This window comes from Thunnus thynnus, chromosome 2, assembly GCF_963924715.1.
Source record: "Thunnus thynnus chromosome 2, fThuThy2.1, whole genome shotgun sequence".
In the NCBI taxonomy this organism is placed as follows: Eukaryota; Metazoa; Chordata; class Actinopteri; order Scombriformes; family Scombridae; genus Thunnus; species Thunnus thynnus.
This window is the reverse complement of record NC_089518.1, coordinates 14,360,204-14,503,972: the sequence shown is the minus strand read 5'-3', so window position 1 is coordinate 14,503,972 and position 143,769 is coordinate 14,360,204. Positions and strand designations below refer to the sequence as shown.

Here is a 143,769-nt window from a genome sequence, read left to right as displayed (position 1 = left end):
CTCGCAGGAAAAGGCCTGGGTCGGGGGCGACAGCATCAAGAGGAAGGCCAGTCGGACCGTGGCAGTAGTGATAGCGTGTCAGAGCATGATGCTCCCATGGAGGGAGAAACGGAGCAAGTGGAACTTATTGGCAAAGATGGGCAAGTAACAGATGTGCATGTGAAGATAGAGAAGATCGACAGGCCCACTTACTCAGATAGTTCCTCAGCTGGTGATGATGGCTACCACACAGAGTTGGTAGATGGAGAACAGATATTGGCTGTTAGTGTGGGTTCTTATGGTCCTGTCATCCAGCCTGCTGCCTATTCTTACTCAGGGCTGTCTTCCCCATGCTTTGTCAACCTTAGCAGCTCCAGTCCATCCCGCTCCATGCTCAGTGGGTTCAGAGGTGGGCGAACCAGGGCAAAGCGCCCCCTGGGCATCCCGGCAGGAGTGCTGAGTCATATCAAACAAGGCTCAGATGACGGCGAATCAGCTGTGGGACCCACAGGGTTGGAAAACGATGTGCGAGAGCGTAGTCTTCGGAGTCAGTGGTACCCCTACAATGAAAGACTCATTTGCATCTACTGTGGAAAGACCTTCAATCAGAAAGGGAGCCTGGACCGCCACATGCGCCTGCACATGGGAATTACCCCATTTGTTTGTAAATTCTGTGGCAAGAAGTACACAAGGAAAGACCAGCTGGAGTACCATATCCGTGGCCACACAGACAACAAGCCCTTCCACTGTCAGATCTGTGGCAAATGCTTCCCATTTCAGGGCACCCTTAACCAGCACCTGAGGAAGAAGCACATAGGAGCATCAGAGGGCAGCAATCACATGGACTCTCCAGAGACGACGGAGGGAAGCTCGGGTCAGAAGGACCAAGAGGATACATCTGAGGGGATGGCCTTTGAGGCACAATATGCAGAAGAGGCGCCAGCCAGTGAAATGGAGGAGAGTTCAAAATGCAGTCCAGAGGAGGCTCAAGCATCGAGATGTGATTTTTAGGTCCTGCTTCAGGTTAAGGAAGCTTTAAGAAATGTTTATTTCAACTCAACTTAAAGGACTTTTTTTCTTTTTAATCGGCTCCCTCTACTAAGGACATTTCTTCCTTCAAGGGTTTCTGTCCATTTTGTGAAAGTTAGGTGTTGAATGCAGAGAGCAAATGGGTGCTTTGTAGAAATTTGATTCTTTCAAGCAAAGGGAGTTACTTAGGGAGCTACAACTTACTATTTTTGAGGAGGTCCCAATAATCAAGACCCCCTAAATGATTTCTCTTTTTATCTTTCCATGTTTTTTTTTAAACATATTTACAGAGTTATATAGGCATGTTGCAATAATTGATAATGTGAAAGCTCTGGTAAGATGCTTGTCATATCACCTTTTTACCTGACCTGTTTTTGCACATGTGGCCACAGGAGGTCACTTACTCACAAGGAATGATTTTTCTGCCAGTGCAAAGCTTCGTGTGACATATCCGTTCAATACCTCATGATGCAACTACATACTCATAACAGACAGTATTTTAACTTAAATGAAACTCACCAGGTTCTACCTCATAGCCAAGAACCTACCAGGCACAGACGCGTTCACCGTTTGAAATCCATTTTCAGTTGTATGTACAGTATCTTATTGCCAAACCCTGTAAAGAATATTCTCTCAACACAAAGCCTTGATACTTAGGGGAAATATTCCTTGCTGATTGTATGGATTAGGGACAAAGTCCATGTCAAATGTTTCATGATCAGCCAGGTTAAAATGATGATTAAGAAGGTGCTATGTTAGGAGTGCATTAAATTTGCTAGCTTACTTATGTGTTTGTTTTTGGCAAATGCAGAGATTAGAGAAAAAGAATGGCCCTGTATACTTTAATGATTTTGCTGTCTTATAATGTTTGTTCCACAAAACACTTAAGGATTTTATATTTAATCACTACTCTCACTCTGTTGGCCAAGGTGCGGTTTTAGATGCTGTCATCCATGAAATGGGTGAATTACGTCCATACAGTGAAGTCATTTGTATTCCTCTATACTCTGATGGCAGATTTATATTGAACTATTATATGTGTAACATGTTTTGTCCTGAGGTAGGCTTCTATGTTCAAACTCAGTGTCTAACAGAAACAAGAGTACTCATTGTCAACTCAGCACATTAGGAACAGCTCTAGATCTGTTCACATAAATCAATATAGTATGCTAGTCTCAATAATATGCAAACAGAAAGAACAAAGGAATCTCAGCCATTCTGAAATGGTTTTTCTTCCATTATTTGAAAGAGCTATTGTTTTTTTTTTTTCCTTTTTTTTCATTCTGTCCTGCATTTTATGATGGGACGAATGATCTGTGATCTTTGTTCTCTGCATTGGTTGGGGTCAAATGCAGAATTGGAACATGTTTTCCTCATTTGTCAATCCTACTTTATGGTGTTGGCATAGATGTGGCTAGATTAAGGCTAAGAGGTAAATGTTGTTAGAGATAGCTGGTGATCCAAAGTATTGATGCACTTTGCAGAGTTAGTGGGCGGGATGGGAGTTGTCCCAGTGATAAAATTTGCTAATCTCTGTCTTAAATCTGATGCGGCAGTGTCAGAGTAGTACTTGCCTCACAGAAGTGATTTTTCCTCTGGGTAAAAAGTCAGTACTACATGATGTGAACTCAAATGAGACTCTGCAACCACATTAATACTATTGGCTACAAGTCATGCGTATGACAACATTGTATTTTATCAATACTATTTGAACCATAGGGGATGGGGAAGCTGTTAGTATATAAAGACTTGGTTTTATTTCCATTGTGATTTAAAAGAATCTGCATTCACAGTAAATGCATAAAAAGGCACTTATAAGGCCTGATTGATTATCCTATCATAGCATTTTGCAAATTTAAAGCTCAGCTGGGTGGTCCCTTTCGTGCTATCCTGCTTTCTTATTTGCCATCCAGCTGTTTATTGACTTTTTTGAAGAGCACCTCCTATATGCTTCTATTTTGCTCCATCTGGTCCATGCTGAATTTGTGTCAATGAATTGAGTTTGATTATTTTCCAGTCTTCATATAATTTTCTACTTTGTGTGCATTTTGTGGGAGAATATTGTCTTTTGTCAATTATGTCTTACGTCAAGATTGCAGTCCTTTTTATTCCACTGAATGTGCCGTCATTGTCGTCTTCACTCATTGACAGTTAAGATAGCAAACCAAATTTTAGGGAATTTTGCAAGAATCGGTATAGCTAGCTTTTCATTATCTTTTTTTGTACGGATTTATCACTAACACTTTTGGTCATCGTCACCCACAGTCTGTCAAGCTATACAGTACTTTTTAGATGAATGTTTACTTACGTCAAGTTTATTTCTGCCAGCTGCTGATGTGATGCGCAGATTTGACAGCTGATCTGACCTCACCAAAATCAGCCGCTGACTAATTATAATCTGCCTATGATGACTCTTGCCCTTCATATACAGTAGAGGAAAGGAGGAAATGCGTACCCTCTGGTGATATTGTCAGTACTGTTTTGTGAGTAAAAGGTACAAACTGCTAAAACAATTTTGTGCCAAGAGTTCACACCAAAGACTAATAGGTGATTTTTAGCAGTACATTTTTGAGTGTATTTCATAATTTAATGCTTATTAAGGAAAATGGGTTCTTAATTTTAATGTAGGCCTAGTTCATTGCTATTTGCAAGGAATGTACGTTCCCAGCTTAAAACAATCACTTGTGTAAAATTTGAACAATTTGCTAAGAAGGCATTAAGCAGCTAAGTCATAATTAGCATAATCTATTAAGCCATAAACAGTGGACAATATAAAAGTTGTGCAATAGGTATTGTAATTGTCTAAAGCCAATGTAAACAAAAGAGAGAATACTTCACAAAAAGTGGCATCTTAAACTTAGTGCCTTGCCACAAGCTTTACATTTTAGATCCTGGCACTTCGATTTCTGTGCCTCTTTACTTTTTAAATTGATTGAATAGAGAGATTATAATCAAATATGGCCACATCAGTTATTGTTAAGTGGTACTAGGAATGAATAGAAATTATACAAAGTCATTCTCGTCCATTTTGTACTTTCTCAGCTTCAGTCCTGCTCCCCGCTTTTATCGCTTTTTATCATTTGATTAGTTTTTGTTTTTGTCAAGGGGCGGACAACTGATTATAAAGTAGCAATTGATTACAGTCAAATGAGGCAGACTTGTTCCCTGCAAGCTGTTGCCACATGTTCAGAGACTATACTGTATCCCTCCTCTCTAACCACTGAGGACAATTTTTGCAATGTACTGTAGTTTTAGACATTTCAATGAAGGAAGGAGATGCATGAGAAACATAAATCTACTTCCTCTCTGTTCTCTCAGAGCATCTGGCAAGGTAACAGCTGCTTTGGTTTTTAGCAGATAATAAACAGAATATTTGTGGAGAAAAAAAAAAAAACAAGCTTACCCTCATATACTGTAGCTGAATTGCACGTTGCTCAACCACAAAATTGTATAAAATTGCCAATGGATAAATTTAAAACTTGAGTTCTTGTCATCAGTTGTGCACTTAGTTTTTCGTTGATTATACATAAGAATTCCATCCGGGCAGTCTAGTTAATCTCTGTAGTTACCCTTAAGGAACTCAGCTATAATTGCCTCAATCACTCGGTTAGGGACCTTTTCCCCTTAAATGGTGCTTTTAGACTAGTCAGGTTATTTTTTTCTTATCAAATGAGTATACAAGTCCGTGTATTCATCATAGATGAATGGAGGGGAAATTGTTGAAATGCTTTTCATGAACTATAGTTAGTTATGTCATAGTACACACACATACAGATCCAACTGAACTTGACACACACACTCGAAATGACTCTTTGTCAACTCTTTGTTCCACACTTCTGAGAGGAACAGGAGATGCATTATGGGCCACAAGTAATCAAAAGGAAGTGTTTACAGGGAAGGCTGTCAGACTACTTTTTGAAATTGCAGCTCGTCCTTATTCCTTTTATAATAAACTCACTTCAGGTAGTTTACGAACACTGATACAGGCTTAGAAAAAAATCTTAAGTCTTCCATAGCTTTTCTGTCAGTTTCTGTCCACTGTGTATTATTTTAAAAAAAGCAATAACCTTTTTAAAAGTGGTGTATTGGGATCATCAAGTATATTAAATATTGGCCTGTCATATATCAAACAAACTGAATGTCAGGGAGCTGTTGAATTGAAGTTGGACCAGGACAATTTGATATTGATTTATTTTTTATATATTTTCTGAAACTTTGGACAGGTTGACTTCCTCTTCCGAAAAAAAAATCTATATATAAATGAACAACGGGTGTTGCTTGCTGGTGATCTAAAAAGCTCATCAAAATCCAGTGGTAGTCAGTGAACTGCAACACAAGAACTGAGCGTGTGGTTCAGTCATCAACTCAGTGGCACTGTTCAGAGTTGCACCTCCAGCTGTGTCAAATAATGAAAGGGATTTTGGGCTGTATAGCCACTGTTTTGGGAGTGGGTTATCTGTTGTCATGTTGAGGTTCAGTGGTCTTCTTTGGCTCCTCAGGCACTGAGACTGTAGTTGTAGTTGTTCAGGATCAGATGGGAAGTTTTCAGTCTAGCTATTGTTCCTTTTTTCCTTTTACAACTCCCTAAACTCTGCACTATAATGTCTCTGGCTCATATGTATTGGTGACAAGGCAAAAAAAAAAAACTTAGTACTCAGGGTATATAGTGTTAAAAGTGGTCTCATTGGACATGCATTTTATGTCCATAGTATAATTGTGCACTTCTTTTCAGGTGGGGAAACAAGTCCTCAGTCAGTGGTTCCCATTCCCAAACATTCTGCCTCAAGGTCTCAATGAGCCCATATTTTCCACAGAGCTGAAGCTCGAGGACCAGTGGAGACCATGAACTGAACCATGACAACAGATCTGCTCTAACTCCTGTTTTGTCCACTCTACATACAACCTCACAACCCAACTGTGAACCTCAGAACTCTACTGTTTTGTACAACTATGAAGTAAATGAAGCTAGCTAGAGCTGATGTTGTATCTATTGCCATTTATGAATTTATTTTATAGCATGAAATAAAATATATTTATTCAAATTATATATTTTACTCATAATCATTCTGTGCTGCTTCATTTTGGTTCTTAAGCTTGTAAATTGCTTTTTTATTATATAAAAAATGTCAATAGAATAATGCGTTTGTTTGTAAAATAAAGACGCTGATTTGGCTCTGATTTGTCTTTTGTGTGTCTCACAAGTGGATTGATTTTATTCATGTTAATGTGCATGAAAACTCAGATTATCCAGATTGGGGGGGGGGGGGGGTGTAATGCACTATTCAGCCACCCTTTAAACAGGAAGATTACCGTATGTTATGTGAATAAGATTTAGTGAAATATATATTTATGCGTTATTAACATTCAATTATGTTCAAACTGTGCTGCCGGCATGCATGAAATTCATGTCAACTGGAGTGATGTATGAATTCCATCTGGAAAAGTGTGATGTATGTGCGACTTTACCCTCCAGAGGGAGCTAGAGAATAACAAATACATCTTCAAAGGTCACCCATCTCCAGTCCCATAACCTCTGCTATTTTATGTCTAAATGAGAAGCATATTTATTTCAGAGTTAAAAGGCCATTTTGGCCTAAAACTCAGGGCTGTCTAACTTCACTCGAAAAACATTTCCGAAATAAACAGCCTAGGCAACTGGTGTGAAAATTAAAACACATTTTGATAGATGACTATGAGATAACCAGATGTCGGAAGACATCTCTTCCTCTTTTATGTTCTTTTGACATGAATGATCTTTGTCTTGTTTGGAGCTGTTACACTGCTTGCAGTGCTTGTGGAAAATAGGCCATTCATAAAGTCACAGAGGCCAAGTAGTAGAATATAAAATAATAAAGTGCTTTAGTCTCAAATGGCTGGTAATAAAATTAATTTATCACATAACAGGCCCCTTTTCCTGCTGGATCTCCACTCAAATTCTCTGCCTAATCCTCAGCAGTGTTATTGCTCCTGTCCCCACTGTGTTAAAAAATGCATCCAAAGGGAGAAATCTATTCATTGAGTGGCACAGCTGCGCAACAGCCTCCTAAATTACCACTGCATGTGGGTTTTACAAAAGTAAGACCACAAGGGAGCCAAATGACTAATAAACCACTGAATTGGCTCTGCAGACATTTTCTTGAATTAGTTTACAACTTAACTTTCAGGCTGCTCATTGCAGATTGCCACCAACTTTCAATGAAGAGAATTCAACAGTGTTTCCTACCTAATTCCACCTCTCTGAAATATATTCTTAGTTACTGATAACCTACATGATATTTGGCAATATGTGATTTGGAAGAAGTATCACTCGTCACTGAATATTCTAATAAACTGGGTGGATTGTTTAAGTGACAGCATTATAAGACTGCACAGACATCTGATCCTAAAATAATATGCTAAATTGCTTTGTACAGTGGAATATGAGAATAAAAAGAACCACAGAATACAAGGCCAGGAAACCCGAGGTAGTTGTGTTTCCACAAGGGGTCTTTAACTGCATTCTAAAGGGATGATGTATTGTGGCTTTGTAACACAGATTCTACCAGTTGGATCGGTGTAAATGACTGATAGGTATAGCTGTTTCACACATTTGTTAATATGTACTTTCAGAATGTTCATTAGTTTTGTTGTAAACTTGTTGTAACAGTTCTGCAACTACAACATGACCAGTGGTGCTTAAACTCCCTTCAAACTTGTGCTGGTCTTTGGCTGAGTCTGTCTCATGCAGTAATGCACCCGCAGTCCTGAAACTACAAACCTTTTATCACCTAACAGTTTAATTCATGCCCTAGTAAGCAGAAACTCTTGTCACATTAGTGCTGCTGGAGCACAGAGAAGTTACCGTACCTTCAGGCTTGTAGTTTGATACTGTAACCCATTAAGTAATTAAAAGGGAAGTAGATGTTAGAAAATATGTGTTCTGAAATTTAAATTTAACTATCCCTCATTTTAAATAGTTCTAATGAGAAACATGTAATTGTAACGAGCTTTTTTTTTTTTTTTTTAGAAAGTTTAAATGCCACCTTCTTATGTGGCATCGTTGTAAAAGTCGACATGTTGGGCTGATGTGGAAGTGATTAAAGCCATTTCCTCATTTTGACTCTAACTACAGATGATCTCAATGTTAGGCCTGCTACGATATAAGTATCCATTATACATGACTGCTTTTTTAAAAAACTCAATGCTGCCTGCTAGCCTGGACAGTAATCTACAGAGAAGACTGTAATTGAATCAGAATGGACCGGCCCTCACATACTATATTGTTGTATAATGTTGTTATCGTTCTGCTTTGTTAATGGAATAATTCAAGCACTTCCCAGGAATTTGAGAGAAAGTAGTATTGCTTAGGGAAGAAGAGGAAAACCGGTGAGAGTTTCCCACCTACACAAGATGAAAATACAGTCATGTGGTTAAAATGCTCATTCTTTGTTCCAGGAGGAATTTCTACTCAAGGAAAAAAGGAACTGGAAACTTACTTTAACAGAGTAGGGAAGGCCTGTCCTCACCATAAGAGTGCTAAATCAATACAGGAAATATTTAAAGTGACAATTTGGGAAAGTTAGCCTATGACCTTTAGCTTGTCACACAATCCTCCACATGCGGAGCACAGGTGTGCTCCACATGTGCTCCACGTGTGAAGGCTCTCAACGTCCTGACAGAATGGAAAAAAAAAAGAGAAGGAAAATGAAGCAAGCGAAGCATAGCAGGCAAGGAAATGTAATCTTTCTCTCACGATAGCTAAATGTTGTCATTCTGTTCCTATGACTGACCAACTGTTATAAAGAAAGGTAAGTTCAAGAATGATTTCACTGTTGAACTTTACTAATGTTAAAATAAGTAGTTTCCTCCACTAACTGACATAAGGAACATTTTCACTGTTGTGTTGCAGCTCATTTTTGTTTTTACCGTAAGCAGACATCGTCCCTTCACTGCTTGCGGTTTAAATAGTCTGTGAACACTTATTGGTTGATATGTGATAAATTGTGTGACTAAAACATCCTAAACATGTAAGTATGTTTACAACAGGCCTTTGACATGACACTATTGTGCCTGTTGACTCAATGGGACACTTGAATAGAGCATTGTTAATGTTATCAGTAACACTTGTGCTTTTCCTACCTGACAAGTCAAAATGTCTGCTGTGAAAAAGACAAGATGGCTGGACACTGCATGTTTGCCTGATAGCCATTGTTATCTCCAGCAGTGAAAAATCAGGTAAGCTTACACTTGTGAAAAAATAAATAATTAACATATGACTTTATGCTGGTGTCTTAGGGCATTTAGGGCTTTAGTAGAAAGGGATAGAAGATCAGGGAGCACATAAAATGCCTCAAAGCTTTAATATCATGGCAGTATTTTCAGAGATGGTGGTGTTAGTACTGTAATTTTTCACCTTTTTACTATTCTTTTTTACAGTATGACAAATTAAACAAGAAGTAACTAAAACACATACAGAGTACATCTGTTAAACATGGAATAATTTGTGTGTATCTAAGTGCAGTACATGTTTCTATTCCACCTAGTAGTACAGCAAATGAATACACTTACTGTAGCCGAAGTGACTTTCTATGTGTAGCCACTAAAGCTAAATCTGAAATGTGTCACATATGTTGCTTAGAGGATCTGTACAATTTACTCACACATCTATAAGTCTGAATATTATATTTGTTGGTTCCAGAAACGAACCTCTCTATCATTAGGCAAACATCTACAGCTAGTTACAGCCAAAACCTTTCTAATGCTAGTGACCCACAAACTCAACCCAGTGTATGGTAAAGTAAAATCTGTATTCTTGAGTGAATTGTGCATCTCTCCATAACGTAACACCTACAGTTAAGTGAACTTAGGTCTGGCAAAGGCTCAGTTGGGTTCGGGTAAGTATTTTGGCATGACAAACTAACCGATGCTCCTGAGAAACTGGAACATCTGTCAGATTCTGAGAAAACACTTCTTTTTCCCAACATAAACCCTTTCATGTAGTTCATATTTTCCTTTATAGAAACTGGGTCAGTCTGTTGTACTGGAGTTGATCCATGCTCCAGTAATTTTGACTCACAGATGAGTAACAGTTTAGAGGCCCTCAGTGTACTGCTGTTTCTGTGTTGAGCTGTTAGACGACAGTTTGTTTCCTGTATGGCACGCATTAACAGTAACTGATAAAAATTCATTAGCAGCAAGAGGTGAATGATTTTTGTTTCTTGCCATGCTGCTTTCCGTTGTACTCAGAACTGGGAAAAAAAACAACCTCTGACACACAAAAGTGCAACGAGACAGTCATTCAAGTCAGGATTCCAAGTCGGAAACTCGGGCAAGATCCATCTAACTGAATTCGCTGACAGAAACAAACCTGACATCACAGCAATATGGCAGCACACACAGTGAACAATAAGCAGAATTAGCTTTTCATCAATTTTTACTTTATGTAGTGTTTGTGTTGTGAAACGTGCTGTAACAACTTTGTAGTCGCCATTTCCATCCAGTTGATTTGTGCTTGATAGAAGTCTCTGTGTGTCTTGATGCTTGTGAAGTTCAGAGACTTGCCATACAAACATCAATTGCTGGAGGAGTCCATGTTTTCCCAATGGGACACATTTAAATTGGAAGTTGGAAATACTGGGAATACAGACTCGGACTTCCAACTTCCAATGGATTACAGCACCAGTCCTGAGTCATAGGGTATACCCGCCCAAGACAGCTGCCTAGGAGAGGACAGGCCTCACGTTTCTCATCTAGATGATGAGGAATCCATTATTATCTATTATTATCTATTATCTCAATAGATGCTATGTCAGAGGAACTGGGATTAGGTTATATATTGAGTTTATTTCATCATCAAGAAAAGAATTATACTTTCTTCTTTCACCCACATTCTACTTACTCCAGAATAGATCATTTTCTCGTTCTCTGGTGAACCAGATTCTTTGTGCTACAATTGGTAACATAATTTTAACTGACCACAACTTAGCGGACATAACTATATTAGCTAAAGAAAGCACAAAATGTTCACTGAGGTGGTGCTTAAATAATTCATTACTAAATAATGAATGCTGCTGTGAATATATCAGAGCAGTAATAAAGGAATTTTGGGAATTAATGAGGGTTCTATTGATGACGTTGAAATAACTTGGGATGTCTTTAAAGCTTTTGTACGGGGGCGTCTTATCCAATATAGCTCTCTGATTAAAAAAGCTGAGAGGGATAAATTATTGACGTTTGAGCAAGACATCAAAGAACTTGAGAAACCGCACGTACGTCACCCTGAGCAAGAAATATGGAATAAGCTAAATAAATTAAAACATGAGATAAACAGCATTTTACAAAAAAGTTGAACTTGCATTATTCTGTACTAATAAAAAATGTTATGATTATGGTAAAGTTTTAGTACATAGGGTGAAACAGATGCAAACTTTAAATATCATTCTCTCTATATTTGATAGAAATAAACTAATTACAAAGAAAAGTGATATTAATGAAGTATTTAAGACATTTTATCAGGAACTATACACATCTCAAGGAAATGTGGTGGAATAAAAACTGACAAACTTTTTTTCTTCTTTTAAAATTCCTCCTCTAACTGAGGAACAAAGAAACTCATTAGGAGAGATTACATTAGCAGAAGTTAAACAGGCAATTCATAGTCTTAGGTTAGGTCAGTCTCCAGGAAATGATGGATTTCCATTAGATTTCTATAAAAAATGTGTGGAAGATGTTGCTCCAAGGCTATTAGGACGCCTACTACCAGGACGCCTGACAGGAAGGTAGATTGCCAGCAAGTATGAGATCAGCTGTTATTACCTAACTGAATAAAAAGGGAAGAGACATATTGTGGAAACTACTGGCCAATTTCATTAATTAATGTAGATGGAAAAGATCATTTCCAAGGTACTTGCAGCTGGATTAGAGAGGGTACTTCCTACTCTGGTACACGCAGACCAAATTGGATTTGTCAGGAATAGGTATTCAGCTGACAATCTATGCAGGTTATTACATATTATGTGGAAGAGTAGGAATAATGTTGATTTCTCTCTAAGATATGTCCCCCATTAGAGAGTCATGGCAATTCAAGGGGATGCTGTCAGGTTTGACATATTTAGGGATTAAATTAACATTGGGTTTCAAAATGATAATGCAAACTGATATCTCTCCAGTTATTCAAGCTATTCAGCCTGTCCTACATACCTGGGCTAAAATGAATATATCTTTATTAGATAGGATTCATTTGGTTGAAATGATCATCTCTCCCAAGATTAATTATATTTTATATATGCTACCTTAAACTTTTCCACCTAACCTTTTGAAATTGTATAACACTATTATAGATAGTTATATGTGGGAAAGCAAAAAACCAAGCTTTAGATGTACTAAATTATATGTGGCTAAAGAAAGTGGAGGTCTACCGCTGTCTAAAATAGACTTGTATCACTACACATTTTCACTTTCCCAGTTATGTAAGATGAATAATCCCCTCAATCGGGTGCTGACCTGAGTAAGGTAAAGATTGAGGAATTAGTAGCCTCAGCTTCTTTGGAGGCTTTCCTGACTCAAATGGGAAGGCTAGTACCTTTTAAGAATCCAGTATGTTTGTCAAAGAAACTTGGACTCACCAGATGAGAGAAGCTAGTCCATATCTTACCCCTAAAGCCTCTGTCTGGTATAACAATAAAACATTGATAGGCAAGAAAACTATCATGTGGGATAAATGGGCCAGATCTGGAATCAATCTTCTTGGTGACTTGGTGAGGGAAGCTGGAATGAGGTCATTTGATGAAACCGAGAGTGAATATAATCTTAGTCAAGAGGATTTTTTGGAAATTTGCACAGATCAGGCACTGTGTTCTGACCAATAGAAAAAATAATTGTGACCCTCCAACTAGGATTCAGGAGTTGTTCCACATAACTTGGCATAAATAAGGTGGAGCTTCCAAGTTTTATGTGCTTACTGGAGATGTACATTCATCCTGACTGGAAGGGTTGAGAACGAGTTGGGAAAAATATGTGGGTGAAAAAACTGCAGAGGACAGATGGAAAAAGTTTGTTGCCTCTTGGCATACTTGTTCATGTGAAGCACAATCTTAATTTATTCAGTATAAACTGCTTAATAGAAGCTACTGGACCCCAAATAAATTAGCCAAACTAAAACTAAGGAACAGTGACACCTGCTGGAGATGTGAGAAAGAAGCTGATACTCTTGTACAGATGTTGTATTTCAGTAAAAAAAAAAAGAAAAAGAAGGAAAAAAAAAGAGCACCTATGGGAGGATAGGATGTTATTACTCTCCTGAATAAATTGTTTCAATTACTGTTGATTAAATCTCCAGCTTTATGTATTCTGGATCTGTTACCAGACAACATCATTGTGAATGAACGAAAGAGGTTATGAGTTCGTCTGGCACAACAACAGGATGTAGAATAATATTGAGACACTGGAAATCATTTAGCCTATGTTGTTTTAAGGAATGGATTGAGCTGATGACAAATGTGGCTACATTTGAACGAGTAACATACAGAGTAATGGAGAAAGAAGATATTTTTGACCAAGTGTGGGGCTCCTTTCTGGCCTTGATTGAGGGAATATCTGACTAAATTTGTACTGGCACCTGGTTTAATGAATCAGTAGATTCAGATGTAACTGGCATACTCAAGGCTTTTTTTTTTTGTCTTTACTGGAGTGTTCGTTTTGTGTTGTCCACAGTTGTGTCTCATGTTGAACCTGTATTGAATGGCTGTGTTCAGTTGCCAGTCCTGCATGACAGTACATGTCTTTTTAATGCTTTTAGTGCTGAACATAGCGTTTCCATGATTTCTTTGGGGATGACCTCTGCTTTCTTTCCTCAAAAGACAGTTTTACACATTGATGTTGTTGTAATGCTCATCTGCTGTGTGATAAGAGAATTTGCCAAACTTGTGTATATATTTTTGGCTGAAATAGGCTGTTATTATTTATCTAATAGATCCATTAAACAAATGGTTTGTACATGTGTCTTTCTGTCACGTTTGTTGGAAAGCAACTGTGTCTGTGTGCAATTATTGATACAGAGAGCTGTGGGATGAAAACACAGAATGAACCAAGTTTGGCTCTTTAAGATCACAAGGTCCACATGGAGGAAAAAGTAAATGTACCAGTAATAGTAAAGATATCTTCCTAATAAAGTTTTTGTTGAAGCGGTGGGATGCTGCAACAGTAGAATAGACACACTAATACCATACAAAATACAATTTCCATTGTGCTAAGGAAAATTCCATTTGTCCATCCCAAAGAGATTTCCTGTAAGTTCCCTGCAGAAGACTCACAAACGTATTTGGAAGAACATGAAACAGTGTTCATGGCAAGTAGCTGTAAATCTATAAGCGAAGCTGCACATCTTCACAGTTGGAAATTGGGTCAAATGCAGATTAGAAAATGGAAAAAAACCTGAATTCAATAGTTCCACTTTGTAAGTAATAAACATGAAGTGACTATTCTCCCATAGACAAGCTTCACCACATTATTATGTGTTCCTATTTTTAAGCATCTCTAATAACTCCCATATGCATCACAATAATTTTACAGCAGCAATGGGGAGTGGTTTGAATAAATGACTTGGAAAAAAGGTGATTGTTACTTTTTTATTGCGTAGCTTTTTCATTTGTTATAGTGTTCAGAGTTGTATTTTTGCTGACTTGCAGCATGACAATGGCAATGATAGGTTGTGTCACCTCAGTGGAATGCTCCATTACATAAATGTGACCGAGACAAAGAAGTGATCCAGACACTGAAATTATAGCATGTTACCTCAGTATGTCTTTACAGGCCGACAGATGACAGAGCGATCACACTGAAGAAGAGAATGGAGCGAGTACAAGGACATGACATATCTTGAAAGATGAAAGATTGATGGGATTTCTTTGCAGATCTGATGACTGCCTCTTTACAGGAGGGAGAATTCTGTTTAAATGTAGAAGTTAGTCTCAGTGGATCCTAATAATTGCACTTCACTGATCATTATCTTATTTAATTTTATTTCCCAGTTTTACTGACTTCTTGCAGGAAAATATTTTAAAATGAGCCTGGTTCATTAACCACTGGAAAATGGGAAAAAGATATAGTGAAAAAGTCCCCTCCTCCCCAACCCTACACAGTCCTTTCTTAGTGCTAGATGTCAAAATACTAACCATATCCTGAACACAAGTGCTGACATCTCAAATTCAAGGATGTTGTAAGCTCTGAATGCTTTTTAAATAGGAGTTGTAGTAGTTATCCAAGAGTCACATTTTTTTTTTTAATCCTTAATGTCTACCCTAATTAATTCATCATATTATAATGGGTAACAGTAATTTATACATTATGTGGTATGTCATTTTGTTGTTTTTAAGCATGAAATGTGGGTGGTTAAAGCTCCCAGTGAAAAATTTGTACGGTGGTTTCTGCTGGTACGACTAAATTTACCAAAAAATTGGAGTGAAAGGGGATTTGATAGAGTACAGGAAAGGTAAAATGGTTCTATTAAAAGTACAAAGACATGGACTTTTACAGATGTGAAACAACAATACGGGGCAGTTTGAAGGTTCAGGTTTGAAGGCTCAGGAAATGCGGTTCTCTTTGTGCTGAGTTAGCACTATGTCAGATCATGGTTTTCCACGTTGGTTGAAGAGTGGGGGCTGCACAGGCCACCCTTACTGAAGGTTTTCCATCGTGGTGAGTCCTCAGACATACACGGCATCCAAAGAGTCTGTCGTCTTTGTTTATGGAGACGATGAAACATCGTCCTCTGTTTTACCACGATTAGGTGAATTGACAAAGCAGACATAAACTGCTTTTAAGAAGAAATTGCTATAAAAAATAGATTTTGGAGCAAAGTGCATTTTACTGTCCCATCACTCTTTAGTAAAAAACAAAGCTGACAAGAGTAACAGTTTAAGTGATGAATGTCTTCCTTTGTCCTGTCCAGAGCCTCTTTGTCATAGAGAAGAATGCTTTTTAGCTTTTGAATTATGAGCCGGTTTGAGAAGCCAATGTTTGTCAGTATAATGTAGGACAAGTGTTTTGGCTACTGTCACATAAGCATCCATCTTTACTTTGGCAGTGCAAAATGCTAACATGGTAAGTTGACTTTTATATGGAGCAAGGGATTTTAAATAGCACACGTCATGTTTTGCTCTGTTGATAATTGGTCTCTTTAGACAATCCCAGATTGTCTTTAAAGTTGTCAGTCACAGGAATTCAAACATACATTCATTTCAAATGCAAAACTGTCTAAACCTTCTCCAACTCAAGCCAGGTCAGAAAATAGGACATTAATAGAGCTTTGTTCATTGCACTGTGAAGTCATTCTTGCTTCATTTTCCAGCTGTCTTTGGAAATCTCATTGACACAAAGTGAAGTAAAGGTGGTTTCTGCTGTCACTGGATGGGACTGCTGGATGCATTAGTTTAACAAGCCTGTCACATTTCATTCATCATTCCCTGGTGTGCTAAATCTATACATGGAGCTTGATAGTTTTCTGCAATGAGTTGTCATAACTTGCGGTCATTATGATAAGGGGTAACACTTACCGTAATATAACTTTTCATGAGGCATGTCATTATTTTCTGCACTTAAAACTTTTCATTGTGTCACTTTTGTTTTCCATTCAAATTCTTACATTTTTAGCTACTTTAGTTAAAGGGCCAGTGTGTAAGATTTAGTAGCATCTAGCAGTGAGGTTGCAGTTTGCAACCAAATGAAGCATTTAGGAAAACCTACGATGGCCACGAAATGCGAAAGGCCCTCTCTAGAGCCAGTGTTTGGTTTGTCTTTCTCGGCTACTGTAGAAACATGGCGGTGCAACATGGTAGCGTCCGTGGAAGAGGACCCACTCCCTATGTAGATATAAATAGCTCATTCTAAGGTAACAGAAACACAACACACACACAACAATTCTTATTTTCAGGTGAATGTACACTAATTAAAACATACATGAATATTATATTCCATTTCTGCCAAGTTTGTTCCGCTAGATGCCACTAAATTCTACACACTGGTCCTTTAAAGCGAAAAACCAAGGTATTGCACTACATGACATCATTGACCCCTCCCCCACACTCCCCCCACCCTCAACCATGATGTAAAGCAATGACTCTGAAGTGTGTTTAATTCGGTGACACCCCAACTGTACTAACAGCCATGCCAATTATCTACACCACCTTGCCAATGGAGACACAGAAGGCCCAACAGTAGCTACATACAGCTGATTAGCTCTGACAACTGGCACCGTGGCCACACACGTTATGTCCATGCTACACTCTGCTCTGTACTCTACAAGTGTCATTTGGTTAATATTGTCACTTTCAATATAATGTTGACACTGTTTTAGAGTCATGACAATATAACATTAGCCAAAAGTCATCATCATTTCATGGCAGTTGTTATTAAAGTGTAATTGTACTGTCAAATGAGTTTACTACCGTGAGTAATGTCCTCACAGTAAAGTGGTAGAGTTGGCGCAATATTTACACAGTTTATACCGTCATATGTAAAAGAACTGAAATACTGAAATACTTATAATATTTCCATCAGCCTCAGCTATACTTTGTGTTTAGTGCAAATTAATTGTGAGCACATTGCCATGCTGACGGCAGCATTTAGTGTACCTAAGTACAGTGTCACAGAGCTGCTAGTGGAGCTGTAGACTTGTTTTAATAAAACACTGCTATAAACCTGATATGTTTATTACAGGCTATGTCCACATGGCCAATGTCAAGATGTCTTGACAGAGATCTGTGTAAACTTTTTATTGAAATCCAAACATGACATGCAGTCATAAACACTCTTAAGGTTGATTCATTTCAGTTTCCTTGATATATTTATATCAATGTTGTGTCAGTGTAGAAAATAGTTCAGTTACCTTAGAGTCGGTTGTTGTGACTGCTTGTTAACTAGAGGCACATAAGAAAAAGACATTAGCTGTACATGTTTTATTGCAACTTAATAATGACATAATAGGTTTTAATACATTATATTACAAATATCTTATGTACAAACGCAATGTGTTGGATCTATTGACATCAACAAACCACTAAATTTATACAGTAAATACAGTGCTTGATTCATACAAGCAAATTGGTTGATACCTGTTCAAGCAATGGATGATTTCAAAACAAGTACTTAAAAAAAACAACAAAAACAGGACTTTGAAGAGAGAGTATCTCTTCAAACTTTTGGTAGATCTTAAATGTTGCATAAACAAACAGTTCATAAAGTCAAGTATTGGTATTGACAGTTACGATTTGTTTTTGCAAAACTGTGGGTTTTATGTTAGAAAAGAAAATGTCAATATTTTGTATAGTATATTTTATTATAATTGACCAGAATATCAGCCCTGTAGCAAGCCTGCAAATGTTCCTATAAATTACACATTTTGAAAAAAAATGTATTTAGAATGAAATTAAAAGACAGTCACTTTGGATACGTTTCCTGTGTCATCGTCATTTGCTTGTAACTGCAAAGTACTATACATACAGTATATACTAAATACATATTGTAGGGTTCCTACCTCAAAGCTACATAACTGAATGATTGTAATCTGTCATTTTCATGTCAAATTAAAATGTCATTTTCTATCTCACACAGATCAAAATAAGGCACTATCAGTATCCAGAGACAGTGTACACAACTCCTGAGCAATGAGCACATCTTTACTGAGTCATATGTAAAAGGGAAAATGGTACAGACAGCTAGATAACAGTGCACAAATTCTTTGTCAGGAGGTACCAAAATATTGGCCTGATGTTTTGATATTGCACTTTCAACATCGTCTTCCTTTTAGTCACCTGGCTTGGTATGGTGGTGATGACATGGATTTTAGAACCTGTAAAGTTTTTTGTTTTGTGAGAGATATGGCATTTGTTTTTGTGATGCCTAGTGGAAGGTGTTTGGGTTTGGACGGATCATCATGACCACTTTCTTTAAAGAATAGGCTCCTCCTCTGAACTCAGCCCAGTAGACTCCATCTTGGTAGCGGCTACGATAGTGTCCTCCTCTGTACCAAACTCCATTCAAGTTAGAATGGGCACAAGAGTTGTACCACCAGCCTCCCTTCTGGTAGTGGGCACAATTACCTAGAAAGATTTAAAAAAACAAACAAAAAGACAGTCACAGTGTGTACACAACCATAAATTGCTTTTAGATTGCAGACATTTCATTTGAGCACTTTGTAACGTTATGATTTCTACCTGTATAGGCATCATGGTCTCTGTCCAGTGTTGTGAACTGTTTGCCGTTATGCCAGGTGAGGGAGTCACCAGCGTTGCCATGGTAACGACCCACCCGTAGCTTGTAGAAGTCAGCTTCAGGCTCCACTCTGAAGCTGGCATACTCAGCAAACACCTTCCTGCCGGACCAGTCTTCTAGCGTGACCAGCAGTTTGTAGTTTGCCTGGTTAGTCAGCCAGTAGATGTTCTCCAGACCTAGCCAGTACTCGCCGTCAATATTGCCAAAACCTTGCTGTGAAGTGCAACGATAAAAAAGAAAACATTATTGGTATAATTAGAAAATCCTCTCTGAATACTCTTTGAACATTTAGTTTGGATGTCTGGTGGATGATTCAGGGTCACTGGTTATGCTCTGGAGGTAATTATGACTTTAGCTCTTCTGTGGGGTTGTTTATCGCCAAGGAACATTATAATAAATGGACCCTCTGAGTCAAGTTTATGGCTAGCATCGGGTGTCCAGATTTCCACTATTATTTTCTTATTGAAACACAGCAGGATACCATGCATATAGAAATCCGACATACTGGATGCTGTCTTACTGCTTTGTTATGGCTCCGGTCATACTTTGAGTTGGTTTGTGGTATTCCCTAACATACACATGCTTTGAATCATGGAAACACCCCTTCTGATGAGCATACAAATGTAATTTCAGATCTCGTGTGGTTTAAAGGCTTTCGCAAAAGTCTTGGAAAGATCTCTATTGTTGCACTTAGCTAAGATTTAATCAGGGCCTCTGTGAATTGTTGGCAAACAGTCAACTTTTGACGTAGTATTTAGAAAATAAGGTTTTTCCTGAGCATCAGAAATGTTTACACAAACAACTCTTGTGACATTTAAGTCCAGTATTACAACATTCTTTTTTTCATGTGAAATCACCTCACAAAGACCAACAGATGTAGCTGGAATTAATGAGTCATAAGGCTGTGGCAGTGATTCAAACAGGTACTACTTTAAACACTCTGAAAGCTTAACAATTACCTATTCATTACTTGTTCACATCTGGTCAGTGTCATAACAACCTACATAAGCCACCAGTTTCCCTCTAAACTATGAGGTCCTTGATTTGGTGTGAGGTTGTTGCACCTTGTATGTCTCCCAGTTCCTGAAAAAGTTGACAGAGCCGTCCACCCTCCTCTGGATCACGGTCCAGCCACCTGGGTCGTGTCTCTGGTCACACCACACCTGCATAAGTCGGTTGGCATTCTCTGGCTTCACCAGGTACATGCCACTGTTAGTGTGGCCATCTTCCAGAGCCTGCAGACAATCCTTAAATGGACCTGAGTAGAAAATAAGGCAACTTGTAAAGCATGTAAAATTCTGTCCATTAAACCCCTGCTATACCCTTTAGTACAACAGTGTCTCAAAAATTAACAAAAGGAAATGGTACCACAGAGAGTTTTTATACTCTTGACATAGGGAATCCCATTTTTCAACAGGAGCGCTTCTCATTTTAACAGTAAAATTGACTTTGGCTGCTCCTCTCAGAAGGGAAATGGCTACAGGCTGTGCAGCCAAAAGAAACACTGGCATGAGGGCAAAGGGAATCCTGACTATTGAATGATGAAACAGTAGCAAAAACTTTCGATCATCTGTAATGCTTTACAGTGCAGGGCTATTATTTTACTTACTTTCACTTAGGTTTCTGTGTTTTATATTAGACAGACACATCATTTTCAGTGGAGGCATACCCATCTAGGCCTTAGATCATGTGGATTGTCGGAACTAAATTAGTTTAAGAACAGCTTGTAAAACCTTGTCATAAGCTGCACTCCATTGCCAAGAAGTCTGCTAGATTTTTTTTCCAGTATTATAATAAGTTATGTGAAGTAACATGATAGCCTCTACTGTATGCTTATAAACATGTGTTATCTGTTTGCAGCTGAAAAAAAGGCCTAATTTGACAGTTTGTCTAAGAAGAGCGACCATAAAGTAATGCAGTATCAACCCTACTGTATTCAGCAGTAGTAGAATTCATGCTTCAAAGGCTTTGTAGGTTCTGTGCACGCTCAGGTTATTTTATTAGATTTTATGGTGCAAATCGGCGCCCTAAATTTCTGACCCCAGTAGATATGGAAAAACACTAATGGGTCAACTGTCTCCCCTGTTTCAATTGGCTGTGAAAGTGTTTAAATTCTCAAGATTTCACACTTGTATGGTTTTCCAACTGGCCCAGTCTACAAAGTGCTCGGACACAACGAAGACAAATGCAAAAAGAATACATTAGGGGGTCACATAGAGGCGCAGAGGTGGGGAGTGTCAACAGTTTGCAAGATAAATTCTGAAAATTACAGAAGAAGTATATGGAAGACAAAACAAAGCACCTTAGTTATTGTACATATGTTAAAAGGTCTTGCTCAGCTGACAATCCAAGCATATAACAGTAAAATGTTTTAATTATGTGATCAGCAAGAAGTTCTTCCGTTGGTAAAAAGGTTGTTTTTGGTTTTGTTTAATTATTCTGTGGTGATATCTCTCTCTACCCACTCTGTGCCATCCATTTACTCTCAGGAATGTCTCTGTTGAGCAGATACAAGCCAGAGAGCTGCCCTGCCCTGCCCTGTTCTGCCTGATAAAGTCTGCTGCTTTGGTGGAACATATGACTGATTCTTGCCTGGTGCAGATGGAACAAATGACATCATTGACTCTCAGTATCTCTTTCTGTTCGTATTTCAACCCCTCCGCCCCCCTTTTTTAAAACTCCATCCCTTTGTCTCTCTCCGTTGCTCATTCCTGTCAAGATTCTCTCTTCTTCCCTCTATTCCTGCATTGTGTGGAGTTCTCTCTTCGTGTTAAGGGTTTATGTAACTTTTAGGGTGTTAGTTGCGTGGCTGTGGGCAGGAAATTACTTGCCTCCTTTCAAACATTCCATACAAAGGCTACTGTTCACATGTAGCTTAGTGAAAATGGCAAGCAATCACACAAAATATCAATGGAAAAACCTCCAAGTAGTCATGTTGGGAATGATTTGTTCTTTTTTCCACCATTTTAAAACAGACGTCTTCTAATGAAAGGGAATGGCAATAGATTATTCACTGGAACTGATACCACAAAAACAGCCTTCACATCAATTTTAAAGCTTTATCCTCAACTAACATGTGTTCAAGAGAACATTGGGCTCGGATCCAACTATCCATTTAGGCACATGTATTTACCTCGCTAATATACTTTGTGTTGTTGTGTGGGTTGAATCATGGCAATTACATGATATGCATCTCCAAAAGGCTGTAGACAACAGCGTTTCTGTGCTCACCGAGAGCCATTTGGGAATGTGTGGGACTTGAGTAGAACTTATTTAAATTTGCTATGACTGGAAGAATGCATGCTTGGTGTTGTTATATGATTAATGATTCAGAAGTTAAAATATACAGTAGCTACGTCAAACACACAATACTTTGTTTGTGACCAGGATTAGTGATGGCAACTGGTGTGTTTGGAAAGAATGCGTCAAAAATAGAAAAATAGAAATGGACTTTGTTAGACTCACCAGAGGGCTTATCAGTGGTGGACGGGCTGTGTGTGCCAGCAGGCATCGTTGGAAGGACAGGTGGTAGAGACTTCTGGTCGCTCTGGATCTCGTTGCTGATTGGGTTGTTAGCACGTGGAAGGACTGGTGGCTGGTAAGGCTTGTTGAGAGGTGGTGATGGTGGAGGTGGCTGAGGCCGCGGCTGGGGGACAGGGACATGATGACGGGGGGGAGGACGACTCTGGCACTGCTCTTCCAACAGGACAATAAGAGCTGATTGGTTAGTGGCCAGAGAGGCCAGGTGCTGGTACTTGTGCTCTAGGTCTTTGTATCGACTGGTTAGCTGTTGCATCTCAGAGGTTTGGTTCAGGATCTTGTTCTCCATCTGAGCCAACTCTAGGGCATTGTCTCTCTTCCTGATGATCTCATGGAGCAGCTGCATGTACAACTGGGTGACTCTGGAGTTCATGTTTCGGCTCTCCTTCCTCAGAAGCTTGACCTCATTGACGATGCCTCCATCCACCTCTACCAATTGCTGAAGGGTCTCAATCTGCCTCTTCTGTTTCTGTAGCTCCACATTTAGCAGCTCTAGCTCCTGCTTGTTGACCCGATTCTCCAGCATGGCCTCTGGCTCCTTGGAGTTGACACATATAGCTCCTGTCACTTTTTGTTGGGGCACAATGAAAGTGTAAGAGCACTTGTCCTGTGGTTGGTCAGCTGGAGCACGTTTGCTCCTTCTTGTATAGAGAAACTCTTTCTCTAGTCCATCATCACTACTCTGAAATTCTTGGGCCCTTTCCCTGCCACGGCTGTTGTCGGACGGACTCCCCTGAGTCTGGTGGACACCACAGACTAGTCCATAAACTAGAAGGAGCCCCAGCAGGACCATTGAACGGGGCTCCATGACTTTTTTCAACTCACCAAAGCCTGAGGAGAAGAAAATAGAGAACATGATTGTATTGTAGAGAAATGTTATCACTGACTCACTTTTGACTCGCTTCTGTCTGTAGCCAGTGAGCGTGCTTTAACTTATTTTTTCCCTTACTATTGTAGTTACAAGCCCTCAGGATCGGGCTCCTTTGCTCATTTTGACAGGACATCAATGGAGTCCTTCACATCTATACTGATTGAGACCAGAAGCAAGCTGCCCATCAGGGTACACTAGTCCTATCCTCCATTACCTGTCACGATCAGGCAGGCAGCCTCGAGCACACACATCTCAACCTAGGCACGTCTGCAGGCCATTAAAGCTCCGAAAATATGGGCTACTGTATAAGATTAGATCTGCAGGGAAATTGCCCACTTGCCCCGCTGAGCACCCCAATGGCTGCTGTGACTTTCCATGATAGGAAACGCATATATTCATGTATATAAATCAAGAATCTCACGGTTTGTACATTGTTCATACTGCATCAATACTGGCATGAACACACTGCTGTTTTTCCCAGTGGCTTTTATGTGTAACTCACTAAATACATCTGGCTATCCCAGTTTGTTTAAATCCATTTTCTGCTATCAAATGTACACAGTACATGCTGTTTGGATGTTACTAATCCCCTCTCTGCCCCGAAGAAAAATATTTCTTTTGTCTAATGATGTGCTGATCTCTGTAGTCAGATAGATTGGTGTTAGGGGAGTGTGTTTAGCTTAGTTTGCAGTCCTGGCTCCGGTTCTCTTTGGGTGACTGCCACTGTTAGTCCTTGACAGACAGAAACACTCCTATCTGCTCCTCTCTGCAGGCCTGGACATCTTTGCTTATGGAAAATTTGATACACTACCGGATGATGCTATTCATGAAACTGTTTTAAATATTGATTTTGTTGCATCAGTCCTTTCCAATAACCCTTACCAAAAGAGGGAAATAAGTTACATTCAGACATAGTCATAGTCATAATTTATTATTATATCCTTTTTTTTCATGTCTGTTTCTGTTTTGACTGTTTGACTAAATGCTCTCTTTAGCCATCTAGCATGCTAAATATGATAACATCTGAGGTATTACCTCTTTAGTTCAGTCTCAAGTTCAAATTCTGCTTTCTCCATAAATGGCCCATCATGCACAGCTTATTACTTTCCTTAGAAGAAAATGAAAATTAGATGCTTAGCTGTTTGCCCTACAATCCAAAGTGTAGACATTTATTAGAAAAATAAGTGCAGGCAGTTTTTGGAGATGATGTGCTGTTATTAAAAGCGGAGCAGATGCCACTGAGGAGAGTGTGAGGAGAATGTAACTCCTGTGTAAGGATAACAAGGCCTTGAACTCCCGGGGCACCTTAATTGAAAGCTGCTGCATATTGGATTACAGAGGGGTCCTGTGTAACACCTCCCAAGAGTCAGAAGGGGCCTGTCTAATCAGAAAGCATTATGGAGAGGCCTATATTGGCTTGAGTTTGAAGAGCCCTGTAAGGGTCGCCCGTGTACTCCCCTCCCACAATTGTTTTAGCTCATCACTGTGTGAAAGATAACCTACCAAATAATGTTCAGCAAAGATTGGGAAGAGAGCAGAACTGTTTTTGTCTTGTTAATCTGGGCGTGCTGCCAGCACATTAGGTTGGAGACATGGAGAAGAGAAATGCAGCGCTCTCCAAGAACATGACCCTTGGCACATTCGACCCTTCTGGTTTTATCTGTCTAGAATAGAATGTGTAAACACCTTCGTACTGAAAAAAAAAAAAAATGTACATAGAAAAGACACTTGTGTAACAAGTCAGTCTTATTGATATTATAGTTTACCTTTACAAGAAAAAAAATCACCTACAGTAAAGAAGAACGTAAGATCTGTTATGAATAAAAAAAAAAAACCCTCAAAGAGGAGTGTTGTTTCTGTTTCATTTACCATGAAACTGTCTTCTGACAGCACAGTATGAGGTCTTTCATAGTACTAATCCTGCTAACAAAGCCTGGCTGTATGACGTCACTTTGGCAAATGCTGATTGATGTGAATGTAGGGTCATAAATATTCTTTACACTATGCAAAGAAAAAATTATTTTCAATTATCACTGAAAATAATCTTATAGTCAAATAGATCGAGTCCTGAATGAATCAGGAATAGCTTACAAGTAAGCTCATACCAAGATAGTAAAGCAGCCCAGAGCCTGTCCCTTGTAATGTGCTGATGACTGTATTTGGCTAGTGGCTCCTGCGGTTTCTCCCCCTGGAACATGAGCTCTGTCTCTGAGAAATGCTGTGTGATTTGCCCCTGCTGCGGAGGAGTCCCATGTTGGACATCGTTAGCCCGGAATCTCCTGCTCTAGGCTTCACTACACTTCAAAGCTGAGGGGAAAAATGTCTGCAGCTTGTGATGAAATGTGTGTTTGTGTGAGTGTATGCGGTATGTGCGTGTCTGTGAGTATTTTTTCCGTTAATGCGTGTTTTCAAATAACAACACTTGCTGGGCTCGGCTCAGTCCCAGGGACCGGAGAGAGTCCCATCTGCCCCGCCAGAGACAGCCTGTTATTAACCCATCCGCAGTCTGCCAGAGGGAACAACAGAGAACCTCCTCCTCCTTCTTCACTGTTAACAGCCGCCACAGCTCATTATTGTACTAACATCAGTTCACTTTAACAGGCTGCTATTGACTGGCCAATAGCTGCAATGATTAACTGGTGTTGAGAAGTGTCATATATGTCTACACTGCTCAGGGCCTAAAGACGAATGACAGAGGTGCAGTGAATAACCACTCTATCCTAATTTGATTGGCAGCTCCCCTTGAGTAATTCCTTCAAGTCTGCTTCACACTAAAATGTTTTGGTTTTACTGTCTTCAGGTGGTAAGTCTGTGTTTACACGACTCCTTTACTCAATGTTAAATCAAGTGTGATAGGTGGGTGCAGCGGTTAGGTCAGTGTGCCTCTGACCAGTGCTGCGCTCCAGCCTTTTGGTAATGCTCAGCACATATTAATTAGAAGGTGGGCAGCCTCTCTCAGACTGGTTGATGTCTCTCACCCCAGCCCCTCTCATTTCAGCATGAGCATGGCATTCCTCACATTCTTCGTCACCTCATTAGAGTGAGCTGCCATACACACATGGAGAGTCAATGGCAGTGGCAGAAGGGAGAAAGCTAGACCTTCTAGATGCAGGACCACTACATCCCTTATGCCCGCCGCACCTACAAACCATACTGCATCTACTGAGTACTGACCCATTTCATTTGCGGTGTCCTACTTTCTATGTGAATGCTTCATAATCACATCATCATCATCATCTGCAACAGGAGATCACAACACAACTACACAACACCTCATTTGTCAGTAGCTGAAAAGAAGTGGGCACTTTGCAGGACGGCTTTGTACTGCATGTTCAAATTAGCGTCAACTCTACTGAGAACTGGCAGAGTCTCCTGCATGATACCCAATATGTGTTGGATCAGAGTCAAATTCAATTTGCTCATGGTAATCTTCACTATTACATTACCTTGAGAGTGACCTAATTTTTTCCTCAAGCATGTTATCCTTGTAAGCGCGTAACATGACATTTAGAACATGATTAGCCTCAACTACCGGCTCAGTTTGATGTTAAAGGACAGTATTTGTTTTGACTCTCCATGGAGCAGGAGAGTACAGGTTTTAGTTCAATTCTAGGTTTCGTTCTGTGTCTCTTGCCTCTTGGTGCGTTCTTCCGTACCTCACTTGTGATCTGAATCTGACAGGGAGGCAGGGGGTCTCACGAATTGTTTCGATAAGTTCCAGCATTCTACCTCAAAGCCCCCTTATCCAAACACTACCCTGGCAACAGAAACAAAGACAGGATTCAAGTGCCTGCTTCACTGTCCTCTTGAGCCCAGGGGAACATCCTGAAGCTGCAGACTGCTTGACATAGTCAGGTTGTCTTATTTCCTTTTTAGAAGTGAATAGTGCTTTTTAGATGCTAGAAAAGAAATATCTTATGACAGCATGTATACAAGGCTCTTGTTGTTATCATCTTCTACGCACCATCTTCACCGCCCACGTGCCTTCTTTTTACATCTTTAGGGTCTTGTGTTTTGACAAGCTGAGTGTTTTTTAATCAGTAGTGAAGAAGCACTTAGTGTAGAGAGCCCGCTCTCCAGCATCACCCTGCGCTGAATTAACCCCCCTCGACCGAGTCTATCAGAGTCATCTGTCTGGTTAGTCATCAGCGAGTAGAGTAACCCTTCGGTAACAAACAGAGAGTCGGACAATAGATGCTGCTTGACGCCTGCTGAATTTAAGATAAGACATTATGTGAAGTGCAGGAGATTGAAAGAAGAAATATCACTGGGCTGACTCGTTCTGAGCTCACTTTGTATGTGTTACAAATGATTTAATAACGCAAAAGTGCATTAACGTGCACTGTCCTTGTTAATGAACCAATAAATAAAACAGATAAGTCAAAAGTTGCACAATTCTTACGAGATAATTGTAGAGTATTGATGAGGCTCCCTCAGTTGCCTTGCCCTCCTACAGCAGAGTTGATTGAAGTTTCTCCAGGTAGAAAGTCATCCCAAGTGTGACGGCTGCACCCCTGCGTCCTCCTCTCCCCCTTAAGCGCTCTGCCCGTCTAGTTACTCACTCTTTGTCACCTTAGTCCATTCCAGCAGTGGAGAGGTAGACGTGTTTTAAAGCCTATGATTTAAAAGACTGTCATTAGCCCAACAGAAGTTCAACTTGTCAGAAACTCTTCAGTAAACATTTAGGAGATTGTTCCAAAAATCCAATTAGAAAAAGTTTAAACACTGTCAAGAGACAATAATTGTAACTCTAGTTAGATGTTGGAGGTAGTTTCCTGATAAATGGTGAGAGTCCAGGGCAGGTTGTGTACTGCCTGTGGCCCGTTAGGAAAAGACTGTCACTTTTTTGTGGGCTGAATCCATCACTTCTGCCTCACAGCTCTAAGAGGCTGTCTCTCTCAACTGCACCTCTCTCTCTCTCTCTCTCCCTCTCTCTCTCTCTCTCTCCCCCTCCTTGGTGCTTTTAAATGATGAAAAATCCTCTAGCAGTGTTTCAGTAGGCCGACAAATTGAGCTCAGGGCCTCCCCCTCTCCCTTAAAATGAACACATTCTTGTTTAAAGCAACAGCCTTCTTTCTCAACCCCTCCTCCCTATGGCACAAAAGAGATCCACAAGCATACACAACACAAGCCCAACACACACACACACACAGACATACACACACACACACACACACACACACACACACACACACACACACACACACACACAAACTACTCAAATTTCCAACCCCCTGCCCCCTGCCCCGTGGCCACTGGTTCACCACCACTACCACTATTTCTGGCTGGGACTGGATGGTTTTACTGATGTTACACTGATCAGATCCTAATTAGGCATGTATGAACACTTGGCCCGAGAGAGACGGAAAGAGGCTGACAGATAGGAAGCAGATTCAGGTGTTTGACTTAGACCAGGTCTCGGTGAGCAACTGCTGACCCTGGTTTATATCCTGAAGGTGAGATGTCTAAATCTTGCTGGATCTCTCTGTGTAGAGCAGCACACTTGAACTACATCTTGCTAGGCGATAATTACGTAATAACTTCAAAGGCAGATGTGTACTCACTTGAGTCCATGTGCTTATTAGACAAGTGGATATGAAACACATTGTCATGTCAGAGTGTGGACAGTCCTGCTAATGCTCTATAAATTTCTCAAGCTAAGACTTGGCTTTGGATACTGTTGCCTTGGCTGTTGGCTGTTGTTTTTGTGTTGTCTTTCTGTTTTCAATGAGCGTAATATAGTTTTTGCCCAGCCAATAATGTTGTCATTTGGTTTCATTTTTCCACTGAGGTTACTTAATATTTAATAGTTTACTCGAAAGTACCCGCACTGACTGCTGATATGCTAGAAAAGCATACTGGACACTTGTTTCGTGTGTTGTATGTTTATAATGTATTCCCCTTCCTTGGTCCTATTCTCATTAAGCTGTCACACACAATTTTCTTCTTACAACTTTTTTTTGTTGTTCAGCCAGATACACCAAACTCTTCCTCTTGCTGTTATGAGGTCACCACCTTGTTTTCTAGTGCACATGTGTGGAATGTGTCTGCAGTTGCAGACCCACGATTATAGTATGTATAGAAGCGTGTGCATGTCTGCTGTCTGTGTGCAAGTCTCCAGCTGTCCGCGTACACAGATGTGTCAACCTTGAATTGGGCTTGAGTGCCTGCAGCCATGCTAGCAGCTCTGTGACATTGTAATTAGGTACAGTGGTGCTTTGAGCTAAATGCTAACGTCAGGATGCTCACATGACAATGACAATGCTAAGCTGATGTGTTTACCATCTTCACCATCTTAGTTTAGCATGTTAACATGCTAACATTTACTACACAAAACACAAAGTACAGCGGGGGCTGATGGTAAAGTTATTAGTTTTGTAGTGGTAGTAGTAGTAGTAGTTTTGCAGGTATTTGGTCACAATCTCTTGTAATCAAGATTATACATGTCGAGGGCATTATCGTGATATAATCAATTAGCATCATAAACCAAAGTATTGGTCAAAGTGAAATTTTGATCTGATGGTGGCACTAGATCAAAAGTCAGTGGATCACTACAGTGATTACAATTTATACTGATGGGGTAAAGAATGTCTGTACCAATTCATCCAACAGTTGTTGAGACATTTCACTTGAAACCACATGCCAACCTCATGTAGAGGAAAAGTCAGGTGATCACCAAAGTCACTAGGATTCATCCTCTGGGCATCATGAATGTCTTTGCAACATTTTATGGCAATCCATCCAGTAGTTGATGAGAAATTGCAGTCTGGAAGTGGTGGACCTGACCAAGTGACAGACCAACTGACTTCCATCACTAGAGCCAAGATACTAGCCAGACTAAAAATTAGGCATCTTGTCGAGCTACAGTTTCTCATAGGCTACAGTATATCCCAAAAGACTGTGCAAACAATCACCTCAATGTTTTATTGTGGCTTTGTGTGTAATAAATGTCTATGTTTGGCTATAGAGTTTGTTTTACAGTGAACAGGATTTGTGATTCTCCCCTGTGCTGTATAAACAATAAATATGTTACAGATGGTGACTAACTTTTATGTGTGTTAACAATAAACTCTAAAAATGTTGGGATGTATATAAAATAGTAAAAGGAAAGAATGAGTGAATGAGAATGAGTTGCATGTCTCTATTTACTGCACCACTTATTTACTTTGTACCAATATTTCAGCTTTATCACTTTAATGAAAGGTGTGAAATACTATGCAATTACACGATTAGCCATTTATTCAGCTGTTAAAAGGCAACTTAAAATTTCCAAATGTTCACGAGTCAATAGTTGAAGTCATACAGTGTGCAACTATTTATATATACAAACAGTATTTTCCATGGTATTGTTTTAAAGTGTTCTCTAAAATCCAGACTGCTATACAGTTTGCATTCATGTGTTTTTTATCAAGGAATCCTCCAATCATGAAACAATCATACTTCCACTTAGTTCCCATGCACTATTAACCAAAGATTTGAAAAGGTATTTGCAATGGGTAGAATTTAACCTTTCTAATGGCAGTTGCTGGAACATCCTCAGGGCATAACATAATAACGTAACTGAAAGAAAATATTGTAAATTACAAAGTGCTGAAGATTCAACCAGCTGCAGTGAAAACAACAGCTGGCTGCAGTTTCCAAGAATTAAACATGTATAATGAAGAGCCTCATCACTACAGTAAACATAGTCCTTGTGGATATTACATGAAGGAATATATTTGTTTCATGTATCAATGTATGATTTCTTTGTTCAGACCATGTGTGGTTTGATATTTGAAGGCAGCCAGCCACCGATTTCTTCCACGTTGATTCCATTTCTTCCTAAAATGAATAGAACTGTCTAAATGTTTCCCCTGATCACACAGCGAAAATGTGCAACCAGGTTTATGAGACAAAGTTCCTGGCAGAAGGTCCTTGAGCAGAAAGAACTGGACAAATTTATTTCATAACATCTAAGATTAAGCCAGACTGAAGGACCGGTCACATATTTGACAAGTTAATCCCTTAAAGAGACTTTTGATCAAAGCAACACTAACTCCCATGCATCACATGTTATACAGAACTGGCACAGTATTTTTCAATTGTTCTTGCTATTCTTATGCTCTTTCCTCTATTAAATGACAACTGCAGCTGACTTTGTGGCTAACTGATGAATGGCGCTCTTACTCAGCGGCCGGGAAGTCGAGCTGCTTTTGAATCTTGTTGAGTGTTTGAGTGACTCATTGGGTCTCATCCAAAACCACGGTGTTGGTGCAATGATTAGTTCTCTTTCCATCTCTAATCCTCAGCAGGTGGAGGAACATAGGATCATAAAAATGTCAGGGGGAAAATGTTCCTCCCATATTGAAATAGTAACCAATCAATGCATTTTAAAGCTGCTTGCACCACGGGGGAGCTCATGGAAAGTGGATTCATGTTGGAAATGTTTCACAGATGGGTTTCTATGTCGGTGAATGAATGCGCATGTTGAGAAAGGTGTCTGGTCGTTTACCAGTTCATCTGGTATTAAAAGGAGTAAAGCTTCTGTTTTGAGTACAATTCGTTACCAGTTGAATAAGAACATAACGTACTGTTGGACAAATTTCAACTTCACTATGATGAACAGGGTTCACCTGAGTGGTAAGAAAATATCATAAAATCATAAAAGCCTGATCAGAATTGGGTAGATAGTACAAAATGATAAAATGAATAAAGATATTCAGTAAATCATAGTTTGCCATCCCTGACCTTAATAATATCTAGGCTAGCTACTATTACTCACCAAAACGCATTGTGAGTATCCTTGAGGTCTAACAAACATGTTGAATGCATTTCTATCCTCCCTTCCTCCCTCTGCATTTCCAAAGCAAATTTGTTGAAAAGTTTGAAATGTTTGCTGGCAGTGTTGTTCTACTCTGCCTTTTACTGGCTATGAAGACTGTTCATACTACTAAAGCTATAATTCACTTTTGAGATATATGTCCCACAATATTCAACTCACTCCGTGTGACCATTACAACAAGATTGTGTTTTGGTTGTCAGTGGGTACTTAATATGAGTGCCTAACTGTGTGAGACCACCATAGTGACCTTTGTTTAAACACGGGTATGTACAAGGCCAGCATGTCTCCCTGTCTGCCAGCCATGATGGATGGTTCTCTGGTGACCTATATTGACCTTGCCACCCCTGGCCTACTGTTGCTTGCTGTTTGTTTTGCATGTTTGATTGACAAGCCTCTTCAAAATGTGAAATCACTTTTGTAAATCATTGCTGTAATTGGCCTTTTTTTCCCACATTTATTCTGTGTGGCTATACTGTAACAAATAATCAATATATTATTATATTCTTCTGTGATGTGGCATGGAAAGAGTTAGCTTAATTATTCCATGGCCTTGCTGTGTAGGACGCACTGTGCCTGGTGGCTAGACCTACAAGGACTGTTCTGTTGGGAGGAAAATTTTGAGTTTTATGATCTGAGTGGAAAGAATGGGACTGGCTCAGGATTTTGTCAAGCTCACCCCAACTGTTGCAGAAACCACCAAATGAGACCAGTAAATATGGAACGTGTGAGAATTCAGAGGAAAAGGATTTCATTCAGACTCCATTAGTCTGATGCTGAAAGCATGAGCAGCCTGTGTGGCCTCCTCTGAAATTCACACAACGTAAATCACACAGTGATTTTAACAATTTATTGCTAATAGTGCTGGATCTGCAAACAGCATTAAGCAGATTTGGCCATATGCAGTATGTGACTAACCGGTATTTGTGGAGATACTACAGATTCGGAGTATTTTCCTGTTCATCCTTTTGCAGCTTGTTTGTTAACAAGCATTAAATCAGCTCAGTGTCCTACATATATTACATTTGACATCATGCCTTGTACCATGGAATTTAAAGATCAAGGTTACAGTACCTATTTGTCAGGAATGCCAAAGATTTACCGTATGGTTTCCAGACATGTTTTACAAGACAGCCTTCTTTACATCATTTGGAAAGAATCCAAAGGAACATACTTGCTAGGTAAAGGCTTCTTAACAGGTGCTGTGATTTGGGATCCATGGAAGCAGGATAGAAAAACAAATAAAGGCCTGTTTTATATAGGAAACACTTGAAAATATTATCGTTCTATATGGGTATTATACATGACTGAATTTCAAGGTTGGCAGCCTTATGGCCTGTCATAGACTCGGGAGGAAAGAGTAGTAATACAGGAGAGTCCCGGAGTTTTCATGGAAAACATGTATGGCTCAATCATCGGCGGGGCTGTCAGTAGTAGAGTTCAGGTTTCAAAAAACTCAGCTTTCAGCAAAGTTTGTGACTCTCTGTGTGGATTATGTCAGCAGCATATTTGACCTACTTTTTCTGCTCAATGACCATCGCTTGTGCAAATACAAAGAAGTCCCTACAAAACTGTTGAACTGTAGAGACTACTGCGTATGACACATTCAATGCAATATGTACTGCCCACTAGGTGCCTAATGTTCTTGGTACACTATGTTCTGAAATTGTGATACAAATACATTAAATTACGATGCCAACAGGGCATCCTTAGTAGAGAAAGTTTGAATCTGCGTGTCACACTTGGAGCTAATGGCTCCGTTATGTGAATATGGTCATCCCACATCTTTATGTGACAGGTTTGTTTTTATAGCAGAAGGAGTCATTCTTATAATGTCATCTTTTTGGCTCCATCAAATCTTCATGGACATTTATTAGGCAAAAATATAATTTTTGAACAAGTCATCCTCCAAGTAAGGTATGAAATGGAGTAAAATCAGGTCAGTGCAGGAACTGGAGCCTCTTTCTCTCTGTTGTCAGCCACTGGCCTGTGGAGAACAAGGTGCATTCTGTAGCTGTATATTTAGGTTTAGGTCTGCTAGCTTTAATGACTGATGTCCTGGGGAAAGGACAACCTAGGGAATGATTGTCACGGCACCCCGGCTCAGGGTAGACCATAGCTCATTTCCCTGCTGTTTTATGGAATTACTGATGGCAGCAGGGACACCCCCAAGCCCACAGCTCAGCCCAACTTTTAACACTCTTACTATAGTGTTATACTAGACTGCCTGAAACTGACCCAAGTAGCATTAGAGAGGCATTGTTTGGAAGACACCATAAATTTCTGGACATCATAAATAGTCTGCAAAATTTGAATAGTGTAAGTGTTGAAAACCTAAACTGAGAAATTTTGGTGCAAATAATCTCATCAGAGAATACAGTATGTCTTTGTTCTTAATGGGACTCTATAGACTCTCAGGCCTGTGTGAGCAGTTCTGTTTGATAATTTCCTGTGTGAGGAAACCAATAGGAAGTACAGCAGTGCAAAAATAATACTTCCATTATGTATGAGGACTGGTCTTGGACTAGTATAGGTATCACTTAACATTTTCCGAAATGATTTTTGTGCAGTGATTACATTTTGCTTTATCACCTTATTGTAAATAGTATACATGACAGATGTAAACGCAAGAATGTACATCCAAACTTCACTTTCAGTAAGGATCTACAACACTAAGTATAAAACTTTAGTTTCAAGCACACCTGTATTCAATATTCCATAGATAAAAGGCATATAAAAAGCATCCACTGCGCATAATAGAATCATTCTCTTTGCCAATTAGCATCAAATAGAATAGGTCACTCTTGACTTGAAATTTTAGCACCCCAATCAGTATGATTCTAAAAGAACAGCATGGTGGGATGAATCTTTTGTCTTGCTTTCATCAAAAATCTGATTCCTGGCATCTTTGAGTACTTTATGTAATGAACAAGGGAAATACACTAATCAAAACTGATCCGTGAATTGTGTCTTTTGTTCTCAATTTTATCCATCTTTGCTTTTTATTTTTAAAAAATCTCACTTAATGAGCAGGTTTCCAAGTGAAAGCCATTGACCTGAAACTCCCAGGGAGTACTCGCTCCAGTTTATGTGACCAAATTCAGTCAAGTGTGGCCTTTTCCATCTCCGTGTTACAACAAACCATGTGTTTGTGTGACCGTGCCATAAATATTGAATCTGCTGCATGTGAACAATAAATCTTAACTGTTTTGCAAAGACTTTAAATATATTAGGCTAATCAGTTACTCTGTTAATTGGCTCAGGATTACAACACACCTTTTAATATATTCCTTTTAGCCCCTGGCTTTTTAGTGTACTGGTATTGGGTGGAAAAAAAACATCACTAAGGGTGTTGAGCCAACATAAGCCTCCAGAATAGCTTCAGTGTTCCTCTGCATAGATTATGCAGGTGTTTTGATGAAGGTGTGGAGTGCTGTCTAACGCGGTGGTCCAAAATCAACCATAGGCGTTCAGTAGGGTTGAGACTGTGATTTTACACACATTATTCAGGTTTTCCCTTCAATTTGTTACCCACGGAGACAAATAAATAAAATAAAACCAACAAAGGCCATTGCTGTGTGGCATTTAACAAACTATTTTTGTGAAGCTTTTGGGGACTGAATGCTGGCAGGCTGAGCCAATGCCTTCTTCCCAAATACCCACTACCATGAGTTCCTGCCACCATACAGACCAAGACTGATGTGCATTTGATAGGCTTTGACAACTTGTGAAATCAGACATTTTCAAGTTGTCAACTGGATCATTGACCTCGAACAGCTGACAAAACACTTAATCCCAGCGGCAAATGTTGGCAAATTCCATGATACCTCAACTTAATGTAATACTATGAAAATAACTATATAAGAAAAATAATCATCTATTACACAGTGGAAAATATCACAGATTAATATTAAGAAAGCAGAAGTATAACTGTTTAAATGATGTAACATCCTGTGTAGTGATTAACAACATATTCAGGCCTCCAACAATAACAGTGGATTTTATGCCTTTTTTAATTGGTCTCTTTCATCTAATATATTTACCAGTGATTGCTGACCACCTGAATACAAACACCTGGCAAATACAACATGCTCACATGATATTTCCACATTTAACAAGTTGATGGGGATCATATAAACACACCATTAAACAAGTGACTGGCATGCAGTGGATTTTTGGGTTCGATGCATAATCTGAACAAAAGGGGCCAGCATTTCTAGGCTGCGTCTCTCTGAGCATGGGGAATTGGACAAGTTTGTTTTGTAACGATATATTAGTTCATGAAATTCAGATTTCAAATGAAGCATGATGCACAAGTAAAGTTTTGAGCCATGCTAGCAGCATGGTTTCATGGATAGTAGTTGGCCTATTTGAATTGAATGGATTGCCATGAAATTTTGTATAGACATTCATGGTTGCCAGAGGTTGAATCCTAATGATTTTATCACAGTTTTTCTGCTGCGTCACTATGAGATTGGCTTAACAACTATGGATTTGTTAGGCTACAGATATTCATGTCCCCCTTAGGATGAGGGGGGACTTTTGCAATCACCTGACTTTTCACCCAGCATTATCATCAGGTCAAAGTTTAATTTTGTACACAACTTTGGTTTAAGACTAAATATTTGCTAAACTAATCACATTCCCATTGGAAGAAGGCTCTGTGCCGAAACGCATAAGCGTTTTTCTATTGTGATGTGAGCTAAATAAACAAGTGAAATGTTATTATTTTGTCGTCCTTGGAAAGAAAATTTGAGATGTGCTACCTTTTTATATTTTTGGAACATGCTCACTGGATCTTGGGTTTAGCACTCCACTGATAATCTCATTGTTGAAGCGCAACCTCCTTCTCCAATTCAGACATTCCCATTAGCTTTGGCTGTACTAGTGCTAATTAGCAATATTAGCATGCTAACATCCTAAACTAAGATGGTAAACATCAGCATGTTAGCATTGTCATTGTGAGCTTGTTAGCATGCTCGTTAGCGACGTTAGCATTGAGCTCAAGTCACTCTCTTTACAGCCACATAGAGCCACTAGCATGGCTGTAGACTCTCATTGTAATTCACATCTACAATATGGTAATTTGACCTCAAATGATAGACAAATAGTTGATTTAGTCCTAGCACTGTCAGTTCTGTATGAATGTAATTCATTGGTAAGAGCAATGGAATCCCTCCCGGATGAAATTTGCTGTAAAATGCTCAATGCTCAATAAATTCCTTTAATCCTGAAATCCTAAAACTGGCAGTTGGTCATACACCAGTTAAGGTTAAGTTGTTAATATGAGACTCTATGACTGAGTATTCCTGTTTCTATGACTAAGCTAATGTTCATAACATTCTTGTTCCAAGTATGGTATCCCTCTCAGACTGAATGAGAAACCTGCATCAATTTACAGAAGGCTCAGCTGCCAGCTACCTTCACTGCATGTGCAAATGGTCCTTTTGATATAGTAGAGGGAAAACAAACTCAATACTGGCACTAAAAAATAGCCATTTTTGCTGACATCAAAATGCAATCTTAACTATGCATTTAATTTTGGAATAAGTGATGTTTTAATTAAGTTTTGAGGTAGACTTCAAGTTTATCCAAGTTATTCTAACCAGGTTATAATGTTGACATGCATCAACATGCTTCTTGCAGTAACTGTCCAAGAATTATTCATGCATGGACACCCAGCCAGCATTTTTGTTCAGTATTATTTGTGAATCAAGTGACCTAAATGTTCAGCGTACTTTAGAAGGCCGTATGTAAGAGCTTTTATGAGTATAATATGGTTACATAGGGAGAAACAGACCACACAGCCAGTAGAGCTATACTTTGAAGCTTCAGACTGTTTGTCTTGGATCCTTCTTGCTCAAATAAGCAAAGTTTTGTTTTAGTACTTTTCTGCCACCTTGGTGCACAGTAGCTTCCTAAAATAGGCCTACCAGAACCAGACTTCCTTCATATGCAGATTTGCAGCACAAATCATCTCTGTTAAACTTGTAAGGACCTTCGTGACTGTGCCACATCCACAAATATGCAAACAATCAACTGGCATTCAATAATTTCCATGAAGACATTAAAGACGGGACTGTTTTGAATTGTATTGTAGTACAACTTTCCACCGTCAGTAGCCTCACCTTTTTTATGAGGTGTTTTACATAATTCATCTCAGTAGGAAGAGAATGCAGATTAGATGTTCCATTTACTGTCCCTGAGGTGATCTTTGTTAGACAACAGCTTACAAATCATTTGTTATGGTTTCCTCTGTGAAAACAGTAGTTAATCAGTCGCCGGAGGGCTTTGGCTGTTTCAATGTCAAAAACAGAAGGGAATCATTCTGCTTTGAAGGAAGACCTACTTGCTCCATTTGCCTCTGTGTTTTGATTACTTCTCCATGTGTGAAGAGGAAGTCCTTGACTGACCACGGGGCTTTCCATGCAGGACGGCAAAACCTCATAACACACCAGTGTCATCTATTACAACTCTGCTGGTAGAAGGATGGTAGAATCACCTGAAGGCTCAAAGCCGAATGAACATTCATCTTTGAAACGACTGCAAAGCCAAGTTATTGTAGTGCTGAATTCCCAAACCGTTACCTGATGGATTAGCCCTTTTCCTGTGCCGCTTTCCATTCATTCTGCTTCATGGGTCACCCCCAGACAAAAACCCCACTTTACAGGGAGGTGGAAAAAGAGTAGCAGAAAATGGGGGCCAAGCGGGTAGTTGTGGTGAGCTAAAATTGCAGACTAAAGCATATCTCCCAATAACAGAGCCCAGAGGATGGAAGAGGATTCCTCCTTGTGTTATTGTTTCCCATGTTCTTCCACCCCCAGTAATATTTTCCAGATTAAAGCATGCTCCCTGCCCTTACTCCAAAGACAGACCCCCAATTTCACAGGAGAAAACCAAAGGAACCACAGAATGGGAGTTGTATTTTCCACTGCACGAGATAATGTGTTGCAAATTGTGTTGCGCCTGCATTCAGCTGCCAAAGTAGAGAATTATTTCGATCTTTCACGGATCATTCATTAAAAGAATCGATGTCTGCTGGAGACTGAAATAATAATTAAATATCATCAGGCTTTCAGAAATGATCTATTGATGGAGAACTGACGATATCTTCCTTAGTTTATTAGATTCTACAGCTTACAGTGACGTTATATGATTTCAAGTTATATAGTTAATGAGTAGATGCCTTCGGAAAGATTTTTATAAGGGTCTTATACCATCTGGCTGCAAAATGTTTACAGCTATAACCTAAACATGGCTTAAGTGGAGCAGTGAGGCATTTCCTGGACCACATCAGAAAACTAGACAAGCTTAATAGTCCCACACTTCTGAACAAACACATGTGTACAGTTAGTATCCTCTCAGCGCAAGCTGCTCACAGAGGCCAGTGTTGAGCTCATAATTTGGCAGAGTGTCTGCAGGCTCTTTGTACTGTAAGGTCAGACTACAACAGAAGACCAGCTCTGCACTCCCACTTTGAACACCAGCAATCTTTGTCTGTTTAGTTTGGAAATGTACCTTGGAAACTTTCTGTACACGTAAGCTGGTCTTTCAGTTCCACCTCTTCGGTTCCAGCCATGATTATGAAAGAGATGACCCTTGGATTTTATTTACCTGGTTAGATCATTGAGCTGAATAGAGAAGATGCATGGACAAAACTACAGCAGTAATTGATTGTTTGGGTTCCACTTGAATGAAGGCCTGGGAAAGTTATTCTGATTCCCCCCAACTTTCCTGGTTGGAGCCCCTGGCAAATGCATGTTCATCTGTGTAAGACATAATGTGAAACTGGGGTCAAATCTGAAGTGTGCACTGTTCACTACTGAAACCTCTGTGCCACTGGCTCCCTGCAGATGGGTGTGTGCAGCGCTCATTTGAGAGTGTCAATTGTTTAATTTCCTCCACGTGGCAGAGCACTTAGTCATAATTATTGTCCATTTGACAGATCGTTAATGTCACATGTCATTGGTGAGGACTCGACGATGGGACATAAAATGCCTGCTGAAACTATTCAAAAGTTACATTCATCCGGTAACACCATTCAAATGAAACATTTTATTGGTTTCCCTTCGTAAAACTGGCAGCCAGTTTCACTTTGGAACAATAGGGTGCCTGTCGATTGAATTGTCTCATCAGTAAAACTTTATAACATTAGCTGTTCCTCCAGCGCAATCAGGCAGATTTCTTTTCCAAAAGCCCCGTTCCTGTACCCCTGCCTGGATGATCTTAAGGTAGTGGTTTGCTAAATATTCACTCAAAAGCTTTTTTGTTCTGCACATTGCTGTAGTCAGACACTTAATCAAGCCTTAGCTCTCATTTGTGTGGCTATTTATGGTAGATGCCATACTTGATTATAGCCCCATTTGTAGAGAAGAAGAACACAGTCTGTTAATTACCGAGTTACTCAATTACAGAGAAAACAACTGGAGACCCTTTACCTTGAAGATTATGTTAAGTTCTGAGCATTATGCTCATTTTAAATTACCTCTCTGTCTAAATACCTCAAATAAAAAGAGAATAACAACAGTTACCTAATGTTTGTCTGTCATAACGTCCATGTACCTCAAGCAAATATTTAGTCTTGACAGTTTTGCCAGTATTTAGTCAGCTATTTCCACTGGCCGGGCTAAGCATTACATATTAAAAGGCCAAAGCCCCAGACAGACATTATTACACTAGTCTGTCTGTCCAGTCTGCCCAGATGATGTAAATGGTGTTGAGTGTTATATCAACATACAACCTTAAATGTTTACAGCAGATTTATCTTTAATGTGATTAGGCACAAGGCCAGATTGGCTAATTTACTGACTCTAGATTCAGTCCAAAGTTTGCATCCTCTCTGCTTATGTCTATATATTACGCAGATAATGTTGGACCTCTGCCATCAAACCTTACACAATCCTCTACACTGGCTGAATATCCCTATTGTGATATCAATGAATTATTATCTACTGTATGTTTTACAGCTACTTCACAAACCACAGTCAGTGTATTCCCAGGCACTTAAATAACCTGTTATTGCCAACTCTCTGTAGCAACCTGATTTATTAAGCATTCTTAAACCCAGCTTCCTCTTTTCCTTTGAGGTAAGGATTCTTACACATCAAGCTGACAGTCAGTTTGGCCACATTTGACTGACAATCACTTGTAGTTTTTGTAGTCTGTCCAACGTTGTTGGCTTTAGATGGTCCCTATCAGTAGCTGTTTGACATATTCAGCATGCTGAGTTAGAGTCAGAGGAAATCGCTGAGAATGAGCTGTCTGACTGGCTGTTCCTTTTCCTTTGCATGTGCCTTTTCTTCTTCCACATGCAAAACACCATGGACTGACACACCAGTCCAAAGCAAAGCAAACCTCGGTGAGGAAGCGTTTCAGACACTACCCAGAGCAGAAGAAAAACACTGTTCAGTGTGGAAAAAACTACTTTTCCCTCCACCACATGTGTCTGGTTAAAAAAAAATTGTTTGACTTATGACATTGTGATCTTACATCAGATTCCTAAAATAATGCTAGAATTTAACTTTCAGTGAAAGCAAGAGAAGTAAACAAAAGTGCTCCTAGTTATATTCAGTAGAGTTAGAGCATTTATAATATAGAATTTACACAGCCTGAAAGTCAACATTAGTATAAAGGCAAACATAAATGTAAATACAGTAAACAGCAATCACATGTTTTTTTCTTTCTTTCTTCCTGTGGTAAAAGAACCCCTGACTTCACTGTGTTCCCCCCACGAAACCAGACCTACACTCATGCATTGTAAACATGTCAGTGGCAGTTGTTAATGTCAATGTATTTTGTGAATAAGCAAACATGCAAAAAAATATGTCTCAAGTTCTACTTTCTGTTTGTTTAAAGGTAGGCAAGAAAAAATACATGTGGTCCATGCACACTATGCTGTGATATATCAGTTTTGGTCATAACAGTGGCAGTAGGTTGCAGGGATAATATAGACATTTTTGTAGATAAAAAAATTTAAAATGCCTAAAAATTCTCAAGAACAGAATGTTCTTGCCGGTCTGTGTAAAGTTAACAAAGGCTAGTACTAGAAATATGCTATGTCTGTGCCATGAGATTTTGATTTGAAGCCTGACGTTTTTTGTGCCTGCTTTTAATACTTCTTGCTCACAAAAGTTAACAAAAAACACTTAATACACTTTATAGGAATTGTTGTTTTTGAGAGTGATTCATGCATTCCCATTCTCAATATTCTTTTGACAGATAACAGCCTCACTGCTTTGTAATCTTCTCTCTTTTCCTGTGCATCTAAACTGTTGGCATGTGGTAGCTAATCTTTAACCTGTAGAGCGCTATGAAGTTAGCCCGCAGTGACTATAATGTTATGAGTATAAAATGTGAGAGTTTATACCTACAGTAAGTAGTGTAAGTTGTTACGACCTATTGCCCCTATCCTTGGAGTTGCCATAGGGGTCACAGACAGCACGTTTGAACCTCGGCCCTGAACAATGAAGCCGGAGAGCTGATGGAAAAGTCATCTCCAGTGAGACAGATTTTATTGCTTTCCAGGCTTGCTGTCCTCTATGAGGTCATTTTAGTGGAATGTACCAGAGTGTAAAGTAAAAGTCAGGTCAGAGTACTTGACCTGTTTGTTTTTAGTCTTACACTTAAAACTTTCCGTTTCTTTAAACATGCAGAAAATCAGCTTGAATTTCTTTACTCTCAGCCTTACTGGAGCTGGAACTCTGTACTAACCAGCATGGAGCTTGTAAAAGAACAAGGCTTGTGTCAGCATCCGTGGTGTATATTAAAAGAATGCAGAAGACTCTGCTTCAGGAAAGCCTTCATTGCAAAATGAAAACCAATTAGGGTAGTAAAGTTGTCGGAGATGGTACAGCGAGCTTTGGCAAAAACAGTTCTGTATCAGGTTTTACAGACTGATCAAAGTCTGCCAGTTTTCTGTGTGAAATATGACAATTTGGACTTGTGGCAATCTACTTCGCTGTAAATTCCGTACAGTTTACAGTTTTGTTTTGTTCTCAGTAATGAGTAAAACGGGGAACAATGTCTCTCTGGACCTTTTAAAAGTCTCCTGATAAGAATCATAGTCTGCTTTTGCTGCTTGAGCAAAGGTGAGATTTGCGGCAGACTGGCTTAACTAGTGCTCACAACTCTGCCAAAGTTTCTGATCCAGTGATTTTCAAACTAAGCCAGTGATATGGGAGGAAAAGTGCTTACAATATAATTTACCAAGTTGGGATGTACTGACTAACTCTGGAATATATTATAATAATATAAGCTGTTTGTCCCCAAGATGCATCTGTGGTAACTTGATTTTCTGACCAATCCAGAAGATCCAAGAATCTAGATTAGGTAACTCCAAATATTAGACTAATATTTTATTGATTTTGCCTTTTTATAAGGGTCAAAAACATTACTTTTACTTTTGAGGCTTGTCTCACAGCAGAGGCTGAATATTTTATGTGGAATTCATATTTTAAGTCACATTTTGTGCCACAGCACCTGTTATACGGCAACGAGTCAACCCTCTGAAAATTATGCCTACCTCTCTGATTTTCTGAAATTAGGACAAATCATCTGAAACTACATGAGAACAGTGTTGAAGGTTTTCGGTTTCTGACAAAAAAATTTTTTTCCCTTCAGTCCCTGTATGGTGTGTGGTTGTACAAGGCTTGCCATGTCTCAACCACGGTGGCAAAGCCAAGCCTAGACTTTGTTCCCCTAAATGACTGACTGTATGTCCTAAACCTACACTGCAGCTCATTTGTGGTAATTTCTGTTTTGGAAGGATGCTGCTCATCCAAGTTTTGATCAAAACTTTAGATTTCACCAACAGATGTGAATAGTTTGCCAGATAACATATTGCACATGCCAAATGTTCCACAATTATTGAGGTGTAATTCACTCAAGTGCTTGCTCCTCAGCTGCTCTGGTGGCTGCAAATATGATCAAACAAATGGCTTTACCTGGAGTGTGCAGTGTCTTGACATGTATAAAGGGGACACAGTAAATACATTGTGTGCAGCTGTAAAAAGGACTTGCTTACACACTTTGTGCAATAGAGTGTGTCTCCCTTTTCAAATGATCCTCTGGTGCTTACAATTGATGGGCTGACCCTGATAGATGATAGAGTTGATGAAAGCTTCTCGGCACTAGCCATAGCTATTCGCTGGTCTTTTTAAAATATAAAATTCCAACATCATTTCCTGAGTGTCTTGATTTATTATCCACAGCTGACTTCCATTTATGATTACTTTTTTTTGCAGCTCATGTCTGTGGTCACTTATCTCCAAGGGTTATTTGCAACAACAAAGAAACAGCAAAGCAGTTACAGTTTGTTGCCTGGGACAGTACAGCCATGAATTGTTATGTCTCATTCTAAAGTCATGGGCATTTGTTGGCTCAGTCTGTGTTGTAGAATGTAGAGAGGACAAGCTAAATATAAGTATGTATTGGATTTCAAGAAGCATGAAATGGTCAGTGCTGAGAGGAAAGCACACTGTAGCAGTGCTCCACAGGATGTCGCAGGGCACTACTGGTTGTGATGGATGGCATTCAGCCCCCCACCCCCAGTACCACCCCATTTCCTGGGGTCACACCACTGGAGGTCACGTCTCTCTGGAAGCCAGCCACTAGCGTTCTCAATTCCAGGAAGAAAAACTCTGATCTAATACATCCTAGACACTCATAAACTGTCAAACGGAGCCAAAGCAGAAAATGTGAATGTTGGACTGACGATAACTTAATGATGATTCTGCCAAGACAAACAGCGTTCATAGCGTGGGATGCTGTCTTTTGGTTTCCTCCAAAATTTCTGCTAAAAAATATACCACACTGACTAAGTCTTAGAAGTGGTAGAACATTTCTTTATTGGACTCCTTTTTAGTTTTACCATAAAGGCTCATTCTTTTGTTGTGAGGTAATTCTGTGTTTGTAGTTATATAGACGGTATATCCTGTGATGTCAGCCTGCAATTCGCTCTATGTTCCCTTCACAGATATGTGGATCTGTTTAGTGTCTGACTTCTTATCAGAAGCTGGAAATAACCGGTTGCAGCTACAGCTGTTATGTTGCATAAATAGAATCTTTGAAGATTATTACTGTATCTAATCCTTAAGCATAAATACGTATACAATATTATGAACAATACCTGCTATAATTGATTTAAAATCTTTGTTAATATCTGAAATGCAGCCTCCTGTTGATGAGATTTGACATCTCCTCTTGAGTCGAATCATTACTCAACAGGTCATTCAAAGTCATGACCACAGTTACTCCATAGCCACTGTGTGGGAGGATCAAGACACTGCCAGGGCCGTTTTTGGCTTTCCCTTTACCTCTGTGTCTCTCTGCTATTTATGACTATGATATTTCCATCTCTACTCTGCTGCCTGTGCCATTCCAGAGCTGTGAATGAGGTGTTGGGAGTGTTGTACTAAGCCAGTTTCAACTTGCTGGTGTTGATGTATTGAAGGTATTTGTGTATTAAATCTTATCTTGAAAATGAGAAACACTAGTGTCACAAACGTCTACAGATCCTAGAACAGCTGTCAACAACACTTAAAGGGAACAACTTGAACTTTAAAAAGTCATTTTACTGCTCTGTGATTACAGACGTAGGCTAGCAAGGCATCTGGTTGAAAACAGGGAACACAAGTGTGGTTCATGTTTTTTCAAGTTTAGAGCATGGGTTCTGTCTTTTCTCTGTTTTACATACAGTGCATGGTCTATTCTTTTAAAGCAGCATAAATCTGGGATATCTGTGAAATATCTACGAAAGGTCTTTTGCCATTTACCCAGATAGCGATCCTTGATTTTCACTGCTATTCTCAGACGCTGCATCTCTATAACAAAGACCCCACCCGAGAGTTTAAACCTGAAAAATGATATTCATGGAACAGTTTATCTGCTACATAACATGGTCTTATTTTATCTTGCGGTGTAGCATGTGGCTCGTCGCCACAGTGGTATTTTTGTAGATAGCCTACGGTGCTCACCTTGCTGCAACTGCCTCTAGCTTTGGCGTGAGAAAGTACTTCTTTACTACCAGTTCTACACAGCATGGGTTGTGTCTGAGAGTAATCACTGGAGCAAGATTGACAATTACCTGTCCACCAGGGCAGTAAATCTCAGCAGAGTGATTAGTGAACAACTGCAGGTCTGGCAAATGGAGGCTTTGGACCCACTAATGGAGGAGGCACGAAATATCCTAAGGGGGCAGCAAACTTGCTTGCTCTGCCAAATGTTTAGCACGGTGGTGGAGGGGCAAGTTGCAGAGCTGCTGATGCAATGATCATATTATCAGGAGCTTATTCATTTACTCGAACCTGCTGTAACTGATTTTTTGGTCACATGGAGGCGTCAGAAACAAGCTGTAAAAGCAACATGACATATTTTCACCCTGTTCAATTTGTGTCCACCTAATGAAATATTCCCTCTCCTTTTACTTCTGTTTTACTCTCCACCAACATCAAGGGGAAATATCTGACTCTTCGCTGCTAAATGCTTCATTATGTTCACCAGCTAGTCGCTAACTTCGACTGTCTGCTGTTGTGCACTGGACAAGTAGCTGACAGATGGCTTTTAGAGCTATTTTGATGAAAACAGCTGGCGTCTGAAAACTGTGTTGACTAAATTTGGTGAGAGCAAACCAAAACATTAAAGTTGCTGGCCAGAAAACCAAAACTGTGAGCTCAAATTCTATATAAAACTCTGTAAAGCTGAGGGGAACTGCAGAGACGGGTGATAATTATGTGTGGGTTCGTCACTATGAGCAACCCTTTACTTATTACACATAGAATTTTGAGCCATTGTCAATATAAAAGTATAGATTATAGCAGCTTTAGATTGTTTTTGTTTATAATTTTATTCAGTTTCAGGTTTTAATGTAATTCAGTTTGCACACTAGTTATGTATGCTTAATTTTCTCAATGTACTTCAGTATTTGCAACTACTGCTACCAGTATATTGTCATTAACTTTCTTGAACCTTTTTATATAATAGATTTTATGCATTTAAGCCTGCAAAGTCATTTTGCTTGGAATAAAAAGTGAGAGTGTGAGGAAAAAGAAAACCTGGCATCAGTGGGTCTGCCGTAATTCCTGGGCCGATGTGAATGATATTAACTGTAAAACCGAACCCAAAACAGTAGCTTTGAGACTTTATGGAATGCAACCAAAAAGCTGTGTGGGTTCTCTCTCTTTTTTCAGTAGTGGTAGTCTTTTTACCTCTTTCCATCCGTTGCTACAAAATGTTAGGATTTGATACTAGTCTCTTTTTTCCCCCCATCTGCAGTCCCAGGGAGTAATGGAAGGAAGCAGGGCTTGGCTGGCGGACTGGGAAGCAGGATGGATGGAACTACTGTGGTAAGCTTTGTGGTGATGAAGTCAGTGTCTGGCTCACATTAAAACTCAACCAGGCGCATGTACTCGCACAACAGCTACATCTCAGCCAACATGTTTAGAACACATGAAAGTCTTACCATGCATATCGACAAGCTGGTTTAGTTCTGCATCTCCTGTCTGCAGGTATTTATAATGAGGGAGAATTGAGGATGGTTGGCAGAGCGAGATTGTCCCAGTAACAGTCAGTGATGATATCACTGGCTGCACATTCTACAGACAGTCATATTAAGTCTTCTACAGGGCTGTAAAAGGTTAACACCGGTCCAAAACTCATTGATGTTTTTGGCAAGCTATTCCCTTACGTGTGCAGGAAATATTGTCAAGCTGGCTGAAAAGAATGATGTCAAGGAATATACCACACAGTGTGATTGTTTTTTATTACCCCACTGAGAGGGGCGATAGCTTGGAGGGGAGTTCTTCATTTAAGCAGTATTTCATGTTGGTACAGGAGTTTGTGCATATTGCCATGAGCTCATGCACACTCTGACACCTCTGCCCCAGATATGAGCCTCTACCAATTTTCAGACCAAATATTCAAATATTTGGTCAAACAAAAAAAATACAGTAGTGCAATCGAGAACACAAAGGTAAAAAGTCAGGGCACATGCATTACAAATGATCTTTCTGTTTTTAACACACAAATTAACCCAGATGAACATTTGCGTGCCATTTCTGAATGGTCCAAACTTCTGTGGTTTTTCACTTACTTTTTAAGATTTTTATATATGTATATTTCACTGCTGCTATGGCGACAAGTAAATATTACCATCTCATCCTTTTTCATCTGTGCACAAGTAATTTCCAGTGGGGCATAGGGTAATGCTCTGGGTAAGAACATGCTGCATACGTTGATTATCACATTTATTGGCAGTACAGCCATATGGGGAGAGAAACTTAATATGTCATCTGGAAAATACGCTACACTTTCATAAATTTCTCTCCACACTTGAGTGTAATGTTGACAAAGTGTGTGCTAGCAAATTCTATTAATGGTTTTTAAACTTGTTGCCAACATCATCAACTGCAGTGTGCAGCCTGATTACATTTACATTTTTGGCATTAAGCGGGCCTCATCCTGTGCGAATTAATAAGGAGGCAGGGCTCGAGCACAAGCACACGCAGAGGGGATGTAGTACTGTTGAAGGGAATAGACCAGTCTAACTAGTACTCAAAACTCCGCTTTACCTTCAGTAACTGATTCTATGCAAGAGAAATGATTCAAAACTTGACATTTTTAACAATCCGACAATAAAATAAAACTGTCCTGTATGACCTTGCTTGTGGAGCCTTGTCAAGCTGTCCACATCCTCCCCTACTGCTTCACCATTAACTTTAGTCACCACATCATAATTACTCATCCTTCCCACACAAAGTTACAGACAGTATAAGCCTCTGTCGTTGAGGCATTACTCATGTTCATTACTGGTTCCAGCTGAAAAAAAGAGTTTGTGTTCTTTCTCAGTCTTTGTGCTGTGTCAAAGAAAAATATTTGGGAAATTTAATTCAACTTCTTGGTTGAACAAAAACTGACCTCATGTAATGATTTTATGACGTAAGTTAATAAAATCATGTTAGTATTGTTGTAACTTGGCCTATCTGTGGCTGTTGCATGACAACAGATAATTAGCGATGCTTAAAAGACACCCACCATCCAAATTCAAAACACTCAAGTGTAGCATGCTGCAGTATTACTTATAAACTGATGGACTGATCTTCTAATATGTTTACCAGCATTAGACTATAAACTGTTGGATTACCTGGATTAATTGATTGTTTTGGCCCAATTGTTGGCAGCACACAAAATTGATAAATTATCACCTCATAAAGTTGTTAATGTCAAAAGTGTTCACAAACAGCTGCATATTTATGCATCCAGCAGATACGGAACACATTATCACCCGACCAAGTCCAACATTACTTCTCCTTTTAGCTCTGTTTTGGATTTTCACCAACTCCTGATGGGAATATCTGACTCTTCAGCTGCCAAACGCTCCACGTTACCTTGTCGCTCACTTTATGTGTCTCTCCTGCCTGGTGCAAAGCAGGTAGTGTACAATAGGTTTAGCAGAACATTTTTGCTACAAAGAGCTGCCTGCTGTGTTTGGGAACAATGTGAGACTGAACCAAAACAGTAAAGTTGTGGGCCATAAAGCCAAAACAATGCGCTGAAAGATGCCAAATAGCTCCATAAACAGAATTACGTGGTATTTCTCTGTGGGTTAGTCGGCACGAGTGACACCTTTCCCATCATGCATACGAATTTGAGTCATTGTTCATAATAAAAATATTGATTAGTGCTGTTTTACGTTTTTAGTGTTTTGTGATGCTGGGAAACAATGACTGATTTGGCCTCTAAAGGCGCATTAGATCAGGCAGAATCTAGGACATTGTGAAATGTTTGACAAAACTTTGACTTGAAGCATTCTTTTGTTTGCAGGTTTAATTTGTTCATGATGGTTATGGTCTGAGCTCCATTGCTTATACCTACTAACAGGCAGTGGTGTTGTGCTCATTAGTGAGCGGAGCACAGCGAGTCCCCATTTCTCCTGACATCCTGACTGTGTAAAGCAGTAGGGGAGATGGTACTGGTAGCCATCGCTCAGCCTTAAGCATTCATTTCCACTAATGCTTTGTGTTTTATAGTAAAGGGGAAAAGGCCTCAAGTCTGCCTTACACTATATTGCACATGTTGCTGGGAATTTGTGAAAGTTTACGAAACCTTAATGAATGACTCGCTTCCAGTTTGGTGTGCAGTCCTGCTGTTTTTCTCAGAAAGTAATGTTGTTTCTTTTTCTTTTTTTTTCTTTTTTTTGTTGTTTTAATGTTATATGCTACCACTAATCGTTCTATTTACATGTATCTGTTGAAGTCTTAATGGTACTGCTGCTTTACTTATTTCTCATGGTTCAGAAATATTAAAGATGCAGCACAGATTGCTTTAATTAGCTTCACATGTACCATAGTTGAAAAGAATTACGTTTAATAGCTGTTTGTTTAGAAACAGGCCTTTCAGGAAGTTGTTCTTGGGGTCATTACTTCCATGGAAAAAATGATGTTAAACTGTTTATGGTCTATATTACAAAAAAGATTTAAATATTTAGTAAATTAATTTTGTTATGTGATGATAGCATCATATGATGGAGGTTTTTACATTTGTACAGCTGGTCAAAACTATGGTAGCTGACCAGTGTTTGATAAATTACTAACAATGAGTACCATGTAAACATCCACTCACTGATGTCAACTGTCCATTCACAGTGACCAGTAACTTCTATCTTCCAAGATGACCACATCACCAAAACAGCAAAAAGCAAAACAACCCCAGGCAGCCTCCCACACACACACACACACAACACCGGTGTCAACAATCACAAACACTCAGCTCAGCTCAGCTCAGGCCGCCTTGACCCTCTCTATTACTCATATCCAGGAAATGAGCTGCAAAAAAATGTATTACAGATGAGATGCATCAACTTTTCAACCTTGTCAGTTATATGGCAACGGTGCCAAACGTAAACTAATCCCATATAAAGGTGTTTACGTAGGTCAGTTTTGTAGTCACTTCTCTGCCAACAGCCACGTGTCTGTTTATAAGTGGGGTAATGTTGAAGCAGTAGATTGAACTGCTCTGCTTTATTTTTGTTTTTCTCCTTAAGTCTAACTTAGTTATCACAACCAGCAGCATAATGTATGACAGTGATGACAGCTAAGAGACCAGCAATACCCAGCACTGAAAGCAAAGCAGTTCTGAAAGTCAGTCTAAAAATTTAGAGAACAATCTAAAACCTGCTCCATCTGCTGAGCAGCTGAGGTATTACTTGAGCTAACTACCATAGATTTACTCCAGATTACATGTACCCAAAGTGAACAAAAAACATCATTTTAAAAGACTGTTGATTTGAGGCACTTTATAACATCAGAATTCAGTCTTATTTTTAGGCTTAACAGTGATGGTACCTATTCATGTTGTGCCAAATTTATCAACGTTCATGGATTTTGTGATACTTTTCATAAGGTAGTAGCTATCCCCCTTTTAGATTTCTAGTTGTAGTGCATTGTGGCAGTGTTGTAAATCACTGAGCAGTGCTGTGTTATAGTATTCCCTCCAGTTGAATTTCCAGATAATTACTATATCATGATACACAACATATCAATATTATGATATACAATATACATAATCCACAACAGATTTTATCCATCCATGCATTTTTATCACCCACTTCTACTACCTGTGTTCGCTGCAGTTTCAAGTCTTCAAGATTCAGGTTCTTGGAAACAGTAATGTATTTTTTCCCCCTTAAGTATCAGTTTTCCTTCTTTTTATTGTTCCTTGCTTTTCTGAGTATAAATCCTTGCACTGGAGATGATGGATCTGGTGTGGAGTTTCATATAACCCCCACCTCCCTTCAGTGATGACCAGCCAGTAGAAGTTACGAGTGCAGCAGCAAGGACTAGGTCAGAGACGAGACCGATTTCTAGTTGATTGAAGGCAAATGTTTTGTGTTTGTGCACTCATGCTTTTGTTGTCATTAGATTGGACTGCTGCAATGTTTCCTCACCTTCCTTCCTCGACCTTTTACCAAAGCATATCAAATGTTTTCAGATTGATTTCTTACCTTTAGATACAGCTATTAGTTTTACATTAATTCAGCTTCATTCCCCCGTTACTGATATGACTAAAATCACTGTTACTGTTTACTGTTAAGTATGGTTCAATCAGAGTAAATCTATGGTAATCTTTAAACTACTGTAGTTACTGTAGTGCATTTTCATATCCATGAACAGGGTCATGGTTTTTCACTTGTTGACTCACTCATACCAGAAAAAAAAGGTATTGATGGAGTATTAATGATAGTAAGATCGAGATATTTTGAAGATGAAGAAAGATGCGATTGTCAATATTAGAATAATTAAATGTAGTTTACCAAACAAGTCTTAAAAGCATACAAATATGCAATGCTATATTTATCACAGTAGCAGCTGAGCTACTGTATTTATGTTATTGTTCACTCAACACACTGAAGAAACAGATAACAATAAGCGACACATATAAGTAGAGAAAATAGTCAGACAGAGTGAGAAAGATTATTTTGGGTTTCTGTTAAAGTAAGCTGCAGTAAAAATAATAAAAGCTTGTTCATACGATGCCATGAAGATTTTGCTTGCATACAGTTCATGTTCACTGTCAGATTGATATCTAATCTTAGGATTAATGTGTTATTTACTCATGTTGGGGCACATTTTTGTTGAAATATTATTATCAGCTACAAAATGCTGTTTGACAAATGTTAGTTCAGGTTCTACAATATAATAAAGGTTAAATTAGAACTGCAGAAGGGTAATAACATAGACATTTACAAAAGTGTTGTCCATTTTATTTCTACAAATATGAGACACTCATTTACAGCAACAAGGATTTATTTGTTCAATCTGTAAGAGTAGGGCAAACATTTTACTGCACTTCTGATGCAACTTCCTTCCTCAGGTTTGTATATTGACAGCACAAGATTGATTTTGTTAAATTATTCCAAAGGTGGAAATGAAAATATGACAATGTTGTGTATGTTGTCATGGAAAGGCAGGAAAGGCGTTTGTAGCTAACGCCTCACTGCACAAACTCTTAAGTGCAGTCAAACTCTGTGATCAGTGTCTCTTAACTGCCTGAAAACATTCTTGTTTTTACTTGTAACAGCAGCACCAGTTGTATCACTGCCTCAGTGAAGGCAATGGTATCCACTTAGACACTCGAGTACATTCAGAAAGGCACCTTTAAACTTTTTTACATGATAAAAAAAAATATATAAAAGAGTACAAAAACACTTTAGATAAAACACTGTCACACTTATGTTTTCACAACATAAATAGCTACAAGCCACTGTTACAGGTTCGTCATTACAAACATGACAGAAGGTTGTTTGAACCAGTGACGTGTTGAAGTGGCTTAAATAAATTAAAATAAGGGGGGAAAACCGAAATCCTGCAATTGTTTGTCAAAACATACAATTTCATTGCTGTTGAAAAAACTGGCTTATACCTCCAAATGAGGGCTGCAAACACATTTTCATATGAGAATACATATGACCCAGAATTAGATATTCATCATCTGAAACTAACACACACACATACTAAATGATACTAGAACATTAACGTTTCTGATGGATAGTAAATAACTTCAGTGCTTGGTTGACAAATTAATTACACTTTTCCAGACTGCATTTTCTGTATACGACATATTGATTAGAAAGAGGCACTCTAGGCATTTTCCCCAGATAAGGTTTCTGGTCAAAAGATGAACAAGATAATTAGTTCATCCAGCATGTGTCAGTCACTTCTCATCCTGGATATTTTCAGTCACAGATTAGGGTACACATCTTCATGAAATCCACTGATTGACCATGTCCTCTTTATCTTGTATTTTAGAGCTTCTTTGCAGGATCTAATGTGTCCAAGGCACAGGGTTTTGGTGTAATTGCCTTGTGGTTAAGAAGCACCCAGAGGCCACTGGGAGGCAGAGTCATCTGTAAAGCAGCACAGCAGCTCAGTAGGGGTACGTTGAGATAGAGATGTAGATGATGAAGATGCTCTGGTAGGTAATGCGGCCCTGCAGCGAGATGGTGGTGGCCTGCACCTTGAGTCGCACTAGTCCTGGTCTGTCAAGCACCCGCAGTGTGAAGATTATTCCCCTGCCTGCTTCGTCTCTGATGCCAAATACACGGCCCACCATACCCACCTCCGATTCTTGCTCAAGTATGGTAAAGGATGTACGATCTTGTAGGACACCTGACTCTGAGAAAGCTGACAGTCGTACTACGTTGTGATTGGCTGGTATGCCTGAGGGAAGAGTGAGCAGCTTGTACTGCAGGAGCAGAGGAGAGCCTCCTGTGGCGCAGTCCAGAGAACAAGGCCTATAGCATGTCCTTTAAAAGATCAACATGAAGGAGGAAAGTGTCACCATCACATCAGCATTAAAATATCTTCTAGCTGCTAATATTTGCATGCCTGCAGTATCTTAAGCCTAATGTTTGTGTTTAAACAATGTAGAACATGCAGTTTACCCTGGACTTCTGCCACTCTGGTAGGATGCAGGGCAGGGCGTATCCAGGCACTGGTATCCTCCTCTGGTGTTAAAACACATCTGATTGTGTCCACATTGAATGCCTTGTTCTACACATTCATCGATGTCTAATGGTAGAGAAAAGGAATAAGAGGTTAGCTGTAATAACAGAAGCAAGTACGAAAGTTATGTAGTTAGGAACAGTTTAGTGAAACTCACCTTTACAGCTCCTGCCGTTGGGTAACAGCTGGTAACCTTGGGGACACGAGCATTGGAAACTGCCAATTGTGTTTCGACACTCATGTTGGCACGGCTTCCTGAGCAGACACTCATCCACATCTGTGCAGAGAATAACAAGATGGTAAATGTGAGACTCAGGAATCTTATTGAAATAAAGGCTGATGTTTTTGAATGCTGTATATGACTTATTTGTAAAACTACTGTTGATGCACACTCACCAACACATGTGCCGTCTCTGTTGGTGTATCCTACAGGGCAGCTCTGTCTGGTAATGCGGGATACTCCATGAGAACGAGACAGGATTGGCCTGCCTAGAGATGACACTAGTTGTGGACGAAGTCTTGCCCTCACTCTGGTCCCATTGGTGAAGGTTTGTCCTCTCTCCAACCCCGCACAAGAACGCCCATCCCCAAGCAGCACAGTACCAGGGGGACAAGAGCACCTGAAGCTGCCGGGCACGTTGCGGCACTGGTAGGCACAAGGGTTTGGCATCTGAAGGCATTCATCAATGTCTGAAAGGTAAAACAAAACTCTAATTAATTCATTATAATGAGTCCCCATTAGTTCATTCATTCATTAGTCCCCATTAGATTCTCATTAGTGCAGTGTATTATGAAACAGACACAGCAAATGTCCTACCCAGACATGGGAGGCCCACTCCCTGGGTTCGGTAACCCCTGGGACACACACAGCCATAACCTCCGATTGTGTTCTGACAGATCTGAGTGTAGCGACACATGTGACTTCCATCCTGACACTCGTCAATATCTGAAAAATACGCAGTCGACAAAAGCATATCAACTTAATCAAATTTTGGAAATGAGTTTCATTTTTAAAAATCAATGTAACTGATACCATATTACCAAAACGCTTAATAGTAACAAATGAACCATGGTAAAGATGTTTTTAAGCCTCCATCGCATGCTTGTGGTGTTATTAGGACTAAAGAGTTTCTTAAAATTAAGACCACATTACTATAAACTTTGTTACATCCTGTTATAAAAAAGATCTCGGTTTCTTCAGTCAGAGGTGTTCTCTTTGTTCTAATTAATAGTCTTTTTAAAAAAGCTTCCTTTTCTTCCTTTGTGAAGGAGAAGCAGTGACCTCTCGCTATTTAGTGCCTTTGAGCAATCCAGCAGGTTTCCTTGGAAATCTGACCTGGTGTTACACGTCAAATGCAGTGTAGACGGTTGGTGGAGGCTGCCAATGTTATCAACATTGGTGATATCGTCATTTCCCAGAAGGCAAAAAAACAAAAGAATCATTGTCGTCATCTTTGAAGTTCTCTCTCTCCAATGTCATGCTAATGTCTCAAAATGAATGTAGTAATGATTTATGTCTCCTCATATGCTACCATTTAACACCTTCTAAATAAATAAAGAAAAGAAAAGTATAACAGTCACTAACCCACGCAGGCTCCATTCTCTGATTTGGTCATGCCAGCTGGACAGCTGTCAAAACACTGGTATCCTCCCTCTGTGTTACGGCATTGCTGGTGAGCTGGGCACACATTTCTCATGCACTCATTGATGTCTGTAAAAGTGCAACCATTACAACAAAGCTGTTATTGATTGTCAATTATCCCCTGGCTGAAAAAGTGTTCCAGATGTGCTCATAAGGTTTATTAAACAATAAACAGAATTCAGTTATTTAGTTTCAAACAGTTTCATAAATCTAACAAGCCTTGATTTGAAAATTTGAATTTCCATGACTTTTGTATGCTCTTTCGGACCTGTGGAAGTCTAACTATGTTAGCTGACTGACCAATGCAGCGGTGTCCTGACAGCTGGTATCCAGGGTGGCAGATGCAACGGTACGAGCCCAGAGTGTTGAGACACTGATGCTGACATGGGGAGAGAGCGGACTCTTGGCACTCATCCACATCTGAAACACACGATTTGACACATCTGGTTTCATCAATCTACTATGGACATCAATCGTATAAATGTGTATAAGATAAGAAACAACATTTATCTTTATTGATTACTGCAGGAGTAAATAATTTGATTCAACAGGGAAAGGGAAAGAATAACTCAATCTCTGTTAAACTATCTGCTCAACATTTGGTTAACAGTGACTTGCCTTCACAGCTGGTTCCTGTGATGCTGGGCTTAAATCCTGGTCCACATTTGGCCTGGCAGCGATATGTGCCCAATGTGTTGACACATTGCTGGTTGTAGTGGCACATGTGGGAGCCCTGGGCACACTCATCAATATCTGCATGATATTAAAAATGTAGTTAGCCAAAGGCTGAGGTTACATGGGGGAACGGGGATAGAGGCTTAAAGAAAGATTAAGTTGTATATAGTACCTGCTACTTAATATTTTCCATCGGGACATTAATAGAGTTTGTCTGGTAATTAATCACACAAATTCCAGCGAGTGTGTTGTTTTTGTCTCACCTTGGCATGTGTTGGTGTCTGTGGAGATGGTGAAGCCAGAGGGACAGGTACAGGAAAATCCTCCCATGATGTTATTACATGAGTGAGAGCAGGGAGACTGCAGTGCACACTCGTCCTCATCTAATAACAACACATTTAATCACAATAATAAAACTGGTACAGTGACAACTGCCCAAATATAAATGTTGCCAAAAGATAAATGAGGCAGAAAAAGGGAAAGCAGCATACCAGCACAGTAGGAGGCCGTGTCAAGAATGAAACCTTTAGGGCATGTTTCTCCATAACCGTCTGCAAATAGAAAAGTTCAGTCAGTGTTACATGTTTCAACATTCAAGTCCAGCATGTGATGCTGAAGTTTTATTTTTTGTAGAAACCTGGTATATGAAGGCTGGCAGTGATATGGAAGTCCAAAGTGAGAGTGAACATGTTGTAAACGCTGTTCATCCCGGAGACATTCAGCAGCTGGAGCAGAGGGCCCTGGCGCTCCTCCTGGCCCTCATAAATAATGGTGTGATTGCAGCGCAGCACCATGGGGTTTCCTCCTCTCTGGTGGGTCTGCGATGACCACGAGTACAGCTGCCCTTGGCCCGTCTGCACATATGACTCGTCAAACTCCTACGGGACAGACAACAAATCAGGTCAGGGAGATTGAAGAAGAGCTCAAGTGTGTCAGTGACACATTCTCTGGAGAGATATGTTTGAGGTCTTTTAAATACACATTGTGATGACAGTAGTGAACAAACCTGTAGGCTCAGATGAGAAGTTGATAATGAAGGAGGAACGAATCCGTTAATTACGATGTCAATTAGTAAAACTCCCTCAGAATCCACACCTCTGGCAACATGGGTCAAACGAAGAATCTCCCCTGGTTAAAAAGATTAAAAAAGGTAAGATCATCATTCATTTACAAGCACAAGATAACATGCTGACATTGTTAAGAAATAATAGCTTTCATGAATGTCAGTGGTAGTAAGTGATGCCATCTGCTGGTTGTTTTGAAAACTACAAAAAGTGAAAGTAGTCATGGAGGGAATCACTGGTCACATAAAAACTTCTAAACTAAAGCCTTTCTTTTTAGTTTGTCTGTATGTAGTTTTCTCTGCGGTCACTCAACATAGTTTATACAAAAGTTGGTATGAATGCATCAATAAAGTATCTACCTGCCTGCATGATTTTATTATCAGTATTTTAATCTCCTAACAGGTGAGCAACAGGCCTGTCTCCCAACCACTTTCTTAAGATTTGCATCACCATAAAATAAAAGACCTTCACATATGAATGATGTGCACACATGTATAAAACTGATCTTACCAGACTCAAACTCCAGCTGAGACTCTTGTCTGAATTGGCCCTGAGTGAAGGAGTAGCCGTTCTTGGCTCCTCCGTTCTGCAGCACAGTGGTCCAGTAGATGGGAGCAAACACAGACACCAGCACCCGGAGCAAGGGACCTACAACAGAACAGCATCAATAAGCTCCTGACCTGTTACAGCACAATAGAAATACAGTATGTGCAGGTTACAAGATTAAAAGCGTATTCCACAAAAAATGTTATAAAAGAAACCAAAAACTGAATTCACTCTACCTGAATTCACCTTCATCACTTACAGTGTTTAGTGACTTTGTTGTAAATAAACAGGCAAATAAGACATTAACCTGGGTGATGTAATGTGCGACAACTCACCCACACTGGGAGGGATGTTGTCTAGGCGGGCCTGCAGAGTGCTGCTGCCCTCTTCCATATTATCTGTAATGTTGGCCTCCAGGAAGGACACTCCAAACTCTCTCTCATTCACCATTCCTATCAGGCTGCCTCTGGTCTTGCGAGGAGTTTCACCTTTCACCAACAACCACACCACATGAGTCGATACATTTACATTTAATGCCGTATCCCTGTACATACCAATAAGCTTGCGTTGTATTTATGGGAGATGTCCTTTTCAAATCATATCTACAAATTAAATGAGAAAGTCAGTCCTACCTGGACAGAGACCGGCTTGACATTTCCTAGAGTCAATACTGGGGCCGCTGCATGATCGGCCACCATTGACTGGTTCTGGGTTGTTGCATAGTCTGATCCGTTCTTGGAAACCTTGTCCACAGGTACTACTACAGGGGCCCCACTCCTCCCAGTTAGAGTAGCCTCCATTGACTGAGTCACAGAGAAAAGAAGAGAAGTTTTGGTTCTTAGTAGCTCATTTGCAGAAATAGTGTGTATATAACCAAGACAACCCTCAATGACCTTACGATAATGTCTTCTCTAAGGGAGAAGGAAAAGGAGAAAATCAAAGAAGAGACACAGAGAAATCAAACCTTCCATCAAATGACAGAAATATGCTAAATTAGTTATTTGAAATAGTTCTTAGACAGGGAAGCCAGGCTGTGTGAGAGGTCCAATGTGTTACTAATGTGTTATTAATTTCATTCCCTATTACAATGTGTGTAATTATAAAGACATAACTCACTCTGAACCTTGAGAGTAATGGTCCTCTCAGCTGTTCCAGCTTCACTCTCAGCCACACACTGGTATTCCCCTTCATCTGCAGCCTGTAGATCAAACAGGTAGACGAGGAGAGTTTGATTTAATTGGCACTCTGAGGAACAATTATCCTCTCTGCCAAAAACCTTCAGGACAAAACTGCGTCTTAGATCACATATAATTTTTATGATAAAAGAATGCTGACTTTATAGTAGAAAAACTGACAATTTCCACTGGGCAGTCAAGAGTTTATCCCATTGAATTCTTTGTCATAATAGATATTGTTGGGCTAGAGAAAGGAAATTTCACATTAGAGCGCTCTGTGGGAAGGACAGTCATCTGTCTGTGAGAAAGTCTCAGCTGCAGGCTGTGCAATTACAGCAGCAGTTAGATACATAACAAGGTTATGGGCAAAGGAAAGGAGGGCAGAGTCTGGGAACATCCAGCTCTCTCTGTTCGTCTCCTCCCTCTGTTGCTAATGCTGTTAGCCTCTCCGACTGAAGCGCTTCCAATCTGATTTAGGTGGGAGCAGGACGCTGCAGGACAGTCACACACTGTTCCTCCACCCAAGGGGACTGCAGATGAAGCTTGGTTTGGCTGAATACTGTTCCATTGTTCTCCAAAACAAGAAACATTTGCTGATATAAGTAGTTTGCTCAAGGGGGCTAAATAATTCAAACTTGAGTGACTTGGTATAACAAAACTTGTCTAGAGAGAGGGTAACTGCTGCAACATGAAGGAACTAAAGGGGTAAAGTGAAATTTGTATTTACAGTGATGCTGTAAATGACCAAGGATCCGTTGTGAAGTGTTTGCATCCGGAGGGAGCGGAGAACTGGTTTCCCATTTCGGAGCCAGCGAAGGGCTGGGCTGGGGTCTCCATGGACTGGACAGTCGAGCACAGCAGAGCCACCCTGGATGACTGTCTGAGACATGTGGGCTTCACCTTTCAACACTGGAGGCTCTGAAGAAACAGCACATATTTATAAAATGGCAAATATCAAGTTGATGTCACTATCTGTAGAAAGTTACATTTATGGTCCCCCGTCAAGAAGCTCACCTCTGATGCGGACAAATGAGAGCGCTCGGATGGAGCCCACACTGTTTTCTGCTATACACACGTATGTACCGGCATCAGTCATAGTAATGTTCTCAATGATGACTGAGCTCCTGCCGGCATCATCTACAGTTGCACCTGGAGCATATTTGATAAATCAGTGCCAACTGAATCAACATGGTTGCATCAGGAAGAACATGGTTCAATTTTAACTCACAATATATTAGATTGAATATCACAAAACTAAAGTTGTTTACTATTTCATATCATTGTGATCAGCAGAAGCTGCCATCCTGAATAACATGTGAATTTAGTAACAATGTCACTGTAATACTTAGATAGTACTGAGGTGCTGTGATGCCCTGGGTAATACCTGGGTAGGGACTGTTGTTGACAGTCCAGGAGATGACAGGAGAAGGTGTTCCCTGAGCGTGGCAGGACAAGGCCAGGCTCTGCCCTTTGTTCAGAGTGACATCACCTGGCAGCTCCTTGAAGACAGGCCTCATGTTGATGGACAGGTGGATGTTTTGTCTCACAGAGCCTGCTGCATTGGTGGCCACACATGTGAACACACCAGCATCTCCCGGCTGTGTGAAGAAATCAATTAGAACTCATTCTTAGACCCAATCCCGCACAGAGATTGTAGCTCATAATGCAGAGGAAACCATGGACTTTATTTAGGCTCACCTCAGCCCTCTCGATAATCAGCTCTCCTGATCGCAGGACAGTGAATTTGCCTGGAAAGTTGGGCACAATGGCACCATCCTTCTCCCATGATACTCTGGGTTCTGGTGAACCCTGAGCAGCACAGGGCAGCAACGCCTGAAATCCTTGAATGACTGATAGTTCTGTCTGCGTAGGAGGAATCATGGGTGGGACTGAAATGCAACAACATCATTATTTTAATTGAACATGTTATAGTCTGTCTTTAAAAAACTGTAAAAGAGCCATAACTCACCTTGAATAACCAGTCTCATGTCGTGGCTGGCTCTGCCGGCAAGATTTTTGGCAGTACATGTGTACAGGCCTGCGTCACTGCGCTGGGTAGATGTAATTGCCAAGGTTCCATTGGCAAAGACGTGTATATGAGCACCGTCGACCAGAGGCCTCCTCTCCTTGTGCCAGTTAACTTCAGGTTGGGGCTGCCCATCAGCGACACACTCCAGGCTGACTGGCTGGCCCAGCACAGCAGTGTACTCCACACGAGGCACACTCAGCACCGGTGGAACTGGAGAAACAGGAGGTGAACAGGTATAAATGTCAAAAATGTCAAAAATGGATAGCAGGGATCAATTAAGACCAGTTAAAATATTAGCATGACACACAATCTGATCACAAGGAGTAAACATGGAGAATCAGCCAATTCCTGGGCAACTGGTGCAATATGGAGCATCTCTCTAAATGTGCGTTCATCAATTCAATTCAATTTTATTTATATAGCGCCAAATCACAACAACAATCATCTCAGGGCACTTTTCACATGGAGCAGGTCTAGACCATAATCTTTAATTTACAAAGAGAGAGACCCAACAATTCCCCCATGAGCAAGCACTTGGCGACAGCGGTAAGGAAAAACTCCCCTTTAACGGGAAGAAACCTCAAGCAGAACCTGGCTCTAGGTGGGCGGCCATCTGCTTTAACCGGTTGGGTTGAGAGAGAGAAGGGGGAGGGGGGGGGGGGGGGGGGGGGGGGGGGACACAGAGAAGCAGAACAGCAACAGCAACAACAACAACAACACCAATATATACATGACTAGCAGCAACAAACAGCAACAACAGCAGGAACAGCTGGTGAAGGACAGAAGGACAAGATAAGGGTGAAGATATTGGTTGTTAGGTTAATTAAATCTGCAGCAGCCTGATTATGCAGTGCTTTCTCTAACCACCAACACGCTCTGAGAGCAAAAGTCCATATTACCTTGAAGGACTAGTTTGGTTCTGCCCACAGCCACACCAGCTTCATTTTTTGCCAGGCACTGGTAGGTCCCTGCATCACCAAGCGTGACACGAGAAAACTTCAGGGCTCCATTTGAGAGCACAGCCAACCTGTGACCTGTAAAACAAGTCACATTCACATGAGAATGAAAATTTGCAGTTTGACAGTTTGATAAAGCTGACTGCATGGCAATATTGCTATTCAGTCATTGATGAAAAATTAACTAAGTACTTTTTTTTTTTTTTTTTTACAGAGCACAGTCATCTACTATTGGATGTTGTCAAAGTGATTGTGAATGTTAGGAGAAAAAACACACAATACAGGGTGTCCAAGTCTGTGGCAGCATCTACAGTACAGTATTTGTCTGATACAGCATTTATGATTGATGTTAAAACTTGTGCTTGTATTTATATTTTGTTACCTGCTGCTATGGGAACCCCCTCTCTTTGCCAGGTGATGGAAGGTCTCGGGAATCCTTGAACCTCACAGGGCAGAACCGTCCCATGATGCAACACAACTTGTACTTCCTCAGCCATTGGCCTGATCTCTGGGGGCTCTAAGTTCACAGGAGAACAGATACTTTGTTATATGTGTTGTTATGTTTTACCAGACGTTTTCTAAAAGATAACGTTAACACAGTGACTTGCAGCTACTCCATGAGAGTTCACCTTGCACAGTGAGAGTGATATGTTTGTGAGCCACTCCAGCTGGGTTTCGGGCTGAGCAAGTGTACCTGCCAGCATGACTTGGCACAGCAGCAGTTATCTCCAACACTCCTGGATACACATAAGTAGAAACATAAATAATTTAATGTCACATATGATGAATTATATTCCTTGCCTTGTGGCATTATTATTTCAGTAGACCATGATGTATGATTATATGAAAAGGCCACAACACTTCCTTTGACACCTTGTCTTACCAGTAGGAAGCACACGATAACTTCCTCCTCTGGAGCCCAGTTTGGCTCCACCTTTTGTCCAGGTGACAGTGGGCTGAGGGCGCCCTTGTACATGACAAGGCAACACCACCGGAGACATTTTCACAGCCGTGATTGTCGTGACATCATCTTCAATTGATGGTGGGACTACAAGAGCAAAGAGAAAATTCATCAATTAAATTATTTGAAATCATTCTTTAAAGTCAATAACCTCAATATAAATCAATACCTTGCAGGTTGACCTCAATGACCCTGCGCTCCTCTCCAACTTCATTAACGGCTGTACACTCAAAGTAACCTTCATCCTCATTGGATGGTGACAAAAGAACCAGGGACCCAGAGGACAGTAACCTGGACAGAAGAGCACGACTGTGTCAGGCTTTAAGTTCTTATGGCTATGGGATTTGTGATGCATGCTTATTGTGTATTCAAGGAAGCAATAGCCATATACATGTAGCTCTGTCTTTACCTGTACACAGCAGGCTGATGGCTGATATCTAATGGAGTCCCATTCCTTTTCCAGGATACTTTAGGTGGGGGAATACCTGTAGTCTCACAGCTCAGCACGGCTCTAATCCCTGTGGTTACTGTCACATTGAATGAACCTGGACTGATTGAAGGACCCACTAATAGAAGACAGAAGAGATTCAGAAATGTTGACTACAGTCACTGTATCTCTGTGTTTAAGCATAGCAAATTTAGCTGAAATCAGAACAGGGACTATGCGTAATAAAAACAAAAATCTCTTTAACTCTTAAGTTCTTTTGCTATATTTACCAAACACCCGAAGATCCATCCCTCGGTGATCTGATCCAGCCTGGTTTGACACAGTGCAGTAGTAGCGACCAGCATCGCTCAGCTGAACCTCATGTATACGCAAGGAGCCCTCTGCTAACATGGTGTACCTGAAAGAAATACACAGCATGCTGACTTTAGAGTAGTTAAACTTCATGGTCCCTTATTGTGATCCATAAATTCACTTTTCACAAGTGAAACCAACTTCATAGCTGCAGCACAGTGTGTAGCTGTGTTTGTGTTTGAACAATTAAAAATAAAAAAGGACAGATCGCCCTTTAGATGTGTTGAAGCAAAACCAAAAAAATTAGGACCTACTTCTTGTTATCCTGATTTATGAGGAAGCCGTCTTTTCTCCACATGATTGTAGGAGACGAATCACCCTCAACTTCACATGGTAAAACTGCATCCTGGCCAACATGTGCTGTCACCATTGAGCTGCTCTCCTTTATTACTGGTGGTACTAGAGAAGTATAAAAGTATATCCATGTTGTCATTTGCGTTAAACATGTAGAACTATTTTTAACAATCAGTGTATTGTTGTACTGACAGGCTGACTTACAGAGAATCTCCACTGTGAAAAAGAGACTGTTGCTTCCAGCCATGTTGGTGACCACACAGCTGTACTGGCCGCTGTCCTCAGGCCTGACTTCCTGTATCTCCAGGTACTGTCCCCCTGCCAGCCGCTGAATACGACCACCCAGCTGATGAATGGAAGGAAAAGAAACAACATGTGTGAGTCAGAGGAGATGGCTTTTAGTTCATCTGTTTTTTGAATTTTTGCTGACCCTGTACCTGAATTTTGACCTCATCCTTGTACCACTCTATATCAGGAGGGGGGTCACTGTCAGCCAGGCACTCCAGGGTCAGGTGTCCACTAACTGGCACTGTCAGTGTCCTCACATCACCAGAGCCAAGGAGGGTCGGTGGGACTAAAACACAACCATATATTATTAGGTGATGGATATAAGTATGTGATACAAAGTATGTGGTGATTCTCATGTGAATAAATAGATTTATACAGTATAATCACCCAAACAATGGGAATAAGAATGTTGCACAGTATATAATAAACCTATCTGTGAAATCCATCAATAGACTATATAACTCACTATATGTACATTATGTCACATTGCGTGCATGATACCACAGCTGGAAAATGCTATTGCCAGACCAAGTCTGTTTTTACTTTTGTGCATACACAGACATGATATATTTCCTCTTGAACAATACACAAGAACAGCTTGTGTCACCTTGGACTCGGACCCAGTGGTTTTTTCCATCCTCTCCTGCTGGGCTGCTGGCCAAGCAGGTATACAGACCCGCATCCTCGACCTTTAAAGACACAACATTAATCAGCTTGAGTGCTTCTTACATAACACTGGTGTATCTGAAAGGACTGATGCTGTTAAAACTTCAGTTTTCCATTCTTATGCTTTTTTTGCATCTTTTACTTTATATCTATGATGAAGATAAGGTTAAATTAGAGGTAAACCCAATTCTTGAGCTTCATATCATGTACTTTTGGTTCTTGTATGAAAAGAGTTGACATGTTAAAGTTGCAACAGGCAACTTTGCACTTAATATTCCCTGTCATTCAGGGACTGGAATGGATTTCCAAAAAATGACAATTGAGCCAACAGAATCCACCTTTTTGTTTATAAAGCAAAGATGCATTTTGAGTTTCCCTCTTTTGAGGTGCATCTCCTTGGACTTTAGTTTTCTCTTCGCAGAAAGGTTCACCATTACTTATTATGAATGGAGCACAGGCTTACAGCTAGTTTATGCAGGCTTTTACAATAAAATCTACTATAGCTTCAACTTTGCAAATTATCAGACTATTGTTGGTTTGTAATTTACCTGAATTTTGCTAATCCTGACAAAGTGCCCATCCTCCTGAACAATGTCACTCCGTTCCAAAGGGCGACCATCCTTGAGCCAGCTAAGGGTGGGAGGTGGGACTCCTACAGCAGAGCACTCCAGCTCCAGTGGGCTGTTTACTGCTATGGTCCGCTCCTCTGGAGAGCTGGAGCTGGATATCTTTGGAGGCTCTGGATTAGAAAGAAAGAGTGTTTTGGCTAAATTGTTCAAGGAGTTTACACTGACTTTAATTTAGAGATTAATTAAATATATAGATGGTTTTGGGATTACCGAGAATGGTGAGATTAAAACTCTTTGTGCTGCTTCCAGCCTGGTTACTGGCCACACAGCTGTAGAGACCTGCATCTGAAGGGGCCACGTCAGGCAGCTGCAGCCGTGTCTCCTGTCCATCCAGCAGCAGGTTGCGATGAAGTGACAGCGGCTGGCTGTCCTTCATCCAAGTCAGTGTCGGAGGTGGAACGCCACGAGCCTCACAGGTTAACGTCACCAAGGACCCCTGGACCACTGTAACCGGCTCCACTGGTTCAACATGATCCACACCCGGGGGCACTACAGAGCGTACATACACACACACACACACATCTTTGTGAAACCCTGTAAAATGCTCCATATCAACTCTAGGAAAATTCTTGTAACCAAAGACCCATGTTATGTTAGGTAGTGCTATAATTTGTTTGAGTTTTGTGAGACTGGAGGCAACTACTCCAGCAAAGCAAACAGTTTATCAGGTTTACTCAGCTGTTAGGGATTAGATTTATGCTATAACTACAGTAGGTGGTGTGTTATGATGGTACCTTGGACCTGGACATCATAGTTGAGCTCAGCAAGACCAGCTCGACTGCGTGCTACACACGTGTACACTCCAGAATCAGACAGCTGCACGGGAGAAATCCTAAATCATGAGAAAAGGGGAAACTCAGCATTAACTCACCTGTAAATATATAACATCTTTATGAATGATCATGATTCTATTCAGCTTTCTCTATGTATTCTAAACTGACCTCAGCACAGAGTTACCAGAGAGGAGGCGTGTACGGGGAGAGAGAAGCAGGGCTTGTCCATTCTTCAGCCAGCTGATCTGAGGCGGAGGGTTTCCTGTTGCGTGACACTCCAGAGTCACAGCGCTGTCCTGAGTGACCTGGACCTCTCTGGGGACGGTGGTCTCACCAGAGATAGATGGTGGGACTGTGATGAAGCAAATTAAACCACTATTATGATAATCAAATAGTTGTTTTAGTCGTTTTTCAATCAAAAGTTTAAAAGGTTATCTGGTTCTCACATGTGAAGATCTGTATTTGCACAATTTGGTACAGTAAACTGAATGTCAAAAAATCAAAAATCATTAGTTGCATTAGTTTGGACCATCAACAAAAAAAGAAAAAGAAATGGAACTTGGGCAGTAGATACACAATTAAATGTTGAAACTGACCTAGCACAAAGAGTGTGTAGATCTTGCTCTCCTGGCCAGCAGGGCTGACAGCCAAACAGGTGTATGTCCCAGAATCCTCAGGACTCAGTCTCAGTAAGGTTAACGTGCTGCCATCAGGGGTCACACTGCCAAATTACAAATACACAGCATGTTTTCACATTAATACAGTGTATTTCAGCATCAAATTTTCCATATAAACTGATTTCCATTATTTGTCTGCCCTACCTCTGAACCTCAAAATTACTTTCCCATCATCATTATCATCACCGTCCCACGTCTTTCTCACAGTCACACACATAGAAACACACACACACACAGACAGACAGACAGACATTTGTCTGCTGCTTTCTCTGGCTGGTGCAGTTTCAGTGACCATATAAACTGCTGAGCAGCTGTAAAACAGCTGTTCTTACTGCTCCCCATGATGAAATTAGGCAAGGGACTGTAAATGACTTCATTTGTCTGTCAACAGATCGCTCTGTCATGCTCATAAGCTTGATTGCTGATGCTTAGTATTTAATTTCCCAAACATTTAGGGAATGACAAGTATTGATTATTGCTTGTAAAACAAACTGAGCTGCTATCATTGAGCAAAAGGTGCAAAATGAAGTTATACATTATATACACAATTGTAATAACATTATTATTACTATTACTTCATACAGTTCTGTCTGCATTTAAACCCTGGCATTAAATGAGGACTGTGAATGACTTACGCAATGTGACGAGTGTCTGATCCCTCTAAAGTCACTCCATCTTTCAGCCAGCTGAGGAGGGGTGTGGGGATTCCAGTTGCTCTGCACTCCAAGGTCAGCTCCTCTCCCATGGGTGCACTCACATCGGATGGGTGGTCAGAGTCCAGGATGGTAGGCGATACTGAGTAGGGTAAAAATTACTGTTAAATGCAAATAAAAATAATTCCTTTTCTTGATGATATGTATAATTTTCTAAGGTGACTGTCCCTCATTTTGCTCAAATTTCAAATAACTCTTTACCCTGCACTGTGAGTGTGTAGTCTTTCTGTGTTTGTCCCTCGCTGTTCTTGGCCACACAGGTGTACATCCCAGCATGAGACAGGGTGAGAGGTCCCAGCTCAAGCCGGTTCCCTCGAATGGACCACTGCCACTGTAGACTGCTCTCTGGAAAGCAAAACATGTTCACTTATACCAACTGTCACACATGACAGGTTCATACTATTCAAATTACTCCTATCATTGCATTCTTCTTACCGATAGGAGTTCCATCTTTGAGCCAGGTGATGCTGGGCACAGGGACCCCTGAGGCCTCACACAGCAGGGCCACATGGGAGCCCAGGGTGTAGTTTAGAGACTCCTGGAGAGGCCCATCCAGGACAGGTGGAACTGTGAAAAAATATTTGTATTATAATTTGAAAAATTATTACCACTCTCTTTTGAGGACAAAGTGTTACTTTGAGAACACTGCAGAGGTATTCTCACCATAAACTGTCAGCCTGAATGTCCTGTCGATCTGACCAGCCACATTGGATACTTTGCAGGTGTAGGTGCCACCATCGGCCATCTAGGAACCAAAAAGGGAAGGCAGTGTGGTGAGGGTGGGCATGTAAGTGAAAAGGGGGCTTGGATCCTTCCTGCATTGCCAGCTGACGCATGAATTAAGAGTTAAGTGGAATAACTTGGAATAGGGTTAAAATACTCCCTCAAAGCAAGGGTGAGCTGGCGCCTTGACATGTATGCAACTGTCTCCAATTTTCTGAGTTGTTTCCAGTCGGTGTATTTTATGGGATGAGTATGTGAACACTGAATAACGCACAAAGGGCTTTGGACATTTAATAAGTTAAGTGTGTATAAAACTGGAAAGTGAAGTCAATGTGGGCCCTGTAAAAAAACAGTTTGAGTCATCAAAAGACTTTTATGCTTTGTTTGCAGCCTCAAGCATGTATGATGTAAGGACATTTTTCCTGACCTGAACTCCTATGATCTCCAGCTGGTGACGATCCATCTTCAGTCCATTCCCAGCAACCAGTTGCAGCCCGTTTTTATACCATGTGACCTCAGGCTCAGGGACACCGTGGGCCTCGCATCGCAGGGTGACAGAGGAGCCAACCTGCGGGGTCACCAGGTCTGACTCAGCATCAAGACGGGGCTTGAGGGTGGGCAGTACTGTTGGTTTGTACATATAAAGAGGGCATGATCTCAGTGTGATTATTCCAAATTGGTATGATTCACTTCTAAACCATACTCGGTCACAGCTGGCTTGCAGAAAACTAATTTTTTTTGTCGAGACACTGTGTTGAGATTTGATCATCTGTATATCTAGCTGAATTGTGCAGATGGGTCACCATGTGTTCCCTCACCATAAACCCTGAGGAGGATACTCTTTTGGTCCTGGCCAGCTGAGTTGGTGGCTGTGCATACGTATTGTCCTGCATCTTCCAGCCTCGCCTGGGGCAACTGCAGCATCTGGCTACCTAAAGTATTAAAAAATAAAAGAATAATATAAAATTTGAAATGTACTACAGCATCTGTGCCATAATTAGATTCAAACAAAAGCAATTCTTCTAATTAAATCGGGTCAAAGTTGAGAAACAAGAATTATTTGAGTATTGCTGGTTCCTGAGGTCTGACCTGGCAGAATGTGGATACCAGTGCTGAACTGGAGAACTTGTCCGTCTCTGGTCCAAGTGATCTCTGGGGGAGGGTATGCTTGGACATCACAGAGCAATGACACCATGTGGCCCTCGATCACACTAACCTCCTCCTCCTTCTGGCCTATTATCCTAGGAGGCACTGAAAGACAAACCGACAGTTGCATTGTGCATGTGGAGGGCACGTCATCATAAAAGTGTTTGGATTTTGGGCTTTTCATCTCACCTTGCACTTTCAGACTGAAGAGCTTCTCAACTGTTCCAACCTTGTTTTCAGCTACACACAGGTACCCCGCCATGTCTGAAACCTGGACACTGAGGAACTGAATGATAGGATTGGATTGTTATTCCTCAATACAGCATGTCACAGTTGGATCTATTGGTATGCTGGTATTTGTCTAGATGTCATCACTGGCTCACCTGGAGTTGTGTCCCATCCTCACTAATGAAGTGCTGTGAGTCTGTGTGCATTGGCTGCCTGTCTCTCAGCCAGGATATGACTGGAGCTGGATGCCCAGTCACATCACAGTGGAGGACCACAGTGCTGTTGACCACTGCTCCTATTTCCTCCATAAACTCCTCTGATGCCCCCATGATCACAGGAGGTACTGAGGAGGTGAAACAACAGACGTCAGAAATTATTTTGTATCATTTCCAAATACATACCTTTAATTTAAAACTAAAATATGCACATGTGCTTGCTTACCCAGGACCTCCAGTCCAAAGTGCATGCGGTCCTCTCCTGCCTCATTGACAGCCTGACAGGTATACTTTCCAGCATCTTCTTTCTGCACTCGGGCAATTTGTAGCACCTGTCCACCTGAGGGGACAAACCCACAAAACAGAAGATTTACTCATGAATATGAAGTCTCAGTCACATGTCTGGTTTAAATGAGATCACACAGGAAGGAGTTTCTGAAGACCTGGAAGTAGTATCACTCCATCAGCAGTGGTGAGCTTTCGGCCATCCTTATACCAGCTGAGCTTGGGTGGGGGTATGGCGTTACTCTCACAGGACAGGCTGATGGGATGACCCAGGACCACCTCTCGCTTTTCTACCATGTCATCGTTGTTATCATCATCCTCATGTCCCAGACCCCAGGCTGCTTCCCTGTTAGTCACGCGGTGGAAGACTGGAGGAACTAGAGAGGGGAGCATGTTTTTGTCAGTGCAGTTTATATTATTTCAAAATTTTCAATTCCTAAAATATAAATCATAATTATACTACAAAAGAAGTCTTGTATCACATCTGCAACTAACAGAAAATTAAGAAAGAAGTTTTTTATTAGATGTTTTCTTTTAAAGTAAAATTTCTTGAAGCACAATTCTGAGGATAAATACACATATTTAACTGAACACACCATGAATGGTGACATGAAAGTCTCTCTTGTCCTCCCCTGCAGAGTTAGTGACCACACAGGTGTACTGCCCTTCATGGGAGAGCATGGCGTTCTCTATGTGGAGGAAGTGGCCACTTTCCTGAATGCCAGCATGGGAGTTTCCGGTGAGCAACTAAAGGATAAATAAATGAATAAAACATCAGATGATATCATCTAGGTGAAATATTGCGCCTAGTATCTGTGAGTTTCTAAGAGGCAGTTAGACATGGTGGGTTTGACAGGTCAGACAATCATAATGCCTTTAGCAGGTGCTCAAATGTCTGGCTTTTAAAACTTCCAGCCTGTATTGTGTTTTGAAAAAAAATAACACCTCCAACCCCATTTTAAAAATTCAAACATGAATCTAAATGTTATAAAACATATAATCCCTTCACTTAATCCTCCCTAATGGAGGCCCTGCAGAACATACATATACAACACACACACACACACACTGAACGATGGATGTGGCAAAATATTTCAGCTGCACATGAAAATACTGTAGGTCAAGCCAAAAACAAACAAAGCACTATTATTACAGTGTTTTACGTCATCACATTTCTTCACTTTATGCTTCTTTTAGTCATTTGCTATAATTAACCGGCTTACTCATGGCTCAAAATCTGGAGTGGAGGTGGCTTGTGCAAGCGGATGTAAGTCCTATTGAGGTTGTTGTAATTCGTACTGGTTGCCAGTAGAGGCTGATAGAGGCTGGAACATGCACGTGAAAGCCACTTGAGAAAGAAATGTTTGCGGTTTTAAGACATGCAGAGCTTGTAAGGATGATACACCAACCTGTCCATCTTTGAACCATGCAACCTTGGGCTCAGGGAAACCTTTAGTGAGGCAGGAAAGAGTTAAACTGCCATTGATCCGTACTTTCTCTTCCTGACCACCAAAGGTCAAGGATGTAGAGTCACCTTCTATCTGTGGTGGGACTGATTAAGAACAACAGACATATCATTACAAGTTTGGTTTAAGCCATTTCAACTTGTAAGTGTGTGAATGTGTCTTACCCAGAACACTGAGAGAATAGTGCTTGACAGCAGTGCCGGCTGGATTAGTGGCCCGACAGGTGTAGAGGCCAGTGCTGTCTCCCTGTGCTGATCCCAGTCGTAGAGCCTGCCCACCACGGGTGTATGTCAGCTGGGGACTGGACACAATGGGCTGGTTGTCCTTCAACCAGGTGATACTGGGTGTGGGTGAGCCCTCAACATCACAGGGCAGGACGGTGGGGAAACCCAGAACCACTGACACCTCTGAGGTCTCACTGGGGCCCTTGATGGTAGGGGGGGCTGGAGAGAAAGACCGACAATACATCAATGTGTAACAGCCAGTGAGATTTATACTGAAGGACCCTAAATACCCTAAAAAAGCCTCCAAAAAATTAAAAATATATTATGTTCAATACAGCTCTTTCCTAAAACAACTCTGCTACCACAGCACTTCTGGAACAGTAATCAACTAAAAAACCCACTCACTTTAGTTAGTGGGTTATTGGGTTATTACTAAGAGATTTTTTATTTTCTTGGTACTTTTCTTTCTTTTGATTTTCTATATAGAAAGAAAATACAAATGCTGAATTCAGGCCAATGTTGTTGTTACTGTACAGTTTGCCATTAGGCTGTCTACACTTTATTGTAGTCAAATAGAATCAGGGGAAAGGTAGACACCTTGCACTGTGAGTCTGAACTGGCGCATCTGAGTTCCTGCATTGTTACTGGCCAGACACTGGTATAGCCCCTGGTCCCTCAGCCGTACTGACTTCACTTTCAACACTTGGCCATCTTCCAGAAACTCCACATGTGGGTCTCCGTCACGGGACAGAACCCTAGAGAGAGGAAGGAACGACAGATCAGATCAATACAACGGGTACTACATCCTGTGTGTAGTGCTGAATGTCACATCAATAAACAGTGATGCTTACTCTCCATCGCGGCTCCATTCCACCCTGGGTGCTGGTTTCCCGCTTACTCTGCACTGAAACTCCACTTCCTGGCCTAGCACTACAGTTAACTCCTGCAGCCGGGATGTTCCTGAGATCACTGGCGGAGCTGTGACAGTACACACACAACAAGGACAATGAAAAGCGAACAGATTACATCGTTAACAGTGTTCATTCCAGATAGTTAAGCTGTTAATGAGGTAATTGTCATTGACAAAATGCAAGTTTCATTAATTAAACTGTTAAAAGTTCCTTGGAGCTTTTATGTTTGCTTATGGTAAGTACTTTCCTGAGCAGTTATATGTTTTGTTACACTCAATACATGTACTCTATTATTATATATCTTAAATATAAGTGTGCTTGCTGGTTAATAACCTCACCTTGCACCACTATGTGATATTCTCTTCGGGCTTCTCCGGCTGAGTTTTGAGCTGTACAGGCAAACTGCCCTGCATGTTCTTGCTGGACTCTATAGATTCTGAGCAGCCTATTCCCATTCTGCAGATACACCCCAGGACTGTCCACCTGGACATACAGAAATCAGCACAATGATTGCATAGTGTTACATTGTAATTACAGTGATGACCACTTGGTGGCATTGTACAGCTAGATATAGTCAAGATACTGTATGTTAACAAGTTTTACATGTACTGTTAATGTGAAGACAAAACTCACAGGATGACCATCTTTACTCCAGGTAATTATTGGTGAGGGGATCCCAAAGGCATCGCAGCCAAGAGTGAGAGGCTGCTTCAAGGTGACAGTGAGGTTCAGTGACTCGCCATCATCTTGGATCTCTGGGGGAACTGAAACAGCACGGGGAGAGAAGGAACATTTGTGTTTTCAGTGTTTCACAGTGACATTTATCAACTGTGGGTATTTCATTAAATCTCACCATTCACTTTCAGCCTGGTCTTTCTCTCCACAGAGCCTGCCTCATTGGTCGCCACACACTTGAAGTCCCCACTGTGACTGGCAGATGCTTTGCTAATTACAAGAGCGCCATCCCTCGCCACAGAAAATTCTGATTGTTCAGGGTGTATCTCCAGGCCATTCTTAAACCAGCGTACCTTGGGATGAGGTGAACCTGCAGGTGCAGGAACAAGAAGAGATTTTGGAGTGAGTTAAAAGTTAGCTTTATTGATTACTGACAGAGAGAAAAGTTACTTCCACCTCTCTGCTCCTCTATAAGAGAACTTAATGGGCAAGCGTCCCAGACTAGAAAAAGTCAGGGCAGCAGGGGAGACCATGCCAAAATGGTTAGAGTCCTCTCTGCATGCAAGCTTGAGAGTCACATAAAAAAGTAAGATATGGTATTTGGAATTAATGTACGATGAAAGATTTAAAATGCTAGCATCAAGATTTATTACCAAACAGAGTCTTGAGCAGTAAGAATAGGGGTGGTTCAAAAAGCAGTTCAAAGGCACTGATGCGTACACCCAGGAGCCTGAAACAGATGTGTTCTGTGGATTACTGGGTGAAAAAGAGCCGGAAATGGTCAAGAGGCGAATGGTGGAACTGGGAAAAGGTGGAGGGGCGGATCTTGCACCCAACACAGTTGACTCCCAGGTCAAGGACAGAACAGCAATCAAAGAGAACACAGTGGAGTGAACCAAATGCCATGGCTCTGTCTATTTACAGAGGTGTTACATATAGAAACACCACAGACGAGGAAGGGACATCAAACACAGCACCCTTCCCCAATCCAGAAAATAATAATAACCACAGCAGATGTAGCACAACCAAAGGTGATGTTATCGTCTGTTGCCTCTCTGAACACATGTTTATAGTTAAGAAGCTCTGAAGTAAATTCATTATCTCATTGCTGGGAGGAAATGCATACAGATGTTCTGTTTTATATGTTAACAGATCTCATTAGTAGACTTTGAATTTATTTGCCGGGGCTGACGAAGTCTGAGATTATCTCTTCCATGTGTTTCTCAAATAATTACCTTTATCAAATGCAATGCGCTTGTTGGTGAATTAATAATATCTTTCTGGTAGAGAGTGCGTTTTATCTCTCTCATACAGATAAATCTCTTGAGAACAATGAGGGGATCCTTGTTTCCTGCTGCCGGCTGCCTCTCTTGAGTGTCAAGAGCATCAAGCATTTCTGTGTGAGCCCTCTGAGGCTTGGTACAGTCTCCCTGCCTGCCTGTCAGGAGGTATGACTTGGATGGATTGAGGGCTAGTGTGGCTTCTCCTTCCTCTTCCTGTGCTTCACGGTGCACCTCAGACATCTCTGTCCTTTATCTGCCAGCAGCAGCCTGTAATTAGGATTCCTCTCCCAGCAGGCCCTGACGCAGAGGAAAGCAGATGTGGCTCACTGAGGCAGCAGGCAGACTGATGTTCCAGCTGTTGCTCCACATTAGACGCAGTCCTCACCTTCTCTCACCAAGCTGGTTACCATGGCACAGCCCCACACAAACAATACCTGTTTGCATGGGCTGTCAGAGGGTAAGTATCCATCAGTGCATCTGCAGACATTCACCAACACTCACTGTCTTTTTGAGAAAACAGCAAGCTCTCCACAGCCCTCCCGGATGCTACCTTGTTCGCACAGAGATGTTAAAATATGTAGACAAGAACTTGTCTCTGGGTGCCAGGATGAAAAGAAGCTGTACCTTTTATGATGGCAGGAATTGTTTTTTTTTCCCCAACGTGACAACTAAAAGTCTATGGTGACAGTGAAACATTCCTTTGATGGTGCACAAATACACATATCTGTCCTACATTTAAAGTGGAGTTTTCTTTTGCTACATCATAAAGACAATCCTAAATAAAAGACAACACTGCTTCAATTTTAGGGTTTCAGTCACACTGTGAATTGTGTTTCATCTGAACACCAAACCTTTCACTGCCCAGTTCTTTTCTGTCAGTCCAAGGCTGACTCATGTGTGAATCATTTTGTACCTTCAGCTGGGCAAGGGATGATGACCTTGCTGTTTGCTACTTTCTCCATGATGGCATCTCCAGGTTCTGCAAAGGATGGGGCCTCTGTGAAGATAAAAAAAACATGTGAACTACTGGTTCAAAGTGGAAGGGCAGTTGATAAAGTGAACTTGAAGTGAAAGGTGTAATGAGAATTAGTCAGACAGGTTGTGTTATCAATAGCAGTTCCATTGTCAGTAAAGAAGTGAGTGAGGAGAAGCCTTTTAGTGCATCTAAGCGTCTGCTGTAGGTGTATGACTTTAGACTTCTCACATGCATACTTCAAATCAGCTAATACCAACCTCAGGCTAAGTGTTAGTGAAAATGGATCATCTTTTCGTTACGGGGAAATTATGCTCATAAAGTGACTCTTGGGGTTCTGACTTGTGTGTCCCCAAATTCCTAATTAACACGTTAATTAATCCATTGAAAAAACAGGCAGACCTCTTATACAAGTTAATAGAGGCTTACATGACTGCTTATCCTCTTGCAGCATGGAGCTGCTGTACTGTACCTCAAGGGAATGAACCTCTAAAGACGAAGAGAGTCTAAAACTGGGGCACTGTCAGCGTATATAAATGTTCAAATCACCAGTGCTAAGAAATCTTACAATGCAAGCATGATTTAAAATATATTGTATATATTGCAGGGTTTTGTTAATTTCTGTTTACTCTTAAGGTGAAAATCAGAGCTGCAATGGAAGAGAAGAACTGAGGTGCAGGTATTCACCGAGAACTTCCAGCTTGATCTCCAAGGTCTCCTGTCCAGCACTGTTCCTGGCTACACATCGGTAGGTGCCCTGGTCAGCAAGACTGACCTGCTGGATCCTGAGGGGCAAAGTGTTCTTGACCCCAACAGGAAGTCCATTGTGAAACCAACTGACCTCAGGGCTTGGTTCTCCCTGGACCACACATGGCAGAGTCACTGTTTGGCCGATCAGGGCTTTCAGGAGGGAAGGTGCCGGCTGAATCCTGGGTTTAGCTGAGGACAAACAAACAAAGCAAATACATATCTTACAACATCTGTTAAGCTATTTAGATATTTTACATATCTGACATAGTTTACATACTGTAAGTTAGAAGTGATGTATTCACATGACAGTGTTTTGAAAAGGGAAGTTTTAAGGTTTCTGACTTTCTAATGAAACCCCACAGACTTACCTTGAATGTGTAAATTGTAGCTTAGGGATATGTTGCCTGCTGGGTTTTCTGCAGTGCAGGTGTACAGTTTACTATCAATCAGGCGCACATCAGTGATCTTCAGAGAGCCTGAAGGCAAAACAGTGAACCTGGGAAGTGGTTAGGGGTCAAGGGCAAAGAGATGGAGAAAACACAACACTTTGAGTCACTGAAGATCTACAGCCTGTTTTGGGACAATAGGCGTTCCTGTTTTGAAGTAATATTTTCGTCTAGTGTCCCATTTTCACCTCAGAACATGCATACATCTGTAAGACCACAAATATCACAAAATATTTACACTGGTTGTCCAGTGTCAATAGTATTGGGCAGCCAGTATTATGTACTATATGACACTAATATATATTTTGATATCAACCTTGAGAGTTGTGTATGTCTGTGAGGACACATTTCCAGATGCAATTTTGCATCTGTTACTATTTTTAGTAGAGGAGGATGAGTTGATGAACAGATTGAGACAGTGAATTCCCAGTGCGGCTTCTGCCAGAGGCTGACTGATTAAGTGGTACAGTAGTATGTAAAATGGTAAGTTAATATGTACAATTGTTTAAGTATGGAGGAAGGAATAGGGCCTAATGATACTGTAAATTGTCCAGGGTGTTTTTGATTTTAAATTAGGATATTTTCTTCACTTTAAGAATGAGTCAGTAAGCTCTAAATACAAAACAAAAGTTGCAATACATTGTAAAGCTGTTGATGGTGTCTTTGCATTTGCTTTGTTTGGTTGCATTGAAGAAAAATGGTAAATTGTCAATGATAAATGGATCTGTGATGGATGAAAGCTAGGAACAAGAAAGCATTCAGTGTCAGAGTCCAGACTTCTGCCAGGGTCTAGTAATCTCCCCAATGAGTTGTTAGTTTCACAATTACCATTGTCTGGGGTAATTACAGTATGAAAGGGTAGCTGAAGTTTGACCTCATGATGTCACTGTAGGAAAGGTCAGAAGCTTGCCAAAATTAATGGATTTCTTCCTGTTGGGAACAATAATGTTGCACAGCAACTACTGTTTGTTATATCTAAACAGATCATTTCAAAATCAAAAGGTTAGCCTGATGGTGGTGCTAGATGAAAGGTCATGCAGGTCACCGTGTATGTTTCATCCTCTTGGAAACAACAATGTGGACAGCAAAGTTTATCCCAATCCAATCATTAGTTTTTGAGATGTTTGTCACAGACAAACAAGTGGACAGATGGAGGCGATCACATACACTAACCTCCACTCCAAAAATATGCTTTGTATCAAAAACAACAGCAGTTAAATGTAGGTAAAAATTAGTTAAATGTAGGTCAGCAACTTTAAAAGGGTGTGTGGTAACTTGAATTGCACCAGAAGCTATCCAGCTGTATAAATGCATACTTATTATTTACACAAATGTGAACACACCTCTGTGATTTATCTGAGATAAGTATGTCTCCTAAGCAACTGAATTATAACAATAACATGTTCATGTAAGTGGAAATGAGCTGGAAGCACAAAGGGCTCTCTATTTCAGCTGCACATATGGTGTAATACGGCTCCCCCACCTCCTCAAACAGCCTTAGGAGAGGCAGCAACATTCAACATCCGAACCAAATGACTGTCTCTGCAGTGGTCAATCTGTGGTCAGACTGCAGTGTTGTTGCTCGGCAGTGCTGTGCTGACGACTGACACAAGCTAAAGCACACAAGACATGAAACACCCCTCTCGCCTATCCATCAGTCCCCACATTGGTGTCAAGTCATCTGTTTACACAGTCTGACATAAGGACTAACTGGGACAAATTGGCCTCATCAGGATTAGAGTGAGTCTGGAGTGAACAAATCCACTGACCCAGTGAAGAACAGCTCTTTTGTCTTAACCCTCTTCTGTCTTTTTGCTAGTAACCTAAATGCATGGTTATAGCAGAAATCTGGCCGCCCACTGATTCAAGTTATTTCAACAATCAGCACCCCCTGGTCATTTCTTCTGACCCACAGAGTGTAGCGGGAGAGAATGAGTCTCCCTTTACACAGCTTGCTTGTTTCCGCAGGTCCCACATATGTAAAGCATGGGCTGATGTGGGGGTTGTTCACAGAGATGTGTTATTCTCATCAGTAAAGAGTCAGCATGTTGTTTTACTGCTGAAGCACCCCAGGGAATCCGAACATCAGGCAGACAAGGCTTGTATCTTCCTCTGTCAGTTAGTTTTCCTCCCCTCTTCCTGGCATCCCCTACGCCAACCCCACCTTTTCCTTCTTCCTGGCCCCCACGCAAGTCATGCTATATCTGAGTCAGTCACCACCACAGCTTTCAACTCCCTCCGTCATTCTTCTCTATACCCAAAACCAATTCGGTCTGGTGTCTGGCCCAAAGAGTCTGTCTGTCATCTATCCAGTCTGTGTCCCGAGACAGCCCGCCTGTCTGCACCCAGAGTGACCACACATGAACATCTGGGACCAGATGTTCTTCTTCAGTTTAGCCGACAAGTGAAGCCCGCACACAGCTCTCTGGCAGATTGTTGCTGTTGCTGCTTCTGCCTAGCTGCCCTTCAAAAGGAATCACTAAATGAACTCCAAACTTTAGCAGCAGCTTTGAATGGCAGCCAGTCCCTCATTAAAGCTGAGTCACATGTTAAATCAGGGGTAAGGTATGGTGAGAACTTTTGCCTTTAGTTACATGTTTAACTAATTTTACTACATCATTGCCAGAGTGAGGTAAGACTTCCTCTTACCCAGCTGTGACGGGGGGTATGGGATGCCCATTTCTGCTCCATGTGACGAGTGGAGAGGGACTCCCCTGGGCCTCACAAGGTAGAACAACCTCTGTCCCCACCTCTGCAGCCATTTTCACTGTGTTGTCATGGCCACTCACTCCCATTATCTTGGGCATGGCTGTAAAAGAGGGAAAACCAGAGGGAATATCATCTAGGCTCTTGTTCAACTAATACAGACATTTTGACTCAGAACATGATCTGCAGACATCAAACACTGGAAAACACTGCTCTGTTTGGGTGACTGTGGTCAAACATTTATTTGCCTTACTGTTAACACTGAGCTTGATTTCTCGGCTAGCATAGCCCACAGAGCTGGTGGCAGTGCATATGTAAATGCCTGCATCATCGGCGGTGGGGTGGGGGATGTGGAGGTATCCATCAGGGTCAGACTGGAGAGAGGCGCGGTTCCCGGGCAGAGGCTGCCTCCCCTGGAGGAACGGCAGGCATTAGACCAGAATATACTGTAGATAAAAGCTGTCCACACAAGAGCGTAGGGACTCTAAGCTTAGTTTAAGGTTTACAGCCCAACCTTTGATGTCTGATATAATTACAGAGCTCCCCTTTAGCTCACTCTCTATCTCAAATAGGCGCACACAAGAATGCAGCCTGCTGCACACGCACTTGCTTTGAACATAAAATTGCTTTTACAGATTCACTTTTATCTGACAAGAAAATAAATTTACTTGACTAGAGCACTACTCTGAAAATGTTTGGGGAAAAAGCAAAGAAGAAAAATTTGGCTCACATCAACAATATGTAGGAAACAACAGCATGTTGACCCAACTTAGCAATGCTGACTATGTAATGTGTTTATTTTGCTGTGTTTATTTTTTCATGAGCAAAGTTTGTGCTCTTCTATAAATGACTATTAGGGATGACAACAGTTTATAGAAAAGGCATTTGATTGTGCCTGACAGGATCATATTGTGTCATAACATCCTCTGACTACCTCTGCATTATTTATAGCATTTCTGCTGTAATTTTAACACAATGTCTGTGAAAACTAGGCAGATGTGTAGTATGACACATGCAGTCTGAAGATAAGGTTCCTGGGTGGGTAAATGATGTTGTCTTTGGCCTGGTGCAACAAGCTTGAAGGTTTTCTCCTCAAGATATGATTACTGAAGTTTTGTATTAGAAGGTGCTGTGAGAAAGGTTTTAAATAGCTTCCTGGGGTATAATAAAAAACTGAGTGATTTCTCACAGTCAAGCTGCAGTATGGTAAAGTTGCCATGGTTACATCCTTCCTGGTCAGGTTAATCAAATCTTGATTGCAATGCAAAATGTTATTGTTGGTGGTGTTTTTAGAGTGTTCTAATAATATTCTTACAAATCAGAGAAAAATAAGGCCAAACTGGACTGAGGAAGAGAAACTTTAATTAGATAATTATTAGAAGATAATGTATCCATAAAAATAATCGTATTTAATTATATCAATAAGAAAGGAATCTTAAGGAATATTAAGTAATTCATTAGAGCCTTAAAATTCACATTAAGTTGATTACCTTTTTTTATTTATGAATATTTCTTAAGGACATGACTGACGAGAATGCATTATTAGATGAAGATGAATACTCTTTTACAGTCAAGCACCATTATGCTAGTGTTGATTACATTGAGAGCGTGCTGACAACTTGTTTGGCTCAAAGTTGCACTGAGCACCATATGAAAAATCTAGATCCCATCACCATTGCAGGACTGTATACTGATCTTTGCTTAATGTCTTAATGATGATTCATTTTCAGATGAATGGACGCCAAGTGTGATCTTCTGTGTAGGATGTCGTGGGAATCAGAACTAACCCATTAGTCATGCATGGATTCATGAGATACAGCCAAATAATCATAGAGAAAAGTAAATTTGGTCTGCGATTGTGACATCCTTACCTTGGACCAGGCAATAGCTGGCTTGGGAACTCCGCTAGCCTCACATGATAGTGTGATGGCTACACCCTCGTTGGCTATGTAGTGGTAAGGACCAGCGTTGATCTCAGGGGGCACTGTGAAGGAAGTAGGTCACAAAACACAGCTGTCTGACTGGCCGTGAAGAAGCGGGCCCACAGCATTATCGCTGGCCTTAGCTAGCCAGCAGTATCAGCGCTCCAGGCATTTCTTCATTACTAACCGATGATGAACCATAATCTGGCCTGTCTGTCATTACTCTCCCATGAACAAAATGACCCCATTCATCAAAGCATGCAGTAAATTGAACCCTCTCACTATGATGACAGCAGGTGGTCAAGTCATTGACGTATTATTGTTTTCCACGCTTAGTCAGCACATTGTTTTCCTGACTGTCTAAACCTGCCAGTGTTGGACAGTGTGGACTTACCATGGACCTCCAGGCTGACTGTGATGTTCGTGGAGCCTGCTACATTCACCGCAGTGCAGACATATGTCCCAGCATCTTCTGGGACGGTTCTTTCAATGTACAAACTACCATCACTCCTCAGGAACATTCGCCCATTCAGCTGAACCTGTGCAAAGGGAAAAAAAGGACTGCTGTCACACAGAAACGTGGAGATTATCGATAAAATGATCCATATTCAAGAGTTAATTACCAGCCAGGCTTACAGGTTTTCCATTTTGGGACCAGTGTCTTTCTGGAAGAGGTATTCCATCCAACAGCATGCAAGGAATACTCAGGGACTGGCCGATACCAGTGGTGATGATCGGGGGACCTTGGGCCAAGAGAGGGGGCTCTGCAGAAACATGCAAAGTAAAGACAGAAATACTAACAGCAGGAACGCATGAAAGAATTTAAAGGCCAAACTCAGCTTTGAAGTTGCTGCCATTGCTTCTAAACTATGTGCTAGTGCAGAGATATAAAAGAGCCTAAACAAGCCTACCCAGTCCAGTGACACTAACTCTGGCTTCAGTTTTGATGGTTCCAAACGGGTTCTTTGCCTCGCAGATGTACAGCCCTTCATCATCCAGCCAGACACCTGAAGTCAAACACACAGTAAAACATCAATGAGGACACTTCATCTACAGACATCCAACACACTCTATACCGCTGAGATGAGCAATATCTCTACACATTGAGAAACAGACCAGTTTATCTAGAAGAATTAGTCCACACTAGCAGCAGTTAAGTCATCTGCTCAATAACAAGTGGTATTATTGGTTTGACTGCGCTGTAATTAGGAGTTAAAAATAGAAAATAACGGGATTAATAGGTTTGGCCCAGCTGCTAGCCTGCTGACACACATGTCCTGCTCAGTAAATTCTCTGAACATCACATGTTGGAAGATCAACATATGATTCAATTCTTGTGTTTAGATAGTTAGGCTGATGTTTAAGTGGGTGATGACAAGACATTAAGCATTAAAGCAAAAAGTGAGGAGCAGGAGGGTGAGGGAAGATGGAAGTTTGTGAGTGACACACTATGGACAGACATGTTTGGTAAGACAAAAACAAAAAATAAAGCCCTCTGCAACAGATTGAGCTAATTAGGTCAGACGGCATTCATAAATGGAAACAGTGACAGAAGCAGCCCATGCAAATATGTCTGTTCCTCTCCAATATAATATTAGGCACACTATAAACATTTAGTCATTTAGAAGGAGCACAAAGGATCTCCTTCAGTGGCTAAGATTAAACATATTGCAGGCGGGAAGGCCTCCAGAGTTCACAACTTAAATTCCCTTCAGCCTGATGAAAACACAGTGAAAGAGAAATGAATGAACAATGGATACTTAGTGTCTTAGTGAGAGCTATCTAACTTAGTAATGGCAATGATATCTTGTTGCAACTCTCTAAAGAAAATGTTTTGAATTTGATATGAAAGGCTGCACCTGTTCTATGTATAATCACTGAGAAAATTTCAGTCATGCCAGTCAGTGAAAGGCAACCATGAAGTTGTATTAGCCAGCAGTGCAGACCAAAGCTCAGTGTTGTTATAGTGCTCCGTGAATAACTCACTCTGGATTAGAAGGAGTCCGTTCTCTAGCTGCATTGTTCGACTGTGGCTGTCTGTCCTTGTAAGAATCTGCCTGCCGTCCTGTCTACGCCAGGTCACTGTTGGCTGCGGGAAGCCTCGGGCAACGCAGGGGAGGGTGATGTTCTCCCCTACGTTGGCCGTTACATCAACTGGTGCCTCAGAGAACAATGGGCCCGCTGTGGAGGGGAGAGTGGTAAAAGATGAATTTTCCTTTGTTTAAATGGAAGAGAAAAGAGAAAAAATAAGCTCTGTGTAACATCTTAGTATGCAGACGCTCTCACCTCCAACCTCCACACTGACAGTGCCAGACGAGGTTCCGGCAGGGCTGCTGGCCACACAGTTGTACTGACCAGCATCCACTTCCTGCACCCCTCGAATGTGTAGAGTCCCGCGGTGTACATCCTGCTCAACAAAAGGAGCAGAGCCCACCTCAAGCTCACCTGCAAATACAAACAAAATAAGCCTGCTGGTCTCTGACATGTCATATTCATGTACGCACTGTGTTTGACCTTAACTTACCTTTGAACCAGTGGACAAGAGGCGAGGGAATGCCTTCGGCTTGGCACTCCAGGGTAGCATCACCCCCAACAGCTACAAGCACAACCTGCTGTACCACTGTTATTCTAGGCACCTCTGAAGGAAAAAATGGAAATCTTAAGATGCAGTTCAACTTTGAATTTTTTAAAGGATTCTTATCTTACAGAACATTTGTATGCAATTCTACTATATGTTGAAATAATAGTAAAGTATTATTGGCCAGCAAAAGCTGCAGAAAAATCTGCAGTAATTATAAAAACTATGCTTACATTTCACACACATTCTGTTTCAAGAGAGCAGGGATAGATGCTTTTAGAGCAGGCAGACAGCTGAGCTGACAGGATTAGATGATCTACAGTATCTTACAAGGCTCTCGCTGCCTTGACAGATCAATGTTGTTAAAAATGACATTCAGAGACAAAAGTGTGTATAATACCAGCACGCCCCAGGAAGAGGCTGCCACAGTCCATCAGTGTTGAGGTTTGTGTCAACCACTAACTGACAGCCGTGACTGAAACTTCAGGCCTACAACTGTCAGCACTCACAAAACAATGAGAGAAATATCCTATTGTGTGAGACAGGCCAACATGTGGCCACACTCACTCAAAGCAAGTGCACAACTCATGCAGGATATTATTCACAGATTTATTCAAATTGAAAGAAATAGAAGCAACACAGACAAGCAAAATGTGTTGCCTTATTTGAAGTCTGAAAATTAATGCTTGCATAAATTATTACTCTGAACAGAAATTTTAAAAAATGTAAATGAGACGTGGTAAGAAGAACAGTTCGGGCAAATGTCAGCCTGAAATCTGCAGCAATATGTTGACTCACCTGCATATGTGAGTGACACAGACTGAGAGGCAGTCCCAGCCTCATTGGTTGCTAGACATGTGTAGCTCCCAGCATCCTCTGGGAGAGCCCCTCTAATGGTCAGAACTCCAGGTTGGTGTAGACTAAACCTGTATCACGCAATCAACAGAATTCATGTTTGTTGGCTCTTCATGATTGCATGTGCAGATGTAAAAATTAAATTCATCTCTAAACCTTTCTGCTGTTCTTGGGCATCATGAGACAGATGTTTCTTTGAATATGCATTTACACAGACACATAAAGTCCTTGTGGCCTGAGAAAAAAGATTTTACATCAATAGATGTAAATCTCCAAAATGAAGCAAACAAGATGTGGCATTCGCGCATGTAGTTAAAGTGGAAAGTAATGATTCTCAGAGTCCTCTGTGCCAGAGGTGTTGAGTGGGCTGAGAGTTCCCTTACCTCGGCTGATTAGTGAGGAACATGTTTCCATGGCTCCAGAAAAGTTGGGGAGGGGGGGAGCCGGACGCTGAGCAGACGAGGCGGATCTCATCCCCTCGGGAGAAAGCCTGGCGCTGGGGGTGAACTACCACAGACGGAGCCTCTACAGTTGGAGTGAAGCACAGGCAAAAGGCTGACGATGACTCAGGGTTTTGTCACTGCTGCATGATGTCATTTATAACTTCCCATAACAAGTTTAACAACAGTAAACATCACTGACGTGGGCTACAAAGCAGTTAGCAGTACTCCATGTGTGAGATTACAACTGGCGGACCATAGTGAGGACAAGTTTCACATTTGCTATTTTTGAAATTCATCACAATCATCTGACGCCATGCCCACAATAGAGGCCTCAATTTTCTACAAGCATCAACTGTGGCTGATGAGAAACATTTTCTGACAAGGAAGTGGCTCAATCCGACTGTGGGGAGGTTAAGCCAATAATGGAAACCAGATGACGGGGGCCTGAGAGGAGCCATGAGGCCCCGGTGAGTTAAGTGTTTAAGCAGATGACCAGTGGGGTTTCATCCTACTGTACCTGGGACGAGAAGCCACACGGTGATTCTGGTGTCTCCGTGGGTGTTGGTGGCCACACAGTGGTACTCTCCAGCATCTTGAGTCCGCACCCCGCTGATCTGCAGGGATGAGTCGGACAGCAGCTTCACCCTCCCTGTGCGGGCTCGGATGGTATGACCCGCTCGATGCCAGGTCAGGTTGTGGCGCATGGAGCCCTCCACCTGACAGGACAGCACAGCCATGCCTCCCACTGAGGAAGTCACATTCACTGCTGGCTTTAGAACCGGAGGAGGCTCTGTTTTAGTGGAGAAACAACCAAAACATAAAACTGGTGTTATCAGCGGTGAACAAACATTGCAGAAATAGTTTACTTTTAATACAAATGTTTATGCTGGCATACTTTGAAGCAAGTTGATGTTTTAGCCATGAATCTGTGATAAAAAATGTCTGGAACTGATTTCAAAGCTTTGCCATGACTGTGATATATATGCATATACAATGACTGAGGAAGTGTATGCGCTCGCATGTTGTTTGTGTGTGTGTGACAAACCTCTGACAGTCAACTGGGTTAAGGCATGTCCCTGTCCCGCACTGCTCTGTGCTATGCACTCATATAGGCCTTCATCCTCAGCTGAAGTGTGGGCAATCTCCCATGATGCCTTGGCAGAAGTCCTGATACAAAGACACACTTGTTTCATTTGTTGAGCATGACAATAGCCACACAATAATATTTTATGTCAAATTCAACACGTATCTCTGGCACATACACACTGGGAATAGTTTTCACCACAAGTCAGCTCCATTTCATGAATGTAATTCAAAGCAGAGTGTCAACACCAAGAAAGAATAGGTGCTTTGTTAATTTTTCAACATGACACAATCGAATATGTAATGTTGTTAAAATTGACTGTGTATACCTGTTTCCTGACAGATGAGACAATAAAATACAAGCATCAACCAGCACTAATGCTTTACAGACGTCCTTACTGCTAAGAGTGCACAACATATAGTGAGTGACCTAATTAGTGTTTATTACAGCAGGTAATGGGCACATGAAGCTGCAGCATTTGAAGGTGGGAGAGCCAAATGTTACTTAGTGTAAACAGAGGAAAGACTCACTGAAAGAACTTTTCCTCTCCCAGGGTAATCCCACCTCTGATGAATCTTAGCCTGAAGGGAATGTCACTCTCCACCGAGCAGCCAATTGCAGCGGGCTGCATGTAGAAGCCCTTCACCACATCAGGCATGCTCACAGCTGGGGGATCTACACAAGGGAGGAAACAGGTTACAGGTCACGAGAGAGATTGATGAGGTGCAAAAGACATGGCAGAGTGGCTTTGGAGATGTGTCTGAGGGGAGAAGTTGTCTTGCCTGGAACAATGTTGGTGTACGAGACACTGGATAGCCTCTGGAAGCGGTAGCCCTCCTCGTCTTTGCCGGTTACCTTGATGAAGAAGCTCTGGGAGGGGGTGCGGAACTCCGGGAGACTCCACAGCCCTTGCTGGCCGAGGTCAGAGGGCAGAGGCACCGTGATCGTGCGCAGAGAGCGCCCTGAGCCAGACATCAGCTCCACATGACTCAGCTGTCCTGGAGGCTTCAGGCCTGTGCATTTCAGCAAAACATGGGCTGGAAGTCCTGAAAGACAAAGAAAAGCCATCATGAAGTCTTCATCTGCATGTGGTCTCAGTCAAATGACATTCAAGACACTGACAGAGACATGAAAAGCACCTTTTATTGGCCTCTCCCTGGTGTGGTTGAACTCTGAAACAGGTACACTTGAAAAGCCAGCCCGGAAGTCTAGATTGCTGACTCCTGTGACCCTCAGAGTATGGCGTCCACTGCAGCTCACCTTTAGGAAGGAAGCAAAAGCATGAGCCCACTGCCATAAAATAGTGAGAAAGCTATAATTATGAATTATTCACCAGAGCAGTACCTTCAGTTTCCAGGCTCCAGGTCTGGGAAACTTCAGGTTGACAACACGAGCAGAGTTGGGAATGTTCAACAGCTCTTTAAGGCCCTGATCCACACCAACTACACGACCTAAAAGAAGTAAATGAGGGAGTAACTTTTTAATGTGAAATACATGTCATCCCCTGTGTGGGGGACTAATAGTATTGTTAGGTAATATGGAAGAAAGAAAACAGAATTAATGTGTTGTCTACCGAGGGGATCGCTGAGCTCGATTTGTGGTGCCGGTCCACTGAGCGACACGGTGACCTCTCGGAGGCTGGGGTCAAAGGGCACTTCCCATTGGTTTTCCTGGGCACTGTCATGGTTGGACGACAGCAGGTGGACCTTTAGGGCCTGAACTGTCTCTTCTACCCACTTTAAAACCTAGCAGGAGCAGACAAAACGCCATCAATGAACTGTAACGGAGCGACATCTCACACTAGGGGAGACACATTCGCTGGTAGATGAGGCTGGAAACCATCAAACTGTCAGAGATCCCCTCTTAACTTAGAAAGACAGGACGAGGACAGGAAGGACGTGACTGTGACCTTTCTCCAAAAGCACCCCCCCCCCCTTTCCCAAGCAGCGAGCTGGTCTTTATCTTTGGACTATTCTTTCATTGCAAAAGTATTCCTCAGAGGGATTTTGCCTAAACAAAGGAAAAGTGAAACAGCTCAACTGTCAAACTGATAACATGCAGTTTTCTGCACTCTCAAGCATGTATTCCCAGAAGAGTGTCTCTCACAGTGGAAGTCTGTCATGCAGCAGTCTCCCTCCTGCAACACAGCTTTCATGAATCATAAGACTTCCTCAGAATAGAAAGCAGTGGTGGATGTGGGGGGATGTGCCTTTGTTTCAGAAATACACTTTAATTGTATATTACACAGTATCAACCTGACTCATGTGCGGGATCAGTAATGGACAGAGATACTGTTTCTCACTTTTCTGTTGAACTGTTTAAGCTTAAGAGGCCAGATGAAGAGGCTCACTTCTTAAATGAGACATTCCACCACTCAGAGCAAAGATTACCCAAAGTCTGAAATAATAGTAGACAGTTTGATTATATTTAATGGCAAAAACAGTCATCACTTAGACTATAATATCCCTTGGTGGCTCTCCAGAGATATATCTGATGATATAGAATTTCAGTTTAGACAGGTGCTTGACCCTTTGGTTATAATCATTATCATGTTATTGACTAAGAATACAGTTTTCCTTTTGTTTTCACTAAAATGAAAACAGAAGCAGCAAAACCCACTGACATTTCACAGAGTCTCATTTCAGTGGCCACAATGGACCAAATGTCTTCCATCTTCCAAATGCTTAACAAGCAACTGCTGTCTACTATTTGTTTTGACCTCAGAGAGGCATTATGGCTGAGCTGCTCGTGTAATGAAAAAAACTGAAAAACTGTAGTTATCTGCATGTCAGTCCAGTTCTATGAGTATGTCCATAGCCCTCTAACAGGCTTCACTATTGGTTTGCCCTGTGAGGCTCTACCCTGGCACCTGAGAAAGATCTTTGCACTCACTGCCCAATCGAGGGTTACCAACCATACAGCACCCTCCCCCTATAAAGCGCAGCACACTCGCTGTTCATCTCCCTTTGGAATTCAGCAACAACAACTGGGACCAGCTGGGCTTGTAGTTAGAGGGCTACACACATACTCATTGAACTGGAGTTACTTTCAGGCAACTACTATTTCTATGTCATACGTGCTCAGCCCTCTAACAGGATTCACTATTGGTTAAAACCTAAGGCAAAGGCAATTAGGGATGAGATGTATTCCCAGCTGGGCCCTAACCGACACTAGTCCAAACCCAGTCATAACCAAGAAACAGCAGCAGCCCAGCAGTCAAGCACCACCTGCCTGAGGGTCTCGCACCGGACTACAGAAAGCCAGCAACAACCTGGACGCTTGCCAAGACACCTCAGTCTGCTCCAAACAAGGTCCCCCCCAGACAGTGCAACAAGCACTGAATGAGACACCAAACAGACACCCCTGAACAGCACTGTAGAGGACCCAGTACCTCTGGTGGAGTGTGCCCTCGGACCCCCTGGTGGAGGGCAACCCACTGCCTCATAACTTCAGTGGATCACATCACAGATTCAGTGAGCGAGCCATTGCACAGACAAAGGGGCCCCCTGAGCCTGACCCCTGTGGCAAAAGAACAACCCATCAGACTTCCTGAAAATCACCTTATGTTCCACATAACAGCAGAGTGCGTAGACAGGGAACAGGGTGTGAAGACACTCCTCCTCCTCATCAGTGTGAGGAGGGAGGAAAAAAGCCCTCAGGTGATTGACCCTCAACCTGAACAAGGAGGTGATGACCTTGGGCCATAAGGACAGATATGGATGTAGTTCCACCAACCCCTTATCACCACTGATCACTCGTAGAGGCCACCGCGGCTGGGAGACCCAAGCCACTCAGTCTCACCCTCCCTCTCATCCTCCAGACCATGAGGCGTTGTCCCAGAATTGGATGCGAGAGGATCCACAGACCAACACCGCTATTCTAACCAGGTCTGGGAACCTGGACGGACACCACCATGATGTGCTTCCCACTCAGCTATGAGGCGAAGAGGTGCAACACCTTCTGGATTGCTGTGAGCTCCAACAGGTTGATGTGGCAGGGGGAGCTCTACCACATGCCTCCCACACTAGTCTGGCCGAGGGTCCTGCCCCAACTGGCCAGGGAGGTGTCCGTGAAGACCTAGACATAATGAGGATGCATCCCAGCCACAACCCTCAAAGAGGTGGCTGGGTGAGTCCCAGAACACCATGTCTCTCCATGCCAGTGCGAGGATACGGAGCTTGCACTGCTTTTTTCTGGTTTGTGTGCAGTTGGAGCTGTGCAAACCAGCATTGGCGATTTCTCATGTGGAGCAGCCCCAGGCACACCACCGGGTGGGCTGCTGACATCATCCTGAGGAGGGACATGACGCTTCCCACCGGCACCAAGGCTGCGGACCTCACACATCAGGTCAGCCTCTGACAGTTGTGCAGTCATAGCGTGGGAGTCGAAGTGCAACCCGAGGTAGGGCATCTGCTGGCTCAGGCTGCAGGGCACCCTTGCTGGGGTTGATGGTGAAGCCCAGCTGCGTAATATGCTGGATGAACAGCTGTATGAGCTTCCTCCTCCTGCCTGGATATGGCGAGAATCAGCCAGTCGTCTATTTAGGTCAAGATTCTCACGCCCCTCTCCCTGAGCGGGGCCAGCACCATCTTCACACATTTAGAGAATGTGCACGGGGCCAGAGAGTATCCGAATGGGAGGTGGCAGTATTGGAAGATCTGTCCTCCCACCATGAAGTGCAGGTACTTCCTGTGGCACGGCAGAATGGGGACATGGAAGTACGTGTTGGTACGTGGTCATCTGGCTCGATGCATTTCAGAAGCTGTCTGACCATCAGCATGCAAAATGGTCTCTGTGTTATGTGGCCATTCAGGACGCACCAGTATTGGTCTCATGTCCCCTGATTTCTTGGGCACCAAGAAATACGGGGAGAAGAAGCTTGTGCGTGCCTCTAAGTGGAGAACTGCAGATATGCAGCTATTTCCTCCTCCAAGGCTGCCCTCTTGGTGGGGAAGGAGAGAGAGGTCTGAAGTATGCCACTGAATGGAGGGTGTTGGTGGCAGAATGGCAGTGTGTAGCCCCACCGCAGAGTTCTGTCCAGCCAGGTGAAGAGAGGGCCGCAGAGCTGCACCCACATCAGGTGACAGTCTGTGAGTGGCAGGGCAATGGGTTTGGCGGGGAGAACTAGAACAGGCCCGTCCATCCTGACTCTCCTGCCCCAGGATGGAGTGGGTCCCCTGCAGAAAGTGCTGAAAGGCAGCCAAGGTTATCAGTGATGCTGACGCATCCCTCACTTCATCCCCGATGAGCTGTATGATGGCGGAGAAAACTTCTTTTTGGGGCTAGGTTAAGCCCTCACCTCTCACTTAGGCCTACCGCACACACTCGGTGAAGAGAAAACACTCATCTTCACTAGCTGCGGGCTATTTTGCCTGGAAAGTTGCTCTGCTGCCATCATGTTTTGGCCACCATCTTCCTTCAGAGCCACAAGACTAGTTGGGATAGCCTGTAGTCCGCTCCCACCTCTGATGTCACATGTAAACACAGAGGTGGCCAGGCCATCATGGCAGTGTTGTTATGGATGCCACGACTTTTCTTGGCAAGACACACCCTGCATAGCATTCAAGCACTAGGATTGGCCAGGCGTCCATGCTCGTGCCGCTAACCTGCTATTGCCTACCTGTATGCCTAACTGTACAGTCTCTATGCTTGACTCAAACTGTTAAATAATGGTCCTTCAGATTTAAAGAGTTAATAGCTGGGAAAAGAGTTAATAGCAGACTAGCAGCGTGAGCATGGACGCCTGGCCAATCCTAGTGCTTGAATGCTACGCAGGGCATGTCTTGCCAAGAAAAGCAATGGGATCCATAATAACTTATCATGGCTGTAATTATCAGTGGGTTTGGGAGGGAACAGCTGTTCATCCTGGGGCTGCTTCACTAGGGCGACCTGAGGGGGAACCAGAGGGTGGGAGCTACATTCCCACAACAAAGTGAAGCTGTAATGGTGGCAGCTACCAGTGCTAACAGTGGGTTCTGGAGGGGTTAGCGGCTCAACCTTGAGCCACTTACTCACCCACCACCGTGGGTCAGAACAGCGTGATTAGCGGTAAATGCTGTATGAGCAGCACCGCTCATGAGGAATGGTGGCAATTAGCTAGCCAATGAGACATGAATAGCCAATTAGCTGCTATCACAGGGTGTGGGAGCCCTGCTCATGGTGTGGAGGCTGAGGAAGAGTGAGCGTCACGTAGCGTCTTCCCTTTATTCACCTCACCTGTGGAGGACAAGGGAACATCCCGTCTGGTCCAGGTGGGACGCCTCTGATGTCTATCAGTGCTAATGTCTGAAACAACCTGTGTGTCAGAGTGTGTAGTGCTAGAATAATTTCTCTTTAGAGCTATGTAATGAGTGGAGAAATGCCCTTTATTGTAAAATGGTTGCTGCCTCTGGCTGGAGGCAGCAGTACGGACAGGTCCGACACCCCCGCCGTGGCCAGGTTCGCAATGGGAGGTGGGAATGGCTGGGCAGACCCAGGATGGCTTGCACTGGCAGTGGACCTGATGCTGGACCTCTCCCCATGGTGATGACGTTGGTGATTCTGCTGCTGGTGCTGGTGCTGCTGGTGCTGGTGACAGAGATGCAAGCCCAGCTCCTCTGATGCTTTCCAGCCGGTCAATCAGGGTCTGGATGTCCGGGCAGAGCAAGAGTCAACCTCAGCCTGATGTCACTAACCCAGGCAGCAGAAACAGGATTCGTGCACATCTGCCGGGAGCATAGCAGAGGCACATGAGACGCAGGGTTTGCTAGTAGACATGACTTCTTCTGCAACACCAGATGGTGAAACACGTTCATAGGTGATGATCCGTTCTCAAGGTGGCTGAGTGAAAAAGGGAGATGAGCAGCGAATGCGCTGGCGCTTTATAGGGTGAGGGTGCTGCATGGTTGCTACCCCCCGATTGAGTGGTGAGTGCAAAGAGCTTTCTCGGGTGCCAAGGTGGAGCCTCATAGGGTAAACCAATGGTGAAGCCCATTAGAAGGAAGAGCATGTACAAACATAGAGCATTTCTTCAGCGGGCTCTTAGAGACATCGGCAACATGTTTTAAGACATTTACAAAAATGGGCAAAGACTAAAACAAGGAAAGCCTTTGATAATTTAATTATCAGGCCTCCACTTTTTGTCTTTTGGGTCCGCTGGGTGCTGACAGCAGCTGGTTCCTCTTGCCATTTTACAACTGGAAACAGCTGTAATGTCTGCCACATGTGCAGCCATCACCAGCAGAGCAGGAAACTGCTAAGAAGTGACCTATATCTGCCCCAGGATAGTGTCTATTGCTTATGCAAGAGAGCAGAGAGGAGTGGGCATTAGTCTGGCTTCAGACCTCAGATAAAAGGAAGTGGAGCACAGAGATGGGATGACTGCTGCTGTCCAGAAAATAGTGGGTCTTGGGGAGCATGCTGAGCTCTGCAGCCACTCCCTGTCTCAGCCACAGGGAATGCAGAGGATCTAAAGTCCTGTGAAACATCATCCGGCGTGTCTCAGTTGAACGGGCTTACAGGGCTGTTACAGGAAGGACCCCCCTCTGCTATTCATAGACGCGTGACAGATGGGCCAAAGAAGAAGGGTTAGCTAAGGCCTGGGGCAATACTGTATTGCTCTCACTTTGCCAGGTACATTACCTGCTTCCTTTTAGATGATCTGAGCAGCAAAAGAAATAGGTGCTTGTGCTGTGGTTTAAGCAGAACAGCATGACTCCAGACCTCCCAGTGGGCAGGGGTCAGCTTAGTCCTTACCCAGGTTTAAACACCACAACCGCCAACATTTGCAGGAAGATGTCCCACTACAAATCAAGGTTATTAGAGCGAATCAGTCCCAGATGGACCCCCTACTCCTTCTCAGTGGGAGTTTTGACACACCTGCTGAGTCCACCTGTATTTGAGAGAAGCAGTTTTACCATAGATGGAGCCTTTGTTTAGCACACTGAGGAAGACGACTAAAGATAAATGTTACTTTGGTTTTATTTTATGTCTAACAACTGTTACCAGCCCACTACTGCATCCATCTAATGAGAAAACCACAAGGACAATTTTATAAATGACTCTTCAAGGACCTTAAGTGTATGAACAGAATGCTGAGTGAAAACACACAACAACTGGCCAGATCCTGTGCAGAAAAAACTACATCTTAATTACATGATTCTTTAAAGCCCGGAAAGCTGACATCACAGCAGACATTATCTGGAGGCTAAAGCTTCACAGCCCTCATTTTTGATCAGTGCTCCAGGCTACTGATGACTAAGGATGGCATCATCGCCATGAAGAGCACAGATCATGGTCCAAGTTCGACAGAACATTAGTAGGGTTCTCTTGTAAACGGTCTTGTTAGCAGATCCTCTCGTCGATTGTAACCAGTCAAATTTAAAGTGTGTAAAGAATGTGATACGTAGAGCTGACAATGAGCTGTTGTGTGAGGAGTTGGAGCCAACTCCACTGGGCAGCTGTGTTGGAAGGAGGGAAGCCATGACAGATCATATCCTGGGATTAGAGAGTAAAATAAGCAGTCTGTTTTCCCTCCACTCCCCTCCCCACCCCTCCTCGCCGGAGACCACAAAAAGACCCTGTATATTTGATTTGGCTGCACTTTATTAAACTGCTATTAAGAGGGAATATTTTGGTTAGATTTGTAGTACTTCTGAGGTTTTTAAGGATTAAAGGATTTGCATTAATTTGGTAAAAGCATGCCATCCAAGAGCTATAATCACATAGGTCTAAAAAGGACTGACATACATTCAATGTGGATCCAAGAAAAAGTAGTCCTGAGTATGCAGATGTTTACATGTAACAGTACACTAAGAACATGTCAAGATACTACAGGCTAGTTTAGCAAAAGCCATCTGGGGTTGAATGTGAGGGCTAGAGTAAATTTAGTCTCCTATTCCTTTATACTACTGCAACACAAAAATGACATTCAAACACTCCTTAAACAGCTGGCAGGATTATTGAGTGATAATGAACTGAGCTGCCCCACACACAGGCATTGTATGTTTAGCTACATGCAAGCATGACTTGACAGGAAACAGACCTACACACACACAAACACATTAGAGTTCAGAGGTTCAGTGGGCCACCAGTGCACAGAGCTGCTGGCTCCAGCTCCACGCTGCCCAGCCATCTCCTGTGTTGACATGCAGGATACCAGTGTCTCTTCCAGAGGAAACTCTGGCTTCTTTTACGTCTGCCTGGGAAGTGAGTCCCGCTGTCTTTGGCTTCTTAGACAGGGCTTGTGTTACATGCTGCTTCCGATATAAAAGAGTCACTCATCCGTATCATATGACCAGGAAGTTTAATATCAGCTTTGGAATCATTTGACTGCACTGAATGAAATTGCTATTATTACATCAATGAGTCAAACATGGTTTGTTGTTTTTTTGCTCCTGCTTATCTTGAGATATGACTCTTTTCATATTTATATAAACCACTAAATTCTACTTAAGGAAATCATTTATTGTGGATATAAGGGTTTGAGGAAAGTAACAGTCACTGCAGTGATCTCATTTAAATTGCAATGTCCTACTGTCATTCTCTCACCTCATTAACCTGCTGCTTGTCCAGGTGAAAGATTTGCCCAGAGGAGGTGGCAGCGATCTCCTCATAGGCTCTGTAGCCAGGCTGAGAGCGGTCCCCACAGTCTCCAGTCAACACAAATACCACCTGAGAACGAAGAGGGCAGGAAAGTTAAGAGGATTAATGGTGTTCAGTGTTTGCTTTCTACAGACTCCCTTTCAGTTGGCTCCAAAGTGACGCTAATGCTCATTGTCACATAGAGCCTGAGACTGAGCAACTTTGAAGAAACTTTCCCCCAGTTCAGCTGAGCACTGGGGAACTTCATTGGAATGTAGATTTTTCACAGCATGCCATTGTATTTCTTTTGTTACATCATGTGATGAGATAAATGAGAGATACTCAAAAACACTGCAGACCTATTGTGACTTGTAATTAAAAGTTGGTTGAACAACTTCTTTAAGCAACGCCTACAGTATTCAGTAGTAATATCGACTTTCAAAGGCATTTCAAGGAATGATCAATTCCAAAAGTTTTTATAAATCTAAATAGATTGTATGTTTTTATACGTTATGTATCATGTGATCATATAGGCAATGGATGACACTGATATTTTACATTTAGTAAAAGGCCAACATGAGATATACTATAAAGTGTATACAGTATAATATCAGTCAGTATATACAGTATACAGTATATGAGTCTAGCCGTGATCTGTGACATCCACACAACCCTGCACAGTTTTTGGGACTTCACCTGTGATTGGCGAAGCTGTATCAGCTGGAGAACATCTCTTTTGAGGCGGTAGTCTTTGGCCCTGGCATCGGTAAAGACATAGATGAAGGATCCAGGCAGAGAAACCTCCAAGGCTTTCTTTATGGCTCCTATACTCATCTCAGGGCAGTCGCCCCCACCCTGGGTGACAGAATCACACATGTACCTCATCAAATACTGCTGGAAGAAATCAACTCTAAACTTCATTCAGACTTATTTCATACTTGAATAACTGTTATGGTTCAGCTTTTGGGATTGAGTTTCCATTTAGGGCAAACATTACATATAAATATTTAAAACATGGTACTCATTAAAGCAACACTATGTAATTTTTGAAAGAAGCAATACAACAATATATCTTTTAAATTTGAAAAAAACACACCATTGCCTCCCCTCTAATTGCACTACTGTTACACAATGTTATAGCATTTACCATTATCAAATAAAGTCCCTTGTGACCTTGTCTGTTAAAAGTTACATAGTTAATAGTCTGGATTAGTGTGGAACAAAACAGTGGTCCCAGTTCTATAGAATAATTCATTCATATGTTCTGTTTCCCACCTGGACAAACAGTTCTTGCAGATCCTGCTGGAACTTTTTGGGGTCAGTGGTGACGGACACAGGGCCAATATCTGCAAGGTTGGAAATGTATGTCATCAAAGATGCCAAACAGAAACTAAAGTGAACAAAATTGAATTAGCTAACCTGAGCATTTCTGGTTGCTATACAGAGGTGTACACCTAAGAATATTACTCACATCCTAATAAGGGCTTAGGTCTAACTTCAAACAAAACAAAACAAATAAATCAGAACAAAGGATTTAGCTGTCCCCCCTCAGGGAGTCCAGAATCTGTGAAGAGAAAAGTCATCTACAGTATCAAAATTCCTAACAAGCAACAGCCTAATCTAGGAGGACCACAGTGATGCCCTGCAGTTGTTGTGTTAGACATGAATATCAATCACACACGCCATAAAACAATAGAGGTTAGATTCACGTACTGACAAAATTACAGTGTACAGGTTTTGTTTTACACAAATCCTTGAAATTTTGCCAAAGTTTGGATGATGGCAGAATAATCATTTTCTGCAGCTGTAGTCAGCATGTTCTACTCGGCAACTTCCTCTGCTCTCAAGCCGCAGCAGACCCCAGCATGATGGATAAGAGTCTGTCAGAGCTTGGCACTTACTTGGACGCCTTCTGGGGCCAATCGATGGAACAGTAAACATTGTACAAAAGACAGAGAACACACTGTTTTTGCTAGAAAACATTGCTGGCCATAAAACAAGCTTTTCATTATAGTTATTATAGAGAAGACGCGCATCAGGTAGGGTGGAGCCTTGTGACTTATGTGTCTGTTTGTTATTCAGACTGTCAAATACCATTTCAAAGTATCTTTGTGAGACTAATGACACAGACCTTGCAGACATGTGTCAAGCTGATGACATTTCTAACTCATTCTCAATCTATTTTCCAACAGAGAACAGCTTTCAAGTCCTCGTCTCATGAGTGCCTGTAAAACACTGACAGCCCTGTCACGCCTCTTTGTCAGCCACCACAGCTTCTTTGCAATCTTGGAAGTTTACAAGGTCCCCAAGGGCAGGGCACATTAAACACAGACAAAATGTGTGGTGTTAGTGAAGCCCACCATCCCCCCTGGCTGGCTAAACTGGGGGCTGTGAGGGTTTTCCGGAGGGTAGGATGGAGGAGAGGGAGGGGTGGGGAGGGTGAGTGGGGTAGGGTGGGGTGGGGGGTGATTGGGGTAATTACACACAAGCAGACAGCATATGCTTCTCATCAGTGCTCAAACACCCTCCCCCATTAGAGCACTCTTATTTTCAAGCTCCAGTTTTCCCATATAGGAGGGCAGATGCAGGGGGCGAGGAGCCTTACCTGTCCCCCTACCTCCTCACTTTGAAATTTCATACAGTGCGTCTGTCTGCTTGAGTAGTCTTCTATCAGTTAGAGTTCTTGTGCTGCTCCACAAACCTCTTTAAGAAGCAGCTATGGGCTACAACATGTATAACAAGATGTGACATTTGCTGCAACTTGTTTCAGTGATCTTTTCAAGTATAATAGTGTAAATGACAGCCACAGGGAACACTATCATATCAGGGGCAATGTAACCCACAATGTTGTCATGTGAAGTTTGTGATAATGCAAAAAAACAGAAGCCTGTAGGATGCTGTGTTGCACAGGCATGGTCACATAGTGGCAACTTTGGCTGATTTGTTAAATATCCAATAAATATTAATTATGTGCATTAATTGGCAAAGAACATTCAACATGTAAGACTAACAGAGTAACAAAAATGTGTCTGATTGTTTCAAGAACATAGTTTGTTTGATCAAAAAGTACCTGGGTCATGAAACGGCACCAGAACAAAGTTTTTGATGGGTCTGGTCCTCCGGTTGAGGGTCTTCTCCAAGATCCGTGAGGCGCCCTCTATCACCTGTTTCAGATCGTCGTACATGGAGCCGGTAACATCGAACACAAAGGCCAGGGTCGAGGCGCTGTCACCGGATCCATCATCCTCCTCAACACGGGGGACTGCCAAGAGCCTGTGCGCGCTGATACAGAGCGCCAAAACTAGGCACTTTAATAAGACACCGTTCATTTTTTTTTTTAAATTTACTGCATCTGTCTGCTGGAATGAGGCGAATCAAATAAAAGAGAAAACTTGAAATTTAAGTTTTAAAAAGTTTTGATTTCAGAGCAACTCAAACAAGTCTGGGATTGTTTCCAAACGGCAAGAAAGAAATCTGGAACAATGCGCCTCAACTGGAACACATCAAAATCCAGTGTAAAATACTTCCACAGCAGTACATCCGTGCGTAAAGTTTGGAGGAACGTGTGGACTGGCTCTGTGTTGGAGAGCCCCTGGAGAGCTGGTGCTCTGACGCTTCAAACGGGGGCGGAGATGGGTATTAAAAGGTTCCCGAGACCCAACCTGATTTTTTTTTGTGTGTGTGTGCGTGCGTGTGAGAGAGTGTGTAACTCGACCCCACTGTGATTTCCAAGCTTTAACCCTATCCAACTTTCCCCTCCGATTCGATTTTCTCCGTAATCGCGGTGGGCCCCTAGAGACGCGGTTTTTAACAGCTTTACGCACATTACCAACAGAGTCTGGAGCCTGTATTTTGGACATGGCCAGAACATTGTCTCAGCAACAGCCTCGTTTTTATAAATAGCCATCGTTTATATTCAGCTGACACCAATCTAATTTTATACATAGCCCACCCTGAGAAATATCCCCTTGCCATATGAATGGGAGGAATAGCTTTACATGCCACACAGAAATGTCCTCTTTTACTTTATTGCTGATCTAGATAGAAACACTGTGTGTAATTTATCATTAAACATTATTCATATGCACTTGTCTGGCCATGATAAATCAAATCTAGTCCAGGGAGATCAGACCTCCCGAAAGAAGGCAGCCGTGATCTTCTGAATGTAAATAATTCAGTGTCTTCTTCCAAAGGTTTTAGAGGCCCAGAATAATTCTCTGACAAGAACCACTTATCTTTTACTGCACTTAGTTTCTACATTTGAAAACATCTAAGAATAAATAAATCAAGGATGTACCCAAAAGACAGAACAGTCTCCGGGCAAAGCTCTGGCCTTTCTGACCTTCTCCGCTTGATATTACTTGTTCTTGATGAGAAGAGAACAGAGAGCAGGTCTGAGCAGGCCCGGCGAACAGACAGACCCAGCCGCTTCCACACAAAAGCCACCGAGCCTCATTAACCCACCCATCAATGCCTAGACATCACCATTTTATGCAGTTCATTGTACATTATACATCCATACAGTGCAAGCTTACACCACAGAGCAAGTTGGCAAGTAAGATTCTGTGTTTTAAAACATAACAGGCACTAAAGCTCAACATAACAGTGTCTCTTCATAGTGGAGTATCTCAGTGCAATACTGGATTGATAATGTAGTAAATTTGACATACAATGCAAGAGGATGTGTGCAGTCTTGGATTATTTTCTTGAAACTTGAAAGTCATTGTGAAGGATCAACATTTTACAAATAGACATTCGAGCAACAGTCCACTTATGCATTAAAAAGCAGCTTCTTAAAATGATCCAAAACTAGTATGTAAAAAAAAAAAAAAAATCAAACACATATATTCTATCCATATCTTATACAAAGACTAAGAATACAAGCAATAGAAAAGTTAGTCACTTAAATGCATTTTATTCTGTGCTCTTATACTGTTAATCAACAGGTAAATGACATTTATCATTTAGTAAATTATCATTTGCATAAGGCCTAAAATCAGTGAAGCAGATAAAACATCTTAATGCTCTAACTAAAATAATCAAGAATGATAAAAAGGTATCATCACATGCTCTGGCCTCACACAGGACAAATACAAAGTGGACAATTGCAACCACAGAGCTCGCAAAAGCTTTACAACCAGAATTGATGTCTGTTTGTGCCTCTCAATGACCAGGGCTTTGTGTGTGCTGAGGGTGGAGTACGATGCTCTCAAAAGAAATAATGAGCCTCAATTCAGATGTAAGCTGGGAGAATTGGCTGTGTTGCTTGGTCATGTCATTCAGGATGTGGCAGTGCAACACCGCAGACACTAGACGCTCGTGCTAACGAGGAAGTGAAAACACAATAGGATGCACAGACTGCAAACATAGTAAAATAATCCATAGAAAACTCCCGGCTCCTTCGACACTCTTCTTCAAATAAAAACCCTGTTTTCTCAGGAAAGGAAACCTCCGAACGTGAGAAAAAAACAAAAACAATCCCACAATAATAATGAAAAATACAGTGCAATACATTTCAACAACTTTGATAAAAATAAAACTTCATTCCATATTTATGAGGAAATTCCCATAAATGCAGCAAAGCAGAAAATAAATTACCATTATATTTACATTATACAATATACACTATACTGCTTTGTAATTAAGTTAGTGTTCACGTTATAACACATTTTTCCAGATTCTTCCGGGTTTAGTCTCTCCATGTGGTGATGAAGCAGCAGCACAGTTCCTCTGAGCAGTTCATGTGCATCCCCTGGATTACAGTATGTGAACAACACACACACTAACACTCTGAGGGAATTCGGTTCCTTTGTCTGTCCATGGTGAAACCACAACACTGCGCTTGCAGAGATGCTACACAGTCCACAACACTAAACAGTGTACGCGGTGCCACATAGCTGCAGAAGCACGGATAAATGACTGAGGGTTTGAATTCTCCATCACATCAGAAGATATAGATTTGTTCACAATCCTTAGTGGAAATGTAGACAAACAGCTACTGACACAAATGTCGTGCGACAAAAGTTGGCAGTCCACTTCTGAGTGAGCAAGTTAAATGGGAGACCGTGTGGCCTCCTTCCGTTACAGGTGTGATGGTGCTGGATTGGCGTGTTACGCGCAGGAGGATGCTCCGCTGGATCCATCTGAGAAGGTTTGAGAATGATCACCATTGAATAGACGACAGTGAGTGGTGTCATGATACCTGGGTGTTTTCAGAGCATGTGGAATAATCGCTAAACAGTGCTACTGCATGATCAAAATATGTATTCACAAGCTCACTTCACAGTTGACAAAACACTGAGCAGGATGTCAGCAACAATTGGCAGCGGCCGGTGCATTACAGTAGGCAGTGAGAGGAGAGGGCTGTCTCGCTCTTCACTCAGCACTGCAAGACTATTTGATTGCCAGCAAACAAGTGGGCCATTTGAATAATTCATAAGAACAAACTGAGAGCAGAAAGAAGGTTCTTCACTTTGGTTTCAGCCCACAGACTGAATTTCCTTTCTTTTATTCTTTGCTCGGATGAAATGAGAATTACACAATATTATCTTTGAGTCAAACCTGGGACTGAAAATCATGCAAGCTCAGGAATATGCAGGTACATGCTCATTAATAACCCACTCACCTTACATTCCTACACAAGTCCATCATAGAGTGACAATGCTTGAACAATAGAGGGGTCTGCCTTTGAGCCCTCCTGAAACTCCTGCAGAGTCAGCTTCCCATCTGCATTCTGGAAGAAGAATATGAGACAGAATGAAACTGAAGCCCATTAATGCTTTCACACAGAGGCACCAGCAGGGGGCAAAAGAGGCTCTTCCAGCAAAATCATGTTACTTCTGTTCAGTGCTGTTGGACTGATCTTGGTTCGGTGCACTTGGATGGTGGCCACTCTTTGCCAACACAAGTCACTAAGTGCTGCTGTGCTGCACAGCTAGTTCAGCGGGCTGATCTGGCAGTAGTGGGCTGACAAAAAAGCCCATGCAGGCTGCATCTTATCTTTCAGTAAAGCAGAGTAGATTCCTGGAGCTGAGGGAATGGGCATTAGCACCAAGGACTAGTGGTGGAGGAGACTATATATGATGTTTATAGACTGCAGGCAGTGTTAGTGACGCTGCGATGGCTACAGCTAACAGCCCTAAACTTAACAATGTCCATGTCAAAGCCTCAAGGGTGACAACAAAGGCACATTCAGTTCAATGATAAACTAGTAATCATTTCGGCTCTTATACCAGCGTCTGGAAAAGTTAACTGATACACTGTAGAAAGTAACATCAATACTGCATCATCTTTATGTATTAAGATATTTAAATACTAACCTTGTCCATCATCGCAAAGATACGGTCCACTCGCTTTTCTGGGGTGTTTTCTTCTTCAGGCAGCTCCACAGTGTTCCCCTAAAATATCAAATCATTACACTTTGCAACATTCAAACAATTCAGGTTCAAGTGTCTGATGAAAACTTACCACCATCTGATATATGGCATCTACAATGTTCAACATCTCATCGCGGGTGATGTAGCCATCATTATCAAGGTCGTATAATTTAAAAGCCCCTGTATAGAGAGAGATGTTAAAATATATGGGTTTTACTACAGCTCTTAGTAAGATCAGAAAGTTACTGTGACCTCAAAAGGTAAAACAAATGATTATATTCAATTATATCTTTAAATGGATTACAAAGCACAGTATTTTGTTTCTTTGGATCTGATTCAAACGGTGAAAGCAGTGATTCTGGATTTAAATAATGACCTCACTTTGTCAAAAGTTTCGAACTATGGATAAAGCTAAAAGTTAAAGTTACAAGTTTTTCTAAGGTGTTCTATTTTGAAAAAAAGGTTGGCAACACGTTGGGTCATGACCCCCAGCACGCAGGAACCTGCTGTATCTTGCAAATAATCTTTTATTTGCTGTGCTCTAGGAGCCAACCAGTCCTCTTTCATATGCAATGCATAGCAGTCAATCCTGAATCCTGTCATTTGAATGTCAAAAATAGGGGTGGAGGGTGCATCTTCTTACATCTCAGCTTCTCATCCAGAGTCCCCCGAGAAGTCACTGACAAGGCCTGGATGAACTCAGAGAACTCGATGCGTCCATCCTACAGAGAGGCAAAGGGAGAGAAAGAGAGAGGAAATGGCCCAGAGACAAGATGAGCATCGAACTTCGCACTTGCTGTAGCTTTACTTTCATGAACTCCTTGCTTTTCTTTCAAGATGTCCTTGCTCCATTCTGCTGAAAATGGGGCCAGACATTTGCTCCAAGTCAGCTGCTATTTTTGCCCTGCACCTGGCTCTCTCCTGAGGCAGAAATATGTCACCTCTGGTCATTAGGAAGATGGATGCTACTGGCTCATAGTCTAAAAGTTAAAGCACACAAACATTCAACCACTGTATATTCTATAAATCATTTTTCCAATGATTCGACATCAAGAATAGGCTTGGCAGACAATTCTGTCCAACAAGGTAGAAAATACTATTTTTTGACATTTATTTCTTCTCAGCTTTGTTAGAATGCAAAATCTCACCATAGCAGCTCAAAATTTCCAATTATCCTCCCAAAGTTGTGGCCTTCAGCGTTGTACTGTGCAGCCATGCATTGTGCAGTGGATAAAAACATCTGCTAACATGGATAACAATCAAATTTAAATCGAAAGCACAAAGTGGCTCAAACGCTGCTAATTCAGACTAACTCATCAAGTTATGGCCTCCAGCCTCAAGTGACTTCATGAGACTTACTAACATCAAACTTTAGCACTGCAGGCAAGAAATAACATTCATATGACAAGTGAAAACAACAGCTTGTGGACAACAAGCAATGCATATAAATGAGCGTCCTGGTAGTGGAGCCATCAGCCTCTTGTTAGTTCATATTCTCACCAGGTTTTTCCGACATTCTGCTACAACACTTCCCTTAATGTAAGCGCTATGAGTCCAGCCACAGCTCTTCTATCAGATGAAAAGTCAAGCACTCTTCGTTGGCCTTAGGGTCGGGTGACTTTATCTCAACCAGACATCTGACCAGCCAGACAAAGCTGAAGTCATGCATTGCTGATTACATAAGTCATAAAAACTGTTAAGATCAATGCATTCTCTAACTACGGGGTGCCTAACGCTAATGAAGGTCATAGATAAACATCAGACAGAGGGGTTGTCTGATCTTCCTGACACAAAGCCTCTTAACCAAAGTCAATAAACCTCCAGGGGCTCATCAGCATCCCAGGAGCTGCTCATCTACAGTTGGTCTTCCAAAACACAATTTGAATTATCTTGTACAACTGCAATGTGGTGAATTATTTTTGACATATCCCGCTTGTACAGTTTGGCCTTGTTAAAACTTGCTTTATGTTCATATCCTCAAGTCCTTTGAGGATGCGCCCACATAGCAGATACAAGGAAGAGCTTCATTCTAAAAAATACATGTGGACCTTTTGAAAAAATTGGCAACCACACTAAAAGCTCGTTTCTGGCATGAAAGCGAGGGTTACAATTAAGCTACGACTCTGTTCTTTGTTTACAAAGTACCAATTTTTGAGGACAGAATAATCTGTGCTGTGGAAATACCGACTGACAATTTTCAGGCAGAGATTGATTTTAAAGTCCTCCAAAATGTGCAAAACATAGAAGAATTCTGTTATACAAAGAACAAAAATAGAGCAATAATTACACATAGAATCATTTGTAGGGTACACAAATGTATATAACATGTCCTTATTACATATTTTGATTATACAGAACTGCAGTTCTAAAAAAAGTAAAAAGGGCTCTGGAATAATAACAGCAGCAAAATTAATATGATTTTTATACCATGTTGCCCTTTTATTCTGTGCAAAGCTCTGACTGAAAGAAGGAGCTGTTGTTTTCACACACTGGCTTGAACTGAATAAGACTGAAAAAGATCTTCAGAGGAAGCTGCAGCCTCAAAAGCTTTAAAGACACTCATTTTTAACATAACTTTCCAAATCTGGTTCCAGAAAACCAACCAGTCTCAAACTATTCTTTTTGAAGTAACAAAGGTAGATTATACTGTGCCTAATAATAATAATAAGATAACAGAGCATATTCATTTTATTACAAACCTTATTTTCATCAAATACATTGAAGACAAAAGAGGCAAACTTCGTTGGATCTCCAAAAGGAAAGAACTGCTTATATATCTTCTGAAAGCCCACAGCATCGAGCTGCCCACTTGGACAATCTTTAATGAAGCCTTTGTACCTGACAAGAAAAAAACAACAACACAGATATAGAGAATCATTTAAAGAGTTAACAAATATACAAATGTAAAGACAAACTAGTGAGCAATGATGATGAACTGGAGTCACCTCTTCACTTCTACAGTAGGCATTACTGATTCAGTTTGAAAGAGAGGGCTAGATCAAAAAGGTAAAGTGCAAAGCTATTTGTCTCATTCACAGATAAGACAATCGACCTAATCCAATAGCAAGCCCAGAGTGGTTAACTCTAATCAAATTACTCTCTAGTCCTCTTTTGATAATATGCGTGGCTGATAGATAAGTCTGAGAGTTTCCTCTCGCCCCTGGAAATGGCATATCAAGAGAGCGACTTAACATCTCTATTAGCCTAAATATAGAAGCATTTCATAAGCAATTTCAAGTGCAGTCACTCAAAGGTAGGCAGTTTCCTTGTATATATCCATAAAGGAACACATCAGCCTCAGAGTCTAACTAAACTGTAATAGGTCAAGGAGCAAGTAAGAGAGTGCTAGCCTTTACAAAAATAAAGGAGGAAATAGCAGGGAAATAATAACACTGTAGTTATAAAAAGCATTGCAAAAAGCTTTTGCTCTTGATCAACAGCAAAAATGATGCAAGTTCACACAAGGGAGCACTGCGTGTTCATCTGTGATTCAGTTAAGGCTGCTCGAAATAAGGCTGGGCTGTAATTAAGGCCAGAGAGAGTGTTCTGATGAAGAATGAAGGCCAGGACAGATATTTTCCACTCACACGCTGGCTCCTCACTCCTCTTAAACTCTTTACTTTTAATCTGCCTCGGAGATAATGAAGCAAGCCCCATATAGTCAAAGAGAAAGAGAATCTGTTTGAGGAGCAGCTGGGAAAAGTTCAGCAAGAAGAGAAGCGAGAAGGGAGTAGAAGCATGTAATTCTCACATTTGAATTATCTGCTGCATATGCAGGGGAATGAAAGCCTCACGCGCTATAATGCAGAATTGGTATTCAAAGTGCAGAACACACAATGTGTATCATAATCCAAAGCCAACCCATTTCACCTGAATTCTTTAGTCGTTTTTTAATGTGCAACTATATCATATCCAGCAATATAAAAAGGTTCAGTTGTATTGTAACATACCGTATAGCTGTATGCATATTTAAGAATACAGTATAATATTGCATACATTAAGGTTGTATCTATCTATACAGTATATGTGCACTAGAGTTCCCAATAAAGAGACCTTTCTCTTGGTGCCACAGGTTCAGCCAAAGCACATGAAAGGCTGCTGTCACTGAAAAATCCTATCATCCACAATAAATACTTTCATCTGCTAAGTAAGTGGTGTCTCCTTTGCTCGTATTCAATAATTTCATAATCAGACAATTTTAGTTTATCACAGAAAAACTAGAATTAAATTGATACTCCAATACTCACGTACAGTATCTACTTACAGATATATTGCAATGAGAGTATATGTTTATAGGGCAGAAATTGAACCATTATGAAGCAGAAACCATTACGTCTGACTAAATAAAAGCTTTTAATATAGCTTTTCCCTTTGACTACTTCTCTGTGACCATTCTTTTCCACTTCAAGAGCACCTTAAGAGTCCCTGGACTTACCGCATGTGAAACTGATTAAGCAGTTGGTCTCTGCATTTATTTTGTGTAAAGTTTTTAGTGACAGGTTATTTCAACTATCAAATAATTGTTTCCTGTTCATAATACAGGCTTGGCCACAACATACACTACTTCACCTAATGTTCATAATAGTTCAGCAAAGTTTGGGCCTATTACATATTTGTGTCATTTGTTGTAATTGTTTACAGCTGTTATTTTACAGTTTTCAACCAAATTTATGGGATCCTTGTCAAAACCATTTCTTTGTTATGTGCCTAAGTTAAAAAACAAATAGCTGCTATATTGTTATTGGATTTTTATAAATTCTCAAATTTAAAAAATCTAGTATTGGTTAGGCTCTAGTCAAAGTCTTCAAAATGTACTTTGAGTTTTGATTTACTAAATTATTTCACTGAAATGTTATTATTCCTCTAGCCAGTCAATAGTCACATGAGTTTGCTTTATTGGACAACTAAGGCCGACTACTGCATTTAACAGAGTATCAGCAGAGTTACATAAGCAGAACACATATATATGTACAGTACATTGGTACAGTACAAAGGCAGTGTACCAGTGTCAAGTTCGCCCAGTGTCAGCAAATCATAAGAGCCATGATCAGAATCACCTTCATTTGCCAGGAACACATCATGTACAAGAAATCTGACTTGATGACACTGGTGCTAAGACACATACACAGTCAGATAGTACTTGAAATAGTGTAACAATGCAACTACATGCAGTACTTGTAGGGACATAGCAGACGTGACATTGTGCATCAGACCACACTGGGGAGCCAGCATGAAGATAAAGTATTCATTACTGGCACTGGCTCCTTCTCCTTGGCATCTACCATGGTGGCTTGCTAAGGATGTTTCTCTTGCTCCTGCCTAGCTGGCAGGAACATCACTGCGCTATGGCATTTTGTTATTGATTTCAGGTGAGCCTCGAGCATACTAATGATGTTCCCTTAGAGGAGAATTAGAAAGGGGAACAAATTTAATGCACAACACAGGCATTTATCTAACCCTGCTAATTCTTCTGTGTCTGTGCCTTTGCTCTAATTACACGCCATCTGGCATTTCCCCTGGTAAAATTCCCTCTCATCCCTCACACTCAGCCGTGTTGATTGCTGCTGATCTTCAAGTGAGGAATCATGCAAAGTTTCCTGTGAAAGACAGTGAGAGTGATGGTGAGCAGCCGGGGCAGCGGGGGGGTATTCCACCCCAGTGCACTCAGGCAGCCCCAGAGACAGGCCAGCTCCGAGGCACCGGACCTGCCGATGCCCAATGATATCTAATGCTGCTGCTGTTACTGTGTGGCTGTGAATGTGCCCTGGCTCCTTAGCCCCCCCCCCGGTAAACCCCCTAACTGGAGACATGAGCAGCGACTAGCTCCCGAGGCGGAGCTCTTTTCATGCATGCAGAATTAGGTTGTGAAATGCAAAACCAAAGCAGGAGAACTGAAGTGCACATGAACATGGAAGAGTGATCACTTTATTACAGTGCTCTCCTTTTTCGATATACACTACTCTTTGTTTTTCATTTCCAAAGAAACAATAGCCCAGCAGCACCATGCAGCGAACAAAAGCAATGACTACGCTCATGCTTGAATCATCTCTGTAATGAAGATGCATCGTTTCTTATCCTCGTGCCCTTGGCTGTCAAACTGTGACTTCAGAAAAACACTCAAAAATTCACACCTTAACGGCGATGATCACTCTCACCGTGTAGTGTGACTTATCCTGGCCTGAGGTATCTCTGCTTCATGAATGTGTTTCATTTTGATATGTGTAAGTACATGTTACAACACTTTAAGTACAGGCTGAGATCAGACAAAAGATAGACCTCTGCAAGATGATGCAGGTGTGGGTCACACTGACTAATAGGTAGAGAATATGACAGGGAGGATTACTAATCGCCAGCTTTGTGGAGGCTCTGTGGCCATGTAGTCATTAAGTGCTTGGAAGTGAAACAACCTTATACCCCCGCATTCTTCTGTTATCATACATCCCTTTTACAAATAGAGCAAAAATGTTGTTGAGGAATGCATCATGGAAATGTTTGTATCAGTGTTATCAGGTTTGAAAGCCATTCGGTCTCAGTAAGGCTTCAAAGTCGTTCTATTTTCAGAACTCATCTGTCTTCAGGGTTGTGTGAAGGAGATGGCTTCAAATTAACTATCAAACCAATTGTAAATACACCATTCATGGATTTCTGAAACTAAATCCTGGGCGAAACACATCAAAGTGGGTTTTGCAAGTGGGTCAAGATAAGGCCCCCTGTTTCTTACGAGCGTCGCCGGTAAAATCACAAATGCTCGTCTTTTGACTAGCCTCACATCAAGAATGGAAAAATTCTCATTAAAAATGAATGCACACACTTACCACTGCTGCACCTCTTTCTCTGTAACTGTAAGAGAAATAAAAAAAAAAAGTGGCATTAGCTTAGATGAAAACTTTGGTTGCCCTAGAAAAAAAGTAGCTTACTTTTGGATACACAGAGGAGCCAAGTAGTAGCATCATTTATCATCCTGGCTCAATCCTTTCTAACACATATCTTCTCACTTGACCAAAACTGTTCAACAATATCACCATGCAATTAAAAGAAATTAGCCATGTTTAGTTTAGTGTACAATCCATCGATTCTAGTATATTATCAAAGGGGGTGAAGAGCAATGATTTATCCAGGCCAGTAAGTACAGAACAAGTGGGAGTAAACCCCAGGGAACTGCAAAAAGACAAGAAAGGCTGAGGGAATGAAGGTCAGCCACCGATTTAAGAAAGAGAATAGTTTAGAAGACAGGATGTGTTATCAAGCCCACACAAGCACCATCATCTACCAGTATCTAATCAACCAATCCCTCATGGCTCTGCTCTTTACTTTCTCTCAAGTAACCGAAGCAATTTTCAGCCTCTGGGATTACTAATGAAAACAGGGGGTGAAATCAATAGCATTAGTTTAACCAGGTAGTCCTTTGAGAGAGACTTTCTGAATTCCTGCTGCTCCGTCTACTACCACCTCTGTTGGGCCTGCGGCAAAGCAAAACCACAAACAGCTGGTTAGTTAATCGATAACTTCTTCTACTGTAATGTTTACCTGTTGAGCAGCTCGCAGTCATACTACAAAGGCATAGTCTACATCCGGAGAAAACGAACTAAAGCTAAACATTTACTTGCCACAAATAAGAATTCAATTACTATTAACCAACACCCTCACATTGCAGGAGAGAATCATACAGAGGCTATCAATAAGGAGGCCAAGTCAGGTAGACCTCGCCCGCATTCATCTCGGCCTCAATTTGTACTGCTCGGCGTTTCACAGAGAAACCCATCATGTGACCCGTTGCCTGGCACTAAATGTCAGGGTCAATCTCACGACTGTCAGCCAAGCCAAGCTACCATTAAATTGGCCTCGAAAGTCAATGAAGTCAAAAATTGAGGCAATTTACCATGGCTACGATTTAATAAAAAATTATGACATAACTCAGTCAAGAGGCAATGGGCAATAATGCAATCAGCCCATGCAGGAGAGTGCAGGATCCACTCAGCCGGTTGGCCCTGCAGGGTTTGCTAGAACACATCCAGCTTGCGCTCTGTCACTGCAAGCCTTTTCATGGCTTTAACAACTTACAAATTGTCATACTACTACCCAGGCCTAGCCTTCACCTACAGAGATTTTAATACGACTGCTGGTCTTTCCATGTGATACCAGAGCACTCATTTGGAAAACCATTCCTGGGTTGAAATGGGATTTTTTCAAGCATAGGTGAGGCAAGTCTTTTCCACTGTTTTCACTTAGAGAAGGGAAAACACTGGCTAGTTACCGAGTCTTTGCACAGCTTGATATTGTCTTTGGCCAGGAAAAGTGTTTTATTGAGCGTACAATGTCATAATGATTTACTTATGAAGATGTCTCTGCATTTTCAAACCTGCTACAAAGCAGAAGACAGACATATAAAGATATTCTGTTGAACTAACAGGCCTTATTTCTGGCCTGGCCTTGTTAGTTGTCGACACAGCGGGCATTATCTGCGAGGAAAAAAAGAAACCTACTTCTTTTACCACTGAAACAAATAGACACATAGGCAGAGAAATTTACTAAGTCCCCAATCTGTCAAGAACCAAAAGAAAGCGACGATTAAAATGGCAGACAAAGCTTCTCATGGGAGGGCAAGAGTGAGAGAGAGAGAGAGAGAGAGAGAGGCAACAAGATGAAGGAAAGCAGAAATGATAGTGTCTCAGTCAAAAAAATAACAACGAGGGAGAATGATCACACTGAGAGAGAAAGCTTGGTACCCCTCTCAGTGATGCTAACCAGATAAGATCCTAATTATACTATTCCATTCCCTGCTCAAAGAGGGCAATTAGGGGATGGAGCGAGAGAGACAGGGTGAAAGGGTAAGAGAGAGAGACACCGAGAGAGAGAGACACAGAGAGAGAGACAGAGAGAGAGAGAGAGTGAGTGTAAAGGACAGCAGCAAGCAGCCCAGCCCAGCACGAAGCCCAATCTTCCTCCACAGCAATTTCCTGCCACAACAGCCTTCCTTGGTTCTGCTGTGGAGAAACCCACCACACAAATAACACTGTCATTAAGCAGCCAATGGATGTCAACTCCCACCCACACCTGCACACTGTACTGCTCAAATAATAATAATGCTGGGCTCCAGAAATAACACACAAATGATTAATATAGTGTTTTTCAAGCAGACATTGTTCTGGTAATTATCCATGTGATCTCTGTTCAAATTTGATTGAAAACTGTGGGGGAACAAATCTTTTTATTTTTTTTGTTCAGCAGGAGATTATTATTAATAAGCTTGCACTGGCAGGGTGAGAAGACTGAATGCTTTCAATCTGTGATGTCCTGATAACAGGACAACAGGAGCAAGATGAATGCGTGCACTTGCAATGTTGTGAACGGACAGACTCAATAGCTTTCGACTTTGGTCGTTTCCTCCCATGATCCCCTCATTTCTGTCAGTCTCTGTGCAGGAGTGCCATTTATAATTGAGGCATGTAAAGCCTAGCATGTATCAATTTAGACTCTCTTTATATTCTATATCCATCTATCTCTGTATTCATATAAACATATTTACATATACAGGGGGTCCATGAATTGCACATCTATCTATAAAACCTGCAGCTTGATAGCTGATACAAACTCAGCATCTCCATATTCATAAATCCCTTCAGCGTGACTTAAAGATGCTGATTACAACTTTTGCCAGACCTTAACCAATTGCAATTTGCTACACAACATTTAAATGTAAATTAAGATCAAACGGGGAGCTGATTCCCAGCTGACATTTAGTTGTAGCTCTGTTCCGTCGATAATGAGAAACTGGTGTGGAATCCCAATATACATATAGTACCAGCAGGCAGGACCATTTACTGTACAGCCTGTTTGGAACACAGTGGGTGGAAAATATGATTTGAAAACCACAGCAGTAAAATTAATATTATGCATTCCTGTCACATACTGTTTATAATTCACATGATGATGACTTTTAACTTTGGCCAGGATGTTCCCGAATTGGCATACAGGCTAGCTGCAAAGAGTTTCTGCACGATTCCTTTCTAAAGACGAGCAAAAAGAAAAAGATCTGAAGACACTCACAGTAGGTTTTCCTTGTCAACTCCTCCACCACCTCTGGCTTGAGCTTGCTGTTTGATTTACCCATGATCTTCAGCTCTCCTCCACACCTTCAAATCCACCTTGGCACGCAGCACCTGTCACTACCCCCTCTCCAGTCTGCTCCTCTGCCAAAAACACACATAAACGTAGGCCGGTTTAAGAGCAATGACACCGGTGAAATTGGTAGAAACACGCTTTTGTTTTGTTTTGGTTTGGTTTGGAGAAAAAAGAAAATGCAGCTCCCATTCAAGCTAAGTGAGTCTATCGTTCTGTGTAGTTCACTCTAGCTGTGGTCATGATCTGCTCACTCATCAGCCCTGGCGCTCCAGACAGACGAGTCAAACTCCAGGGGCCCTGAGATGAAAGGCCGGCAGGTTGTTGAGTCTATAAGAGCGCTGAGTGCCTATGTGTCCGCCTCATTTCTTCACAGCAGTCCGTGGGCGAAGAGTGGCGTTTGGATGCGTTGCTACCTTCGTCCTTGGATACAAGAGTCACTCAGTGGCTGGGTTAAGCACGCTCACTCCCTCACAGTCATCCTCTGTTCTTCTCACTCCTCCCACCCCTCCTTTCCCACCACTATCTCTATTGCTCTGGGTAAGTTACTGTAGAAAAGAATCCTCCCTCTTGACAGCTGAGATAAGGAGGTGTGTAAACTAAAATACAATGAACAGAGCTCGCCTTGGATGCACCCTCATGCACTCTGTTCTCACTCAAAGTGTTAAGTCTAATCCCTGGAATTTAGATAGACATAACAGTTCAAGAAAAAGTAAAAAAAAGGTTCCAGTAATAATTTATGGAAAGCAAAAAGAAACCGGGTTTCTACATAGTTGTACAATTATAGATGCCAAATGAACAGCGAAAAAAGAGATCTGGTCTTGCTCTTAAAATAAGCATGTGAGTTGTCTACCAAGCTTATAGGCGGATTTGAAGAGTGACAGTTTTCTTTTCTCCTCCATTCTGACTCATAATTCTCCCTCCTTCCTGTCCTCACGACAGCATGCTATGGTGATTTCCTCCTCTCTGTCGCAGCAGACAGGAGATGAAGGATAATGGAATTTCTTTGTATCATGGGCCTGGTGCTGGCATGCACTGATGCCTAACCACAGCAGCTGTTTGAGCCACAGAATAGGGAAAGATACAATGTGTAATAGGCACCTTCACTGCAAACATCTGGTCTCTGTGTCCATGGCCAGTGATGTCCTTCTGAGGGATGCCACACTGGTAATCATCATCTTCTGTACACTCAAGCCTTGTGGTCCTGGATATGACTATGAAAATAAACAGAATACAGACAGACAACATTACAAAGGGAATGACAAGCATGTGCTGTGTTTTAGTAGAAACTGACTGTGTTGTCACCTAGGGCCACACACTCTTGACTGGAAAAATACTCAAAAACACACAACGACCTTTCTAGAGTCTGCCAAAGCTGCTGAGAGTAGCCAACAAGCATAGCAGAATGTGGAGCAAGAGGGAAGAAAGGGAAGAAAAAAACAGCACAACTTAAAGCTAAATGAATATTAAATGAATGGCTGAATTAACGCACGTGAAAAAGCGCTTTGTTTCATGTAGTCATAGCTGTTATGGGAGAAACGCATGCAGTCGCGGCGGCAGCAGGTGGGATGTTGCCTGGCAATGCCATAGCAACACACAGTTTATGGCTACAGTACAACGGCTACAGTGCGAGAAGCTTGCTAGTCATTGTACGCGCAACATTTGGTACCCATGCTGTTCCTTGTAGCTAGTTGACTTTAAAAAAAAAAAAAAAAACTAAACCGAAAATACACATGAAAATGAATAAAAGCTCTTCCTTATAAAGCGACTGAAAGGTTTACCAGAGCAGGAGAAGTGGAAAGCACAGCCGTCCAGTCAACCCCCCAAACAAAGCACAGAAGCCGCTGTCCAACGTTGTCTTCCTCCTCCTCCTCCGCCGCCGAGTTCCGGAGCGACTCGCTGCTGCGCGGATGGCCGTCCGTGCTGCTCTGATGCCGCCGTCAGGGAGTGACGTTGCTGCTGGCTCCGACCAGCTCAGCTCAGTCAGTGCTTGAGAGGAGAGACACTGACGTCGCGGCAGCGTTGGTCATACACTAACTCTTTGTATGCTTGAACGGCCTTTATACGTGTCATCTCGGACACAAACTTGACTGTCTAATTCATATAAACTCACTTTTTCACCCGCACTGCATTTTCGGGAGAGAGTTTAGAGGAAGATATGTCGCCAATGTTACTGGCTGAGATACTGTTTTAAAGATGGCTTAAATAGGGTTCAAGCATGGGCGTAGATTTGGGTATAGACAGTAGGGACATGACCCAACCAATATCAAGGTGTTGTTGGAATGTCCCTACCATTATTTTAACCGATCTCAAACAATCTAACGTGTAACTACACGTAATGTTCTGCAGAGTTGCCAGATGTGTGTGTTTTCCGCAAAAAAGTGCGCCATTATTATAAGGAGTGAAAGAGCAGGGTATGGGGGATACTCGACCTGATGATCTGGCAACCTTCAACTTCAAGCTGTGCATTGTTGACTAGTAGCAGCCCGACAGCAGCAGCAGCAGCAGCAGTGGAGTCAGTGAGGTGGAGAATCTGAAGCAGTTAGTATTTATAGTTTAAACGTTTCAAATGTCACAGGACTGAAAACGACTTCACTGGATCAAACTAAGATCATTTGATAATATATTTAATTAGGTGTTGTAAGCTAATGTGTGATTGTTGCTCAGACATGCTGTTTAATTAAACAACTTTATTACTATTGGTAAAAAAAAAAATCCTCCCAAAAGCAAATTAAGACAGCTGGTCCTTTTTTAAAGAAGAACCAATGTGTCAGTAATAGTTAAGCTTAGTTAATAAGAAGGTTCTGTAATCAATCTTTGAAATTAGTGGGAGAAATATTTACTATTTAATGCTATCTCTCCTTTTCTCCTTGAGTGGATCAAGAGGAGAGTTATTATTGAATGTGTGTCATTAAAATATGAAGACATTATTTATAAGCTACATTAGCCACAGCTTGTCCAACTGATTTATGACTGTCAGGCATCATTTCGTTATGAAAATCCTGTCAGCAGCAGCCTGAGCAGCACAGAGATACACAGACAGGTGAGTTGCAGCCTCTCAGGTGAGCTCTGGGGTCATAGTGAGAGATCTAGCCAAAAGTTCAGGACCTGAATGAAAAATATTACAAATAGAAGTTTCTGAGATGATTTAAAAGAAGGACAGAATCTCAGGTGAGATTTGAAAACCTTACAGCAGCTAGTTACAGAGCAGCACATTACCTACAGGTTACTATACATTTATTTTATTGTAACATTTATTGTGACAGTCTATGATATGTTATTTTAAAATATTACTTTTGGTCTCTGATTTATACTTAAGTAGTCTATCAATAAAATAAAATGCAAAAATCAGAGAAAAAATCATGATACAATGGTTCAGGCAAGTCAGCAAATGCATATTCAGCAAAGTAAACATTTAGCAGAGTCAGGCTGTTAATGTGTGTGTGTGTGCACATGTGCCTATGAAAGAGAAAAGAGTGATAGAGAGCAACTACGCATACACAATTATCTTGGCCGTCCGACAAAAAAGGTCCCTACCAAGGTTAAAACCAAACCTATGCCCTTGAAGGTCTTATAAATAGCTGCTTTTTGTTTGTTATATTATGAGTGGGCATTCTTTGTAATAAGGCAATCACTGTACCACTGTGTGTAATTAATTTTATGATGCATTTGAAGCCTTGTTTTACAGGCTCATTATACAGCAATATTTTTATGGATATTAATGGCTTCATGTCAAAACTCCAGTAATTAATCACTAGATTATTGTAGGGCATTGAGTATGTCCATTTAATGTGTTTTATCTCTAATGATTGGGGTAGTTAGCAATTTACTGTTATTTTTTATGACATGTTATTAAAATACAAAGCAATTTAGCAATACACTTTTCATAAGTTATGTGGACTCAAATGAGACCAATTTTCCAAAACTGACCAAAACTGATGCAGCAGAGGCCAATATAGTGTATCTTGACTTTTAGTCCTTGGTAAGGGTCAAGCTCCAGAAATCCTAGCATTCCCATGATGCAACAGTAGCATGTTTTGTTACACCCTGTCTGTTAAATGTCTTTCAACACACAGGGTGTAACACAGTTTGTGAAACAGACTTGATGTTAAAAAAAATGAAGTCTCCAGCCCAGTTTTGAGATTTTGGCAGAATTTTAAAAAGCTCCCTGAAGAGCCACAGAAGAGACACCACAGTCTTCATGACAATTAGACTGATATTCTCTGGAAAACTGAAGAGTGCCTTTCAGTAATTTTCTGTTATTTCAAAGTTTTGCTTTGAAATATTGCTATAATAGTTATTTACGCATAGGCTATATCATTTTACAATGCATTTGGGACGATACAGAATTTGTTGAACCTCTTGTAAGTCCTAGAAAATAAGTCTCAAAGGTTCAGAGTAGGATGTCAAATGGAGAGAGTATAGCAGGAAAATTCAGGTTGAGTCCATCCAAACATCCAAACATAGCCCACTATAATTACTGATCTGGAGAGCACAGGGTCAAGTGAGAAACAGTGCAACATGGCAATGCAGAAAAGTGATTTCAGATATACAACTTGCTAGAGGAGAAGGGAGGTAAGGAGCTGAATGGTTTAAAGCAAATGATTAATGTTCTTCAATCTTCACATGTATTGATTGCTTATTAGGCTACAAGCAGGAGGCAAGGACGAGTCATTTTCCCACGAGTCTCAATTTATCACATTTTTTACTCATGCTCGTTACTCATGTTGCTCGTGGTCGGTTGCAAACTTTGCAGTAAGACCTTTTCATGTGCAGCTTATTAAAATTCTGGTCGTTTCAGCAGCCTGCCAACAGATGTTCAGTCATAGGATTTGTTCATTAACAACCGCCACATCATCAATCTATAGCCCAATAGGAGTTTTCTGCCCATTCATGAGAGGGTTGGATCTAAATGTAGGCTGTGACTCGGCCAGTTTAGTATTCAGTGCCCTTCCCCGCAGTCCCTTATTGCAGTCAGCTGCAGTTACAGTAGTCTCATAGGAATAGGGGCAACAAGGCTGAGCACAGGAGAAACAGGCCATGTTAAAATGGGCTAAATTAATGCAAGATTTACTAATCTTTTCATGCTGTAGATCTGAGAGCAGGTGGAGCTTGAGTAAAAGCTTGATTCTATTTAGAAACAGAAGTTAAGTTCGACTCTGGCTGTGTGAATTGATTACTCGTGTTATTTGCGGAACACAGTTTACCACAAACCACTTAGTCCAATATAGAGCTTGACTACATAAATTCTTACTTAACTTTAGACATTAACCTTTCACTACACACAAATTTGGGTGTTTTGAATAGCAAGGGCATCAATTAAGGCATTTCTCTAAGTATGATTGACTTTTATTTTAGTGTGTTTTAAATGATAATCGCCTTAGGACATAGTTTATATTCTTTTTTTTTAGCTGTGTCACCGATGAAAAAAAGAAAATGCAACACATTTTAGGTCAACTCATTCTTATAGATCACAAAACAGTGTTTCTAGAAACAGAGACATCAAGAATGAAACATTTCACGGTTGCTACTAACTCCCATTTGTTTTATGCTTAGCATCTGAAAGTCTTTTAAATTAGAAAGTGTGGACTTTCATTTGCGGACTAATGCAGAGCATCATCATTGACACAATCATCTCTCTCCTTCCTATCAAAATGCACATTACAAAAGCACTTCCCCTGAAAACGATTATGTGTAATTACTTATGCAGATATTTGTACATTTATCAGAAACCACACACCATGATCATTAAGTCATCATCAGTGCAGGGGCATCATTAAATGCCCCTGCAGCGTCTTTGCATCACTGTGATATGCTGACATATGCTAAAACAGCTGGAAGAAAACCACTGCCTGGAAAATGTGTGTGTATTTTGTTGTGCCACTGAGCGTCAGCTACCACAGTATTGCACTACAGGCTGGAAAGTCATCATCTCAGGGCTGACAATATACCATCAACACAGTATTTGTCTTAATTAGCAGAAAAAAACCCACAAGAAAGTCCATCACCAGGAGGAAATATTCTTGAGTTTCTTAGAATACAACTTGCAGAGAGAGTCGCTCATATATAAACAAAGAACATAATGATTTAGAGAAACATCCATATATTTGAAAAACTGATGTTACGAGGCCATTTAGTGGTGATATTTTTATGTATGGCTGTAACTTTGATTCAACATCTGATCCATCACAATGACAGTTTTATAAATAGTCACATACCTAACTTCGAACAAAAAGCTTCCATGAGTCAGACATGGAAAGTGTGCTGGATTTAAGCAATGTCCTCTGGTTATAATAAGTGATTACTGCCAAGATTAAAAATAGCACGGTCAAGCCAATAAGAGATTTGGTTATTTTACTGGTTGTGACTCAGCCTGACACATCTGTGCCTAGTAAGCAAGATTTCCATGCCACCTATTGAAATGAATATCCTCGTAAATAAAAATTCATAAAAATTATCCAAGCATCAACGCTTATCATCCATACAGTTAAAGATAAAGAGTTCAGATGATGGGCTGTCATAAACAAGAAGGTGAACATTTATAGTTTTTGCACACATGAATCTTTTAACAACAGTGTGACAGATGGAGAGAGCTACAAAGAGCAGCAGATGAACAAGATACAAGCCAGAGCCACTCTACATATATGCATCTCAAAATGAAACACTGAGAGGTTGGTCTTCACAATATAAAATCTAGTTAGCCACATGTCTGTCTAAGATGGTAACAAGTAACATACTATTTGGCATATTTGAAATGATATTCCTGATAGATTTTCACATTTATATGAGAAGCAATTCCCAAAATCATTGCAGGGACAACAAAACTTCTTTCCATCTAACAGAGCAACAAAGATAATCAGTTTTCTGTGATGAACTTAATTCCACAAAGAACTTCCTCCTTCTTGCAACCAAACATTTTCCCGAGGCATCATCTGTTGTGCCCACTCGAATATCCCATATGGCTAGATATATATAATTTAAGACATCATAAATATACAATGCCTAACCTCCTCTGAACAGACATGGGTATGAGGATCCAACAGTGCTTATCACAGTCTGTTGTGCTCAGTAAATCCAGCAGGGCAGTGAGGTTTTAGTGGAGCAGCGATGCTGGTGGAATGCCTGTGACACCCAGCTGTTAATTCAGACTGACAACAGACAGATATCTGGCAGACTAATAGCAGATGGGGCTTGAATCCTAGCTTTATGGAGATAAACTATACCCCCTCAGGAAGGAAGGGAATGAACAGGAGGAGAGGAAATCACTTTTTCCCAGTATGGTGAAACAACATTTTATCTGAAAGGTTTAAAAAAAAAAAATCTGCCTGTTGCTGGGTGCTGATATGATATATCATTATCATACTGAGTGTTGATTGGGAACAGGGGGGACATGTTGCCTATTAAGCAATAAAACTAGACTAACAGAGCCAGCCAGCATTGTTGTAGAAGTAGGACACAATCTGTAGAGCCCAGTTTTACTCTATTTGTATCATCAAATGCACAGAAAGTAGAAAAGCTTGGATAAATCATAAGAAAATGTTTAAAATCACTACTAAAAATTGGATCGGGGGGGTCCCCAGGAAGAAAAAGAAAACTTTTCAGTTCACACTTTAATTTTGTTATTGTTAGCCCCATTTCCACTGTGTATCCCCTGCACTACATACAACGGTAAGAAACTTAGCATTAGATGAAGTTTTATGTCTGTGTGGACACAAGGGATGTGATTTTGTTACACTCTTGTGAAAGGTGTGTGCTGATTATTTCTCCAGTGTCTCTATGTAAGTCCATCTACAGGATCGTGTCTGCCCTCTAATGGCTACAAAAGGCAACAACACACTAGTTGTTTTTATGATAATAAGGATTAATTCATCAGTGATTGCAGCTGTGAAAGGACTAAATATAAATATGGGATCCAAAAGGTGGATTTTGGTTACTAATTCAAGCATGCAGCTGCAATCACCGATTCTCTCTCATCATCAAAGTATTTCAAATACAAAAAGTCTTTTAATAGTTTGCTCAGTGATGAAAGGCAAGAAATTACACAAACTAGTCATAGTACACACAAACACACACACACGAAAAAGTCAACCAATGAGAGCTGGCCTCTTGGTCCCACAGCAAATGACGTGTGTCACTCATCAACTTTGTCCCTACTGTTTACCTAAACACATGTTGCTCTTATCCTCTCGGCTGGGTCCCGTCCTGCTGAGTAGGAGTATCATATATTGTCCTAGTGCTAAAGCAGATCAGGTAGACGCACAGGAAGAGGGGAAACATGGGTTTTATGACTCTCCTCTGTCTGCTGCTGCTGCGGCCTGGCTTCGCCGCTCTAATGAGATCTCCATTGGACGAAGTAGGAGGAAAGCTGCGGGTGAACAGGAGCACTGCGGTTAGTGATTTCACTGCTCGGGACTTCTGCAAAGTACATTGAACTCTCCAGCTCTAAACTGTTTATCATCTTGTGAAAACACACTAACCTGCAGAGAGTCATAACCATGTTTTACTGGATTTACATGATGACTACTAAAAAACAAAAACCTTAAAATATGTTTGTATTTTCATTCAGTGTTTGGGCCACATAAATTTAGTTACAGGTCCAACACAATTGTTTATAAAGGACCTAAAAATGGTGTAATTGTGTCATTCCACAGCTTTTTCATCACTCTTACAGTCAAATGGACATAGTTTCTTATCCGGGTTCTTCTCCTGATGCCTCAGGTATGAGTGTCTATGGCTGAGCTGTAAAAATAGTTGAGGTACATTTTTAACTACAAAACAATATATACATAAGCAGCTGCTCTGCTCTCTGTTCTGCTCTGTACTGTGTCTTCTCTTTGTTCACAGAGAGTGGTCGGCAGCGTCGGTCGGCTCTGTTACCTGATATCACCCATCTGGAAATGCTGGTGGTGGTAGGACCTGATGTCCAGCAGGTCCACAAGCAGGACACAGAACGATACATCCTCACCAACCTCAACATTGTAAGTGTGAGCACAGACATTACAGTAAATAGTCAATGATGGTTTTCTGGATTGATTGCCATGAGTGTGTATGAAAACCTCAAACATGCTTGGGTAGTAAATTGAAGTATAGATAGAAACTATTAACAGCATTGTAAGGCTGCAATGAGAAGTAATCAATAAATAATGAGGGCAAGTAAAAAGCAACACAAGTGAGAGGGCAAAATCTGATGTATGTTGAAATGTTTACATAACCAGCCACAGAGAGTGCGCTGTCATACTATAGCCCTCTTACACACTGAACATCCTGAAATGTATTAATCTTACTTGTATTCCAATTTCCACCCAGGCCTCAGAGCTGTTGAGAGACATGACGCTGGGCGCCAACATGAGGGTGCACCTGGTCCGCATGATCATCCTGTCAGAGCCAGAGGTCAGCAGCTCCTTGTTACAGTGAATGTTCAGTTGACAAGAACCTGATTGTGTGGGATTTAAGCTTACTCTTCAAATGGATGAGATAAAAATGGTGGATAGAAGATTAGAGAGGAGTCCATTGGATGATCATTCGGATTTATTTACAGCCCCTGTGTTCCCTTTTCTAGCCAGAGATCCAAATGTCTACCAACATCACCTCTTCTCTTAGAAGTGTGTGCGACTGGGGCAGAAGGATAAACCCCTCTAACGATACAGACCCACTACATGCTGATCTTCTTTTGTACATCACAAGGTTTGCTGCATGTAGCTTCTGTACTATAATTACATCTTTCAAATTTTACAGATAAACAAAAAGTGTTTTATAATAAATGTGTCTTCCATCACACACAGGTATGACCTGGTGTTGCCTAATGGGAACAAGCAGGTCAGAGGAGTAGCACAGCTGGGTGGGGCTTGCTCCAGTGAATGGAGCTGTGTGATCACGGAGGACACGGGGTTTGACCTGGGGATCACTATCGCTCATGAAATTGGCCACAGGTAAAGTAAAGTCAAACAAGTGTGACCACAGAAACACCCATATCTGTTTTATGCTTTACAGTATGGGAAAATTTAAACATTATTTATTTGTTTTTGCCTTCTCCTCAGGACATTAATAAGAAATGCGTAAGATTGCATGACATTTTTCAGTTAGATATAGTATACTGAATTACTATAGTAGTATATTGAGTCTTTAGAGTTGCAATACTAGACCCTAATTGACAGAAAACACCAGGTCTTCAAATTTAAATGGGCAAGTGAGTGGAAATTCTGTAATCTGCAAATGTATTTATTATTTAGTCATTTATTCATCAATTAGAGCAAGAACAAGTACATTGCGTACTCTAAAACAGACTGCAAAACAAGATAAAGATTGGGAAATAAGAAATAGCAAACCTTCATAATCCTAAATATCACCAATCAAGCAAAAATCACTGCATAAAATCTTGATTACGAATGCTTTATATGTGTCTGAATAGAGGAAACTTTAAATGTTTATAATAAGTGAGGTTCAACTTATTTTTTACTTAATTTTACCAAGTTTTGGAATCAACCATGATGGAGTGGGAAACACCTGCAGCAGGAGTGGGTTCATGATGGCCTCTGATGGGGGCTACAACAGTGTGGATCTGACCTGGTCGCCGTGCAGCAGACAACAGCTGCTCACATTCTTCAGGTGGGCCAACCTGTTCAGAGCAGCTGGGCTTGAAAATGTCTCTCATTCATCATGCAGATCGGGCACTGTTGAAAGGGCATTTCATCTATAAGTCATATCTTAATGTTTTCCTCTTAGGGTGATGGAACTGATTCCTGTTTTACATTTTGAGAATGTCCAATGTCATATTTGGTTTTGGATTTGAAATTCTTTAAAACTGCATTACATGTTAAAATACACATTGGACTGGACTATTTTCCTTTTTTCTCCCTGAGCTGCTGTTGACACAAAGGCTCAGTGTCTTCAGTATGACATCACTTACCTCACTGGTTAACTTGCATCACTGGCTAATTTAGTCACTCTCAAACTCCAACACCGTCTATACTTTTCAAAGCTTATGAGAAACAAAGAAATGCATTATATTATGTGGTGCACCAGTTGAATATAGTATTTCTTGCTGTTACTTTTGAGACAAAGAATTGTCCTTTTATTTGTGCATCATCTGTAATTACCATCAAAGAATCATTCTGTAAATCTATCAGTGTGTAATATTATAGTTATAATGTTATGTGTTTAATGTCTGTGGAATTGGGAATGAGATATTACATGCACTTGTGTTCCCAGTGAAGGGAAAGCTGAATGTGTTAAAGACCTTCCTGCCCTGGGAGGCACCCTACAGGACTGGAAGCCTGGTCTGTACTATGGAGTTGATGACCAGTGTCGAATAGCTTTTGGAAGCACTGCAAGAGCCTGCTCTTTCACCAATCCGGACTTGGTAAATCACCTGTTATTACAGCTTGATACCACAAGGTGGCAATACATACAGCATGTTATTACATCTGTAGTCATGTTTTAAACATTTGTTTCCTTCTCCATTAGCCGGCTTGTCGTGTTCTGTCCTGTCACATTAACCCTAATGATGACAGCTCCTGCAAACGCCTCCTGGTTCCACTGCTGGATGGGACAGAGTGTGCACCAAATCAAGTACTGCTCTATGACTATTGAGCAATTTTGGTGCAATCATTGACATTGTCATTATTTACTAGGCCCAAGCATGTTTCTCACAAGGTGCAATCCCCTCTTTTGCAGTGGTGTTTAAAAGGGCGCTGTGTGTCCCCAGACGAGCTCAGCTCCTCTGCGGTGGTGGTGCATGGCTCGTGGTCTAGCTGGTCTGAATTCTCCCCCTGCTCACGGACATGTGGTGGGGGAGTCACTCACCGCACACGCCAATGCACCAACCCAAGGTAACAGATGTCATGCAAACATCCGTCATAGTCAGACACAGTGCTGAAGATGACACATGATAAAGTTTTACCACAAAACTATCTGTCATGTCTAATTTTTAGACCTGCTTTTGGAGGGAATGATTGCGAGGGTCCGGATATTGGGGCTGAACTTTGTCACCAACAAGTGAGTTCTCACCGGCTATGTTTACAGTGAGCCTCCATACAGTAGGTCAATACTATTTACTCAGTGGCTGATTTTGTTCGTAGTTCCAAATGTGATGCTCCCATAAAAACAACCTCAACACATATTAGCTTTAATGGGATGACTCGCAATATACAGAAAAGGAAGTTTAAAGTAAAACTATGATCAGTTTTAGGTGAAGAGAAATACAAAACCCTGAAAGTCATTACAGCGGTTTGCAGCTGTGGGTGCAAACCTGTGAGTTTTTAAAAATCTGTGTTTTTACCACCTGTGTTGTTGTAGCCATGTGAGAACACCCAGTTGGATTTCATGTCAGAGCAGTGTTCTCAAACAGACCGCCATCCTCTCTACCTGATACCAAACACTGCCTCCTTCTACACCTGGATCCCTGCCATAGGCTTTGTACAAGGTGGGCCTACAGAAAAAACAAAACATTTTCCATCTGAAAACCTATATTTCTGAAAACATTCTTTCCTGTGGACTGCTCTTGTCATAACCAGGGGATGAGCAGTGCAGGTATATGTGCCAGTCGGATGGAGAAAACTTCATAGTGAGCCGCGGCTCTCAGTTTGTGGATGGAACTCGTTGTGAGTCAGACAGCCCGCCTCCGTTTGGCTCTACTGCTGCTTGTCTCAGAGGGAAATGCCAGGTAGAGATGACTAAACTAGATGAAACACACACCAGAGAACAGATGAAATGTTACTGTTATATAGTTCATGTTTTAAAACAAACCGGTTGTCTCTGATCAGCTGTTTGGCTGCGATGGTGTGCTGCACTCTGGGAAAGTGAGGGATGTGTGCGGGGTGTGTGGCGGAGATGGATCATCTTGCAGTTTGACTTCTGACTCCTACACTGGTGGTCAGGCCAAAGGTAGTAAACAACAGCATATTTTTATTGTACACATTCAATGGTGGAAAATTCATTCACTTTTATCAAGCAAAAATATGGACACTTCACTATTTAATACATGTACATGTATTGTCCTCTATTCATTCTGTGATAACTCAATGCTTTCTCTTTCAGAGTACACCACCTTTCTCACTCTGCCAGTGAATGCCACACAGGTTCATATTGTGAACAGGGCACCTCTGTTCACTCATATGGGTGAGTGGCATCACTTCAGGTTTAGGTTTTACAACAGAATTAACAGGGCCAAAATTCTGAATTGTTTTTGCCATTTGCGTCCACAGCTGTAACAACTGGGGATCGGTTCATTGTGTCCGGAATGGAAAGCATGGCACTCAATATGACCTACCCATCCCTACTGGATGATAACCGGCTAGAGTACCGCCTGCACCTGACCCCTGACCTTTTGCCTGAGATGGAGGAGTTGCTGCTGCCTGGACCGGTGCAACAGGAGATAAATATACAGGTCAGGATAGACAAGAATTTTGAATAGAAAAAATACATATTGTACAAATATAATAAAATAAATAATATAACAAAAATATTTCACATATAACTTTTGAGAAAAAATAGTCAGAAATTTGATGTGGAAGACTTTATGTGCAATATCTGACATTTAGAACTAGTTTTCTCTTGCCAGGTTTATCGCAAATATGGAAAAGAATATGGAGAGAAAACAAATCCAAACATTAGCTACCAGTTCCATGTTCCTACCAGAAATTACACGAAAGACATCACACCTAAAGGCAAATGGGTTGTCTTCACAACACCCTGCTCTGTCTCATGTGGATCGGGTATGTAATTGTTATTCACATCAAGTCATACAGAAAAGCACAAAAAAGAAAGAAGCGGTGTTCCTAAACCGAGCTGTGGTTTCTGCTCATATTACCTTTTCTTACAGGTGTACAGAAGCACATATATGTCTGTGTAGACAGAGACACCAATGACCATTTGGAGGAACATAACTGTGATACATCTCCTCCAGCCGTACCACTTCAAATAACCTGTCAGCTCCCACCCTGTCCACCTAGGTTAGGTTCTGTAGCACTGACATACACATACACCTCTGCACAAAGGGACATACAAAAATATTTTACTGTTTTACAGGTGGGAGACAGGCATGTTTGGCCCCTGTAGTGCCTCCTGTGGTGGAGGGGAGAGAGTGCGTCCTGTAGGATGTGTTCAGAAACAGGGAGCCGATGTTCTGAAGGTTCCAGATTCTGAATGCCCTCCTGATTCAGCTCCAAATGCTGTTGAAAAATGTAATCTTCAACTCTGTCCAGCCAGGTATAAAATCTAGTTTATTAATTAGTATTTATTGATCACCAAGACTGCATTTGTGAGGATCAAATAACCTCCTGTCCTGCTGCCTCAATTTCAACACTAACATTATTTGCATTTTGGAAAAAGGTTTTTATGTGAAAACCCACTTATGTTTGCTCACAGATGGCGTGTGTCAGAGCCAGGGGAATGTTCAGCAGTGTGCGGGCCAGGAGAGGCCAAACGCGTTGTGTCATGTGTCCGGTCAGAGGAGGGTCAGGATGTTGAAGTGGATCAAGGCTTCTGTTCAAATCAAATAAAACCACCCGATTCTGTGCGCTGTGTGGTAGACGTTTGTCCCATTGGATGGGAGTCGAAGGGAACGGTAAAGTGGAAAAAGACTCAAATCTCATTCTTATTTCAAAATGTGATGTCTAAACATTGTTTTTCTTCAGCAGGACCAGCCTGGTCCAAAGTCTGGTTTGTTGCCACGCTCTAGACAAGCTCCCGTGTATGTCTGGAGTCCCGTTATCAGCCAGTGCTCAAAGACCTGTGGCAATGGTAAGTGGAGACATACACCCACCTTCAGTCAGAAACAGCATGTCTTCATCAGATAAGGTCACCCAAAGTCTGATGCTTGTTTAGGAACCCTGCAGGTGTGGTTTTCCTGTGTGGACCACCAGACCAGACTGGGGGTGCCTGACTTCCACTGTGATGCTTCTACCAAACCTCCCCCTCAGTCTGAGACCTGCAACACGTCTCCCTGCCCTCTCATGTGAGACACACCATAAAAAATTTAACATACAGTGTTTGTGTATAATGTAATGTAGTAGATATGATATTTGCCTGTAGTCTACAATATATCCATTTTGAGAAAGAAGTTATGTTGTTGAATATAATAAGCATCTGAAAAATGATGGCAGAATGATATTTTTGACAACCAGGTGGCGCTCTAAGCTAGGAGTCTGCAGTGTAACGTGTGGAGGAGGGGTTGCCAAGCGGGTGCTGTACTGCGCTGGAGAGACAGAAGAGGGGGAGGAGGAGGTGGTGGAGGATGCACAGTGCAGTGACTTTCCCAAACCCACAGCAGTAGTGTCATGTAACACCCACAGTTGCCCAGCAAGGTAACTCAAACAGAAAGACACATTTCAGTTTTTGCAAAGGCAAAAATCCTCTCACCATCACTGTCCTTTGTCCAGGTGGAAGGTTCTGAGGACATCGCCCTGCTCTGTGTCTTGTGACCTGGGTGTAGCTCAGAGGACTGTGTCTTGTGTCCAGTTCGTCCACAGCAAAGAGAGCGTGGTGCCAGAGGAAACCTGCCATGCAGCTGTCAAACCGGCCACCACAGTGCCTTGCCTGGTGCAGGTCTGCACCTTCAGATGGGAGGTGAAGCCGTGGAGCCAGGTACATTTCACAAAATGGATTGGAATATGAAGAACTGATTAGATTAGTTAAAAACAAACAGCAGAACACACGGACAAAGACAAATGAGTAGAAAATGCTGAATGAAAATACAAGCAAATAAAAAATTGTTAAAACATTGCTGCATCATTACTAGTGATAGTACAAGTAATATTCTTTACATTTGTGTGGAATATTAGTGTTAATTACTAACTCAAGATCCCACTTTAAAGGCCATATCTGTGATTTTACACGTTTTAGCCCTTTTACTGTATTTCAGGTCATGTCTACTTTATATCACAGGTAATCATTTTGTAAATCATGCTACCATGTTTTAAAATTTTGAATGTACTTCTCTACCATTCCAGGTTGGTGTCCATTCATGTTTGTAAAGTATAAAAATTATTATTATTATTTGCAGACTCTTCTTCCTTGAGTTATATAATCCATCATAGCAAACATTGCGTTTGCAAAATTGTGGTCAAAGCTCTATTATTGTTGTGAGGTAATGTAGAGCAGACTTTTCAAATCAGATGCAAAGAAATGTAGGAAAAATAACATTAAAACACTTGGGAGTGCATTTGAAAATGGTCAGAAATATATATATAAATATATATATATATATATATATATATGTACGTGTGTGTGTGTGTGTATGTTTATGTATAAAAGGAATGATTCAAGGAGCTAAAACTTGTAACATACTGGTATGGTCATTTAGGAGCAGTTTCTTTCAAACCACATTACTACCAACTTCCTTCCTTGACCCCAGACATACACCTCTGTGCTTAAAGATCACCGCCAGACATGTTTTAAGACGGTTATAATATACTTAACTTTGAATAATAATTTTTCTCCAATATGGTTTTTCCATATAAAAGTGTAATTACCACGTTAAAATCCTTAAAATTACATCTACTCCAATTCATTAACAATTCCAGAATCTATGAATATGCAAGTATCTCTCATTTCAAAAGTTTAACAGCTGGTCACAAGATGTCTCCTACTTCACCAAAAAGTCAATTTCTCAGTGTATATGTACTGGAGGTTTCAAGTTCCACATCAGATTTGTTCTAGTTGAATACTGGCCCATGATTGGCTCCAAACTACTTTTCTCCTTCAGCAGACTCATGTAAAAACAGTTTTAGTGTCAAACTCTGTACATACATCATTCTACACAGAGAAGCTAAAACAGGCAAAAGAGATTTTTGAGTGGATGGGGACTTTAAATAATGTATTACTTGAACATTCAGTTATTTGACATGTGTATGAATACTGTTTACGCATATTGTCGCTGATATCACTGTTTTTTCATGCTCTCCAGTGCTCAGTGCCCTGCGGATACGGGATCCAGTCCAGAGCTGTGTCCTGCATGGGCCCCTCTAAGCCTGAACCCCTCAGCCCTCTGCTTTGTATGCACATGCCTAAGCCCATCACCATCCAGGGTTGCTACATGGGCAGCTGCAGAGACATACCTTCTACCTCAGATGTCACCCCTGCTGTACGTACAGAGAGACCTCTCCCGTCTCCCACCCCAAGCCACAAAGATACACCACAGCACCGCGCAGGCCATATTACTCCAAGTCCAACAGAGAAAATCACATATCCGCAGACCACAACAACAAACACTGTGACACCCAAACCCAGTTAGTAGGCACAAACATTCTGACTCTTTACCCATTCTCATTAAGAGCTGAAGGCAGCTGCAGTATAATCATTACAGTGTGTATGCTCTTTATCAGGTGCATGTGGACGGCTACTCCTGGAACAATCAGGCACAGTGGACTTGAAAGACGTAACTGGCCGCTGCACAGTATCCATAGGTCGACCCCTGGATGAGGTCATTCACATCAAAGTAGAGTCCAGCTCCTTGAACTGCAGAAAGAGTGAGCATTATCCAATATGTAAAGGATTTCCTTTTCCATGAGTATTAAAGCAAAATGAATGCCTGCAACAGTGTGAATGTGTTCCCTACAGAGGAGTATGTGGCATTTTATGACCGACTGGCATTAGTGAGAAGGTGCGAGCAGGTAGCAGGTAGTGAGCTGACCACCAGAACCAACGTCCTGCTCGTGCGTCAGCATCTGCTCACACCTGGGGACGGGGTTGTACTCACCTACAACTCTCAAAAAAACACGAAGAAGACTCATCATCAGGGTAAGACATCTGATGGTGTATATCCAAAATGTATTCCATAATATCTCAAGATAGGATGGTGACTAATGATAATAAAATAATAAAATAATCACTTGCTATTTAAAATGAGTGCAACTATATGGGAATTGTGCCCAATGTCAGAGCATATTACAACATAAAGACTGAAGTTTGAATCTATGGAGGATGTACACTATATTGTGAATATTTGCACAGTATAATGCGATCCAATACAAACACATACAACAAATACATTGAAGGCAAAAATAATGTGAAGCATAAAATGTTCTTATTTTGTTGAGTTTGCCACTGATTCTGCTCAATTGTAGGCTATGTTTTTTTTTTTTATTGGTTGTACAGTTGTGTTGGATTTTGTTGTATTGTGCTGTTATTTTGTTTCCCTTCATTTCCCTTATGAATTTGCAGGGGACAATATTTTATCCACACCTTACACTAAAATGCAAACCAACAAACTAAAGACTAAAAACTTACTAGAGTTGACTCCACAGCTGACACAAACTCAACAGTTTTAGTATCACAACTGTAGTATCCGTTTCTGGACTATCAAATTGGATTGCATTTGACTGTACAGGTGTTCATGATATTGTGTCTACCTCTGTATTTACCAAGGATGAGATGAACTTTATGTCTCTGCCCTACAGATTGTGACATGCAGCTGTTTTCTCCCAGCGGTGAATTCGAGAATCCGACAACATCCAGCACAAACCACACCTGTCGAGTCCTCATCAACGCCCCGCCTTCAGTGAAGATCAGAATCCAAGCGCTACACATAGGATTAGTATTCAACGCCACCAACTTCCAGTCTACATACATTATGGTGCCAACAAGCTTTTTTAACATGTGCTGTTGTTCCAATAATCTTGTGGGATTAAAAAAAGGTGCCAGTGTAATAATTACAGCAACATCTTGTCTTGTGTGTCTTGTTCAGATCCGGGACATAGATGTCTTGAAGACCAACGTGTTTAAAGGCCAGCAGCTGTTTCAGTGGCACTCCTCTGGAAATATGGCGGAGATTGAATTTCATGGAGATTACCTATATTCCAAAGGGAGCTTCAGAGCTGAATATTCCTTTATACGTCCTTGATACTAAATATGAACAATTTTGAGGTGGTTTGGATGCAAACTTTTGAAGTTTCTTCAGTAGAAACATACTTGAGTTTTTTAACATAAAATAAATACCATGAAGCCATTCGCTTCTATTCTGTTGAATAGAAAAGTAGAAAAAGAGACTTCGTTTTCATACCTGTATGTACTAATTATGTTGACCTGAAATAAATGATAAACAAATTAAAGCACTCTTAATTCAATCTTTAAGTCAAGAATGACATTATCATTCTGAAAACTGCACAATGACCTGCAAGGGTATAAACAAACAAACAAACAAAACATACAATTAGCAGATTATGTTCATGTAGTGGTTTTTATATATATATATATATATATAACACAATATATTAAAATATAGAATTAGCATCATAGAGAATTGTTTTTCATCTCAAAGGCAGTGCATTCACAGTCACACATTTCACTCCTTAGAACCTTTCCATAACAGGTTTTCCCTCAGTTCAAACACACTCAGTACATTGTGCGTCTATGCCAGCGTGGCATTCTGCCACAACTCCGGCACCGGTTCAGTTCCAGCTCAAATACATCCCGGTGGGACACAAACACCATACCATGCTACTGTGTAGGATCACTGCTTGGCTGTAGCTGTGTCTTCCAGGAGAGCTCTCATGTCCAACAGAGCATCCTCTACAGCTTGGGCAAACTTGGCAGCATTAGTCTCCTCACAGCTGTTGAAGGCCGTGATGGCGATGTTGATGTGCTCATCCATGGGATTGTAACACACTCCATAGCCATCTGGCACCATTGGACCAAAGCACATCACACAGTCTGTCTTGGAGCCAACCTGGACACAGAGACGGGAGAGATGAGGGCAAATACGCAAGCAAACAAATATGATGAAAAAAGAATCATTTGCTCAGTAATAATAGAATGTTGATTTTTGTATATAAATATACCTGGCTGGTGGAGAGATTATAGTGGTGAGCCACAGCAAAAGAGGTATCCATGAATATCTCAGGCAGAGAGGTCAGGTCTTCAATACCCTGCATCCTCAGCCCGAGAAGGTGTCTGTCTATGGCTTGTCCATGGATGGCCTAAAAAAGGGAAGTTGAATGTGTCAAACTGAGATGAATCAGATGATGTAAAAAAAGGATTTATATGTTGATGAACACCAGTCCTCACATCGTATGTGTTGTCCTTATGTGTCTGAACAGCGTTCTGCAGCAGTTCCAGCCTCTCTGTGTTCTGTTGGTGACATTAAGTGTTCAGTCAGACAGCTTACATGCTGTATACTTTACATTTACTGTCAACTCCTAATGGTTTAACAGTACCTGTTTAGCTGGGTCTTGCATTGCGTGGACGAATTTAGATGACTGTACAGTAGTTACACGGATTGCATCTGTTCGCCCATATTTGAACATTCGTAATGATGCACTCTCATAGGTAGAGCAGCACATATTATACATCCTACAATGCAAAAACAGTATACACAATATATGAATGAAAGTACACTCGATGGCTATGTGCACCATCATTTCTGACTATAAAAGGGATTTCTTACCTGAAGTAGGCAAGTTGAAGAGCCATTTGCACAAAGGCATCCGGACTCAGCTTGTGTTGTTTTGGCACATTTTTTCCAAAATGAGAGAACATAAGCACATTGACGTCCAAGTCATGTACCATCCTAATGAAACAAAGAAAGGAGTAAGTTACTCCAAATGTCTGACATCAAAGCAGAAACAATAATAATAATGATAATAATAATAATAATAATCACAACTGCACTTGACATACATGTTCATATTTTGTTTGGCTTTCTCAATGTCTCTCTTGACCTCAGGTGTAATGTTAAAACGAAGTTTCTGAGGCATGGACAGAGGAATCATGGGGGAGCGGACTATTTCAGTCCTTTGCCTGTTGAGAAAATGTTAAAAACTCAACTCCAGTTCATTTAAAAAATTGAGAAAATAATCATCTAAAAATGGATATTAAACTTACATGAATTTAACAACATAATCAATGAGAAACACAATGGGTGGTCCCTCAGCAGGCGCATGTTCATACACCAGTCCACATGTACCGTCTTCACCGACAATGAACTGAGGATGATTTACAAATACATTCAAATTCTCAACCATTACCACAGTCCTGTTTATTATTTTAAACGTAAAGTTCGTTTGACTCAAACTTACCTGTATAGTCTTATCAAACCAGCGGTTGCCACTGTTCCAGCGAGCCCCTCCTCCATGCAGCATCTGGGCAGCCACACGGCTCTGGTACAGCTCATCTGACACCCGTGGCATTGGAGCATCCAAACACACTGTGAAGATGCTTTTCTGGATGGCACGGACTGACTCTTTATTCGTCTTATCTGAGGAGAAAAAATGCAAAATGAACTATTTACCAAGGCCTTTATGATGATTTTTGACACTGATATACCATTTCGAGTTAGAGAATAAATCTAGCTGGGCTCTCTGCTCCATTTTTGTGTCTTGTCTCCTCACCCTTGATCAGATTGTTATAGGCTTTTCCCCAAGTGTTGCGGTGCTGTGATGTTAGGATGCCAATAGGCTCCTTGTTGGTCTGCAAAGAAGAGTTCCAGATCTTCTCCAGCTGCATGTAAATCTGATCCACTGTCAGCGGAGTGCCATCGCTGTTGTACACATCCAAGACAAAGAACTGGGAGAGAAAAGCCAGACAGGATCATTTAGCATAGGTCCACTGTTCTTTTCTCGCCATTGCACCAATAATGACGTTGTAAAATGAGTTTCTGTTAAAATATTTAACTGAAATATTGAGAAGTAAAAGAAAGGGGAGAACAGCAGTGCCACCTAGAGTACCTGGAAGTTGTGGACCACAGTGATGTGGGTGGGAGGTGTTTTCCCGATGGACTGATTTACAACAATATCTCTCTTTGGTCCAGGGATACGACAGGAGGACAGGATTTGGTAATACTGGTCCATACACAGTGGCTTCTTACTCAAATACTCTATAGGCAGAGTCTCACTGTGACACAGTTTCATAAATTAAATGCAAATCATGATGATCGCAAGCTTTTTGTTATAACAGTATGATATTTGGTTTATTCTTAGTCAAACTCACGTGTCAATCATTTTTTTAAATTCCAAAACTCCAGCGATCAGTTTGGCAGCAAACCTGCAGAAGAGACATTGCTGTGTTACAGACAAACATGATCATTCTCTGCTTTACTGATGTCACTGAGAAGAGAAAAAAAAAGTAATCAGCTCTGACTGGAGACACTTTCAAGCAAATGTCGTCCCACATTACCTAAAAGTGCTACTGGCTGACACATTCTAACATTATAACAGCCCACTGTACCCGCACACTTAAAACTGGCTTTGCTGGAGTATTTCTCCATGGGGCCACTATGTTGACGGCATATCCCATAGGTCGCAGTAGTCAAAAACAGCTGAGCAATGCTATGAGCCGCCACAGTGCTTTAAATAGCCAGCATGCAGAGGGAAGCCTGTGCAAGGGTCGGCTTGAAACTCCAGCTTCATATGAGCTTGTTTTTACTGTACTTCAACAGAAACTAATCACTTCTGGGAACAACTTTATTAATGTGCTTATTAAGTGACTATTCAGGTTTAGCAGATATTGTGGGAACAACATAACACTGCAGGTATTTTAAAGCGTACATTAAAAGTACCAACTCTTCTTTTTCATGAATGTAGAAATGTGTTTAATAGGAACAGCTTAGTAACTGTGGCAGTTTCTAGATGTGCTTCCTGGTTTCTCACCTCATCTGTCCTTGGCGATCGTGGAAGTGCATGCGTGGCAGGACAACACCAGGGCTGGTGTAGACTGCCACCGGCATGCGGCAATCTAGATAAGCTGTTTGCATCCACCATTCTGATAGCTGCGTAAACACAGTAGAAAACAGTAGTAGTGAGAGATTTGCATTGCAAACAAATACTACAAATACATACAATACACCGAAAGATCCAGACTACTTCCTGAAATGAACTTCACATTAAGTCACCATGCAAATATTTCTATTATTTCTATAAGTGTGAATTCATGCTTTAGTTGAGTTTGAAGTGTCAGGCAAATACTCAAATAACTTCCTCCACTGGTATAAAGAAATTGAAATTGAAACCTTCCATGGTGCATTTAATTATGGAGGAGCTTGATTCATACCTGACCTTTATGCTGAGTGTGTCCACCCTGCTACATAAAAGCTAAATAAAACCAAATATCTACCCAGTTGTCTGTCTTTCGGGCCCGACGCTCCAGGCCTCTCTGCAGCCTTTCCCCAACACCACCCTTGAGGAACTCTTCCACCAGCTGCCGTGTGTGTTCCAGCTCCTCCTCGCTTACGATAGGCTCCAGCATGGCCAGGTAGCGCTCAAAGGTCTGCTTCAAGGGTGGCACAGGCAGCTTAGGTAAACCCTCCTGATGAACCAGGGACCTCTCTGGGATCTGTGTTACTGGTCTGAGTAGGCGACATGGCTTCACCATGCCTGGCCGCAGCTGGAAAACATGTTGGTTAGATTAGGACATCTGTGATATTCAGCACTATGATTGAATATCACATAAACAAAATATTACTAAAGGAAGCCTAACATTTACAACTATGATTTATAACTTTGATCAAATATTGCAACTGACTAGGTGGCAATACTGCAAGCTCACTGCTGTGATATGATAGTGTAATGACTGACATTTAATCTCAATATCTCACTAGTTGAATCAGAAGATGAATTGAACCACAGAGTTGAATGATGCTGACTCATAAAGCCAGTGTCAACATGTTGTTAAATATGAAGTGTGTGCAACAGAAGCCTTGGATAGTAAATGATTAAGTGTACATGGGTTCAAGTAAGAAGTGGATTTAGTGCTGTAAACAACATTTCAAATTATTCACAAAGACAGTAAGATGACTTGGTCAGTGTAACTGACACCAAAACAACTAAGTGAAGGAGTCATACTATTTGTTGTACCCGCTGGTGTAACCTCTGCCAGCTTATAAATAGAAGGTTGACACAGTCGAACCTTTGGAATGAAAGCTAAAATAAACAGACATGAAAGCAAGAAATCTATCTGTGTGGTTATCAATTAAATAGTTGATCCGATACGATGGTAAAATTTCAAAAAACATTTGGAAGAACTTTAATCCAATTTTAGATGATTATTTATGAACTCAGCAGCAGCAGGAATATGCATAAATTCTGCAGCAGTAATATAAGTCATTATCACTTACGGTCATATAAATTTAATTAATGTCAAGAAAGTCTGAATGCAATACAGAACTTCTAGTAGATGTTTTTAAAGTAAAACTGTTATGAAAATTAGTATAAAAACATTGTTGTGTGTTGTTTTTAGCAAAGCATGACACAGCAGTGAATATAAAGAGAATGATTTCCTCTATATCTTTCACACAGAAAACCCACCCATACAAACACACCTACCTTAACACATGCGTGCTACAATAATAAAATCTAAGCCAAACATGATGTCTTTTTCGTTTGTTTGTTTGCCCTTTCGTCATTCTTGTTATTGTTGCTGCTGTTTTGTCTTTTTTCTCTCTTTTTATTTCGGTTTGTTTGAGTCTAGTTTTCCCTATAGTCTTGTGCTCTGTCATATGTTGCTCATTTTCATATCAGTTACTTGTATTGCACTATAAACTATACATTTTTTAAAAAAGAAGAGAGAATGATCAACCTAAGGGGGCTTTGAAGCGAATAAAACTACTAGTGTCGTGCTGTTTCCTGGGTCCTTTTTGTAGCATGCACATTAACCCTCGTCCTACTAACATATTAACCCTCATCCTACAGGCTCAAGGGGTAGAGTGGGTTCGTCGGTTCAATCCCCAGATCCTAGAGTCTGCATGTCGAAGTGTCCTTGGGCAAGATACTGAATCCCAAATTGTTTGAGTGTTTGTGTGTGACTGATTAGACTCCTCCTGTTGAGCATGTTGGCACCTTGCATGGCAGCCTCTGCCATCAACATGTGAATATGTGTGTTAATGGGTGAATGTGGCATGTAGTATTAAAGTGCTTTGAGTAGTCAGAAGACTAAAGAGGTGCTATATAAATGCAGCCCATATACCATTTACCAACATCTTAACCCTCATCCTACCAACATATTTAACATACAGGGACTACCGACTTGGGCCCCTGTGGACCCCAAGAATAAATTGCTGTAAGAAACAACCAACTTAGCAAAATGTTGACTTATTTCTTCTCAAAACATTATTAGTTATGTAATTAATGTCATCTGATGAAACAGATTATTATTATTTTATGAAAGTTACAGTTAATTTGTATATTGTGTAAAATGAAAATATATACTTTTCTTTGATACAAATTGCAGCATTTATCCGAAGTACAATCTCTCCACAAAGCCTTTTAACAGAGTGCCCCAGCCCCGTACCCCGATAGTGTGTGGCACTTTAAATTGGGTCCCATGGCAAACATGAACTCAATAAATAGTTCCATCTATTAAAATTGCAGAGGCGGAATTAGGTGCTTTTGACTGGGGTCCCCGCGACCCCAATACATTGTTTTTTTTATAAAAAGCGTTAATTAAGACAGACAGAAAAAATGATATGAAGTTATTAGGAACAAACTGACTGACACCGTGATGAAAAGTTGCCGGAATAGAATAAAGCACCTGTGAGATAAAGTTTACGTCTGGGGTCTGCGGGTGCCCCAGTCAGTAGCATTAAGGTTAAGCTAACGTCAACGTTATGCTATCGGCTAAAGCTAGCTAACGCTATGCAAACTAGCACAACGACACGCTGCTAAACGCTGAAAACGAATAGTTTGCCATAACAAATAACGTGCAGGACATTTTGCCAGCCAACAGCGTTGAGGCATGAGTTACATTTTAACCTAATATTGTCACATTGTTGCTGTCCTGCACAAGCGCCCCACCCCCTTCACACAGCCTGATCTGACGCTATAAAACCAAACGTGGCGACTGTTATTACGCACTTAAAAACACATTTAGACTGAAAAACAACACACTCACCACGGCTCTGACAAAAACACTCAACATCTTGTCAGATAGACGCGCATAAGTCTTTATAGATGGAAAACCTTCGGGCAGTCATGTCTCAAGGACAAGCGCACTGTCTATTCTCAGCTGCCCGCCCCCCCTCGGACCCACCGAGACAAGACAACTGCGAGCTCTTTAAAGTCTTGTTTTTCCAAGCAGAGTTTGGTCCTGTACATGCGTGCATGCTGTTTCACAAGTATTTCACAAACATTTTGTAGAAATAAAGGCTGCCTCATATCATTATCCTATTTATTTTATTAGCTAGAGGAAAATGGATTCCAGTGATCCATAACAACTATTAATAACTAGGTTATGTTTTAGTTTTAGTTATAGTAGAGTCATACATTAGGTCAAGTCTATATGATATTCATAATCTTAAAATTATAGTCTACCTATGGAATAAAAAACACGACAAGGTCATTATAAACCCTATATGTAAATATATGATATACTCACTATTACACACTTCACTATAGTGTTATAAGTCACCAGGAGAGATTCAGTTTAAAGCCAATACATCAGTGATGTTTAATTATTTCAGTTTTATTGATAAATGAAAGCAGGCCCTGATATAAATAATACATTTACAAAATAACATTCTGCGTTGATCTGGTGCATGAGGCTGTACAGATCTGTACGAGCCACATGATGGAGCTCGTCCAACATCTTTCCAGAGAAACAGCGTTAACTTATTTCTTAAGGAAATACAAACCAAAGACAGACTCCAGCAGCCCAAACGAATCACCAGAAAATAAGATCTAAAGAACAATTAATTCATACTGTGTGAAGAAATGATATCAATTGGCACTACACATGTGAGTGTGCAAATGTGAAGTGGACATGATTTCTCTATATAATCACATTTCATCAACATGTTTCAATAACAGAGCATAGAGAGAACTGCAGTCGTGTCGAGGTTTATTTGAAAGCAATAAAATAAAACGATACAAAGAAAAACAATCATACAAATCAAAATGCTTCGATTGCTCTGGTCCAACCGCTGCCTGTTAACAGTGTATGTTTTAAACAAATTGTTTGAACGGCGAATATTTGCTCAAGGTCCGTCTGCTGCCAACCCACAAACTCAGATAGTCCACCTGAACCCAGCACCGAGATCAGGTTGGAGATGTTTGTGGTGTCCAACTGGTCTGAGTCTGAGTGTGTGTCATCATCAGTCCTCATCCTTTTACATGGCACTGGCCCAAAGTCTGGCAAATAAAACTCTGGATCAACAATATGATAACTTGTGTCCATCTTTCGCTTTTTAGTGTAGCACTGCGCGCCCTGCGGCTGTTTGGGCTGCGCGCAACAGTCTGAGTGGAAGTATCCATTCGTGACAGTAGTCACCACATGCGTGTCCAGGTCCAGGACAGTCTTTTGGTTGGCTTGTGTGTTTGGGATAGGTAACTCCCAGGAGGATTTGTCTGCACAACTCCAACAGGCTGCCGAAACCATGAGCTCAGAGTCACTTGGAGAAACCATTGCGCAGGCAGATGCGTCTTGGTGCGCCAGCTCTGCAGGCTGGCCGTTGGGCTGGTGCGCTCCGCAGTGCCAAGTGTCCGACTCAACCCCAGTAAAGTTGCAGTAGAAGTCATCGGCCAACTCTGTAAAGCTCCCAGTCAATTCAAGGTATTCTTGCTTTTCACGGACTGCAGCTACATCCTCATACTGATGCGTCCTCTGCGTTTGCGACAAGTTTTTGCTCATATAAAACTGCCTGGCGTTTCTCAGAACGTACGTTACCAGCAAGTTCTTGTGGAGCTTGATGCCTCCTCTCTGCGTCCTGGAGCTTTGGATTTTCCTCAAAGAAATGGAGATCAGATTCTGTGCGTCAAATGCACACTCCATCCTCAACCGGGCCACCCTTTCTTTCCTTTCAGTCTCTCAAATCGTTTGTTTCCTAACTGAAGAAATATGTATGTCTTTAGTTGAGATTCCTACTTGATTCGTGTAGACTGTGTCCATAGCGCTCCATGTCTTCCCAGTAAGGGCATGGATTTGCAACTCTCATCTTTCCTTGCCACGCCCTCACATAGACATTGTCCAATGGGAGGGAGGCGGTGCTTCTGTTATACGCAAATATCACTACTAGCCTCATTCAGAATGCACGTAGGAGCAGGCATGCTGCATTTCACTAAATGTGTTCTGGGCTTTTTAAATCTCAGTGCGGACAAAAATCAGCAGACTTTACTGTCCATATAGAATAGAACAGAATAGAATATAGTGGAGAGGAATAGAATAGAATGGATTGAGTGGAGACTAGTAAAGTAGAATAGAATGGAGCAGAACAGAACAGGATATAGTGGAGAGGAAGAAAAGAAAAGAAAAACAGAATAGAATCTAATGGAAAGCAATAGAATAGAACAGAATAAAAAATAGTGGGATAGAACAGAGTGTAATACAATAGAATAGAACAGAGTATAATAGATGGAATAGAATAGAATAGAGTGTTGTGGAGACTGGTATATAATAGAATGGAGTAGAACAGGATATAACAGAATATATAGGAGATATATATAAGATATCAAACTTATTAATGGAGCTACAATTCAAATTCAACTTCAAACAGCTTTCTAGAGCGATAAATGACAGATGTATTCTAAAAGCCAAAATAAAATAAGTCAGCACCACAATGTAAAACTAGACAGGAAAAGTAGAATATAAGTAATGGAGAATAAACAAGTTAATAGGGTGAAAACCAGACAACTTTGGCACTTGCATTTGAAAATGTCAACATTTTCCACTTTCCTCAGATCCTCTGGATGGCTGTTCCATGAAGCACACAGCGTCTGAGGCTTCTCAGCTTCAGTGCTTCTATCCAAGAGGCATAAACCCCAACCCTAACCCCAAAGTCAAACAGAGGGGAAGAGAAAGGGAATCTAGTTCTATTCACTGCTATACAATACTATAACACACTATATACTATGCTACACTATACTTTAAGTATACTATAACTACAGTATATCCTGTACTCACTAACATATTCCCTCAAAAGCCAATTTAGTTACACACACAAGCACATACTGCACATACACATACATATACAGTAAATTATGAATGTACTGTCTGAAGCTGACAATGATGTCATTATG

At 41.2% G+C, this 143,769-nt stretch overlaps 7 protein-coding genes across 9 annotated transcripts in view; 2 read left to right on the top strand and 5 right to left on the bottom strand.

The window, feature by feature from the left end:
* The window catches only part of zbtb34 (zinc finger and BTB domain containing 34), a 23,902-nt gene extending 17,721 nt beyond the window's left edge, over nt 1-6,181 (top strand). For both annotated transcript variants that reach the window (XM_067604813.1, XM_067604821.1), the window contains one exon: nt 1-6,181. This exon is cut by the window's left edge and continues 573 nt beyond it. In XM_067604813.1, the coding sequence (XP_067460914.1) occupies nt 1-990 (990 nt within the window). In that variant the 3' untranslated portion in view covers nt 991-6,181.
* A 12,087-nt stretch (nt 6,182-18,268) lies between these two features.
* On the bottom strand, nt 18,269-28,576 carry angptl2b (angiopoietin-like 2b). The gene is made up of 5 exons (XM_067604804.1): nt 28,068-28,576; nt 22,720-23,625; nt 20,319-20,512; nt 19,197-19,467; nt 18,269-19,082 (listed from the first exon to the last, which is right to left on the bottom strand). Exons 2-5 carry the CDS (start codon nt 23,600-23,602, stop codon nt 18,883-18,885), a joined length of 1,548 nt encoding a protein of 515 aa, XP_067460905.1. The 5' UTR covers nt 23,603-23,625; nt 28,068-28,576; the 3' UTR covers nt 18,269-18,882.
* Nucleotides 28,577-53,216: 24,640 nt separating this feature from the next.
* hmcn2 (hemicentin 2) lies at nt 53,217-100,955 on the bottom strand. The gene is made up of 81 exons (XM_067604770.1): nt 100,411-100,955; nt 98,616-98,686; nt 98,037-98,195; nt 97,308-97,430; nt 89,353-89,524; nt 89,124-89,230; nt 88,919-89,039; nt 88,562-88,825; nt 88,310-88,454; nt 87,741-87,862; nt 87,213-87,485; nt 86,636-86,777; nt 86,196-86,323; nt 85,344-85,457; nt 85,106-85,264; nt 84,806-85,000; nt 83,731-83,826; nt 83,456-83,583; nt 83,214-83,358; nt 82,769-82,881; nt 81,151-81,310; nt 80,841-81,000; nt 78,114-78,241; nt 77,683-77,934; nt 76,936-77,019; nt 74,918-75,109; nt 74,698-74,828; nt 74,403-74,547; nt 74,005-74,131; nt 73,751-73,908; nt 73,094-73,372; nt 72,873-73,015; nt 72,060-72,210; nt 71,622-71,840; nt 71,405-71,518; nt 71,119-71,306; nt 70,925-71,021; nt 70,679-70,840; nt 70,408-70,521; nt 70,017-70,213; nt 69,530-69,611; nt 69,302-69,433; nt 69,068-69,211; nt 68,789-68,948; nt 68,073-68,197; nt 67,645-67,828; nt 67,438-67,535; nt 66,914-67,192; nt 66,623-66,813; nt 66,016-66,097; nt 65,558-65,694; nt 65,325-65,466; nt 65,081-65,225; nt 64,745-64,872; nt 64,437-64,593; nt 64,197-64,318; nt 63,950-64,114; nt 63,696-63,803; nt 63,449-63,583; nt 63,010-63,144; nt 62,051-62,320; nt 61,780-61,970; nt 61,466-61,679; nt 61,096-61,230; nt 60,809-60,999; nt 60,023-60,104; nt 59,539-59,709; nt 59,242-59,394; nt 58,871-59,008; nt 58,303-58,424; nt 57,934-58,174; nt 57,788-57,847; nt 57,560-57,679; nt 57,240-57,374; nt 56,922-57,041; nt 56,565-56,690; nt 55,797-55,925; nt 55,376-55,669; nt 55,137-55,256; nt 54,919-55,045; nt 53,217-54,780 (listed from the first exon to the last, which is right to left on the bottom strand). The coding sequence occupies exons 1-81, from the start codon at nt 100,667-100,669 to the stop codon at nt 54,402-54,404; spliced, it is 12,606 nt and encodes a 4,201-aa protein (XP_067460871.1). The 5' UTR covers nt 100,670-100,955; the 3' UTR covers nt 53,217-54,401.
* Nucleotides 100,956-102,235: 1,280 nt separating this feature from the next.
* LOC137193564 (neuronal calcium sensor 1) lies at nt 102,236-117,110 on the bottom strand. Of its 2 annotated transcripts, none has more exons than XM_067604781.1 (10): nt 116,617-117,110; nt 115,937-116,049; nt 114,764-114,906; nt 111,532-111,556; nt 107,416-107,554; nt 105,360-105,438; nt 104,808-104,896; nt 104,660-104,737; nt 103,966-104,073; nt 102,236-103,483 (listed from the first exon to the last, which is right to left on the bottom strand). In XM_067604781.1, exons 3-9 carry the CDS (start codon nt 114,825-114,827, stop codon nt 103,975-103,977), a joined length of 573 nt encoding a protein of 190 aa, XP_067460882.1. In that variant the 5' UTR covers nt 114,828-114,906; nt 115,937-116,049; nt 116,617-117,110; the 3' UTR covers nt 102,236-103,483; nt 103,966-103,974. The 2 variants fall into 2 exon arrangements, with proteins under 2 accessions (XP_067460882.1, XP_067460891.1); XM_067604790.1 differs by lacking the exon at nt 116,617-117,110 and adding an exon at nt 116,328-116,406.
* A 4,112-nt stretch (nt 117,111-121,222) lies between these two features.
* On the top strand, nt 121,223-133,845 carry adamts13 (ADAM metallopeptidase with thrombospondin type 1 motif, 13). Its single transcript, XM_067604750.1, has 29 exons — nt 121,223-123,224; nt 123,487-123,553; nt 123,680-123,813; nt 124,142-124,225; nt 124,395-124,519; nt 124,618-124,764; nt 125,306-125,440; nt 126,044-126,194; nt 126,299-126,403; nt 126,509-126,663; nt 126,766-126,829; nt 127,130-127,256; nt 127,348-127,496; nt 127,597-127,717; nt 127,871-127,951; nt 128,038-128,219; nt 128,394-128,547; nt 128,655-128,784; nt 128,861-129,040; nt 129,200-129,398; nt 129,469-129,574; nt 129,659-129,788; nt 129,958-130,137; nt 130,213-130,417; nt 131,739-132,060; nt 132,157-132,300; nt 132,392-132,571; nt 133,231-133,406; nt 133,518-133,845. Exons 1-29 carry the CDS (start codon nt 123,111-123,113, stop codon nt 133,671-133,673), a joined length of 4,203 nt encoding a protein of 1,400 aa, XP_067460851.1. The 5' UTR covers nt 121,223-123,110; the 3' UTR covers nt 133,674-133,845.
* Nucleotides 133,846-133,990: 145 nt separating this feature from the next.
* On the bottom strand, nt 133,991-140,802 carry LOC137193547 (carnitine O-acetyltransferase-like). Its single transcript, XM_067604759.1, has 14 exons — nt 140,651-140,802; nt 137,879-138,148; nt 137,416-137,534; nt 136,757-136,810; nt 136,495-136,660; nt 136,159-136,333; nt 135,847-136,025; nt 135,653-135,753; nt 135,449-135,568; nt 135,216-135,338; nt 134,986-135,121; nt 134,837-134,899; nt 134,611-134,748; nt 133,991-134,498 (listed from the first exon to the last, which is right to left on the bottom strand). The coding sequence occupies exons 1-14, from the start codon at nt 140,675-140,677 to the stop codon at nt 134,283-134,285; spliced, it is 1,887 nt and encodes a 628-aa protein (XP_067460860.1). The 5' UTR covers nt 140,678-140,802; the 3' UTR covers nt 133,991-134,282.
* A 397-nt stretch (nt 140,803-141,199) lies between these two features.
* Nucleotides 141,200-142,681, bottom strand: LOC137193527 (immediate early response gene 5-like protein). Its single transcript, XM_067604741.1, has one exon. The coding sequence runs from the start codon at nt 142,523-142,525 to the stop codon at nt 141,647-141,649; it is 879 nt and encodes a 292-aa protein (XP_067460842.1). The 5' UTR covers nt 142,526-142,681; the 3' UTR covers nt 141,200-141,646.
* Nucleotides 142,682-143,769: the final 1,088 nt, after the last annotated feature.

What these genes read in the sequence shown, in the direction of transcription:
- LOC137193564 (XM_067604781.1), bottom strand. Translation starts at nt 114,827, where the DNA reads ATGGGTAAATCAAACAGCAAGCTCAAGCCAGAGGTGGTGGAGGAGTTG. An exon ending in GAGAAAGAGGTGCAGCAGTG is followed by an intron (nt 107,555 to 111,531) that starts GTAAGTGTGTGC and finishes TTTTCTTGTCAG; the next exon opens with GTACAAAGGCTTCATTAAAG. An exon ending in TCTTTGCGATGATGGACAAG is followed by an intron (nt 104,074 to 104,659) that starts GTTAGTATTTAA and finishes TTCTTCTTCCAG; the next exon opens with AATGCAGATGGGAAGCTGAC.
- hmcn2 (XM_067604770.1), bottom strand. Translation starts at nt 100,669, where the DNA reads ATGAACGGTGTCTTATTAAAGTGCCTAGTTTTGGCGCTCTGTATCAGC. An exon ending in CAAAGATGGAACTCCTATCG is followed by an intron (nt 69,212 to 69,301) that starts GTAAGAAGAATG and finishes TTTGCTTTCCAG; the next exon opens with AGAGCAGTCTACAGTGGCAG. An exon ending in CTTCTCATCTGAGCCTACAG is followed by an intron (nt 58,175 to 58,302) that starts GTTTGTTCACTA and finishes TCTGTCCCGTAG; the next exon opens with GAGTTTGACGAGTCATATGT.
- LOC137193527 (XM_067604741.1), bottom strand. Translation starts at nt 142,525, where the DNA reads ATGGAGTGTGCATTTGACGCACAGAATCTGATCTCCATTTCTTTGAGG.
- LOC137193547 (XM_067604759.1), bottom strand. Translation starts at nt 140,677, where the DNA reads ATGTTGAGTGTTTTTGTCAGAGCCGTG. An exon ending in GATTATGTTGTTAAATTCAT is followed by an intron (nt 135,569 to 135,652) that starts GTAAGTTTAATA and finishes TTTTCTCAACAG; the next exon opens with GCAAAGGACTGAAATAGTCC. An exon ending in ATAAGGACAACACATACGAT is followed by an intron (nt 134,749 to 134,836) that starts GTGAGGACTGGT and finishes TCCCTTTTTTAG; the next exon opens with GCCATCCATGGACAAGCCAT.
- adamts13 (XM_067604750.1), top strand. Translation starts at nt 123,111, where the DNA reads ATGGGTTTTATGACTCTCCTCTGTCTGCTGCTGCTGCGGCCTGGCTTC. An exon ending in TTCTTCTCCTGATGCCTCAG is followed by an intron (nt 123,554 to 123,679) that starts GTATGAGTGTCT and finishes CTTTGTTCACAG; the next exon opens with AGAGTGGTCGGCAGCGTCGG. An exon ending in CTCCCACCCTGTCCACCTAG is followed by an intron (nt 128,785 to 128,860) that starts GTTAGGTTCTGT and finishes ACTGTTTTACAG; the next exon opens with GTGGGAGACAGGCATGTTTG.
- angptl2b (XM_067604804.1), bottom strand. Translation starts at nt 23,602, where the DNA reads ATGGAGCCCCGTTCAATGGTCCTGCTGGGGCTCCTTCTAGTTTATGGA. An exon ending in CACCACTGATAAGCCCTCTG is followed by an intron (nt 20,513 to 22,719) that starts GTGAGTCTAACA and finishes TTTTCTACTCAG; the next exon opens with GTCCATTTAAGGATTGTCTG. An exon ending in GGAACTGGGAGACATACAAG is followed by an intron (nt 19,468 to 20,318) that starts GTGCAACAACCT and finishes TGCACTTCACAG; the next exon opens with CAAGGTTTTGGCAATATTGA.